At 37.1% G+C, this 118,717-nt stretch overlaps 8 protein-coding genes across 11 annotated transcripts in view; 3 read left to right on the forward strand and 5 right to left on the reverse strand.

Moving 5' to 3' along the window:
- Positions 1–2,003: 2,003 nt before the first annotated feature.
- On the reverse strand, positions 2,004–5,221 carry LOC137394879 (cytochrome c1-like). The gene is made up of 3 exons (XM_068081653.1): positions 4,987–5,221; positions 2,836–2,961; positions 2,004–2,517 (listed from the first exon to the last, which is right to left on the reverse strand). Exons 1-3 carry the CDS (start codon positions 5,081–5,083, stop codon positions 2,474–2,476), a joined length of 267 nt encoding a protein of 88 aa, XP_067937754.1. The 5' UTR covers positions 5,084–5,221; the 3' UTR covers positions 2,004–2,473.
- Positions 5,222–6,174: 953 nt separating this feature from the next.
- Positions 6,175–9,130, reverse strand: LOC137393832 (uncharacterized). The gene is made up of 4 exons (XM_068080541.1): positions 9,001–9,130; positions 7,767–8,198; positions 7,346–7,672; positions 6,175–7,175 (listed from the first exon to the last, which is right to left on the reverse strand). Exons 1-4 carry the CDS (start codon positions 9,128–9,130, stop codon positions 6,175–6,177), a joined length of 1,890 nt encoding a protein of 629 aa, XP_067936642.1.
- Positions 9,131–9,803: 673 nt separating this feature from the next.
- LOC137392907 (phosphatase and actin regulator 2-like) lies at positions 9,804–56,634 on the reverse strand. Of its 3 annotated transcripts, XM_068079269.1 has the most exons (14): positions 56,564–56,634; positions 53,307–53,479; positions 51,694–52,338; positions 49,808–49,924; positions 44,896–44,958; positions 36,175–36,216; positions 35,639–35,758; positions 34,292–34,562; positions 26,691–26,791; positions 24,755–24,967; positions 22,234–22,295; positions 22,003–22,140; positions 20,110–20,186; positions 9,804–10,529 (listed from the first exon to the last, which is right to left on the reverse strand). In XM_068079269.1, exons 2-14 carry the CDS (start codon positions 53,362–53,364, stop codon positions 10,514–10,516), a joined length of 1,923 nt encoding a protein of 640 aa, XP_067935370.1. In that variant the 5' UTR covers positions 53,365–53,479; positions 56,564–56,634; the 3' UTR covers positions 9,804–10,513. The 3 variants fall into 3 exon arrangements, with proteins under 3 accessions (XP_067935370.1, XP_067935371.1, XP_067935372.1); XM_068079270.1 differs by lacking the exon at positions 44,896–44,958; XM_068079271.1 differs by lacking the exons at positions 44,896–44,958; positions 49,808–49,924.
- A 204-nt stretch (positions 56,635–56,838) lies between these two features.
- LOC137392741 (syntenin-1-like) lies at positions 56,839–60,909 on the forward strand. The gene is made up of 6 exons (XM_068079064.1): positions 56,839–56,973; positions 57,256–57,546; positions 57,663–57,858; positions 58,127–58,265; positions 58,959–59,222; positions 60,534–60,909. The coding sequence occupies exons 2-6, from the start codon at positions 57,262–57,264 to the stop codon at positions 60,586–60,588; spliced, it is 939 nt and encodes a 312-aa protein (XP_067935165.1). The 5' UTR covers positions 56,839–56,973; positions 57,256–57,261; the 3' UTR covers positions 60,589–60,909.
- A 147-nt stretch (positions 60,910–61,056) lies between these two features.
- On the reverse strand, positions 61,057–82,565 carry LOC137392742 (ankyrin repeat domain-containing protein 29-like). The gene is made up of 10 exons (XM_068079065.1): positions 82,454–82,565; positions 78,524–78,632; positions 77,410–77,520; positions 75,086–75,184; positions 70,684–70,782; positions 69,338–69,535; positions 68,914–69,012; positions 68,292–68,387; positions 61,662–61,760; positions 61,057–61,272 (listed from the first exon to the last, which is right to left on the reverse strand). Exons 2-10 carry the CDS (start codon positions 78,536–78,538, stop codon positions 61,198–61,200), a joined length of 891 nt encoding a protein of 296 aa, XP_067935166.1. The 5' UTR covers positions 78,539–78,632; positions 82,454–82,565; the 3' UTR covers positions 61,057–61,197.
- Positions 82,566–82,626: 61 nt separating this feature from the next.
- Positions 82,627–95,037, forward strand: LOC137393666 (small ribosomal subunit protein eS21-like). Its single transcript, XM_068080306.1, has 5 exons — positions 82,627–82,717; positions 83,019–83,076; positions 87,843–87,978; positions 88,979–89,034; positions 94,915–95,037. Exons 2-5 carry the CDS (start codon positions 83,027–83,029, stop codon positions 94,922–94,924), a joined length of 252 nt encoding a protein of 83 aa, XP_067936407.1. The 5' UTR covers positions 82,627–82,717; positions 83,019–83,026; the 3' UTR covers positions 94,925–95,037.
- A 9,103-nt stretch (positions 95,038–104,140) lies between these two features.
- Positions 104,141–118,290, forward strand: LOC137395063 (E3 ubiquitin-protein ligase HECTD3-like). Its single transcript, XM_068081844.1, has 16 exons — positions 104,141–104,543; positions 104,715–104,893; positions 105,599–105,827; positions 105,934–106,019; positions 106,376–106,519; positions 106,632–106,723; positions 107,504–107,672; positions 108,096–108,254; positions 108,501–108,671; positions 112,747–112,915; positions 113,217–113,429; positions 115,323–115,526; positions 116,025–116,154; positions 116,310–116,463; positions 116,647–116,715; positions 118,007–118,290. Exons 1-16 carry the CDS (start codon positions 104,184–104,186, stop codon positions 118,089–118,091), a joined length of 2,613 nt encoding a protein of 870 aa, XP_067937945.1. The 5' UTR covers positions 104,141–104,183; the 3' UTR covers positions 118,092–118,290.
- A 38-nt stretch (positions 118,291–118,328) lies between these two features.
- Positions 118,329–118,717, reverse strand: part of LOC137395064 (nucleoside diphosphate kinase 6-like) — a 1,894-nt gene continuing 1,505 nt past the window's right edge. The window contains exon 6 of one of the 2 annotated variants that reach the window (XM_068081845.1): positions 118,329–118,455. In XM_068081845.1, coding sequence (XP_067937946.1) covers positions 118,365–118,455 — 91 coding nt within the window. In that variant the 3' untranslated portion in view covers positions 118,329–118,364. The remainder of the gene's footprint in view (positions 118,456–118,717) is intronic. The other variant, XM_068081846.1, reaches the window with a different exon arrangement.

Below are 118,717 nucleotides of genomic sequence, written 5' to 3' on the forward strand. Positions count from 1 at the left end.
AGAAACCGTCTTTACAATACCAGAATAAAAAAGTCAAGAATGTTCCAATTAGAGTTTAAATCTGCCACTTATCTGAATATCTTGTCATCTATAACCTTTTTATATTTGGTTGTAAAAATTCAACAAAAATTTTTTGTTCTTGACTGACTAATCGAGCTTTATTTTATTAACATGAAAGTTTTTCAGCTTTACCCTTTTTAATATCTTATTAATCAGTGACTATGTAATGGCCATTGCAGCATTTCTCTTTCTCCCTTTATCCCTTTCTCCCTTTTTCTTTCTCCTTTTCTCCCTTTCTCCCTTTCTCCCTTTTTCTTTCTCCTTTTCTCCTTTTCTCCCTTTCTCCCTTTTTCTTTCTCCTTTTTTCCCTTTCTCCCTTTCTCCCTTTCTCCCTTTATCCCTTTCTCTCTTTCTCCCTTTCTCCCTTTCTCCCTTTTTCCCTTTCTCTTTCTCCCTTTCTCCCTTTCTCCCTTTCTCCCTTTTTCTTTCTCCTTTTCTCCCTTTTCGCCCTTTTTCTCCCTTTTTTTCCCTTTTTTTCCCTTTTCTCCGCCTCCCTTTTCTCCGCCTCCCTCCCTCCATGCAAGATACAATAGTAATAAAAAAAGACATAGACTGAGAGAAGTAGCTGATAGGTGATGTACCTTCCTCTTTTGAGTTTGCCTGCAACCAAGTAGTATCATTTTTTCTTTTACTCTATTAATACCAGTTGGTATTCTGCTCTGTAGTAAATATAGCCCTTGCCTTCTGCTTATCCACCTCACTCTTCTTCCCCTTCATAACCCCTTCATTTAGATTTCTACACGTAAAAATCTATGTTTTTTCACCCAAAGTGACAAATTATAGGATGTAAAAAACACCAAAGAGTTTCAAAATGAGCAAATATTTTCATAGTTCAGACCTGTTTGTAGAAAAATAAGTTTTAGTTCTATGAGTAGTTATAGAGTATATCATATTGTTGCTGAATGTTCATCAGTGCAAATAATATGATCTTTGCATAGTAAGCACGAGGGAAATAAAAGACTTTTAATTTGCTCAGTGTAATTGCGACTGATCAAAGGTAGCTCTTTCCAGATTCTATTATCATTGCATGTGCATACCCGTCTCTCTAGCTCTCCGCGCCTCTCCCTATTGGAATCTCATCGATGTGCCAATATTTTTGGTAACCTAAAAGTTATTTCGCATTAAAAGATTCTGCAGCAGGCATAAAGGTGAGATGTATTAAGGCGTATTTCATCAAGCTGGAAAGATAGCTTTGGCAGCGCTAAGAATTGAAGACTGTGTTACTAGCAGAGCTTGCTTCACCTACTAACCAGTCGGTATTGATCTCACCTGCTTGCGTGTGCCATAGCTAGAGTCGAAGATGTTTACCAGAGTCATAGATTTTGACTCCGTTAAACATTCACATGCAAACACTGTATCCCCTTGAGACAAATGCAATCAAAAGAAGATGTCAGAAAAAAGATCTTTCTAAGCAATAGCAGATTGAAAACTTAATCAATTGAGTGGCACTTTTTTGGGAACTAAAATTTACATGATTGATAGCTGCAAAATACGCAAAGGTTAAATGAAGAAACAATGTTACTCATTATGAATGTAATGTATTACAGTATATCCTTTGCTTATAATCTGGGGTATAGTACACTATTGGTGTTCTGTATCAGTGTGTATCCTTCGTTTATTGTGGTATAGTACACTATTAGTGTCTTGTATCAGTGTGTATCCTTCATTTATTGTGGTATAGTACACTATTGGTGTTCTGTATCAGTGTGTAGCCTTCATTTATTGTGGTATAGTACACTATTGGTGTTCTGTATCAGTGTGTAGCTTTCATTTATTGTGGTATAGTACACTATTGGTGTTCTGTATCAGTGTATATCCTTCATTTCTTGTGGTATAGTACACTATTGGTGTGTTGTATCTAATGCATGTGATATTGGTGATGCAATGCGACTCCCACACTCAAAAATGCAATCCTTGCTATAGGTAGAGCTCTCAGACAAATAACTATATTTGGTTGAACAATATGATTGAATAGTTGTAATGATACGGGACCAATTGTATGTCTTCAAAAATGGAGACTCAAATTCAAATGATCCTTAAACCATTTTGGCATTTTGGGGAAGAACCGCGATGTTGGGGCTGCAATCTCTGCCTGAGAAACAAGAAAGCACAAAAAGTACTGTTCCTCTCGTACAAGAACCATACAGTCCACATTTTATACGTAAAAAATTTGACTGATAACCATATTATAAATGCAAACCGATAAACAGGAACAAATGTAATACAAAAGGTTGGTGAACCAACAGATATCATATTGAGCAGACCTGATGGAAGGACAGTCTTTGGTATAGAAGGCAAGGCAAGGCCCTACCTTGCACGATCACACAGTTAGTATATAGCATAATGTCTAATGCTTTTGCGCTGCGTGTAATACTGGTGCGATTATATCGGTACAAAATGAAGACTAAGAACCTTATTCTGGGCTGGTTGGTTGAGCTTCTGCATCTCCAGATTTTGCTACAAAGCAAAGATATTGACATATACTGAACGTGATTTTGTATTGCAGTTAAATTTGGTTTTGCGATGTCCAGCCATTTTGAATAAAATATTTTGTTTACCTGTCAGAGTTTTGTCTAAGTTTGAGGGGACAAACAGCCTCAAATAATTTTAAGTTGCTAAGCAACGCAGAAAGTTAAAACTCACTTCTACCCTTAACTGTTTATCACAATCAAACTTCGAAACAGCATTTGTTATGCACATCGGCTGACACATTGGGAAGTTAAAAGGCACACATGTTTGAGTGTGTCAGTTAATTAACTAAAGACCATTCATTACCTTCTGATCCAGTTTCCTCAGCTGGCTTGGCTTCTTCTGTTGCAGCTTTGTCAGCCTCTTCGGCAGCGGGCTTCTCAGTATCTGCATCAGCTTCAGCAGTCTTTTCTTGTGTTGTACATTCCTCAGCTGCATGATAAATACAGTTCTTGCAACTCACCTCCAACAAGTTTTACAATAATTATGAACAAGGATATTTTTTCATATTTATGTTAACCCTTTGCTGACATACACCTGTAATAGTAAAAGCTTACATGCCGAAAGAAGATGTGAGCCAACTGATATGCAAGATGTTTACACGGGACCACAACAAGGAGCAATCTGAATTCACAACAGTGGAAATAACAAATAGCCTCAGAGGAGCCATAACCATATGATTGAGGAATGAAAATCAACCAGGAATAACAGTGAGGATGTGACAGCTGCCAAGATTAGCAGGCCATCAGTTACAACATTAAGAAAGGACAATTCCCAAGTGATGATGTGATCAGCCAAAGTTAACAAGACGAACAGCACAACACCCAACATGGTCACTGTCTACCTCCTGCATCCGCCGAGCTTATGTTATCATGCTCGTTGTTAGTAGTCTCAACTGGAGGCATAGCCTCAGCTTCTAAATCTATGACATTGTTAGAAGTTGACTCCTGCATTTTAGCATCATCGGTTTGCAAACTCTTCTCCTCTTCAATTGTCTCAGGCATCACATTTTCATGCTGCCGTTCAGACTCCTCAGTTGGTTGGTGCTGCTTTGTTGATTCTGTTTCCCTTTCTGAACAGACATTGGTGGAATCTGCATTATTATTGGATATAATTTCGGTGGTATTCTCGTTATGCTCTTCCTCAGTTGCTCTGCAACTAACGAAGTCACTCGTGCTACCCATCCTACTAGCTTGGGGAGTCTGATCGACTACTGCTAGATTAGCCTTACTCGATCCTGCACTGCTCCTACGCTTTCCTACAGGTGAACAAACCAGACGCGTACTGCATTAAAATACAACATCCCTACTAACCTTTAGCTTGGCAGTCGAACCTTACAGTAGAAAAGTATGTCTTCATTAGCATTGAACAGCGAGTTGTTCGTGTCGACACGAGACTAGTTCAACAGATTAGATAAATCAGTCGAATCTTATTTTTATGACAACCAGAAAAAAAGTGTGAGAGGCGAAAAGCAGACTACTCAAAGCATGAATGAACAAGAAGTTCTAGAGAATTCACTCTAAGGTCTTTGCGACGAGTTATTCATTTGAGTGTTACAGTACAATACCCAAACCAAATATACGGATAAAACATACAATTAGATGAAATTATATGACACAAAATCAATAATTATGGACATTGTCTTCTCCTTAATTGATATTACAATGAATTCTACCTGCTTCCATATCAATATATGTGATATCAGGGGCCATCGATATTTCTGAAATAAATAAGCATTATAAGACTCAGCCGTGCTAACCTAGCACTCACTAGCTAGTCATTAGATTAGGTAAGGGAGATAATTCTATAATTTACTACAGCTTATAGGGTGTGTTGCTATCAGCTTCTGTTTCCGATGATGAAATAAATGCTCTTCACATCTGATTTGTCTAACCTAAGCTTCAACCAGTGCTAGCATTTTAACATTAATCTTCGATGAAAGTTTATAACATCTATTAGTTTGTATTTCAGACAGTCAACCAAGGCTGATACATCTATTAGTTTGTATTTCAGACAGTCAACCAAGGCTGATACATCTATTAGTTTGTATTTCAGACAGTCAACCAAGGCTGATACATCTATTAGTTTGTATTTCAGACAGTCAACCAAGGCTGATACATCTATTAGTTTGTATTTCAGACAGTCAACCAAGGCTGATATACCAAGGTAAACACGACCAGCTAACTGTATTATTTACTGCCTATTCACATGCTAATCGGTTGTTTGAACTTTTGATTTAATCCTGTTGCCGCTAGTGCTGCCACTAGTGCTGCCACTAATTACAAAATTAATCTTCATGACAAACTTTAGGTGTGATAATCCATAACGCAGTTTCGATAAAGCACTTATAAAATGTGTTGACCTTCAGCAATAATCTCGGCACTTTGCCAGTTAATGCAAATAGTGGCAGATAGAACAGGAAATGGCGACAGATAGAAGAGGAAATATAGAATAAACCTGGTTCAGATTGTCCCTGTTTCTCTTCTGGCTTTTGTGTTTCTTTCTGTTGACTCTGCCCACTTGTTTCAGTTGCCTTGCTATTTCCACAACCCATCCTTTTCAATTATAGCTTTAATTGAAGGTGCTGGTAAATTTGTATAGTCGAACAGCTGCTCGCTCGCTCCTCTGAGATATGATATCACTGAGATGTGTGAATGTCACTAGAGCTGTCGATAGAACGGTCTGTCGTGAACGAACCTTAGTAACAAGCAATGACATGTGGTGTCTGGCTAGGATAAGGTAATGATTCTACAATTGTTTATCGTAACCCATGACAACAGCGGGCAGCAATGGAGACGAATATAAATTAATAGGCGTGTGTAAGGAAGAAATAGGCTATTTAATTAGTGGCCGAGCTCTTTCCAATAGAGGTTCACAATGCCTTACTGATATAAGCAATGAGGCTGGAAGGCTTCATTCTTATTTGTCAATGGGCTGCAATGTTTACTTCCAACTATAATGGGTTTGCTGGTAAGAGGGTGCTAAAGGGGTCGCTCTGAGGAATTCTTTTGACGTCGTAGTCAAAGCCTACTCGAGGGAAAGACATGTTAGCCCAGTACCTTTTTGTATTTGTTAGCATAGTTGTCAATGGTGATGCTAATGCAAAGCAAATTACGTATATAAGTTCATAATGTAGAAGAAGGGTGAGTGCGGGGTTGAAAATGCGTTTGAAATCATAGAAGTGCATAAACAAAAGCCCTGTAACTATTTTGATGTCATGGGTGTAGTGATCACAATGTTAATGCATATTGGCAGCAATTCATTATATTCAGTGAATGTGCGCAGGCGTTATTAGCTAGTAAGTGTAACGGAGGTGAGCGAATTTATTGATACATGCAAAGAAAGAAGTTATTGTAGGAACATCATAGTAAGCCAAGTTAACAAAGTGTGATTACAACTTGGCCTACTATCATGTTCCTTTACCATTACCTACTATCATGTTCCTTTACCATTACCTACTATCATGTTCCTTTACCATTACCTACTATCATGTTTCTTTACCATTACCTACTATCATGTTCCTTTACCATTACCTACTATCATGTTCCTTTACCATTACCTACTATCATGTTCCTTTACCATGTTCCTAACTGATCGATGGAAAACGCAAAAGATGAAAGGTTTCTAAAGCTACTATAATAATCTTCATCCTTGATAAAAAAGGCATTTGAAATTACTGGTATTAACTGACAGCAACAAGTCATCGAGCCTTTTTACCACAGCATCCCTTACCACAGCATCCTTCACTACAGCATCCTTTACTACAGCGTCCTTTACTACAGCGTCCTTTACTACAGCATCCTTTACTACAGCGTCCTTTACTACAGCATCCTTCACTACAGCATCCTTTACTACAGCATCCTTCACTACGGCATCCTTTACCACAGCATCCTTCACTACAGCATCCTTTACTACAGCATCCTTTACTACAGCGTCCTTTACTACAGCATCCTTTACTACAGTGTCCTTTACTACAGCATCCTTCACTACAGCATCCTTCACTACGGCATCCTTTACTACAGCATCCTTTACTACAGCATCCTTTACTACAGCATCCTTCACTACAGCGTCCTTCACTACAGCGTCCTTTACTACAGCGTCCTTTACTACAGCGTCCTTTACTACAGCGTCCTTCACTACAGCGTCCTTCACTACAGCATCTTTTACTACAGCGTCCTTTACTACAGCATTTTTCACTACAGCGTCCTTCACTACAGCGTCCTTCACTACAGCATCTTTTACTACAGCGTCCTTTACTACAGCATTTTTCACTACAGCATCCTTCACTACAGCCTCCTTCACTACAGCGTCCTTTACTACAGCATTTTTCACTACAGCATCCTTCACTACAGCCTCCTTCACTACAGCATCCTTTACTACAGCATCCTTCACTACAGCATCCTTCACTACGGCATCCTTTACTACAGCATCCTTTACTACAGCATCCTTTACTACAGCATCCTTCACTACAGCGTCCTTCACTACAGCGTCCTTTACTACAGCGTCCTTTACTACAGCGTCCTTTACTACAGCGTCCTTCACTACAGCGTCCTTCACTACAGCATCTTTTACTACAGCGTCCTTTACTACAGCATTTTTCACTACAGCATCCTTCACTACAGCCTCCTTTACTACAGCATCCTTTACTACAGCATTCTTTTACTACAACATCCTTCACTACAGCGTCCTTTACTACAGCGTCCTTTACTACAGCGTCCTTTACTACAGCATTTTTCACTACAGCAACCTTCACTACAGCATCCTTTACTACAGCATCCTTTACTACAGCATCCTTTACTACAGCATCCTTTACTACAGCATTCTTTTACTACAACATCCTTCACTACAGCGTCCTTTACTACAGCGTCCTTTACTACAGCGTCCTTCACTACAGCGTCCTTTACTACAGCGTCCTTTACTACAGCGTCCTTTACTACAGCACCCTTTACTACAGCGTCCTTCACTACAGCGTCCTTCACTACAGCATCCTTCACTACAGCATCCTTTACTACAGCATCCTTTACTACAGCGTCCTTAACTACAGCGTCCTTAACTACAGCATCCTTTACTACAGCATCCTTCACTACAGCATCCTTCACTACAGCGTCCTTTACTACAGCGTCCTTTACTACAGCGTCCTTTACTACAGCATTTTTCACTACAGCAACCTTCACTACAGCATCCTTTACTACAGCATCCTTTACTACAGCATCCTTTACTACAGCATCTTTTACTACAGCATTCTTTTACTACAACATCCTTCACTACAGCGTCCTTTACTACAGCGTCCTTTACTACAGCGTCCTTCACTACAGCGTCCTTTACTACAGCGTCCTTTACTACAGCGTCCTTTACTACAGCGTCCTTTACTACAGCGTCCTTCACTACAGCGTCCTTCACTACAGCATCCTTCACTACAGCATCCTTTACTACAGCATCCTTTACTACAGCGTCCTTAACTACAGCGTCCTTTACTACAGCATCCTTTACTACAGCATCCTTCACTACAGCATCCTTCACTACAGCATCCTTCACTACAGCATCCTTTACTACAGCGTCTTTCACTACAGCGTCTTTCACTACAGCGTCCTTCACTACAGCGTCCTTCACTACAGCGTCCTTTACTACAGCATCCTTTACTACAGCGTCCTTTACTACAGCATCCTTTACTACAGCATTCTTTCACTACAGCGTCCTTCACTACAGCGTCCTTCACTACAGCATCCTTTACTACAGCATCCTTCACCACACAACTTCCATGAGATAAAATTATATTCTTTAAACAAACTCTTTGAATTTATCAAAACCGACTAGTTTAATTGTGTAACGCTACAAACTTATTCAAATAACATGAATATAAATATTTATCAAATTCTGCAAAAAATATTTCATTAACAAAAAGTTAGCCTTGTCAACAATTGGGCTATCACAGATATGATCTCATCGTTGAATTCGCCGCGGACTTGCCGACCAGTTAAATTCTGTCTACTATGTTTTTGGAGGATTCATCTATGATTTGATTATTATGTCTATAATAAATAATATAAAAGATAAACATGCAGCTAATCTCTGTCAGATTTGAGGGCAGTCATCTGGTTAGTCATGCGTTGCCAAAATAGGGCACTGACGGCGAGAAGAAGCCAATCATCCGTTGTTCTTTGATCTGGTAACAGGTAGAGTCATGTTTTTATTTACATATTATTCTTTCCTTTGTATCAATCACTTCAATAGAATTCAAATGAGTAGCCGTGAAAACTAGTAACTAAATACTACGAACAAATAACACCTTGGAATATGAACTTTAGTAAGAGGAAGCTTGCAAACATTCAATTGCTAGCTACATTCAAGGTAAAGACACATTGATATGTCCTTCAGATATCTTAGTTGACAGCTGTTTACTCCAAAGCGACTGCTACATAGCAGGTTCAACGATTACAACGAATACAATTGCAACGAATACCTAAACCAAACTTGTACTCAGCAGGTTGATGAGTTGAATGCAAGTAATCGTAGCCAGCTCTGGTGCACATTGACGCGCAAATGGCTTGGCCAGAGATTTGGGTACAAGCGCATGGAGACACAAATACACACAGCTGCCCATCCAGTATCATAGACATACTGGTGCTAACATAGACATACAAGTGGTAACACAGGTACTGACAAAGATGCTGCCACCCAATTCAAATCCATAAAATATCCTGACCAGACCATAAATAACACCCTAAGCTTCTTTTGGGAATGTGGATTGATCTTTTAATTTAAACCAAGTGTCAAATTTATTAACTGAGGTCTTCATTATCTTTAACACAAGCTATTCACATGTTATACACTTTTAATATTTAAAACAATATGTATTCACACAGCTAACACCAATCAGTTGGGGGCTGTACCAAGACGTCTCACAACAGAAAGGCACCATAAATATATGATAGGAATTAAGAATTTTAGCTATACAGACATCTATTTACAGAGATCCATAGCTCCAAGTATGTCTATTCAAAAATAGAAATGAATGGTTCTATCTATTTCCTTCCTCCTATGTTTTCAATTTGCATGAGAGAAGCTCTTTTACCTCAGCCACAGATGTGTTAGGATATACGCTGCTATGAAACAATTTGGAACGTTCTTAAATGACACAGACCATTCCCGACACAACTTATCACAAGGTTTCTCTTCCCTATCATCTGTATAACATCCGATATTAAGAGAAATATGAACAGTCAGGCAACACAAATAATTGGAAACATCTAAAACAGAGGCCATATTGAAATGCATTGCGAGTTCATATTATATTAAAGTGAGGGAGAGACGAGAGCTAGCTGATGACGTTGATAAGTTTACAGCACCATTCAACGTTTCATAGAGTTTAACATAGAAACGAGTAGAAAATCAATAGTAATACGCTAAGAAGCTTGCGCCCATCAAGGCCTCTCTGACTGCCAACTTAATGGCTCCTGCGAAAGTCAATATAATTATAGAAAATATAAACGTTAATGGAGGCAGCACTGGCTGCGGTGACATCGGTACGCGTACAGCCAATGTACACTAGGGTTAAAAAACTTAACACTGCCAAGGCTTGCAAGCTCAGATATGTGGCACTAACATTAAAATTAATTATTATTAAACATAAAAAAATACAATATACAGTATATGATATGTACAACCCTTTCTATCTCCGCCAGTCATCATTTCATCACAGATTCTAATATTATAAAAAGATAAAACTAGATTCATTTTTACAAAATGAGCTTTAAGAATAAAAAGCGTTGTTCTAATAAAGCCGTGAGACTATCCTGCGAGCAACAGGTGGAAAAACTATTTATCATGTGGCCATCAGCTCACACAAAGTGTTTCCTAGGCTATAGAAACTGGGTGCCGTATCCATGGAATTTATCTCCGATCTGTATCTACATCTCCAACCAGACAGAATGCTTCATTTAGACAAGATATTCGCATAGCAGTTTTGATGGAGGCTTGATCTTGCTCACGGTCGATGAAATCTGAAACAATATAATCCAAATCATAGTGTTTCTAAAAGAATAACAATAATGGAGATGGCGGCTGTGAGATATAATGCTTTGAGAACATACCGATAAATTACATTGACTACATTTCTCAGTTGAACAACTGTATGTGACACAAACTGACAATTCTGAGTCATTCCGAGTGAAATTAGTTGAGGATAAATCACAATATATTTTAAACATTCAATAGTTATGATAGTTAATTATATTCTAAATCGAACCAATTGTATTGATTGTAGATGAAATATTATGTGTATTGAAAAATTGTTCATGCACTCTAACCTTGGTTTTCGAACATCTCAGATCTTAAACAAGTACGTATTTGAATATCAAACCAACTATATTATGAACACTTCCGCTCCACTTCACATGGCTAGAAATACGATGTTATGTAATGCACTAGCTGTTACTGATATTTCCATGTTGTAAGTAAATATTGCCAGATATGATATTTGTATGTTAAAGTAAATATTACGTACATAATATTTGCATGTTATAATAAAATATTACGAACATAATATTTGCATATTGGATATAAGTAAATATTACCGACACTATGTTCAATTTTTTTTAAAATCATGCAACCGAAATCTTTCATTATTCAGCTCAAAGAAACCAAATTGAAGAGCATCTATATAGGTCAGACCTATTTATAAACTGCTGGTATCTACCTTTTAACATACATTATTAACAATCTATATAGGTCAGACTACTTCTTATACTGGTTGTCTTCCTTACAACAAACAGTATTAAAAGTCAAGTGATATCAGCGACGTACACACAGTGAAGTCCACACAGCTTGCGAATGTAATTATTGAAAAAACAACATGATTTTAATGGAGTAATTCTTCACCATGCTGGCCAATCAAAAACCAAATACTATGTATATGTAGTCATAATTATCTGTAGTTATGTGGCATTCCTACAGCCTTCTATTCTTTAATACGCGTTGCTAAGGAACGGCAGTCTCTTGTGTGCCAGTCAATGAATATTAGCAATATTATATTGCAATAGTTATCGCAATTTAAAGTTTAATATTATCTATACTTCTATATCATTTCAACTTTGCGCTATATATATTTGTAAGAAACATCGCGTAAGCACAGATGAAATGTGTAGACAGCAACATGTGTGGGCAGCAACATGTGTAGGCAGCGGTATCTAAATGTAAAATATAGTAAAGGATAGACCAAAGAAGGCATACCTAAAATTGGTTTTAATATAAATCAAATATGAAAATTTATTGCTGTATTAAGTTGGTGGAATTCTCATGTCACACCTCTTGTAATTAGAATTGTACTTTGATAAGTGTAATCTCAGTGTATCGTGTGTAACTCATGACAAAGGTCTGCCGTCAGTAGCTGACGGCAGATCTTTGTCATGTAAAACCATTAACTGTTGTTTTTATTATTTCCATGTCGGTTTGTCTCATTTTCCTTGCCCTCTCTTGAGAATTATAGCCTGCTAAAACTATGGATAACCATGCCGATTGTTTAAGCTAGACGATTTAGGGTGTGCGAACAAGTAACAGCATATTGTCCTCATAGTACTAGAACTATGGGCCGCCCAAGAGCTTTAACGCCTTCTAGAGACTATCAGTTTGTCTACAGCCGGAGGTTGGCTGGAGTAGAATCAGATATATGAGCGCTGGAGTAGAATAAGATATATGAGCGCTGGAGTAGAATAAGATATATGAGCTCACACTCATCTTGACTACACTAACCACCCCAAAACTATATTTGATGAGAATTTTAACAGGAGAACGGCTCATGGTAAATTATTAGACAACCTACTGGCAATTTTAAAAGGAAGGTTAACTCTAAGTTCACTCAATGTGAGTATATATTATCAATAATGAGGAGATTCTAATGGCTTTTGTATGAAGGACTGTTTCTATATTCACAGCTCCTAAGAGACGAGCAAATAGTAAAATCAGCAATCGTGACTAGTTGTTTGAGCACGTCGGACATCATGAGGCATGAGCGTTGCCATTGTTTTCAAAGCTTTCAAGAGCTTCAGCGTAAGCTGCCATTTGGTTTGAATGTCATCACTCTGAATACTTTATGGCTGTGCTCACTCACGAAAGCCTAGCAATTGCTGTTCTACCAGCCTTTGCAATCCGTAATCTTCAATATTAGACGGCCATAGCAAGTGAAGAAAGCTGAAGTGTCCTAGAGTTGACAACTAGTGACTGCAGGTGCTATAAAACCACCGATTTACATGTAAACTAATCTTACAGCATAAAACTCTAAATAGTGAGCTTTGCAATTGAAAACTAAACTTGCTAATCTTTATGCTGCCCACCGCAGATCAGACCTTTGGCTACATCGCTGCTAAAGTTTTGGTGATTATGGCCTAGTGAAACATTGTTTTTGCAATAAAATAGCAAAAAACACTGCTTCAAACTATATGAAAGAATGGCTTTAACATGGGAGAAATTCTTGCCTTTAATAACCATTCCAGAATGCATTTACAACCAACCATACACCATTCACAGCCAACCATCCACCATTTACAACCAATCATACACCATTCACAACCAATCATACACCATTCACAACCAATCATACACCATTCACAGCCAATCATACGCCATTCACAACCAATCATACACCATTCACAACCAATCATACACCATTCACAACCAATCATACACCATTCACAACCAATCATACACCATTCACAGCCAATCATACACCATTCGCAGCCAATCATACACCATTCACAGCCAATCATACACCATTCACAGCCAGCCATACACCATTCACAGCCAATCATATACCATTCACACCCAATCATACACCATACACAGCCAATCATACACCATTCACAGCCAATCATACACCATTCACAGCCAATCATACACCATTCACAACCAATCATACACCATTCACAACCAATCATACACCATTCACAGCCAATCATACAACATCATTTACATCCAATCATACACCATTCACATCCAATCATACACCATTCACAGCCAATCATACACCATTCTGAACCCACATTCAACCTTCTACTTATGATCCTCTTAATATAACAATTTTTCAATTCTAATGTAAAATATGAGCACATATTTAACATGTAAAAATTTGTTTTTTATACAGTGGACCCTTCTACACAATAAATAAGCTGTTCGGAGAACGTTTATGTTATAAATGTTTTATGTTATATGAATAATATACATGTACACGTAAATTGCCTAATTGGGTTCTAAGATGATCCCACACTCACTCCTTTGGCTCTTCAAATAGAAGACAATAAACTTAACATTTTAATTTAATGACTGTACAGTAACTTTTGTATTATTGGTTTGTATCGAAAGCTTTTCCATTATTTTTCTTATCATTCACACTTGATTTAGGGGGCCATGATTATGGTAATTTTACGCTAAGGGAAGTGCATACATTCAATGTCAATTTAAATTAATTTTGTTCCACAGCAAGGTCTATGTGGCATAGCTAAAATGAAAAAATATTGCATGTGTTTAAAAAAAATAGACACCCTTGTACATAATTTTGTTTTGCATGTAAGCTAAAAACTGATACTTTTAATGCTAACTAAAGGAATCATGTTATTCAAATCAAATTTGAGAACTGACAATGACTTGATGCTTTACATTATATGAAATTTATTACATAATAAAAACTTTGTATAAATTCTACACTTTCAGTGAAATTTACGTAAAAGGAGGTTTACGGTATAGGGGTTACGGTATAGGGGTATAAGGGTCTCTACTGTATGCTATATGATTTCTGAAGTTTCTCAAAACATTGTGAAAAAGAAGAAATGTACACAATACTCTTTCACATAGTTCTGTATAATTGGTGTTTGAATAATATTAAACAGTGCTTCATGTCTTCCTGTTACAGTTTTAAAATGATGGATCCTATGACTAGTGTGAGTTGTAATAGTGATAATAGTGATGGAAAAAGGAAATGATTTTCTTAGAATTAAAGCAAGTAATCACAGTAAACGCCGAGCAAACATCTTTGAATCATCTCTTTATAAACTTCATGAAGTCATTTTATGGCGAGGAGGAAATTGTAAGCGATGTGAATAACAAACCTGAACAAAGTAAAAGTGGAGAGGCTAAAAGGGATATTTAAAACTAAATGTAAAAGATTTCATGCATAAAAAATATTGCAAGTTATTTAAATTTGTAGTCAAAGTTAGACCAGCTGCATATCTTTATCTACACTTCGACCCACTCATTGCCATCTCCTGTACTGCAACGACTGCGCGACCCACTCATTGCCATCTCCTGTACTGCAACGACTGCGTGACCCACTCATTGCCATCTCCTGTACTGCAACGACTGCGTGACCCACTCATTGCCATGTCCTGTACTGCAACGACTGCGTGACCCACTCATTGCCATCTCCTGTACTGCAACGACTGCGCGACCCACTCATTGCCATCTCCTGTACTGCAACAACTGCGCGACCCACTCATTGCCATCTCCTGTACCGCAACGACTGCATGACCCACTCATTGCCATCTCCTGTACTGCAACGACTGCGTGACCCACTCATTGCCATCTCCTGTACTGCAACGACTGCGCGACCCACTCATTGCCATCTCCTGTACTGCAACGACTGCGTGACCCACTCATTGCCATCTCCTGTACTGCAACGACTGCGTGACCCACTCATTGCCATCTCCTGTACTGCAACAACTGTGCGACCCACTCATTGCCATCTCCTGTACTGCAACGACTGCGCGACCCACTCATTGCCATCTCCTGTACTGCAACACCTGCGCGACCCACTCATTGCCATCTCCTGTACTGCAACGACTGCATGACCCACTCATTGCCATCTCCTGTACTGCAACGACTGCGCGACCCACTCATTGCCATCTCCTGTACTGCAACGACTGCGCGACCCACTCATTGCCATCTCCTGTACTGCAACGACTGCGCGACCCACTCATTGCCATCTCCTGTACTGCAACGACTGCGCGACCCACTCATTGCCATCTCCTGTACTGCAACGACTGTACGACCCACTCATTGCCATCTCCTGTACTGCAATGACTGCGCGACCCACTCATTGCCCTCTCCTGTACTGCAACGACTGCACCTCCATTTGCCTCTCTTTTGCGTAAAGGTAAAGTGGGAATAAAAAGTTTTCTTTTTTATTAGTTACTGGATTAGTTTGACGTACTTCGTTTGATATTTAGTTTTTACAAAGTTTTAGATAATGGATTTGTTTTAATGCTTTATATAATTATTTTAAATATTTGTCATCAGGTTTTGAACTGTAAAACAAACTAAATACCCTACAGGATGAAATTATTCGCAGCGTTAAATTTCGCGAAAATTGTCTTTTCAAGCATATTCGCGGATGAACATATTCGTCAATAAATTAATCCGTGAAAGCAGCTAGCAATAGAGTAAAATCTTCACGTGAAATAACATGTGTTTAGGTTTCTGTTTAGCTAAGAATTTTATGTCGGTCATGCTAAGCTTTAAATTTTTGGCTTTATCCAGAGGTTTTCATGAATTTTCATCGATTTGGAGGCCTTTGGTGAACCAACAATTTGTGGTAAGTTATGGGTTTTTTCAACGTAAAGAACTGCAGGAGACTTTTTCGATGATGATGCCGTGTCGAATTCCAAATAACTTGTGACAACATTGAAAAATATTGTAAAGAAGTGTGATGCATTGGCAATATGTTTAACTCAAAGCCCCGGCGAAGATTTTAAAAGAGTTTGAAACTCGGCTATGTTTACTAACTCTGCCTAGCGACTAGTTTTTAATTTAAGGTATTAGTTATTCTCCCTTGTGTTAAACATAAAACTAATTATTCGCGGATTCAAATAATTCGCGGATTTAGATAATTCGCGGATTTTAATAATTCGCGGATTTGACTGTACGCGAACTTGCAAATTATTAAATCCATCGAATATTTTTATCCTGTAGGGTAAAATAATGTGTAGGCTATTCTTACAAGAAAACTTGTTCAAACGTGGGGCAGTTTTGAGATTAAAAGTCAATTTTGGTGAGGAATAACTTCTCATAGTGAGGTTAGGCTAAATTTGAACGCAGCTTCAAACCTTTGACCAAGCTTAACGTTCAGCAGAATGTAAACAGAATCCAGTAAATGTTGACCTAAGTAGCGCTGTTGGTGTCTCTAAGGCAGCATTGCTTATAGCTTTAATATGAATATATAGTGAGTCTAACTCATGAAAGAGTAGCACAATGGAGTCGTCTACCCGATTGATGGTGAAAATTGATTAAATGACCCTCAAAAATGATTACAGTGTACTACTTACAAACATTTGCTCAGGATGTATAAGGGCTGAGCTACACTGGAAAAATGTTGAGAATATTTGCTGGTAAATCCATGGTCATTGAGTTGATGGCTAATGCCGGCGTTGTGTTATAACAGCTTGACATTTGCACCCCCCCACTTTGACTAGCTGACTTGACACTGACTTTGACTAGCTGTCAGTGAATGTTTTACAATGAAATTTGACACATTTTACAAGAAAATAGTTCAACTTGGAAGAAAAAACAGGTTGATCTGAAATAATACATCGTAATGGCAAGTAAAAATGTTTTTTACAAATAAAATTATCAAAAATGAGTACTAAACGGGTACACGATGTGTATACAAGCAAAAATATATAAATTGATTTGTATAATGTCCAAGACACAAGACTACGCTTGTCTTTCCCGCCTTCAATCTGACATGTAGAGCATTCATTTCAAGGCCGGCGTCAGGACTAGCATTTTGCAATGCATATTATGTTTACTGTAGAGAGCTTTAGTGTGAACACTTCAAACACAGCAATTACTTATTATATATACGAGTATGATTTCAACTGATCCAGCAGATACACAGCAAACACAGAGTCAATGCATCACTGTAGCATGACACCAGATAGTTGACTGCATGATAAGCTCACAAGATACGTTAGGCTGCCAAATGACTTCAACACACTTGCAGTTAATGCTGGTTCATCGTTATGTGTATCACATACAATGTATACTGTGTGTATAACATATACTGTGTGTATAACATATACTGTGTGTATCACATATACTGTGTGTATAACATATACCGTGTGTATAACATATACCGTGTGTATAACATATACCGTGTGTATCACATATACTGTGTGTTTCACATATACTGTGTGTATCGCATATACTGTGTGTATAACATACTGTGTGTATCACATATACCGTGTGTATCACATATACCGTGTGTATCACATATACCGTGTGTATCACATATACCGTGTGTATCACATATACCGTGTGTATCATCACATATACCGTGTGTATCACATATACGTATCACATATATCGTGTGTATCACATATACCGTGTGTATCATCACATATACCGTGTGTATCACATATACCGTGTGTATCACATATACCGTGTGTATCGCATATACCGTGTGTATCGCATATACCGTGTGTATCACATATACCGTGTGTATCACATATACTGTGTGTATAACATACACCGTGTGTATAACATATACCGTGTGTGTCACATATATCGTGTGTATCACATATTTTCTTACAAATTAAAGACTTTTTAGCAACTACTTGATAAGTGAATAATACAGAACTTCAGCTTTTTAGCAACTACTTGATAAGTGAATAATACAGAACTTCAGAAACATGCAATTTAGGACTTGCTATTGTACTTCTTGTCTTCTCACTGTATCAACATTTTTACGATTGAATGTTCGCCTATTTCTACGATTGAATATTCTGATTGACACTCAATATTTTGCTTTCATTTACGATTGACACGGAGGCAGAGACATCTCCAGAGAATATGTTAACAATACAGAGCGCGAGTCAATAACTTGCCAGGCTGAGACAAGCTTGTACGCGCTGGATACGGAAACTAGCGCTTAGCAACACTGAGAACGGATATAATGTAACAAAGTTTGTGTACATAAAGTTGAGGGCATACTTATTGGCACTGGTGCCTAGGTAAACAGCGTTGCAGAGCACAGATCAACATCTATTTGCGGAGCGACAGCCGAACCCCTTGCGCAATCAATTACATTTAACTTAAAGTTAATGAGTTTATTTAGTTTATTTGTGAGAAGAGAAGAAGAGATGGCAATACCAGTGGCAGGACACATGGAGAGGTCTTATCACCCTCCAACAGTAAAGAGATAACAGTTAAACTCTGAGCCAGCTGATCGAGCGCGTTCTAGAGTTAGAGTTCTTTCCCGACAAATGAATCATTTAACTTTATTCAACTTTCTAGAATTCAATTCAAAGAAAAGATTTAGAATGTATGCGCCGAAAGCAGTTTTCAAGTTTTAATAAATGATAAAGTTATGATAAATGACTACATTTCTATAGCAAAAGATGCCATGTTAACCCTATACCAGCGCGTTAAATATGCCTGTTAACTCATTACAGCAACCAGAAGCCAATTATAATCAAATTAAACTAATGTGACAAATTATGATTAGAACAAGTGCATGTACGTTTAACTTATAGTAAACTTAATGAAGTTGTATAATAGAAATACAAAATAGTTTTTACAGCAAATCCAAGACATTTTATCACAATTGTAGTCTATTTGCAAATTATGACGAGGCACAGTAAGATCACGTACAACTAGGCTATTTCTGTAATATAATGACAACTGAACTATGTTTATTCATTCCAGTAAAAGGTAATGTGTGATATGTCTACTTCTGGCATTGAGACATAATTCATTATAAAACAACTGAAATAAAAACTGAATGACAGTTTTAAAGTTATTGTGTTATGGTGTTAAACTGTTATGGTGTTAAACTGTTATGGCGTTAAACTGTTAGAGTGTTAAACTGTTATGGTGTTAAACTGTTATGGTGTTAAACTGTTATGGCTCAGTTTAACACCATAACACTTCTTTTTAGCATAAATTATTGGTGAGCTAAAATAAATGAGAAAGGTGTAATTGTAAAAGATCAATTCATGACCTATCGGTAAAATGGCACACCTAGTTCATACGGATTCCTAGAGATTACCATAAGTGCAGTGAGTGTCTTGTTTACACGTATGACTATATTGGAATATCAGCGAGTACAAATGTGCTTTCACACAGTGTGCCCTGTTACTGCCTTAGGTTTCATCAAACTTACTCTAAAAAATTTATCAAATAACGCAAAGCTTTGCTATTTATGGACAAATAGCATACAACCTCTACCGATTATATCGAAAATATTATTATCAGCTTTTTTAACAACGCTCCACCTAATATCCATTCTCACAACAGAGAAACGTATTTTAAATGCTATATGTCAAACCATCTGTTTGATTGACTAATTATTGCCTTTTTATGATTCTTGTATGACAGAATTCAAAACACATATCTGTTGGAAGTGGTACATAGAGCAGCCAGAAAAAGCAGGCCAATCAAAGGCGCAGGTTGTGAATGTGCCAGCAGTTGTAAACAATGGTAGCCATTTGAGCTCAATGAACAATAAATTCAAAATGTTTTAGAAGTTTGAGACAGTCTACCAGTACCACTAGTGAGTCAGTCTACTAGTAGGTCTGTCTACCAGAGTACTTAACAAACCTGGTTAGATGTTTACTCTCATCATGAACTGGCATCTCTGATGACTTGAAATCATTTAGTTCTTTTCGAATGGCAGCCTAAAACCAAGCAAGTTGACTAATAAGAGAATCCAAATTGCTCAATTTAATGACAGAATCTCAGTTACTTGAGAAGTAGGATAACATATGTGAAGACAACTCCAATTTTTGTGCCGCTTTCACTTCAGAGCTGAATAATTAAAATTTAGGCGTGACATTAGGGGTGTTGGCTTGTTTGCCTTGAGAGAATTTAATGGCAACCATGCAAAAAGTCAAAGACATATGACAAATATCATTAACTAAAAAGATGGCGGAGTTAATTTTCAAGAGTCATGGAAACACTTGGGTAAAGAGTATATTCCATAGATATAGTAAACCCTAGATATGCGAATAATCAAAATAAGTAAGGCCTATAAATAGCATGACGCACCGTCATGGTGATGTGTAAAGTGAATCAGCTGATCTATGAATTCCTATTGACTTAACACTACAAACTACACAATTATTCCTTAATTTGTGCATCTGAGACTGCATATTTTATTGAGAATAAATAAAACTGACTTTGGATGAGCAAGGCAAGAATCTTACACGCATGGTAATGGATAATACCAATGATTTAGAAGCTTCTATATCGTTAATAATACAAAGAGTGACCAAATAGAAATTAAACTTTTAACAAACTAATGAATCAAATGAGATTTAGAAGCAGTTAAGCTGGACCACTGTATTAAACAGCCATTAGGCATGACTGAAAATAACAAGATGAGATAGTTTTTGTCTAAGGTAGGTTGAACTAGATTCCTGCTTTGAAGCGGCATAGTGTATTCTGATTTTGGCGATTTACTATAGTTTTGAGTAAATTGGTGGCATGCACTGTGCATGTGAAACATTGATTGAGGTTAAGTAATAAGACATATGTTATTGTCTGTGATGTTACAAGTTTAAAAACTCTCTGTGTGATACCATAGCTCTCCATGTGTGAACACAAGCCCTTTTTTGCAGCAATACATATTCGCCCTATCAATGGGGTCACCAATCCTCCTCTGTTTTTAATTTAGATTAGGGTTATGTCATCACTACTTCTGCTTCCCACTACTTCTACATCGGTAAAGAACTTGATACAGTCATCACATTTGAGTTAGAAACAATTCATCACCGAACTCCTCATCTTCACCTTGCTCAGCTTTTGTCTATACTTTCTTCTTTCTAGCCAAAGAATGTAGCAGGAGTTGGCCAGTTTTTTCAGCCCTGCTCACATCCAGATCAATACAGTTAGCATTGGGACTTGGTGTGATATCTGCTTTTATGAACAGTACTCGAAGTGCAGATCTAAAGCACTGCACATCCGGGTTATTGTTATAGCCACCGTAGATCGTATCTTGGAAAACAGAGTCTCAATGTGATCCTGGTTGATCTTAAAGGTTATGAAGTAGTTGATGTAATAGTTGCTGAAAAGATATTGAGCAATGCCATGTACAGATTTGGCTGCTGACTCAAAACTAATAATGAAGGTTTTCCTATTATTGTCCACTAGCAGCTTTCCGCTTGGTGTCTTTAACTGGCATAGATAGCTTACGATATTGTTGAGAACTTCTTGTTTTGAGTTGAAGTTCTGTCTTGTTATGAGTAATTCAGGATATACCTGGGGTGTTGTAGTCTACTCTGATGACATTTCACTAAGAATTTGGTCTTATTGTTAGGTTTATGACTTAAAAACTTTTGCTCCATCGTAATGATAGCTATTCACCAATCTATGATTTACTATATCTATGGTATATTCAACGCGTATAACTATTCTTTAAATCCTTTAAACTGTAAAGTCAGATAAAGCAAAAAGATCCTTATTTGAAGGTCAGTAAGGTTATCTTATTTATACCTTATCTTTAGGAGTGAGTCGGGTCCAGGGTTTGTCTGCTCTTCGGTCATAATCTTCAGCCTCAGTCACCTCTACATACTCACTAAACTGTAGGATGTTGCGTCTCTTTAGCTCCTCTATAGTCGGCCTGTAGCTGAGCTGCGAGAGAGTAAAAGGGGCAGTTGAAGCACAGAAAAGTGCCAGGAGCATATTTCATGCCACTAATAAACACCACACAAAATATGTATATACCTTTCTGTTCAGCTTCTTTTTTATATCTTCTATGTCAGCCTTCCTTTTTGTATCATCTTGATCTATAAACAAAGACGTTATCTGTACATGCCAAAGGAGGAGAGACAAGAATTTGAACCTTCTTTATAAAATTAACTTCTTACTATTTAGATTTACGTAAAAACCAATACTAGATTTGCCTTCTTTGGTCTGCCCATCATGTGATGTGCTATTTAAAGGCATTTTAATTGCTGTTTAAAAGCATTTTAGTTGCTGACCGTATAATACTTCATATATGAGTATATAGCAAATAATTAATCTATTTTTATATTTGCAGAGCAGCTAAAATGAGAACTTTTAAATGTACAGCTGAACCTTAACCTACAACAACCTTCACGCATGAACTTTTTGATATACAGAGTCAAATTTAAGGTAACATAACATTTATTTTGATATATAAATTTATTCCCTACATACGATGTCTGAAGTTGTTCAAAACAATTTAAATCAGAACAGACACAAATACGCGCAGTTCTCCTTCACATAGTTCGCTTTGACAGGGTTCTACTAATACTAAACAGCGTTACATATTACCTTTTGAGTTTCAAGGTCATACATCTCAAGAAGACTGGTTTGAATAATAGTAGCGGTAAGAGAATAAGAAGGCCTTTTTTAGACTTGAAGCAACAAATTATTAAAAACATGAGCAAGTAACTCCGAATTAAATGTTTAAAAATCTCCAAAACCACCTATTAGTTATCTCGACGAATTGAAAATGACTGAACTAGACATTACCGAGATTTTGTTAGAATCACAATACGAAATTACAGAAACAGCATGAGCAAACATCTTTGGATTGTTTTTTTAATCATCAAAGATATCGACTAGTTAATATGAAGAAAGTAAAAGGGATGCGAATAAAAGAAAGTCTGAAACGAACTGAAGTTAAAAGTTTTGTGATAATACTTAAGGTTTAGTCTGGATTAGCTCTGTGTCTCTGTCTCTCAATGACTCTATGGCCACCCCTTACCTACTCACACTAGAGAAGTCTTACTAATTCCTAAGGGGATTGAGAATACCTCATGTCATCCATCTTTAACATAGCCTGTCAACTAATTTCTTATGAATAATATAGCTTTTTACATAGTGTTATATTACGCATTTGTTTTAATGCTACGCGTAACTGCCTCAAGTAATTACCATTGAGGTATCCAGCAGTGGAACAAATGAAATGAAATACAATATATTCTCATGAGCAATTCTAATGTAGAGAGCCAACAGCAGAGTGCATTAACTTTGTTTGTCAAAGGTTGCAATATTTAAAGTTTGATAACAAAAACAAAGATTCAAACAGTTATAGTAAATGATATAATATTGCTTTTATTGATAGACAGCGGCATACAACAGAATTAAATTTCTAGCAATGTATCTCCAAAGAATTCTGTAAAAAAAATTAGGTATATATGTTTTAGCGATAGAACACCAGGCTGCTTTAATCAGTGTTTGTCAAAAGTGTTGGACAAGAGAAAATGACAGAGTAATAATATGTTGTTCAGAGCATGTCTTAGTTAGTCGAGTAGATAGCCATGCTACTATATCAACAAGACTGGGTTAGTCAGTGACCTGCCCTACTGCTTACGTACGAGTGTGCCAAATGAAGAGTTTCACAGAAAACTAGCCTTGATTAAGGTAAGGTTGGTGCCTAGTAACTACTCTCACTCAATGCGTAGAATTAGCAAGACTTGCTTTAATGAAGATCATGCACTATCGATCAACCACAGCCATATCACTAGTTGACTAGTACAATACTAAGGGAATTATTATAAATCTCTTGACCTTGCCATTGCTGTATTCTATTAATCTTTTGCTGGCTCTTATTATCACAAAAATTCTGTAAAAATGTGACATTAATTATAAACCTTGCACGGCTATCATAGTCAAGATTGATATGAAGTTAAATTCCTACTGTTCTGATCTTTGTTTCTGATACATAGATTAGGACAGATGTTCTTTACACGATATTGAATAACTTGTAGGTTGTCAAGGCACTATGAACTCATTAAAATTATGTCAACCCTCAGATCTCTGACAGCTGTCACAAGATGTAAGAGCTGCACTTTGTGACAGCTGTCACAGATCTCTGACAGTTGTCACAAGGTGTAAAAGCTGCACCTTCCAAATTTTAAGCTACAAGTTATTTCACCGTTTAACTTCGCGGCGTCAGTACTTCATACAGCAAAAAATATTCATTAAACATAAATAAAAATAAACAAAAAAGTTAAAATACACAAATCTCTCTCATATTCCGTCCCAGTGAGATGTCTTCACAAGCGTTATTGTGATAACAGTCGCATCTCGCGGTTTCCTGTTGTTTTGTGAAGTGTAAAATACATACGTCGGTATAGGGATGATACTACTTCACAGATTTTCACCCCGCCCTCTGAGTTCTGGTCCCCATTAATCATGATAAACCAGGGCACACAATAACGGTATAACTATTACCAGCACCAGGAATGAGTATGCTGATAGGGAGTTGTCTTACCATGATGCAAAATATTTCGATTTTCGAGCTCCTCGGCAGTCGGCCTCATACTCAGTTTCCTGCCCAGTTTGACTACATTCTCATGTCTATGGGAAATAATTGTGTCTTCCGGAGTAGCGTGAAGTATATTACGGTCTTCCAGCTCCCTTTGATCAGGCCTGTTTTCCAGAAACCGGGCTAAGCTATCTTTCCTCGCAACCTTCGATGCCAAGCCTGCAGATGAACACTTACTATCCATTACTCATATACGTGCTATTAAAACTTGCTCAATGCCAAATACCGTATATAACGCTTATAACTAAAGATCTATTTGTAAGGACTCAGTGAGATGTATTAAAATGCAATAACTTTATAAATATCACTAAAATAAGGATAAAGGTTAAATGATCAACAATGTATTTTTGGTTTTCTTGTTAACTCACTGCAAATATTTTATCGATAAATCAAGACATAATGATTATGAGAAAATTACTAATAGCAAGCTTAGAGATTTGTCCACCGAGGACACTGAATGTCAAGTGATTAGTGAATACACAAGACACTGTGCATACCAAGAGTCATTGTACTCAAGTATTAGGCGCTACATACAGTAGGTACAGCATGGTAGCTCAGTTTTCTTGATGATCAGCAATTTTAGTAATGGGCTCACGACTATGTATAATTGACCTATGATGTCATGTGTTCAATGATTTGTCAAGGATCCTATACTAGTTTTTTATCAATTGTGTAAAGAAATATTTAACTGGTAGGGTTGTTATTTTCAAAAAGAACAATGTGCACTGGTTGCTAATAGTTTCAGCCCATAAGAAGCAACAATGTGCACTAGTTGCTGCAGTATCAGCCAATAAGAAGCAACAATGTGCACTGGTCACTAACAGTATTGGCTAATAATAATATTATATAATACCAGTATTATATAATACTGGTATTATATAATACCAGTATTATATATATATATTGCTAGTATGTATATATTTATTGCTAGCAAATCCTTGCTAGCAATAAAACAAACATCTCAAAACTGGATGAAGATGACCGACTAGAGAGGAGTGGAGACACGACTAGAGAGGAGTGGAGACACGACTAGAGAGGAGTGGAGACACGACTAGAGAGGAGTGGAGACACGACTAGAGAGGAGTGGAGACACGACTAGAGAGGAGTGGAGACACGACTAGAGAGGAGTGGAGACACGACTAGAGAGGAGTGGAGACACGACTAGAGAGGAGTGGAGACACGACTAGAGAGGAGTGGAGACACGACTAGAGAGGAGTGGAGACACGACTAGAGAGGAGTGGAGACACGACTAGAGAGGAGTGGAGACACGACTAGAGAGGAGTGGAGACACGACTAGAGAGGAGTGGAGACACGACTAGAGAGGAGTGGAGACACGACTAGAGAGGAGTGGAGACACGACTAGAGAGGAGTGGAGACACGACTAGAGAGGAGTGGAGACACGACTAGAGAGGAGTGGAGACACGACTAGAGAGGAGTGGAGACACGACTAGAGAGGAGTGGAGACACGACTAGAGAGGAGTGGAGACACGACTAGAGAGGAGTGGAGACACGACTAGAGAGGAGTGGAGACACGACTAGAGAGGAGTGGAGACACGACTAGAGAGGAGTGGAGACACGACTAGAGAGGAGTGGAGACACGACTAGAGAGGAGTGGAGACACGACTAGAGAGGAGTGGAGACACGACTAGAGAGGAGTGGAGACACGACTAGAGAGGAGTGGAGACACGACTAGAGAGGAGTGGAGACACGACTAGAGAGGAGTGGAGACACGACTAGAGAGGAGTGGAGACACGACTAGAGAGGAGTGGAGACACGACTAGAGAGGAGTGGAGACACGACTAGAGAGGAGTGGAGACACGGGATATGAATTAGTAAATGTGGAGGTAGAGCCGAGGAATAGATAACCATGTGCTCTTCTTACCATCAGGACTCTCTCCTTCACTGTAATCATCCCTATAATTAATCTCTTCATCCGATGAATCTTCACTCGAGTGATAGCTGCCGGTTTCTCCGTCATTGCGGCTGCAAGAGAATAGAACAAACGCCTATATCATACTTTGCAGCATCTCTTGATAAATGGACAGCTGCTGCTAACACTACTACTGTAACAGTCATACCTCGACATAAGAGCTGCGTTCTATTTACTCGCATCTCACGACACCATTTCCTATATGAATTATCTAAGTGTAAATTAATCCGTTAGCATACTAAGTAATAGAAACATTGAATTTAACTTCAATGAATTTAGCTTAAGTTTAAGTTACGATAAGTTTTCATATTTCACGAAACTTACTTTAATTTTGTGGTCTTTTTTCTAGTATGTTTCCAGCTAGCCGTATTTTGCCTCGCGTTCACGATTACTTTTTAGCCAACCTTTTAAAAAACTTTCACCTGATTCCAAAAAGATCGAGCAATGCGGTTCTCGAAAGTGGCTTCTCGCATACTTGGCCATATAGTGGCCATTGATGACTGGCCCAACTGCTCGTATCTCAAAGATTACTCGTATCTCAAGAAAGAAACTTGCCCGAAAGTCAGCCCGTATCACGAGTTCCTCGCATGTTGGGATACTTGTATGTAGAGGTATGACTGTACTACTACTACTATGTGCAATAGCTATTGATGAGCAACAAATCCATAGTTTTCATTCAACCTAATTATACACTTTGTAGTTAATGCAATAATGACATACTTTGATTGAGATCTAATAAATGCGTATCCTAACAGCGTGGCTACTACAACTTGGTAGAGATGTTAAAAAGTCACCAACCAAGAGGGAACATAAAGACAGGGGGATTCCGTAATGGTAGAAACTAAATACCTTTTAATACAATTATTATTGCTTTTGACACTATTAATACAATTACTATTACTTGTGACACTATTAATATAATTTTACAAAAGGAAACTGAATACATTTTCTTAACTAAGTTACCAGTTTGAGTAGCATTGACAAACTGTATAATGCCATCCGTAGTATTATGATATCAATGGCCCAGCGGAGTGAACGGAAATACGAATGTTTGATTAACTAATAACCAGCGCAGACCAGCCTAGAAAGGAAGAGATCGTAATTAGAGGCAGTTGCACAGCCAAAGCACTCGAAAACTATTAAACTATTTTTAACTACACGCCTCAACACTATCCCTTGCTGATAGTTCTCTCACACCTGGTACTACACTTGAAACTGTGCTTTTATCAATCTTGCCCTACGGCGCTCTATCATAAAGTTATAACACGAACCGCACCCAGTAGTATGGTGGGACAACTCCTACGGCGCTCTATCATAAGGTTATAACACAAACCGCACCCAGTAGTATGGTGGGACAACTAATAAAAAAACTTTGGATAATAGAAAAAAGCTACCAACGAAAACGGATTGCCTTCCAGTCATATCCCAGGTAAAGGAAAAAAAGATCGATAGCATACTGAGACAGTTAAAAATAAGAGTGATCATAAACATGTGTGAGATGGCATGCACTGAATAACTAGAGTAACGCTGTGACCAGATTCACACCTGCAGTGAAATTGATAGTTGCAGGTTAGAACACTGAGGATTATGAGCTGAAACACAATGGAGCAATATTGTATAATCTGCTTTGTAGATCAGGCTTTAATGCTGCAGCATATGTGATGGCAAATTCATAAGTATTCAATAGAGCTATTCAATAGAGCTTGATATAGTCAAATAATTTAAAATTGATCCGTTTTGAATGTTGCAGTAAGCACTCTAATAATAAGCCCTGTTTTATTTTAACAAGTACGACAGGTGAGAAACTCCATAGTACATATTTAAACTAATAAAATATCGCATTAAAAATACATTGTAGAAAAACTAATTTAAAAACTCAATTACGTATATGTAAGAAATAAAGTAATAACCAGTAAAGATGTTTATATTGCTATACCTTATGTTTCTATTGCTATACCTTAGAGAAAGGTTTAAGAAAGCTGAGGTAAAGTGGTAGTCAGCAATACAAATACACGGTGTCTCTTACGTTAACTTACACAATATATATAGTTTAAATTAATTAGTATATATACATTTGTGTATAAATATATATATTTTAATAATATTAAATTTTGTTTTCAAGCTCTACCAATCTTTTTACTTTTGCTTACAAAATTGTAATATGTTCAGAAACTTCATATACCGATACAAAGATTCGCTCAACTTTAAACCGTATGTTGAAACATCTGGTAGTACACCATCTTATGGACCTTTATAGAGGTCTTATTGAACTGTGTTAATGTGAAATATCTTACACCGTGTTATGGACCTTTATAGAGGTCTTATTGAACCGTGTTAATGTGAAATATGTTACACCGTGTTATGGACCTTTATAGAGGTCTTATTGAACTATGTTAATGTGAAATATCTTACACCATCTTATGGACCTTTATAGAGGTCTTATTGAACCGTGTTAATGTGAAATATCTTACACCATCTTATGGATCTTTATAGAGGTCTTATTGAACCGTGTTAATGTGAAATATGTTACACCGTGTTATAGACCTTTATAGAGGTCTTATTGAACCGTGTTAATGTGAAATATGTTACACCGTGTTATGGACCTTTATAGAGGTCTTATTGAACCGTGTTAATGTGAAATATGTTACACCGTGTTATGGACCTTTATAGAGGTCTTATTGAACTATGTTAATGTGAAATATCTTACACCATCTTATGGACCTTTATAGAGGTCTTATTGAACCGTGTTAATGTGAAATATCTTACACCATCTTATGGACCTTTATAGAGGTCTTATTGAACCGTGTTAATGTGAAATATCTTACACCGTGTTATAGACCTTTATAGAGGTCTTATTGAACCGTGTTAATGTGAAATATGTTACACCGTGTTATGGACCTTTATAGAGGTCTTATTAAACTATGTTAATGTGAAATATGTTACACTGTGTTATGGACCTTTATAGAGGTCTTATTGAACCATGTTGATGTGAAATATGTTACACTATGTTATGGACCTTTATAGAGGTCTTATTGAACCATGTTGATGTGAAATATGTTACACTGTGTTATGGACCTTTATAGAGGTCTTATTGAACCATGTTGATGTGAAATATGTTACACTGTGTTATGGACCTTTATAGAGGTCTTATTGAACCATGTTGATGTGAAATATGTTACATCATGTTATGGACCTTTATAGAGGTCTTATTGAACCATGTTGATGTGAAATATGTTACACTGTGTTATAGATCTTTATAGAGGTCTTATTGAACCGTGTTAATGTGAAATATGTTACACCGTGTTATGGACCTTTATAGAGGTCTTATTGAACCGTGTTGATGTGAAATATGTTACACCGTGTTATGGACCTTTATAGAGGTCTTATTGAACCATGTTGATGTGAAATATGTTACACGGTGTTATGGACCTTTATAGAGGTCTTATTGAACCATGTTGATGTGAAATATGTTACACTGTGTTATGGACCTTTATAGAGGTCTTACTGAACCGTGTTGATGTGAAATATGTTACACCATGTTATGGACCTTTATAGAGGTCTTATTGAACCATGTTGATGTGAAATATGTTACACTGTGTAATGGACCTTTCTAGAGGTCTTATTGAACCGTGTTGATGTGAAATATGTTACACCGTGTTATGGACCTTTATAGAGGTCTTATTGAACCATGTTAATGTGAAATATGTTACACCGTGTTATGGACCTTGATAGAGGTCTTATTGAACCATGTTGATGTGAAATATGTTACACCGTGTTATAGACCTTTATAGAGGTCTTATTGAACCATGTTGATGTGAAATATGTTACACCATGTTATGGACCTTTATAGAGGTCTTATTGAACCGTGTTAATGTGAAATATGTTACACCGTGTTATGGATCTTTATAGAGGTCTTATTGAACCATGTTGATGTGAAATATGTTACACCGTGTTATGGACCTTTGTAGAGGTCTTATTGAACCGTGTTGATGTGAAATATGTTACACTGTGTTATGGACCTTTATAGAGGTCTTATTGAACCATGTTGATGTGAAATATGTTACACCGTGTTATAGACCTTTATAGAGGTCTTATTGAACCATGTTGATGTGAAATATGTTACACCGTGTTATGGACCTTCATAGAGGTCTAATTGAACCGTGTTGATTATTAGTCTTTGTATAACTTGATAAAGTGTGCTTATACGTTTTGACAACAACCTGGAAACATCTACAGTATCAATGAGCTAACTTTGAACATATATTAACCTTGCCATGCAATGTTAATGGCAACTGACTGATGAACTAGCACCATGCCAACCTTACACATAGAACAATTGCGTACAACTGATAGCTGAAGTTCTCAATTATACTGTACAAGCTAAATTATTTTAATAATTACATTTAATGAGCTCGTAGGCTTTTAAAAGGTATGACACACTTGCAATGTATGGGTCAAGGTTATCATTTTAAAAGGTATGACACACTTGCAATGTATGGGTCAAGGTTATCATTCAAGGATACATCTAGTATTTTGTAAACAGTAGGACGCCAGTAGACAAGGATCACAATCTAGTTTATTGAAATCATGGGTGTTTTTCATGTTGTCCCCAAACATTCACATATATTTTACCAAGTTCCAGGACTAACAATTCAAATGGTCTGTAGGTTGGTGATTATATATTTGACAGCTGTGCACGATGGTCTTAGCGGATTGCTTCACATAAACATGGTCCAATAACATCTTTGAGAGCGGTGTACTTGACTAATCTATCTATATATATAAATATACATATATATATAAATGTATATATATCTATATAAAATACCTCCGTGCTGGATTAGATATCACAAAATTGGCAACCGCAAATTTGTGAACACACACACCTATCTGCCAAGACTAAGCCATTCTTACCATTCCCATTGCTCTTACTATATGCTGTATACCCTTTTCGCAATTGCACTTGCTAAATTATGAATTGATACAGTGCGCCCTCGGGTCACGATGCTCCCGTGCGCCCTCGGGTCACGATGCTCCCGTGCGCCCTCGGGTCACGATGCTCTCGTATAAAATTTTTTTGCCTTACTATATTGAAACAATGTTTTTTTGTCCTCCCCACACAGAGACGCATCATTTTTCAACATTTTATCAACAAAAAATTCTCTCAAAATTAAAATTTGGCAGTCTGTGTACCGATTATGATGAAATAACAAAAATGCTGATATGCTATTCGCCGAAAGCCCTCCCACAACACCTAAAAGAGATATATATGATGCTCGCTATCTCAGTTCAGTGTTACTCATTATAAACTATAGTAAAAACAAATTCGAAAACAGATAACTGGTAAAATTGTAGCCTATGACAAAGTTGAAGCTTGGTAAAATACTAAAACTTAGCTTCAAGTATATGTTTAGTAAATTAAATTCATTTAAGTTATGTGAGGCAAAGTGCACCTCCTGGCTATGATGTCCCTGTTATACGATTTTTTTCACCATCACCGATGTTTTTTCATCCGCACCATACCACATTTTTTCCCATACGATATCAACAATAAATTCTCTAAAAATTCAAATTTGCTGGTCGGTGTGCTGAATACTTCAGAATAATGAAGATGCCGAGAAATCCCTCCCGCAAGGCCTGAAAGAGATACGATGCTCGCTCTCTCTTAGTTCAGCATTATTCGTTATAGGTTATAAAGTAAACAAAACCGGAAACAGGTGAAGAAATTTAAGATGATGACAAAGTTGACGTTTAGTTTAGTAAAATACTAAAATTTAGCTTCAAGTGTGTGTTTAGTAAACTAAATTCATTTAAGTTAAATTCAACATGTATGTTATACGTCTGTCATGAAGGTAAGAACTCCCTCCGGTACGTACTGCATGTAGTACATTGTAATGTTACATTTTATTACAGATCATAACCACTAAATATGCTAATTCTACTGTAGTCAACCATAGTGTTACTAGGGTTAAAATATTGTTTTGTTACTAATTTTTTATATGTACAGTACGTATATTAAACTTTGATAATTTTTACCAGAAAGTGTTTGCATTAGATAATCACTATACTATGGGTTTCTATACCACTCTATACGATATTTGCGCCCTACTATGCCAACATAGAGACGAATTAAAATCATATAATTGTATACCAACAATTTTTCATTGTAGTCGCAGCAAAACAGACTTTATTTAGCCATTACTCGCTAATTATTTCACATTTACATTTGAACACCTTCACAGCTGTTTTACAGTGATGGCCAAAATAGTTGGGACACCTGATTCCAAATTCTAATTTTGACTGAATGCCATATTTTCATTTTATAACATTAGTTTCGCATCCCAATGTAGTAAACTAATATATAAATGTTTTAAATAAATTAAAATAAATAAAAAATAATATTATAAATGACTAATCCCATTTGAAAAAAATTCACCTCAAACTAACCCCAATTTGAAAAACCCCAACAGCCCTTTTAAGGGCCACAAAATTATACAAAGAGTTGTTCAAAATTATTTTAATATGATATCTGGCAGACACTGTGTCGTAAATTGACCATAATCAAAATCTTGCTAGATATTGTAGTTGAAGATGTTGCCCAGTAAAAAAATTCATAATAAAAACCAGCTAACTATAATAATAATATAATTAGTTTCATCATACTCCTGACAGTGTGAGGAACTAGAAAATATATAGTTTTAGTCATCTAGCTGCTCTAACAGCCAGGTTATTTCAACATGAATTCCTAGTTATTTCCATTACTAGCTGCACTACCGGGCGTTGCCTGAGTATTAAAAATCAGCTTATAAACAATGAGAAGTAATGAGAGTTGCCTGCCACTCGCTATTAGCCTGACAGATTGCCAATGGAAAATTTTAGTAAGCAAACTAATGACAATCACTTGTGCAATCACCCTACATGGTATGCACAACCGTTGAGTATGTGCTTCCATATAGTGACTTAAATCGGCAAGCTATTAACCCATTATCTGTAGCCTATTGGGTAGGGCGTCGGACTGATAAATGGTAGGATCTGAGATCAAATCTTCGTCGGTACAGATTCTTTATTCCAAGATTTTAATATCTATAGCCGAAATGCATGCATGCATACCTTGAGAAATATATATAGGCGTCCCAATTATTTTGGGACGCGCATCATTGTATTTTTTCTCTAAATTTATTTCAACAAAACACCTTTTCATGATTTTAAATCTAAATGTTACAGTTGTTTGGAAGTTTGAAAACCTTTATAGTTGTTTGAAAGTTTGAAAACCTTTACAGTTGTTTTATTTTTTCTCTTAACAAGTATTTGAACAACACAAAACACTTTTTTCACGATATGAAGTTTGAAAGCTAGAATGTTAACTGTTGTTATATATTAAATAAAAATTAATTTTCTGTACAAAGACTTTTAATTACCTGGGCAACGCCGGGTATTCACCTAGTAACTTTATATATCAAGATTTTTTAATGCCAATTTTGGATTTGCCTCCCTTGGTCCATATAAATGACCAACGAGCGCAAATATACATATGATAATTGTAAAGACATTACCGAGACTTCTGGGGATTCCTAATGATGACAACAGGCCGGGTCTGGACAGGCTTCTTTAAAGCGCTTTTCTTTGGCACAGCGGTGAGGTCAGGCTCTCGAATCGGCACTTCCTTTACGAGAGGAATCGTACTCATGTCATGCTCCTCCTCATCACCAGTTGAAGAGTCATCATCTTCATCTTCGAAGTCTTCCGGAGGAGGAGGGGGAGCATACGGCGGTGGCTCGTTGTAGTCTGGAGGAGGAGGATACCCAGCATCCTCATCAGCTGACACTGAAGCCCAACATTTGTTTTAGAAAAGTATGTGAGGACAGCAGAGCGTCTGACATATAGCAAGCTGCCTAGCTACGATCAACACGCTTAGACATTAAAGGTTGACTTGCAACAAAATTCACATTACAGTTATTTGATATCAAGATTCACCATGTCTTACTCTGTTGTGTTGTATGTGCAAAATATGTGGAAATGTGATTACAAGCTCTTAAAAGCTAAAAAATGAACAGTTAATCGCAGCCACACGAGACCGCAGTAGTTTGGATTCTCTTTCCAAAACGGCTCAAATGTGACGTAGCTGTGAGAGATGGTTTCTGTTTACACTTTCATGCAATCTTATTCGTCGAAATATTTTCACAAATATACTTCACGCATTCAATAAAACCATGTCTATTGTTCTTACGCGTCTATTTTATCGTCATTGTAATGCTGTCACTTTTAGCAGTGATATCTTATAACTTACTGTAAAAATTTGCTTAATTTTTTTAACCCTACCTCGAAGGAGTACATATCATTGTCTGATAATCATGCCGAGCCTGTTGGTCACTTGTGATAATCGAAAGGTGCTGCAAAAATTATTTGCGAAGTATTGGGTCACATGATCAGATTACGACTTGCCGATTAGACCAAACCGAAACAAAACTGTAAAGTAGCAAACATCTATATTTGATACGGGGTCTTCGGTAAAACCCGAAGTGTTTGTCATAAACTAGTGTTACGATAAGTTTTATATTGAGCCTTTTATTGGCCTTTCAATTCCCGTGAGAACATCACGTGACAAAACAATAACCAAATTTCATGACTACGTCATCGAAATAAAGAGATTCCAATCTACGGCGGCTTTTCGTTTTTGAGCTTTTAAAAGCTTGTAATCACATTTCCACATATGTGGCACCTACAACACAACAGAGTAAGACATGGTGAATCTTTTGATACCAAATAACTGTAATGTGAATTTTGTTGCAAGTCAACCTTTAATAATGTCAATGGTGACAAATGCTGCAGGTGGTGGTATAACCAGACATCGCCATCTCACTTTACCAAAGTAAAAGAAAGTTATAAGAGATAATACATACTGGAACGGTTGGCTGTTGAAGGATCATGAGGCATAGTGGGAGATCGAGAAGGAATGACAATTCCTCCGTTTGCGGTGTCAGCGGAGAACGAGACTTGGCCAACGTGGTCACCTTCCCCACCTGTCAACGAGTAATTATATTTGTTGATGCGAACTGACAGCCAAGCTAAATGTTGCACGCATAGCTAGATGGCTAAAAATGTCATAAAGAAGTTGTCATCCCAATGCAGCGCCTCTGAAACGTGCGCCGGAGAATATGACTAGATGACATTAAGCAGGCTGTGTGGATTCAGTTGTCAGTTATTGAGCTCTCTAGCTATGATGTATGTAAAGCTGGGTAACTGTCACAGAGTTATTCCTTGCAAGGATCTATGATCAACCATTATGAGTGAGCAAACTTACATCATAGGACTAAAAGCATCTTACAGATAGCTAAGCACGATCTAGCAACGTATGAGTAATTTACAGCTAATATTCTTGACACCGACAGTGTGTAAATTCATTCTTATTAAGCAAAGAATAATCTACTTAACCTACCAGCTACACTGTTCGCTCCCGCATCTTCCATGCCATGATCAGCTATAGAATAAAGATAAGTGTTACCCATGCGATGGAGTATTGCGAGTTTAGGCTCTAGTAATGCGAGGCGCAGCAACCCCTTCACAACATTATGAACTCTGCTAAGCTAGAAAAGGTAGGAGAGTGATTAGCGTGGATTGTATGAAATATGGCTGCACAATGGCTCTTAGCATATAAACAGAGCATCACATAATGAGATGTTTTTTATCAGGCCTATCATCAACAAGAGGCTCATCTCAGACTACAATTACTAACTGAGCAGGCAAGGTAAGCGCAGCGAGAGAGTGAGCTGTCATGACAAATAGCTTATAAAGTCAGAAGCATACAGGAAGCATTTCTAGTATGATGGCAAACAACTGCCAGATGGTCTAGCATGCGGACACGCAAACACATGTGACAATATGTGAACAAAGCTAGATGACACTGAGGGAAGTAACTTCACAACGATAAGCCACTGTCCAAAACCAAATTTATTAAAGGTTAATCTCGATAAAAAGTCAAACCCTGTCATTTGTTGATTAGCTCATGATACTTTCTAAAATTGATTTCTATTATTCCATTCTTAGCATTGGTAAACATCAAAATAATAGCTGCAGGAGTTAAGCAGTGTGTCAAGGTCCCCAGAGGTCCCCAGAGGCTATGGACTACTCAGTCACGTGTGTCCCCAAATTTAAACATAATTTCAATGATATTTATTGCTTTGAGACATTGCAGCAACTTTGTGGCCCAATTGAGTCAATCTTCACTATTTGTCGACAATACTAATCGACAGTACTACTGTATTGATCTAATTGCGCCGATCTAGTTGTGCTGATCTAATTGCGCCGATCTAGTTGTGCTGATCTAATTGCGCCGATCTAATTGCGCCGATCTAACTGTATCGATCTAATTGCGCTGATCTATTTGTATCGATTTAATTGTGCTGATCTAATTGTGCCTATATAATTGTATCGATCTAATTGCGCCGATCTAATTGCACTGATCTATTTGTATCGATTTAATTGTGCCGCCATTAATCCTGTCAATCTTGCTTGCGTGATATTAGTCTTATGTCTATTCGTCTTTAAATGCATCAATCTTTTCTTTATCAAATTTGTGTCACAACCAGTGGCACAATATTATTAATTTCCTAACGGGCTTTGGCCACAAGCAAAGCTTTAACTGATCAAATTGGAACAGCAAATACAAGACCTTCACGACAGCTAACAGAAAATATGGGCAGCAACTAGTCAGTTGCCAGTCTGACTACGCAATCTGATACGTATGGTAGGTAAAATCTCAAGAAACCTGGGAGTTCTACATATGCCTTTTCTGATCAAGACAAAATTGAACAAAGTTTGCACAGCTGCGGAATTAAGCTTTAACGCTGGCCGCAATCAATCAGAATTTATGGCCTCAAGTCAGCCTAGCAGGGTCCCAGTTTGACTATTCTGTGTTCAAAAAGTGCCACGACAGAACACATTCTTGTAACAACAATCATAGAACATTCAATTTAGTGATATAGGAGCAAAAGCAACAGGAAAGGCGACAAAAAAGGCATAAAACATAAGGAATAACTTAACAGCAAGCCGATACACAATGAAGCCGTTAGTTTCACATGAGCAGCGCAACAAAACACTTTCATAAAGCTAAATTGAACAGAATTAGACAACAACCTGTTCATCGCTCTATAGACTAAGTCAAGCTGAAATGTGCCAAGGATGATGTCATCGCTAATCCGAGTGGTCACAGAAGCGCTGTGTAGCTACCAATATACTTGTACTTTTATTACTTTTTCTACTTGTATTTTTGATTCCAACAAAAAATTAATGAAATTAAATCGCTAAACGAGCTAGTAGCTGAGCTAGTAACCTGACAAGTATTGTTCATGAGGCAAACCACACATAAATAATCTTCTAAGTCGGAGCAACAACCAATATGAGAACTGCAGTAACTATCAGCTAGCTAAAGGGGCCTCGCTATAATAACTAATAGATGGTCTGACAATATTCCAATCACAGTTTCCATAAATGGATATTGGTTGATCTCTAGGCAAGGTTGATTTGTTTGCCACAATATTGAATTGAATGATATAATTGATATATAAATATTGAATGAGACTTCAACCATTAACACCCTAGGATAGAGTTATCTTCTCTTGCCGCATAGCGAATAATTTTTATAAATACAGTGAAACTCGGATAACTCAAACTTCAAGGGACCAAGCAAAAGTGTTCGAATTATCAGAGCACTGTCACAAGTCCATGTATTTACTTATTTATTAGTAGATACATGTACATATACAAACTATAATATAAATCAAAAGCACAAATGGCTTGTTTCAAATTAAATGCTTCTAATGTAAAGTTTAAAACGTTTTTATCAAAAAGTATAGAGATTTTTCTATCACTTGAGATTGGTTTGTTGTTTGAGGTGATGTTATTGCCAGGACGTTTTTTAGATTGACATTGGCAAAACTTGATCGTTGCTGAAATGCTCAAAAGAAAAGACATCTTTTTCTTTTGAGCGTTTTACCCACAATCAATTTTGCCGATTTTTCTTGAAGTTTATGCAAAGATTACCTTACTTTACCTGGGATTCGTTAAGAGCAACACTCCGAGGCAGTTCAATTAAAAGTTTTACGAGGTTTTACGGTACATTGTATATCACTCACGCTTTTTGAATGGATACTTATTGAATGTACACACGTATTCTGTGTTTAGGTCAAATGATAAATAGTTTTTTAGCTAAGACAACGTATACGTTTAATTACAACAATTTTTAAGACGTTTTAAACATTCAACATTCCGACGTTGATTCAACACGGAATCAACGTCGAAAAACTATTCATCACGGGCTAGCCGGGTCACGCACTCAAGGATTTTCGCCACGCAAATACAAAACAAAAACAACATGCTGTTTTTGTTTTCTATGTGCGTGGCGAAAATCCTTGCGCGCGTGACCCGGCTAGCCCGTGCTATTCATCGTATAGTAGTATAAATCAAATTTCACCAAACCTTTAGAAAAGTCGTTGACAAAAATATTTTGCCGATGGAGGTAATAACGACGCTGATGAATTACGAAAAGTTGAGGTTTACCTCTATGGCTTGGAATAAAGTGATTTTCTAAAGCGATAGCAACCGTTTCGGTAGCCGTTGGGCAAAAAACGGTTCGAATTAAGTGTTGAGTTCGAGTTATATAGAGCCATTTATCATTGCGTGGGAACGGACCAAGCAAATCCATTCGAGTTAACCATGTGTTCGCTATATCCGAGGGCGAGTTATCCATGTTTCACTGTACATGTAACATTATCTATGTTTTTTTGTCCTCAAATAGGTGATTACTTCAATTTTTGCCAATTTTTACACTCTTATACTTTTAATCAAATATAGCCTAAACTTAGATGCCGCCCTTTGCTACTGTAAACATCTGTCTTCATCCTCTCAAAACGTGATAACTCGTAATACTGATAAAAGTGACAACCCTGACAACTAATGTCACATTGCTTTGCTTTTTTCTCCGAGAAACACTTTTCCTTTGAATTATCAGAAAGATTCACTAAATTTTTGTTGATTCAAGACAATAATGACAGGTGTAAATGTAAAACTGCCAGAAATATTACTTTTTCATTTTACATTTCTACTGGATTTAATCATGCCGATTGTCATGAACTAATTGCAGATACACCTGATTAAGTTTGAACGGAGTTATTGCTCGGACTTAGCACAACAAACAGCAGACTATTCTTTCCCATTATTATAAACTGAGCTTCGGCATTGTCAGTCCAGACTCATCTATGGAAACCATGGTGTGCGCTGCTCAACACCATCTCTCTATGTATTCCTGCAGGTGATTACAGGTTTAACACCTGCACTAGTCTTCTATAGATTTTTTGCGGAACATTTTTTTAAGGTGCTTAGGTATCCGCAAAGCCATTTTGGATGATTGTAGGTTTGAGTCAAATGCTTCTAGGCAATCAAGCCCTCGCGTGTAACATAAATTAACATTTGTCTAACTTGGACAAACACTATTGCAAGAACCAGCCATGGTCACCTGCCGCAAGTGCCAGCCATAGTCACCTGCTGCAAGTGCCAACCATAGTCACCCGCTGCAAGAACCAGCCATAGTCACCTGCTGCAAGAACCAGCCATAGTCACCTGCCGCAAGAACCAACCATAGTCACCTGCTGCAAGTGCCAGCCATAGTCACCTGCCGCAAGAACCAACCATAGTCACCTGCTGCAAGTACCAGCCAGAGTCACCTGCTGCAAGTGCCAGCCATAGTCACCTGCTGCAAGAACCAGCCAGTCACCTGCTGCAAGAACCAGCCAGTCACCTGCTACAAGAACCAACCACAGTCACCTGCTGCAAGAACCAACCATGGTTACCTGCTGCAAGAACCAACCGTAGTCACCTGCTGCAAAAGCCAACCATAGTCACCTGCTGCAAGTACCAGCCATAGTTACCTGCTGCAAGAACCAGCCAGTCACCTGCTGCAGGAGCCAGCCATAATCACCTGCTGCAAGAGCCAGCCGTAGTCACCTGCTGCAAGAGCCAGCCATATATTAAGTTTCCATAGAGTGATAAAGTAGCGACAATCCCCAATAGGGCACTGCAATACCATCATGGAAACAGCCATGTTGCCATCATTCTGTCGTGATTCCGTGTTTCTATTTAAAAATACCCGTACGACGCGCCATGGAAAAGACCTCACAGACCAACGGCATCACACTTGTCGTACGCATAGATCATGCTTGACCTTGACATAAGGCGTCGCACAACCATTGCTCTATTATCGGCCCAGCATAGCGCTTGGCACTGGCACAACTAGGCGTCACAGCACTATAGCCATATAGTAACATAGTACAGTGGAACCTCGTCATATGGTTGTAACTCGTTCCAGTGTTAGCATCATAAGGTGAAAATGTGAGGGCTATAGAAACCCATAGTAAATATCTACTGCAAATACCCCTGGTAAGAAACATCAAAATTTTATATACGTATTGCACATGCTAAAATTAGTTACTAATTATTAGTAACAAAATAATATGTTAACCTTAGTAAATATAGTTACCTACAGTAATTTTAGCATATTTAGTGGTTATGATCTGCAATAAAATGTAACATTACAATGTACTATGCGCAGTACATACCGGAGGAGTTCTTACCTTCAAGACAGATGTATAACATACATGTTGAATTTAACTTAAATGAATTTAGTTTACTAAACACACACTTGAAGCTAAGTTTTAGTATTTTACTAAACTAAACGTCAACTTTGTCGTCTAAAATTTTATCCACTATCTGTTTCCAGATACGATGTCACTATAACTTACAGCGAATAATGAGTAGTGTTTATAATAACATAACAGTATACATGTAACAGTATACATGTATCAGTAACATGTATCAGTAACATGTATCAGTATACATGTATCAGTAACACAGTATAGAACAAATGTCATATGATGGAGACAAAAAACATTTTGTTCCACACCACAAAGCAAAAAACGTAGAACAGGGTAATCGTAACACAGGGGTGCACTGTAATAGTAACCCGCTGCAAAAGCCAGCTATAGACACCTTTGTGCATTGATAGCAGAAACTTGAAGAGGAAGCTAGCTTTGGCTAAATAGAAAGACGAGATGGGTCAGTGGACTATTGCAATGAAATGGATAAAACAACTACGCAGACTCCACAGCCTCAAGCAGTGAGCAGAATATTACAGCAAAACAAATAATTAAATATGCAGGTATGCAGAGATTCCCTATATGTAAGGATATGCCCATCGAGTTCAAGCTGCAGTCATATACGCTGACAATCTGTCGTTTTTTCGTGACATCATTCTATATTTGTCGGCCATCTTTATAGACAACTTTTATCGTTAAAAACACGAAGCTTTAGCAATGAATTTTTGAAATTAATACTTTTGTTTGTAATTTTTTATTATAGTATCAAAACAACACCAAAAATACTAAATAAAAGAATAATGATCGTTTTCTACAAATATGGTGGCTTTTTCGTGAACGAGCTCATGTGCAAACGGCTTGATGATGTCAGAAAAACGATGGATAGTAGAATCATTATGGTTTTTGTTGAGGTACACAATGGTGATAAGGTAACAGGACGAGTATGCCCATCGGCAGTTGGTCGGAATATGCCTGTCCATACAGCACTAAAAAGCATAGCCTGAAATATCTCTGGAAATAGCTTGTTTATAGGCGATGATAACTGCCTGCGGATGGTTCGATAAGTGCTAGACATGTTATTGCATCCCCAGATCATGAATAGGACAACAATAGTGTGCATATCTTTTTATGTCATCAACTGACTGTCGAAATCATAATTGTTTTTTCAACCATGGCCAAACATGGAATGCTTTACGTGCCAGTTACAAATAAACTGATGCTTCAAATGACCTGAAATTTGGTGATTCTACTTAAAAGACTCTGCTTAACATCATGGTGTTAACATATGGTTCATCAGAACATGTTAACAATATGGTGTTAACATATTGTTCATCAGAACATGTTAACAACATGGTGTTAACATATTGTTCATCGGAACATGTTAACATCATGGTGTTAACATATTGTTTCACCTAAACATGGCCCATAACAAGACTTTAACCATTTCGAGACGGACCCTGACAATATGAAGTTGTTTGTCCATGCTCTCTAAGCAAATCCCGCCAGTGTTGGGTTTTGAAAGACCTCTAAAATCGTTTTCAATAATTTTTAAATTTGTACTATAGCAACCAATTTTCAGCTTGGGTAAACACAGTAGTCTGTACTACCGCTATAGAGCTAATCTTTGTGCTTAGCATGCATATACAAGCAGTGCTCATTTATGAAAGATTGTTTTGCTTTCCCTAAAAACAATAAAAAAGCAAAAAAAATAAACTCAAAAATCTGTTAAAGAATTTGTTTTGGAGCTGATATCGACTGGTTTAGCAGAGAGTTTAAATTAGAAGACAGTGAAGATGAAATTGGAAGCCCAGAAGAAGGTGATGCGAGTGAAAGCCAAAGTTAGACTGAAACTGGTAGTGGCAGGACAGAAGCTGACCCTGCCAAATAAATTTATTCAAATGCTTTTATTTTGGCTTTTGCAATTATTTTAAACGTTGTTTGTGTTTCACTTACTTATCACTTGCTTTCGCATATTTATTTTTAAGATCTGATAGATTATCATTTATTTTATAAAGTTGGAGGTTTGTAGCACACCGTTTGATAACCCCGAGACCTTATCTAAACTGGGCTCACGATAAATAGCTATTGTAGTTCTATTGTACATGAAAAGTGAGTTTTTATTACAAGCTGCAGGAAACATGAATAAGAACCATGAACTTTTATGCAACTGCTAAATCTATTGTTCAAACATAAAACTGCATTCAAATTTAGCAAATTGAAAAGAATTGTTAATAGCTCCAACTAATTGCAACTCAGATGATAAGATCTTGAGAGATCTTAAGCTCGTAGAGAATTTTTTCAGCTTTACAATGCGTATTCATTTAGTGGTCTCCTGCAAATTAAAAGTAAGACATTTCGCAGCTTCTTGCAGCGATGTCAGTGATAGAAATGGTGCTGCTAAACCGTGTTACGTGCTCCAACATCAAAGGGTTAAATGATGCATTGACACAAATGCACTTATCCATGGCAACAGATCCTACCCGACTTCATTATCATACATCCTTGTATATCCAACCCAACAGGAAATACCATGATCTTTGTGAAATTGTGGGGAGTGCATGATTGAAATTGGGGTTGCATACTCCTACACATAAGGAATCTAGAAGTCCAAACAAAATGGCAGCAAAATGTATTGTCTGAGTCAAGCAACTTTAATATCGCTTGTGTGACACATCATTTATCGACTGTTTCATTTATCGACTGTTTCATTTATCGACTGTTTCATTTATCGACTGTTTCATTTATCAACTGTTTCATTTTTTCAATGAGTCACTTAAATTTCTTGTTTTTTCCTACAAATTACTTTTATCAAAATAGACGCAATTGAAGTTTATGTACTGTCTCCCAACAATTCCTAGAGTTTACAACTTACTTCGGATGCCATCACCGTTGGTTTGTCAGTTTTAGCACAGCTAGAAAAATGAACACAAATTAAAAGATAGATGCTTCAGCTTCTTGTTTGTTTTTAATAGTTTCAATTTAATTCAACTTGAGGGTGGGAACTAGAATAGGTTTCAATCATTTTTCCCCAATGCATGAATGAAATTATGAAAGCCTGTCAAGAACAGTGACTAGTTGATGACAAGTGAATAGCTTCTACCAACTTCTACTGGGATAAGCTAGCAAGATGACAATAGCTCAAACTCTGCAAAGCCTGCAGCCAACCAGGAAGGAAATCAGTTAGCACGAAATACCGGGAGATCTAACAAGGTGTTTAATAACAAACTATTAGCAGTGATTCAACTAGCTAGTCGCATTGACTAGCTCATTTGGTTCATGACCAGGCAGTCACATAAGCTCTAGTTCGACTCACTACCAGCACCAGTTCATCTACCAACCATTGTAGGTGATCTATGCGACTAGCTACTGATAATGACTCACTCTATTATTAGTAGTTGGTTACTCATGCAACTAACAGCGAAATCACTAGCAGTGACTCACTACGCTAGCTACAGCAAAGACTAACTCATCTAACTAACAGCGGTTATGAAGGGGAACAAGCACTCTCTTACATTCATGGCTAGCATCTACAGCCGCTTCCTCTGGAAAGTTTACAGAATCTGTGATATCCGTACCTGTAACCGCGTAGCAAGACAACATATACACAGTCTAAATAGAGATGTTCCTACTATCATACCATATTCATTTTTGCAAGTTTGGTCTCTTTTATAGATATAAGTAGATAGGATAACACGTAACTTCTAAAAGCAAAGCCATTCCTTTTACTAGAGAACACAACTCCAAATTAAAATGCTACCAGCAGATGCGCACACCAACACAACACATTCTTTCATATGCACATCATCAGACCTCCGCTAGGGGCAACCGCATGCGGCGAAAAAACTAGGATACATCCTAAACTTAATCTCACATATGGATACAAACACCTCGTCATAAGCTTTACAAATGTTTATGAAAGATTGACAGACCTACATGAATAAGTGAATGAGAGAAGCGACAAGACTAGCTTTGTCATAAGAGCCACCAGGTACTGTCAGGTACGTTCAGGCATTGATAGTTATCTACACATGTATCAAATGCAAATACTTCTGCTCAAGTATAACAAGATGACTGCCCTAAATTGGAGAAATCTTTCGGCGGTTTGCACCTTATTTTATAAAATAATCCTCGTGATTCGTGAAAACTCCACCTTGGTTGGCAAGTGCCAACCAAGGTGGAGTTGTATATTACTCCGTAGTGCTACTGAGTAATATACCGAAGGCATGATTATCACTGTTACTACTTCGGGAGCTCAGTGAGGGGTAGCAGATTTAGTTGAGAAACATCATAGATGGTACGGTACAACTACTCTTGAATTTCAGTACGAATTTAACCTGAACCTTGCAGCAGAGAATCACATGAACTGCACAGAGCTATTCTCGCTGTAAACGCTGAGCATCGTGAGTTGATACGCCCTCACTTCACGCTTTGTTATCTATTATGTTTACCATTTCTTCTGGTGACACAAAAACCCATTCTTTCAATCATCATTATGGATTTAAAATGACATATGGGTGTCAACAAAACTGCGTTATGACGTACAGAGCAAAGATGGACCACTTTATCACACGAAGCAAGTACTATTGATTCGCCATTCTAGACACGCCAACTCTGATAGTCGTGTTACTTTGCAACGGCTCTATCTGAAGATTGGTTCGCAACACCACTCGACCAAACCAAAGCTACAATACTTCTCAGTACAGCCAGATACGTCTGCATTTACTGTCTAGCTATAGGACCATAGTTTCGGCATCTCAAAACTTTTTGTTTGGCACACAAAACTCAAAGCGTTTTGTGTGCTTGGACACAGCAGGGCTATCAGAGATTGAGGCTGCCTTTGAAGTTTGTATAAACGCACCCTAGAGCGCAACAAAGTATAAAAACAAGATCTATCGTGAAAGGGGATGCAACAAGTATTCATTTAGTCCAACACATATTAATAAATTTGGAGTTATCTCAGCAATATGTGAATGACGCTGCAATCACATCATCCACAAAAGATTCCAATAAAACATTGTTAGCCTACACTAAAATGTTTTTTTATAAGGCAAGTGTTTGGTTATTGTGATGAGTACGCAAGTCCAACGCCTCTTGTGTACCTAAACGCGTGCTTCCTGCACAAGGGGAATCCGAAATCGCCCTTATATGCATGATCAACCTACCGATCTAAGAGAAAACAACCACAAAGCATGCATATACCGCACCATATTATAGATTACGCATTAATCAGCACCTATGGAGGACAGTGTCTTGAATGTTTTTAACATTTAGCTTGTACAAGCATGCCTTTTGTTCATAGAAATAGCGCACCAGTAGTAGGATCAATTTTAACATTGCCCTCACGCATGGACTGTGCAAATGAAGCATAGGCCTATCAGTTATCAACAACAATAAAGGGTGCAGCTCATTATGGTTTAGGTCTCTGGTTATTCTCGGCAGTTACTGAGCAAGCATTGCTTTGTCCTAAATAACTTTGAGCAGGTCATGCATATAAATATCGATAATCAGAATAAGGGATGTTTGTCTGTAGAGTTGAAGAGAAAAGCTTTTAGATGCGTAAGTTCACATCTCCCTATATCCAAGACATGGACACAGGTCATGTAACATATGCAGTTACTAATAGTATATTATCAACAGAGTCAGTGACTATACCTTCAGTTACTAATAGTATATTATCAACAGAGTCAGTGACTATACCTTCAGTTACTAATAGTATATTATCAACAAAGTCAGTGACTATACCTTCAGTTACTAATAGTATATTATCAACAAAGTCAGTGACTATACCTTCAGTTACTAATAGTATACTATTAGTAACTGAAAGTATACCATACTATTAACCATTGTATGCTAGCTACCGTGTGGTAGCTACCATACAATGGCACATCTAACACACAAAAGCACAGTTACCACACAATGGTACAGCTACCATATAATGGTACCAGACAATGGTATTGGTACCACAGAATGACACATCTACCGCACCATGATACAACCACCATATGATGGTACATTGGCCATGAAACAGTGCAGATATCAGGGTATGATATACATATCTACTACGCAATAGCACAGTTACCACACAATGGCACATCTAATGCACAAAGGCACAGTTACCACACAATGGTACAGCTACCATATAATGGTATAATGGTACCATATAATGGTATCAGATAATGGTATTGATACCACGCAATGGCACATCTACCACCCAAAAGCACAGCTGCCAGACAATCACACTGCTACCCAACTACAAGCTGCGAAATATAAGCAGGTAATCAATGTAGGCTACAATGTCAAATATCAAAGCTAGTCTAATAACAGCTTATGGTAGCTTATGGTTAAATGACCGTGCCTGTGTGTAGGTCTGTGCCCTATTTGGCTGGGTGCTATGTGGGCAGGTCTGTGCCCTTTTTGGCTGGGTGTTATGTGGGCAGGTCTGTGCCCTTTTTGGCTGGGTGCAATGTGGGCAGGTCTGTGCCCTATTTGGCTGGGTGCTATGTGGGCAGGTCTGTGCCCTTTTTGGCTGGGTGCTATGTGGGCAGGTCTGTGCCTTATATGACCATACTATGTGGGCAGGTCTGTGCCCTATATGTCCATACTATGTGTATAGGTTGTGCCCGCGAGTGCCAGAGCTTAGGTCACAAAATTAATATGTCATGTGTGGACTTATGCGAGTGAACCATATTTATATATTACTGCTGCCATGCTTTCTTCTACAGAGTTATTTCACGGTAAATTTAATATCAATTATATGGAACAGTTAATATCATACAAGTAAATCTGGTCAGCAAGCAACGTCAGACAAATACCAGCTACGAATACACGCTACTCGTTAGAGAACGGTCACTAAATAGAATCCCCATGTTCCGATGCTAACCAGCACTCTCTCTAACTTTCGCATAAATATACAATATTTCTGTTCATAACAGTAATATTGACCAGTGATCTTAACACTGCACAGTGGTTAGTTGAGACTAGACAAATCCTCAATAGTGCAGACTATTCAGCCTACTTACCCTATGTACGTACTTAGAACATATATGTAAGTTATTGCTATATTGAGATAAAAAAGCATTTCCATCTTAATGTAATGAGTTAATTGCGGCTGCCTCTGAAAGATGTAATGACCTGATCTAGATATGACTGGTTTTGCTTCGATATTCGTCTATAACAGAGCCGATTCAGTCTAACGTATTTCAAATAACGGAATTGTGAATTGTCTTTTAATAATAGACAGTTGCTCAAGTTCCTCGTGCTTACTGCACAAAAACTCAATTCGAAAAAGATTTGTAAGTCTACAGTTTTACCGTTTGTTGAAAAATTAAAATTTTTAAAAGGCTTCTTTAAACTAAGAATGAAAATGGAAATTCAAATCAATTATTCCATAAGTTCAAATGCTGAGGATTGTGAATTTGCAATAAAAACTGCCAACTAGAAAGGACCTCATTTACTCTTTGATGCGGCCGTGTTCAGACGGCCTGTTTTTGCTCGAGGACAACTACGTAACGCTACGCGTCATACGTAAAACCGGACAGTAAATAGCTCTCATGATACCTATGACGGAGTACAATGAACATTCTTGTAGCATTCGGCTCTAGTCAAATACTGGCACTCCGCGTCTACTACACAATCACACAGCCACTTACAACACCTCAAGTGTTACGAGTCTTAGGACTATCAATGTATCAATCCATAAATGATGCATATTCGTTATAGCTCAATTTGTGCAGCCACTGAATGAAGGTATAGTTAGGACTACCTCTATGGCACATCAACATGAAGATACCAAATACAATGAATTTAACCTCAGATCAAGTTTTTAAGCTTAAACACAACTAAACCCGACAGATGAATTTGTGGCGGCTATGGAGTGACGGCGATAGATACATGTTGCTATTAGTCTGTTATTGTAACCGAGTTGAGTTGTACTAGAAAGCATTGCTAAGATATGATACAGCCTAATCCTTGTCAGGAAAGATTGAACAAACAAGACTGGTAAAATATCTAGCATATTGCTGAGCATATCACTCGCCACACCCATAGATTATGAACAGCAGCATTCAAACTCGTTAGTTACACTAATAATATTCGGTAGCCCCTGTATACAACTCCTGCTGTTGAAAGAGCAAGCATATATGAGAGACAATTGACTAAGAAGACGTCTGCATGCTCTAGCGAGCCCACCAAAGTACTAGTGTTCAAACTAATGCTAGTATATTAATACAACCCGGAGCGGAGGAGCAATAGCGACAGGTTATAGAGATGCCAGCTAATGGGCAAAAGTGAGACTCTAAGAGTTGTTCACAGAGCAAAGATGAAGGTGGGCAGAATGTGACAACACGCAAGGAAAGAGTGTGATGGCAAAAAGCGAAGTGTGAAGCTAGAAAGAAGCGGTGATAAGCGTAGATGAGAGGCGCCTACCTGCTTCTGTATGAGAGAGAGGGTGCACTGGTTCTGTAGTCTCCGGGGACTCTTTCAGTAGCCCTCTCTTAATCAACTCTTCACGAGACTTTCTAACAGATAAGCGCCGTTCTAGTTCTAATTCATACAAGGATCAGAATTAGTACAGTCTGTGTTAACCGAGCGATCTAAATGGGTACAACCTGCGCTAGCCCAAGGAAGGGATGTTACATCGCCTATCAACTGTCCAGCGTAGAACTAGAATATTCAACTGGTAACAGCAAACATCGGCGAAGGAAGCTACAGGGTTCATTGAACGCTACAAGTTTGAAATTTCTCAATCCTGAAGCGCTGTGACAGCGTTTATAATATGAGGTGTCGGAGGGAAGTTAAACCTACATGAGATAACTCCTTCTATTGATAAACTAGCCTTCCAGTTTAAACATTGATAATTACTATAGTAGTCTTTGATAACAGGTATCAGTGAAATGAGCTCATGATAACTAGCGTGATCACGGACTCGCTTTTATCAAAGCCACACATTTGTATATCGCAAAAACTTTTATATAACGTTTCAGTGAAGTTCGAGGAATAAAACTTATTTTTCCCAAGACTCAATGAATATGTCAATCAGGTTACAATCGATCAAATATCTGATTGGTTCGCAAGACCAAACTCATACTAGTTCATTGAGAAAGGCAAGTTTTGGAGACTCCTGACTCATATGTTTCTGTTTCGGTACGGAGCTTTCTTCTCAAACACGAGCAAATTTTTAAGCATTAAGTTCATGTATTACTGGTAGCCAGTCCAACTGTTAGTAAATATCGACCTTTAGTCACTACTATAGTGACACATGGCTGGATATTGGCACTTTCTATGTGATCTTGGGACAGCCTCTTTCGAATGAACCCATATCAAAGCACTGCTAGTCATTCCTTGTTCCCATTTTGCGCAATTAAAATGGCTCATCAAGCATTTGACTTCATTCTACCCCTAGCAACTAGTTGTAGAGCAACAAAAACCAACACCACACTGACAGTGTTACCCTAACAACTGCACACTCCTGTAACTACTTCATAGTCAAAGCAGGATGAAGTCGTCTATAGGTTGTCAACAAAACAATGTTTGTAAGTGGTAGGAGGAAGAACAAGCCGTCAGGTAGGCTGGGAATCTGGTATCCAAATAACACAATAATAATTAGTAACAGAAAGTCAGCAAGCACACGGTACAAGATATACACGAACACAACATCAACATTGTGTTTCCATGTTTTCAATACATCCTTCATAGTTGTTATTTCTTTGAAGAAATAATAACAGTAGGGCTTCCATGAAGCCCAAAAGGATTGTACATAATCATATTTCATGGTCAGGTCAAAATCAAAGTAGGCTCATGACCTAATGACCTCCCTTGAACATTTTACACAGTTATTATCCTACTCTGGTTGGTCACTGATATAGGTTTACAATGTTAATAACTGTTATTTAAGCTTAATTGTAATTTAAAGTTTCTTAGCGATCAGCTTGTAAATTTATAATTACATTAAATACATTTTCTATTATTGTAAGTTGATATGAATTGGCCACAATAGGAATTCTAATACAAGTAATTGTCTTAAACCCAACAGATCTTGCTCACAGCATTTGTTATCTCACATGTAGATTATATTTCATTCGTCGAATGACCCTTCGTATGATCCATTCCTAAGTATTGTAGGAAAAGCATCTTCGTAGTTTTGCGATATTTTAGTGATCAAAGAAACTATGAATAAGCGATATATATTCAAAGCATGGAAACACAGTGATGGTAATGAAAATGGGGGAGGGGGCAGGAAATTGTCAAAGACACACAATAGCTGAGCTAACACACTGAGCCATGAATGACCTTTTTTCATGGTTAACACATACCGACGGCCTTCGTCTCCAGTTTCTTACTCCTCTTTCGCCGTTTCCATTTCCATGGTTTAAATATTACTGAGAATTTAGCCCAAAATCCCTTCTTTTTCGTTGGCGACTTTGGTGACGTCGTTGTGGACACACTAGCAGGTTCAGTGTTACAGTCACTACTAACAAGAGAGCTACAATCTATATGAAGTGGCCGATCCGAGCTCTCATCTGTGGAAACTGAAGAGACTTGCCCATTTTCTTCTGACGAGTTGATAGAATCTATTTGGTCACTAGAGGAGTCACTTATCACAGTTTCGTGTGGGAATGTGGTACTGTCTTGGGAATCAGGAGTCGCACCGGAATCATTCCCGATGAACTCAGCCTGAGGCGGCGGGGACTCAGGTACACCAGTGATCTCTATTTTTACTGAACTAGCTGGTTCCATGGAGTGGGGAGTAGACTTCACCTCTCTGTCCATCTTATCGCTGTTGCCATTCAGTAAGACCTCTTGTGACAGAGTTCCATCTCCTGTCGAGGTGGTGGGTTGGGCAAATGATCGCTCATTTTGTTCTGGGTTGGTTTCAGAGGCTGTGATTAGTTGATGGGATGTATTTCCATTCATTTGAATGCTCTTAGTAGCATTCACTTGTGACTTTAATACACCATCTGAAATGATGGTAGAGTTGAGTTACATATTTGAGGCTAACATTCTGAGAAACATTAAGTAGTAGTTGCCACACAGAGTAGGCTGCCCCCTTTCTAACTCATTGTTATGTATTTACAATTCAATGTAAACAATTTTATTTGTCTGTCCTATTATTGAACCTTTCTGCGCTACAGGTTATTTCTATTTCACAAGCACACATCTTGTTTGCCGCTACTTCACATCTTTTATTCATCATAATTGTCTCGACAGAAATACATTCAAGTGATGACAGCCAGTGACTACCACAAAAACAAAGGCTATGACTGGGTACAGCTGATTCGTCAAGTGAATTGTTTATTGTCTACCATATCATTTTTGTGAGAGACCTGCTCACTGCAATATGTATACTGAAGAATGGAGGGGGGGGGGGGGGGTGGGTGTTTTAAACTAAATTATAGAACCTTGATTAATTCAGAGTGAACCCTGGCATAGCAAAAATTCAGTGTGGATGTGGTTGAATAATTTAGAGAGTATGTTCAGCAATGACCTCTAATCAAAAATGGTAAGTCAATAAATACAAATATAACAGCAATAAGAGTTGACTAGATTGTTATGGACTCTGCGTTTGCACTTTGAGCTTCACAGTAAAAATAGCTGTATAGGCTTTCTGACATATTCAGCTCATTCTCTTTGGCAGCTCAAAACATCCTTTAACAGCTGGAAATTTGCGAACAGTTGATTCAACACATTCTAGAAAGTCTTTTGATGTTGGACTTGTACTAAAATTATCTTAAACTGAAGGAGCAATCTGAAGGTAAACTAGTACTTTCATATTTAGCAGAAGTCACTCTATCATGAATACAAGTAGGGCATTTTTTATACCCAATTGGCAACATTTAACAGTAATTAGTCACAGCATATGTATCCCAACAATCCCGGCTTCTTAAAAACATCTGCAAAGTCCATACTAAAGGGTGTAACTACTTACCATGGATTGTGGGATATGAAGTGTCATCAACGGTTATGGACACGACTGGGTCAGACATTGCACTTATTGCAAGAGTGTGTACCAATACTCCCACCTCTACCCAAACATTTTTCTGTTTTAGGTCTTGTTAGCTTGACTGATGCCAATAAAGAATGGTTGTCACTTAAAACCGTCTAAAAACATCAGTAAAACATTAGTAACACACAACTCTGAGCAAAAGTTGTTACTCAAGAGTGTGACTAAATTGTCTGCATTCTGAGTCAACTTTTAGTGCAATAAGAAAGGTTACTCATGTCTCAAAGTCCAAGTTATTTCATTTTTTGTTTCAATGACCCATACATACACATTACTGCTGGTAAAAGAATATGTTATACTAATATACTAAAATATTTATATACAGTGAGTAAACGATACATAATTAATTATACAATAAAAATATGCCTGTACTCCTGTTTACTGACATCGCACCAGATGCTCGATGCCGCCTTCTTAAACTGCTGCAATCGAATAATTAAACTAAAACAAAATAACACTCCCATAATAAATACTCACATAAACTCACATAATAAATATATCCACAAATCCACTCGAGATGAGGTAAACAACTTCATCCAATGAGACACTAACTATTCCGTGTGTTGAAAAATGTACAGATTTGCTGTAGGATACACTAAGCGACTGGATTAACGATTTACCGAGAATAATGAAGTACAAAACTCGTGTGTTTCAGTCTAGCACCACAATATTTTATGTATTTATGCACAATTTACATATCGTACATAATATAAATACTAAAGAACCTTTGCAAAATGAAAGCTGGTTTAAAAAGGTTATAAAAGACTCTTAGTTCAAGGAATAATAGCGTTAAATGTCATAGCATTGATTGTGGATTGCAGGGTGTGCAAAGCCTTGCCCTAAAGGGACTGAGAGGCGAGAGCCTCACTGCCACTCACGGGACTCTGCCACTCACGTACAGTATTTTAGCAGATAAATGTGAAAAACAGTAATTCATGCTAGACAGCTGGAAGGAACAATACGGCTAAGCAACAAGAAGCAGACTACAGCATAATATAAACAATCATATTAGTATGGTTTACTTGAACTATGAAATTCTGTCAAGGAAACATAAATTTTTGCATCTTTGTCATATTTTCTGATTTTGCTAGAGCCATATTCAATTTGCCTTCTTCTCTGCCCATGTCAAGTTGCAACAAAATTCTACTTACTATACCGCTGTAAATATGATAGTTTGTACGAGCCTGTACATACAGGGAAGAACTGAAAACTCAGATTGCTTTAGTATATCTAGATCAGCTAAACATAAGAAACTGTACATTCGTCTGGGCATAATATTTGCGACGATTGCCACAAAACATAATAAGCCTCCATTATCTAGTCATAAGGAATTAAAAATATTTAGCTTGCTGAGGAAGCTCCCACACTTTGATCAGTACTAGCATATCACATTACATCATTTAGCAACTGTACGTAAAGTTGAAACGTATCAAATAAGAAGGAAGGGCAGGATGCGTAGAGCGTAGAACTCACTAATAAAAAGGCATTCTGAGAGTACATTACTCTGAAGAAAATCACAATATCTGCCCAGTAAATGATTTTTACAAACGAGTAAATTTGGCCATTGTCACACATTAAAAATGCATATCCAATTTAATGAAATGTAATAATTCTGAAGTCTACATGTCAGCAGTATCAATATTGAAAAAGCTTGCAACAATATTATAGACTGGTGGTGTTGAGCTTGATTTAGCTCAGACGCTGATAAATTCTTACAGAAATTGTAATCTTTTTAGACTTTTAGGAGTGCTGGTAGCCTATGCAGTTTTCTTTTACTACCAAGGCTGATTTTGTGAGGTAAGTCTGTGACATTCACATTAGGGCAGTTGCTAGCAGATTATATAGTAACCCACATACAAAAAGTTAGCTTTAAATACTGATACTGACAAATAATGAACATGTTGTGAGAAAACCCAAACTACTGACTAGTTTTACTTTTGGTAAACAATCAGATTTAGGAGTTGATATTATTTTTCAATAACTATAAGTAAACTACAGACAGAATTGAGGTGGTTACACTCTATCATGTGATGTTAGTTACCACAAACAACCAGCATTTGATTGTGGTAGCTATGATCTTGTGTTGAGGGTATGCAACAAAAAGGAACTTTATGAAACCATATCAAAGAAAGCGTGAGTACAAGCAAAGTCATGATAAAACCGTTATCATGGCTTAACACACCAAAAATAACATTAATAAAATGCAGTGCTATTTAAAAAAAATTGGACAGCTATGATGTAACATTATGAAATCTGGTAAAATGCAAAAACTTTTAGACTTTTGTTAACTTCCTCTTCGTGCTTTCTTTACTAGCTGTTCTTACTATAGCATGACAAATTTTATACATTGGTGTAAACAGGATTGCAAATTTCATTAATTCCATGATGAGTGGTACATTGATCAGATCTTTTGGAACAAGCCAATCAAACATTGTAGCATGCACAAACAAGTCGATAGAAAAAAGTTGATAAGATTGATTTTATCGACACACAAAGTAACAAATACCAGAAATGAATGATATAGCTAGAAACACATAGTATACACAAGTATACTTATATAGCTAATATATATATTAAGTACAGTTAATATGTCTATGTAGAAATAAGACACTAAAACCAGTTGCCATATTAGAACAGTGAACTGCTAAGATGGACCAGCCCCCGAGCAGCCAAAGATGCGTGCCAGAACGTTGTGCAATGAGTGCCTACATTATTGATATATCAGATGTATAAGTTGAATGTCGTCAATCCTAAATATAATCTGTGATATAATGGTTGTTGTGCATATAGTATCCCCTTGTCAAACAAAAATATCTTGAGCCAGTCTACGTGTAATAGGTAATGAAGACCATAAAAAGTTGGTCACCACCCATTCTCGCTGGTTTTACTTGATAGACAGCTGTTGCTTTCTTGACGCGGAGTTCTTGCCCAAAGTGTATAAACACTTTATTTTTGAAACTTTAAAATATTTATGGTATTAAAAGCCAACGGTATCTTCTAACCTAATAAACAACATTGTCTGTACAAATTAATAAGCAAAATTCACCTAATTCTTAGAATAAAAATGAGCGTAAGTTTCAAAGACTACAACTATGACCAGCCCTAAAACAACAAATTTAAAAATACAATCAAAGCAATTTGTTCGTATTCATAAAGTCTCAGTCAATAATATTCAGACTAACCTAAGCGTATTGATAAAATCGGTGTCGATGATTGTTACTGTGGAGTTCCGCCATATCTGACCTAAAATTTAGATTTCCGATGGCGATCCTACTAATTCGCAGTTTCGATTTTGCAAAATGAAACTCAATTTGCGTCACTCCGATCTAACTTTAAAAAAGAGTTGGCTCCTCGATCTTTTCAACAACCAACAGTCGTCCGAGGGAACAACTACGAATGATATGCTATTGGGAGACCCTAAATAAACTAGAATGACGTTATCTACTCATGTGACCATACGTCATGCCTATGACTCAGGACGCAACCGCCAGTTAGTATAAAGTTTTGAGATTATTGTCTCGTGACAGTACTTACTACTGAAGCGACTCGCAGCGCTCGTCTTGTTCTTTAACACTACATTTACTTTTAATTTGTAAGTATACACCTTATTAGGAAGTGATTAGTATCAGTTGTTTTGTGTTGAATAGTTTTTGATGTTTGCGAGTTGCTCCAGGTTGACCGTCCCTTACTTGTAAGGCGCAGATAATACGGTGTTAATAATACTGTGTTGCGGTTTTCAGGTTTTCATTTTGTTTTATTCTTTGTTCTACCAGTGTGCACTTACGGTGGACAAATAGGACTGTCGTGTTTTACCATTTCATACGCTTGTTCGTTGGTTTTGATACTAAACAAAATGTGCTTTATAAATTTGTAGGACACGATGTCCAGTTTATACCCATCACTTGAGGATATGAAGGTGGATCAGATGCAGAAGGCACAAAATGCTGTCGCTCAACATATGGCCGCGCCTTCTCAGCCACAGATACAATATCCTATGCCCAGCCAGCCTGGTGCGCCTCCTTCATATGCTTCCGGACAAGCTCATGCTAACCCTGCATATGGGGCAGTTACTTCTTCTGTTTCCAGCTTATATCCTTCGTTGGATGATTACATGGGTTTGGACCTTGCCCTTGTCAGGCAAACCACACCTCAAAACCAGATGCAGGTGAGAAATTAATATCGTATGTATATTTAGTACATATCACATTTTTAACTTATTAACTTATTATAGCTGTTCTAAAACTGTATTGCTTGCTTCATATCATACAGCATGGGTTTTAGGTTGTTCCACGTGCCGGTCAGAGTCAAATGATGGTTGCTCCAGTGAGTGGGAATGATGTTGGCATTCAGAGGGCAGAAATTAAAAACGGCATTAGGGAGATCATCTGTTGTAAAGATGGTGATGGAAAAATTGGTTTGAGAGTGCGAGCCGTGAACAAAGGCGTGTTCGTGGCATTTGTCCACAAAAATTCTCCAGGTAATTTAAACTACATTCTATCAAAAGCATTTTATCAATGCTTTTGTTTTATGTTTAGCCAGGCAAGTCAGTTTTGGCTTTCTGCTATGTACAGGTTTTGGTGTTTGTGGCCAGTAGACTGGCTAACTTTGTTCAAGCATATTGACTCTATTTGTTTCGGCAAGTTTTGGCCATTTTAGCTGATATTGCAGTGTTTTACAGAAATATGTAACATACATGTATAGAATAAAGCAGCCAATCAAAATTCATGTTCCTGGTAAATTTTCAGCATCGATGGCTGGGCTCAGGTTTGGTGATCAGATCTTACAAATAGATGGACAAACAGTGGCTGGCTGGGACACAGATAGAACAATGGATGTCCTGAAGAAAACAAGCCCAGAAAGGATTAGTTTTGCTGTGCGTGACAGGTGAGCATTGGCCACACTCTCAAGCATTGTAAGGCTTAGAGGTAGAATGAATATTCTTTTTCCTGTTCGATGAATGTTGAAAAACCACCGAAGCTCCTAAAAATGTTCATGAATTGTGTTGCAACATTGTTGATAGCCTAATGTAGTTCCTTATCAGGAATGACGTAGCTCTGTCATAACGGGGTGTGTTCATCATCACGCGCTCATCAGCCATTAATGAATATTCTCTTCCATTAATCATGTGTATGTGTTTGAATTCACGCTTATGTATTGGTAGTAAATAGTGATACTAGCCTCATTTTATACTGCTAATGACAATTAGGTTGTAAATACTGGAGCTTGCATAAATTTATCCAATCAACAAGCTGGTCTGGGTGCTCGCAGAGCTAGAGCAAACTGCTAAATGCATTGATGTTGTGTTCACCATGTGCAAGATTAGTCATGTTATGCCTAGACCATGCATAAAGCAAGTTAGTATTATTATATATTTATATTGTGTTAGAAGAGCAACTATTTGCTTAGGATGAATCTAGTTGTTGGTTCACTCGACCAAATACACCACATCAATAAGACAATATTGGTTGTCGAGGAACCGACATTACTTTCTTTTGCTACCCTTGACCATTCATTGACTTCTCATAAAATCATTGCTCATCGTAACCTGAGTAAAACAATCATTCATTCATTTGGCAGGCCATTTGAAAGGACAATTACTATGCAAAAGGACAGCATGGGCCATATTGGATTCATGTTCAAGAGTGGAAAGATCACCACACTCGTAAAAGATTCATCGGCGGCTCGTAACGGAGTTTTAACAGAGCATCAGCTAATTGAAGTGAATGGACAGAATGTGGTTGGGCTGAAGGACAAGGAAATAGGAGATATTGTATCGGAAGCACCTACCACTGTTACTATTACCATCATGCCAACAGTGCTTTATGAGCACATTGTCAAATGGTGAGTTATCCTGCAAATAACAAAACGAATCATAGTTTCTATTATAAATCCAGTTTGTTAATATTTTCATCACTTTTAGATCAGGTGATATAATGCCGTTAGGGTCAGTGTTATTGATTAGGGTCAGTGTTATTGGTTAGAGTCAGTGTTATTGGTTAGAGTCAGTGTTATTGGTTAGAGTCAGTGTTATTGGTTAGGGTCAGTGTTATTGGTTAGGGTCAGTGTTATTGGTTAGGGTCAGTGTTATTGGTTAGGGTCAGTGTTATTGGTTAGGGCCAGTGTTATTGGTTAGGGTCAGCGTTATTGGTTAGGGTCAGCGTTATTGGTTAGGGTCAGCGTTATTGGTTAGGGTCAGCGTTATTGGTTAGGGTCAGCGTTATTGGTTAGGGTCAGCGTTATTGGTTAGGGTCAGCGTTATTGGTTAGGGTCAGCGTTATTGGTTAGGGTCAGCGTTATTGGTTAGGGTCAGCGTTATTGGTTAGGGTCAGCGTTATTGGTTAGGGTCAGCGTTATTGGTTAGGGTCAGCGTTATTGGTTAGGGTCAGCGTTATTGGTTAGGGTCAGCGTTATTGGTTAGGGTCAGCGTTATTGGTTAGGGTCAGCGTTATTGGTTAGGGTCAGCGTTATTGGTTAGGGTCAGCGTTATTGGTTAGGGTCAGCGTTATTGGTTAGGGTCAGCGTTATTGGTTAGGGTCAGCGTTATTGGTTAGGGTCAGCGTTATTGGCTAGGGTCAGCGTTATTGGCTAGGGTCAGCGTTATTGGTTAGGGTCAGCGTTATTGGTTAGGGTCAGCGTTATTGGTTAGGGTCAGCGTTATTGGTTAGGGTCAGCGTTATTGGTTAGGGTCAGCGTTATTGGTTAGGGTCAGCGTTATTGGTTAGGGTCAGCGTTATTGTGTTCATTTGAGGGTTTTATTTGTCATTCATACTATATTATACATCAGCTCCAGTCCAGCAGCCTATTTCATTAAATTACCATGCGTTGTGGTGGAAATATCACAGAACTACTGGTGTGCTACCTACACGTTGACTGGTATAGAAGCAATACAAATAGGTAGTCGAATGCTTAGATGGTATAACCTGTGTTATTATTCCCGCATATGGCCCTTTTATGGCTCATCAATATAATTTGCGATCATGTTTGTTTATCTATATACGTATATACCTTTTTCTTTATCCATGGAACAGTTGCTCATTTTTACCTTTCTGCCATGCAGTTCTCTGTAGTCTGTATACAGTAACCACAAATCATTGAAATCTATACAAAATAATTTTAGCATTGTGTAAGTATTATTCGTTCGCTTCATTGTAGCATGGGATCCAGCTTATTGAAGAAGCTTATGGACCACTCTATTCCTGACTTTTAAACAACCGGATATTACCAAAGCAGACATCTAGCTTTAAAAGCTGTCTCGATTTTTAATTGTGCTCAGGTAACACTGCAGGAGGACCCCAGGGGAAGTGTTCGAAGTGTGCAAGGAGAAATCTAATTTATATTTGTTACATGTATTTTTTATATCTGTATATATTCTTTATGAGTTGCTGTTTACACTCTGATTGTTGTATTAATATTATGAGACTCAAAAGATTTATTCATATTATGTTTAACTCATTGTTTGCCACATTTATTTACTTGTCGTATACAAAAGAATTTTGGACTGTCAAATAACAACACTAAGAGTTATGCAGGTTTTGTAGCTAAAGTATGCTGTTACACTCAGCTAAGTATACTACATATCTCAAAGGAATTGAAGAGTCAGAAGTTTGCAATAGTGATAAAGCCAATAATCAATATAACTAGAGGCCTGTTAAATTCAGAGTTAATCCGTTGAGATGCCCAAGGTACAAAAATCAATAACTCGGACTTGATCATCTGCAGCCATACCGCTGTAGGTCTCAGACAAAGAATGTAAATGAGTAACAACTAACAACACGTGTAAGCTAGATGACACCTCAACAATATACTTGTACATGTATCACAAACTGTTCAACATCTCTTGAATGACCTTGGATTTGTTTTCCTCCGCTATATCTTGGCACGTTTTTCCTTCCTACAAATATACATATTGTTGTGTACAACGCCAGCAGAGCATATTACACCATGAATCGCAACCATCACATAATGGTGGTGATGAGGTCAATACATGAACATTTATTTAGAAGTCTTTTTTCTCATTAGCTAACGAATTGAGGCCCTTTTTGCTAACGTACACTAGTTCACTATTGTATGTATATATGTGAGTGTAATATAAGTTTATTATGTTGTACATTAACGCTCCCGCCAAGTAAAATAGTCATAAAAGTTGGCAAGCTCAATTAGTCGTCGTGCTATTTTGTAAAAAAAGACAGACCCATTTACGAACCATAGCACTGTTGCAATAGTTTCATCGCTTGCTTACTCCACGTTATTCTGAAAGAACAGATCTAGCTAGACACTCACAGAGTTCTTGATGTTTCGATTGGCTCCATGGTCTAACAAAAGCTTGACTATGCTGCTGTGATTGAACATGCATGCCGCATGCATTGCAGTTTCACCATTCTGACAAAGACATAATACAGCTATTCAAAGTCTGTGAAGATGAAATAACATCATCATAGTAGAAAGTAATTCATAAGAAGCCTTACAGTTGAAAGGAACTTATCAGTACGCTCAAAGACCAGCTTTGATTAGATAATACAATTGCACAGCTAAAATGAGAATAGCAACTACAGAAATAGGTAGAAGTACTAGCCACTGCGATTAACATAATCAACACCTGCGAGTTGTAATCCGAGCAGCTACACAATTTCACCACAAACCGATGCGCATACTGAAAAGTTAGAAGAAACAGCACGGCATGTGAAAGTTTACAGACCCAGATAAATGCAGAGAATTGGTCAATGAAATCAGTAACAACGTAGGTTCAAATTTAATTTTTGAACTAACCTCTAGTTACTAACAAGTAAGATGTAAATCAAATAGTATGCTATGGAGAGTCCTGTTCAGACTGAGCAGTCAGAGAAGACGCGCAGGATGAGGTGAGTCAAGAAGGGTATGACAAGTGATTATTAAAAAACACATTTCTAAAAATAAAGAAATGATTCATTCTGTTTCATACCAAGTTCTCTTTTAATAGTTAGTTTGCCTCTGAAGCCGGCGTCATATGATGGTTTACTGCACTATTGTCAGCATTGTAAGACAAGGGGGGCATTGTCGGCATTGTAAGACAAGGGGGCATTGTCAGCATTGTAAGACAAGGGGGCATTGTCGGCATTGTAAGACAAGGGGCATTGTCAGCATTGTAAGACAAGGGGGCATTGTCAGCATTGTAAGACAAGGGGGCATTGTCAGCATTGTAAGACAAGGGGGCATTGTCAGCATTGTAAGACAAGGGGGCATTGTCAGCATTGTAAGACAAGGGGGCATTGTCGGCATTGTAAGACAAGGGGCATTGTCAGCATTGTAAGACAAGGGGGCATTGTCAGCATTGTAAGACAAGGGGGCATTGTTAGCATTGTAAGACAAGAGGGCATTGTCAGCATTGAAAGACAAGGGGGCATTGTCAGCATTGTAAGACAAGGGGGCATTGTTAGCATTGTAAGACAAGGGGCATTGTCGGCATTGTAAGACAAGGGGCATTGTCAGCATTGTAAGACAAGGGGGCATTGTTAGCATTGTAAGACAAGGGGGCATTGTTAGCATTGAAAGACAAGGGGGCATTGTTAGCATTGTAAGACAAGGGGGCATTGTCAGCATTGTAAGACAAGGGGGCATTGTTAGCATTGTAAGACAAGGGGGCATTGTTAGCATTGTAAGACAAGGGGGCATTGTTAGCATTGTAAGACAAGGGGGCATTGTTAGCATTGTAAGACAAGGGGGCATTGTCGGCATTGTAAGACAAGGGGGCATTGTGAGCATTGTAAGACAAGGGGGCATTGTTAGCATTGTAAGACAAGGGGGCATTGTCAGCATTGTAAGACAAGGGGGCATTGTCGGCATTGTAAGACAAGGGGCATTGTCAGCATTGTAAGACAAGGGGGCATTGTCAGCATTGTAAGACAAGGGGGCATTGTTAGCATTGTAAGACAAGAGGGCATTGTCAGCATTGAAAGACAAGGGGGCATTGTCAGCATTGTAAGACAAGGGGGCATTGTTAGCATTGTAAGACAAGGGGCATTGTCGGCATTGTAAGACAAGGGGCATTGTCAGCATTGTAAGACAAGGGGGCATTGTTAGCATTGTAAGACAAGGGGGCATTGTTAGCATTGAAAGACAAGGGGGCATTGTTAGCATTGTAAGACAAGGGGGCATTGTCAGCATTGTAAGACAAGGGGGCATTGTTAGCATTGTAAGACAAGGGGGCATTGTTAGCATTGTAAGACAAGGGGGCATTGTTAGCATTGTAAGACAAGGGGGCATTGTTAGCATTGTAAGACAAGGGGGCATTGTCGGCATTGTAAGACAAGGGGGCATTGTCAGCATTGAAAGACAAGGGGGCATTGTGAGCATTGTAAGACAAGGGGGCATTGTTAGCATTGTAAGACAAGGGGGCATTGTTAGCATTGTAAGACAAGGGGGCATTGTTAGCATTGTAAGACAAGGGGGCATTGTTAGCATTGTAAGACAAGGGGCATTGTCAGCATTGTAAGACAAGGGGGCATTGTTAGCATTGTAAGACAAGGGGGCATTGTTAGCATTGTAAGACAAGGGGGCATTGTCAGCATTGTAAGACAAGGGGGCATTGTTAGCATTGTAAGACAAGGGGGCATTGTCAGCATTGTAAGACAAGGGGGCATTGTTAGCATTGTAAGACAAGGGGGCATTGTCAGCATTGTAAGACAAGGGGGCATTGTCGGCATTGTAAGACAAGGGGCATTGTCAGCATTGTAAGACAAGGGGGCATTGTCAGCATTGTAAGACAAGGGGGCATTGTTAGCATTGTAAGACAAGGGGGCATTGTTAGCATTGTAAGACAAGGGGGCATTGTTAGCATTGTAAGACAAGGGGGCATTGTTAGCATTGTAAGACAAGGGGGCATTGTCAGCATTGTAAGACAAAGGGGCATTGTTAGCATTGTAAGACAAGGGGGCATTGTCGGCATTGTAAGACAAGGGGGCATTGTCGGCATTGTAAGACAAGGGGGCATTGTCAGCATTGTAAGACAAGGGGGCATTGTCAGCATTGTAAGACAAGGGGGCATTGTCAGCATTGTAAGACAAGGGGGCATTGTCAGCATTGTAAGACAAGGGGGCATTGTTAGCATTGTAAGACAAGGGGGCATTGTCAGCATTGTAAGACAAGGGGCATGTGGTTAATATCTTTCTTCACTATTATAACATCTTATTCTTGTAGATAATAAATACAGCTAATGTTTGATTTTATGTCAGCATGTATAACCTTCACAATAATCGATATTGTATAAATCAGGAAACACATTCTTATTCATGGTAATTTTACATATAGGCATAAAAACCGCGCGAGTAGGACTATAGTCTATATGAGATATATAAAATGAACTAAACCGAAATTATTTGAGTATAAGCAATGTTGACTTTGGCTAGCATAACCTTATCCCAAATAATAAATAGAAGCTGCTGCTGAATCATTGCATGTTCGCTGCCTCAATCTAGTGCTGTAGTACGATGGGTATCAACTCAACACTGCAGTCTAATATCCAAGACATGTATAACCTTTAAAATGCTATATCGAAAGCGTGTTTAACACTACACGAATTTTGTTTGCAGTACAACACGCGCTCTAAAATAAGAACAACCTTTGCGCATTTGTTTAGACTCAGTGCTAGGATCAGGATTACATTGTAATTGAGGACTGATGATGGATTGCTATGGTAGTTCTTTCCTACAGCAATTAAACTACATGTATGAGCAATACAGAAGACGAAGTCAAGGGCAAAGTTACATTATGCAAATGCAGTACTAAAATGCCATGAAACCCTGTTAGATTATGTTATTCGTGCAAGTCTACAAACTAAGTACATGTAATGAGATTATTCCAGTAGCTTTAAAGGGGAACTCCCCTGAGAACTTGTAGAATCGAGTAGTACTAGTGCCAGTATATCGGTAGCATAATTAGCAACTTCATAGGGTAGCAGATAAATAGTGAGAGCAGGTTTTGTAATGTAAATATCATCACAAATGTTCTAGAGATAGGAAAAGCAGACTTAAGACTTAGTGTTCTACTTCAAAATTCAGTGCAGCGCCTCTGAAATTTATTCAATACTTCAGTAGGTCTATGGAAAGTGGAGAGATTGCTTTATCAAGTGCACAAGTTGTTAGATGGTTCGAAGCTAGTCTGACGACGGGACTTCGTAGAAGATGAACTCTGTAAGGAATGATGAAAATGTTGAGTGGATCAGAGACCTTGTTTGATACGACTGTTGTTGAACTACCAGATTGTTTGTGGAAGACTTACAAAGCTTAACTAAAGACTTAGAAATGAAGGAATTTTCAGTGAAGTTTGTGTAAAGGAACTTCACTTTTGAACAGAAAAAGGACTGAAGAGCCATCCGCATGATGCCTGATAACGACCCAGATTTCCTTTTCAATGTGGTTTGTGGTGATAAAACACGGATTTTTGAGAATGCTCCTAAAACAAAATGCCCAAGTCGAGAATTGCACCTGCAAAGTTTCTTCAACCCAGAATGCCAAGAATGAGCAAATCAGGAGGCACAATAATGCTGACGTTCCTTTGGTATAAAGGAAAGATTGTCAATGCAGAATCTGCAGGTTCTTAGAAACTTACAGAAATGAATTCATCATTCAGGGGCCACCATCAAGGACAAATTGATGTTACATCATGACAACGCGCCTCCTCACACTGCGCTATCCATTAGAGAATATATAACATGAAAAGCATAATGCTTGTACTATAGCCTCCACAATTTTTAGAGTTACGCCCAAAAGCCTTCTTTCTATTCCCAAGAGTTAAGAATCATCTCACAGGACCATCCATTGAAAATTCGTGACATCAAAATGGTCATGATGAAACAATTTGAAGGTAATAACAGCTCTAAGTTCTAGCAATGCCATGAGGCTTGGAAACTATCTTGAAGATAAAGTTGATTAGTAATTTTGTCAACCAACAACCTAGTAGAGAGTCTCATTACTTAGTTTGCATACCTCGAATGTCACACCTGGTGATTCATGACAAAGCGAGAGGATTTGTTAATAATAATTTACTAATCGTTTGGGATCATCTTTATAGTTATAAGCTTTTCTCTCTAGTTAAAAATAAGGTTTATATGTGCTGTTTTACAGTATATACTCTTATTTTACATAGAACATAGCGGTATATCGACTATTATTTTCTACCATAGTTACTAAATGCTTCATGAGTTGTTGCAGTGATTGCTAAAACAGGATTAATCTAGACTGAAAGGCTGTCTCAAGACCCTGTCTGCCTTTACTAGTAGAATTGCTGCCTCCTACTTAAAATGTCGTCTTTATAAATTAAATGTTTTGATGGAAGTAATCCATGCAAAAACATATCAATAAATTGTTCCCTTTACTGGCCGACATATCCCTAAATCTTGTGAAATCGTATTTCCACAAACGTTAGTCATGATGCAAAGACTCCTAGACCGCCACAACCAACTTCATAGATGAGGTAACATTTCCGTATTACGCACATGGCAGATCGCCCAAGGCACACTCGTATTGCTCAATACTCACTAAAGCCTGGTTCAATACTCGTTAACATGTTTGTACTACGAGCATGACAAATGTGGAGAACTAAAAGACTATAAATAACTTCTGTAGAATTGGCGGGCACCATTTGAGGAAACCAATTGAGTGTATGATAACATTGATTCCCAGAACAATGACACATTGTTAGATTATTAGATGGATACTAAGATCGTTTGATCCTAATATAAAATGAAGAGCTCACCTAATGTAGATCATAAGGTACAATCTACTGTAGTCCTTTACTATGTCCAATGATTTTATTTCCTAGAATGATCATGGTAATGATATCTACATCGAGGCTATTGAATTGACCTCGAAAATTGGGTAGCAACGCATTGGAGCCACTGCTAACTCTAAGGCTATTTTATCAAGAACTAAAGAATCTATAACTAACCCTCGACTGGTCTGATCACGTATCACAAGACGTGATGTCAGTCAAGTTTATCTACGCTGTGAGTGAAGTAAAGAGCAGCAGTCTAACGTGTCTAAGGCCTGCTTCACACTGAATGCCATTCCAATGATGTACCGATGGGAAAACTAGAGTAACTTTACTCTGAATATTTATGCAAGATGTGTGTTCATTGCACTACGTAAATGGGGTTGTAAGGCTGAGTCCAACTTTCCTGTACCTCACAGCTAATGTAAACGTTGATGACGTCAATAAATGTCTCAGTAGATGGATGTATTTTGTATTTATTAATTTAAAATGAACTCTAAAACAATCTCAACATTTTACAATTTTGACAATATTCATGTAGATGTCACAAATATATTTGAGCAAATCAGATATATTTGTGACATCTGATATATATCAGCTGTTGTCAAATTTTTACAGCTGGTTGTATTTAATTCTACTTTCCATTCACGTGCCCATGTTGCCATAACGGTCAGATCGACCAGCTATGAAATGTAAGTGTAATTTTTAGTTATGAAAAAATGTTAATTTCAAAAAATAAACCATTGTGATGACTTTCACAAGTGTGGACTTTGCTCTGAGCCTGTTATGAATGGAGACTGACAAAGCAGTTGGAGAAAAAACACTGCATGGTTATATGGGAACATAACTTGAAAAAGGCATAGAACGGGTACAAACGACATCCATTGTAAACCAGAGTTTACACCCACTGATTCTGCAGAGGCTAAAGACCACTGGCAATGGAAATCATTGTTTGTTTTCAGACAAGAAATTGTGGACAACGCGGTGAACAGAATTGGGATATTACTATTTCATTTTTACTTGGTCTGAAGTGGCACAAAATTTAGGTCGTTTAACACCATTAATTTCTGCGGAGAGTTATATGCTCCTGGGCTTGCCATGTAGGTTCTAATGTGAGGTCTGATTTGCTATATTCAAAGAATAAAAACCAAACCAGAAGATACTTACGGGTAGAAGTCCAAGGTTAGCATTGTTTTTGACAAGGATCTCTGCAACTCTGTAGTGACCCTTGTGACAAGCCTTAAATAGTGGAGTAGCTCCATCCTGTACAACACCAACAATACATCTTCAAATGGATGACATCATCATGCATGCTTATGATGGTCTGTCGACCTCCCAGCCTAGTCCTTCAATCTTGGCAGCAGTGAGACTACTGTCGAAGGTCAAGTTGATACAAAAACTTAACATGTTTTACCCTCAGCACATCAAACTACTGATGACAACCAGCAAGTTTAGAGCTAGTTCGGCTTCTAGAAAGCCTCTACTATGTGACAGCTAGAGTGAGGGGGAAGGGCACTAATCGTAAGAGCGTATGAAAGCATCCAGAAGAAGTACAAAGAAGTTATGAGTTGAAAAGCTTGAAGTGTACAACCCTTCACATATTTAGGAGGATTTACAATGGAGCAAAAATCAAGTGAATTCATACTTTGTTAAAATTCTAGTATAATATATTGTAAGCAGTGTGAGAATATAAATATATAGGAAGATACACCAACACCTCATCTTATCACACCCCCAGCAGCTGAGGGTGTGATAAGACTTTATATTGGAAATGGTACACGATATTCACCTCTCTGACAGTGTCCAGCTTTACGCCATGATCCACGAGCAGGGTGACACAGTCTGCATGGCCGAACTGAGCCGATATCCACAATGGAGTGGCATTGTCCTGGTAAAGCAAAATCCTAGAATAGTCCACTATCAAAATGGTTGTCATACTAGTACTTTAAAATGTGGCTGCCACTACCTAAATCATTGGCGGCTGTCTACACAAATATCTTGCTGCTGTCTACCAAATATCAGGTTGCTGTCTATCAAATATCTGGCTGCCATCTAGGCAAATATCAAGCAACACAATCTACATGTAAATGCTGCCATCTCAAACAGCTGAGTGTTGTTTACTAAATTTAGGAAAGAATGATTTCCTTTTAGAGGTAAAAGAGAATGCATAAAAAGACAAACCAAAACACTACTTGCTGCACTTGCTCCCTTACCATGCGTGGAGCATGAGCGTTGGCTCCACACTCAAAAAGGAATGATATAACATCGGCATGACCGTGTTGAGCAGAGAGAAAGACTGCGGTAGCTCCATCAATCATGCGTGCATTCACATCAGCCCCCTGACCCAATAAATATCTGGCTACATCTATATGCTTGCACTGACAGGCTACCAGAAACGGGGTACCACCATCCTGAAAGGACAGAAACACTTGACAGACAGAGCCAACAGGTTGAAAATGTGGCTGCTGCACAATAGTGCAGTAGGCACGCTAGCCAAGAAAACAAGTTTCATAGACATGCATTATGTGAGGCTTGCAACAATAAAATTAAACAATCCATGTCTAAGGAAATGAAGCATAGAGCAAGTGAGTTGAGTAGAAAATGCATGCATATTTGTTAGAGAGTAACTACTGAGGCGGTATACTGTATAAAAAGGTTGCCATGATGAATTTTTGAAAACAACTGGTTTACTTTCTTCAGTCTTTAGGGTTGTCCTCTCACAAAACACTTATGCTTCAATAATGAGTGAAAGTTACAGACTCACTGCATATTTTTTGATTTGGAAAAGTCAATTCAACTAATGAGGGCAGTTCAATTCAACTCTAACAGCAACAAAGAACAGAATAAAATTATTGTTTTTCTCCAATAAATAAAGGTGATGCAGGAGATGCAACAGATAAGCAAGTCATGCTGTTAAACTAACAGACAAAGCGTAGCAAATAGCGACTACCTGTCAATGTGTGGGTGATATCTGAAAATAAAGGTTTCCAAGAAATTGCAGAGATGCTTTGCAAAATAATAGTCAACGTGCAATAAAGAGGGCAGCCAAGCAGCTGGTCTGTAGACAAAATGTAGGTGACATCACATGTGCTAAGTTCACTCGATTTTCAGAGCTGTAGTCACACAACAAACGCACAACACGTAGGCAGCATCATACCAAGCAAGCTCCACAATACTAATCTGATGATATCAGGGCATACAGCTGTTGCAGCGTGTTAAAAGAACACTCTGGGCCTATACTTGTGAGATAGAGAAAAAGAGGAGATAATTTCCCAATGTAACCTTAGGTGTAAATCATCAAAATCAGCTATTTACAGGGAAGTGTTGTGCGCATAGATAACTGAAGGATAGAGTGGTCAATTAACTTATAAAAACAACCTCTTTATTATACATTACAATATCTGCAAACAGTCAGGTTTGAAGCAGAGCAAATAGCTGCCCGATTTGAGAAACCTTAAGAGAGGCTGCAAGTGTGCAGATGTTTTCATATTGTGAAATTGGTTGTAAATGCTAGTAACAATCCTGTTAACAGAAATATTCAACAACATCTATGACTCACAAAGCATGCCAAATCGACCTCGGCTCCTGCCTCAACTAGTGCCTTGGAGATCTCGAGGGAGCCATTTTGGGCAGCAAAGAAGAGTGCTGTTGCGCCGGTCTGTATAAGAAATACAAGCAATGCTATCAACTGCAGCTTACAACCATTACGCATACAGAAATACCACTTCATCAATCTAACGACTGAATGAATGCCTTGCTGGGGGCGTTGACAAAATGAGTGAAACAGTGTTTGTTTCCTGTCAATAATACAGGAATATAAAATAAAATAAATAAAATAATATAAAATAATACATTATTTTATACAGACTTGAGCAATCATGTTAACTAACAAATTGAATCAGTAGTCCTACATGTACACTAGAGTTGACCTATAGTTGACCTATAGTTGACCTATAGCTGACCTATAATAGCTGAGTATGATATGAACATGCCTCAGAAGTTGCCTCTACCCTTATGATTGCTGACAATGGGTGACCATGCTGTTTATGATTGTATTGTGTTTGTAGATATCCTATCCCGGTGTACAGTAAAGACTAATCATCTTATTAACATCTAATTGGTTTACAATCATGAACAATCCCATACTATGCTCTGATTGGTCTAAAATCTAGCTGCGTCATACCGCTTTCTGATTAGCCTGTAACCTTTAACCCTACATCCTAGTCTCTCCAGCATAGGAGCGACTAGAGAATTCCAAATAAACTATGTTGTTTTAGATCAGATGACGTCTTGTGGTGTTGTTTCTAACACTTAGTTCTCCAAACTAGAATGCACCAAACATAACTTTATGCTGAGAAGTATTGAAATACAGTCATATCTGTATGTGCAAAATTACTTCAATGCAAATTCTTCCTTGTATATTAAAAGAGTCATATATGAAATCAAATATTCTTGTAAGGATACAATTTAATTCGTTTTACAACCCCAAACCAGGAGTAACACAACTCCTTGATAACTACTTCAAGTAATTACACACAACATTGAAACAAACACATCATATGAAGCTGCATAAAAACTAAATGTACAAAACTAAATTACCGTATGTGTAAAAACAAAGGGAATAAATAATAATAAACATAAAGGATTAATTGTTACTGTACCTTGGAGACACGCAAACTGGAGCCACGCAAACTGGAGACACGCAAACTGGAGACACGCAAACTGGAGACACGCAAACTGGAGACACGCAAACTGGAGACACGCAAACTGGAGACACGCAAACTGGAGACAATGTACCAAAGAGTAGGTGATAGACACGCTACGTACCGGTATGTAACTTACTAACTTGGATGAGGTATTGTTAAAGTTAACATTGCTTATATACAGTCAAACATGGATAACTCGAACTTCACGGGACCGAGCGTAAATGTTCGAATTATCAGAGCGTTCAAGTTATCAGAGCACTGTCACAAGTCCATGTATTTACTCATTTATTAGTAGATACATGTACATATACAAACTATAATATAAATCAAAAGCATAAATGGCTTGTTTCAAATTAAATGCTTCTAATGTAAAGTTTAAAACGTTTTTATCAAAAAGTATAGAGATTTTTATATCACTTGAGATTGGTTTGTTGTTTGAGGTGATGTTATTGCCAGGACGTTTTTTAGATTGACATTGGCAAAACTTGATCGTTGTTGAAATGCTCAAAAGAAAAGACATCTTTTTCTTTTGAGCGTTTTACCCACGATCAATTTTGCCGATTTTTCTTGAAGTTTATGCAAAGATTACCTCACTTTACCTTGCTTTCGAAGGGCGATCGCTAAGCGGATGTTTGGTATAAATCAAATTTCACCAAACCTTTAGAAAAGTCATTGACAAAAATATTTTGCCGATGGTGGTAATAACGACGCTTATGAATTCCGAAAAGTTGAGGTTTACCTCTATGGCTTGGAATAAAGTGATTTTCTAAAGCGATAACAACCGTTTCGGTAGCCGTTGGGCAAAAAACAGTTCGAGTTAACAGTGTTGAGTTCGAGTTATTTATAGCAATTTATCACTACGTGGGAACGGACCAAAAAACCGTTCGAGTTAACCATGTGTTCGAGCTATCCGTGGGCGAGTTATCCATGTTTGACTGTATTTTGATCATTTCTCATGCTTTTTGATGTTTTCGTTTTAATTTTCATCAGCTGCTTCACGTTCATATACGAAACTGTAATGCTTTTAGAGACATCCATTCCCCACTGTAGGTTAGAAGTTATTTCAGGCGAAGAGTCAAATATTTCCTAGATTTCTAGGCTGTATGTTAGAAAATTGTTATGTCAAGGAATTGTAAATAAAGATTTGACTATACATACAACACTGTCATATCGTTAGTGCCCAAGAGATTTTCAAAAGGCAGATTTTCATGGCTTGAAAATCGTATAATCTTTTGAATTGATTAGCCTCTATGTTTCTGGAATATTCCTGCTGCGTTCTGGTCAACTATTTTCTGACCATCTATGTTTCTGTCCAAAATGAGCATACCACGTGAGATAAGAGATGCAGTGCACAAATACTAGGAGTAGAAATTTTACTAGAAATTCTACTAAATTGATAACAATTAACTTTGCAAAATAAATAATTATGCAGTTATTACGATGTCATAATTAACGATTAACAGCTGATAATTAATGATTGACAGCCGCTACATTGAGACTAGGTCACTAGGCTTCTACAGTATTATACATGGGCGATGTTAGTAACTAAAATGAAACTGGAGGAAAAGAGAGCTATGTTTTATGTTTTAGCTGCAATACCTAATCTATTAATGTATGCGCGTGTGAAACAACTGTCCCCCTGCTAGAATGTATCACTTTTATCCAAGTCGTTTGGTTTCCATGATGCTACATAAACTAGTAAATCTAGAGACACGAATACCTATAACTTGCTCTAATATTTGTTTTGTATGTCGAAACCATTACACTCTCGTTGTAGTAGTCATATGTTGGAGTAGTCAAACCTTGGAGTAGTCATACGTAGGAGTAGTCACACGTTGGAGTAGCCATACGTTAAAGTAGTCATACATAGGAATAGCCATACGCTGGAGTAGTCATACGCTGGAGTAGTCATACGCTGGAGTAGTCATACGTTGGAGTAGTCATACGTTGGAGTAGTCATATGTTATAGTAGTCATACGTTATAGTAGTCATATGTTATAGTAGTCATACGCAGGAGTAGTCATACGTTGGAGTAGTCATACATTGGAGTAGTCATACGTTGTAGTAGCCATACGTTGGAGTAGTCATACGTTGGAGTAGTCATACGTTGGAGTAGTCATACGTTGTAGTAGTCATACGTTGGAGTAGTCATACGTTGGAGTAGTCATACGTTGGAGTAGTCATACGTTGGAGTAGTCATACGTTGGAGTAGTCATACGTTGGAGTAGTCATACGTTGGAGTAGTCATACGTTGGAGTAGTCATGTGTTGGAGTAGTCATATGTTATAGTAGTCATACGTTGGAGTAGTCATACGCTGGAGTAGTCATACGTTGGAGTAGTTATACTCTGGAACAGTCATGCGTTGTATACGTAGGAGCAGATATTCTTATAATAAATTGTGTTTCGGTGACTTCATTTCACAGTTATAAACTTTTAAAAATATATAATTATATATAGCATTAAAACAAATGCATTATATAAAACTATACACAATATAAATTACGTAAAAGAACTAAATTAATAAAGTAATACTAAATGACATTTTTATTGTCACCTCAATTTTGAACTAAAAACAGGCAAAGGGAGGTGCAGCCTTGGCGATAAATGAAACGGACGGTGTGTAGCTAGAGCTGGTAATAGAGATACAAAACTAGTCTAACTTACACTACATAATTGTTAAATCCCTAAATAACTAAATAACATAACTTATTTATGTATATTTTGTTTAATAGTTGATCTTTTTTAAACTTTATCTTCAATTATCATATTTGCCTTCCCCACTTTCTCTCATCTAAAGTTTCTATTCTCCACATGACCTTTTTCGCATAATAACTAACCAACCATCAGATGGCTTTGGACACTTTTTAATTTTATTATTTATCGTTGCAACGCTAAAAAACATTGCTTCTTTCCTCTTTCACCTCAATCACTTCTGGCTCCAATCTGACTGAAATTCACAAGTTTAAAACTAGAAAGGTATAGCGCACTGGTTAACATTATTCAGGCACCTCAGAATCAATCTCCGTAAATGTGAACTGTCTACATAATTATGTACTGATTTACCATACTGCAATGTTTTGAGAAACTTTATGTGCTGAAAATAACTTCCTATGTCAAAACAATTATTTGCTCAAATTTCAAGTCGTATGTCGAAATGTTTTGTAAAATATTTTCTGCTTGGTTTGTCTTTGGTATGTATCCCCCTACCTATGAATGAACTATGTTCCTTACATAGTTCATTATAAGGAACTCACCATACGCCGGATGTTGGGGTCTGCACCTTGGCTGAGCAGCTCCTTCACACACTCGCATTGATTGGCTGCAACAGCTAGCAGTAGTGGAGTCGTGCCTTCCTGCAGAGCAGGAATATTGCATAAAGGTTATGGATTAATGAACTGCATTAGAAAAAGCAAGCGTGCACTCTCTCTCTCTTTATGGTCTGAGACAGCTTTTGGTGTAGAGGATGCTGTATGAGAGGTTAAGCAAGCAAAAAGACATTTTAACAACAAGAATTGCATCACCTCACCAAATGACATCAACACTGCACCATACAACTTGACAAAAGCATTGCTTGAAAGGCTTGAACCAACTTGTTTAGACAGACTATGTTAATTGTAATTAAATTTTTGAAGTTCAGCTAATACAATGATTTGTGGAACCCAGAACCCAGTCAAGATAATATTACTTTGCAATATTTGTAAGTTAAAAATCAGAGGTTTTGCAGATGGCCATAGCCCAGATTGTTAAACACACATGTAAAAATCACAGGCTAATTTAGACACTCTCTCACTACACATAACTGACATATTCCCACGACCAAACGAGCGAAGCGATTGTTTGGTAGATTTATGATAAATGCATATGTGCACACAACTCACAAAAACTATTCATGAACGGCCATCCCAAATTCTTGTGCCCAAATCTCATCAACAAATTTAACCATTGTTCTATGGAGTCATTTAAGTATAATAACGATACAAAACACATATAAACCTATTTAAATATGTTACCAAGTCTTTATCATTTGTAGACAATATCCTAAAACTAACTCATCTGATCGGATTATACATAAATAGACAGATTAATTTGGCCTAAAAACTTGACAAGCCTTTTTTAATCAAAATTAAGACCGGCCAACGAAACGTCGATAAGGCTGTGCGACAGAGAGTAGAACCATTAAGTCGTGCGCATTTCAAGAGAAAAACGTGCATATTTCACCAGTCTATGGCATTGTCCAATGGCCGAAGGTTTCTGTAATTAACGTAGAAGTACTGAAAAGTAATTGTTTTTTCATTGCCGATTTTAAAGTAGGTAACTGACATTTTGGACACTCATGAGTACTTTGGTATTCCAACTGATGTTCAAAGCAGTGAAAGTAAAGAAAATGACGATGATATTTTTCCGACGATTTTTATAAGATTATTACAATATTTAATTATAAGAATAATTATTCTATTTTATAAGATTATTATAAGATTTAGTTATAAGAATAATCATTCGAATTTACAAGATCGAAGTATATAGTGACTGATGTTGGGCAATATGTTACTGTTATTATTTTTCTAAATATTTTGTTGGTGATACTACGGCTATGCCCAATATTGCGGTACTGCCAAGCCGTTTTTAATAACTGCAAAATTAAGTTATAGGCCTACAATTTCTTACAGATATACAGCTATTTTTATGACAACCAACTAAAATCTGTTTAGCTTTTTAAATTCAGCATAATTTTTTGCATATAAATACAAAAAATCTAGATAAATATCACAACTTCTTGATATTGGTTGCTATGACATTTTGAAATGTAAACAAAATTGTGCATCGGTTTTTGTTTCTCAGACTTAAACACCAGTTTTCTCGGAACTATGTTTTCGCACACTAGTAAACATGCATTCAGTTTATTCTTTATTGACCATAAAATCTGCTGTAATTAAGCTGGAATCAAATTTTCTTTTACAAAACAACTGAGAATTTTCTCCTTCTGCTAGTGTAGATAACTCTGAATCTCACACATCCGACTTAACCATGGTTTCTGTGATCACGACCAATTTCTTCACTTTGGTTACAGATCGCTGGTCACTTTGGACCAGCGATCTGTAACTTTGGTTACAGATCGCTGTCAAAACCATTCTGCATTCAACACAACCAACTTTCAAACTGTGTATATTACACAGCAGCTTGCCATTTTGCTTCTAATATTGCATTTCTCCTATTGCAGGGGAGAGATATAAACATACACTGTAATCTTTTCCTTTCATTATTGCTGCTGTTGTACATAATAACATCCAGTACATTACAGCTACCATTGCAGCTACCATTGCAGTTATCCTATTGCACTGCAGTGCCATTTGACTGCTAATATTGCAATTCTCAACCAGCAGTACCCTTTCTTTTTTCCAATATTCCTTTGGTCGTGGGCTGTATGAGAGGAGAATTGATAGTTTAAAAATATTTGCTTTCAACTGGAAATAACAGACATTATAAAATATTTTTAATTTTTAGCCATGGATGCTCATGGTAGATTTAAAATGCTGCTCGTGCTTGGCAGAACCATAATGATGAAAGCAACATAACTAACCTTGTCAATGCAGTCAACATGCACCCTGCCCGAATCTAGTACAGATCTCAGCTCATCCAAATCGCCTTCATAAGCTGCTGTGTGAAATAGTTGATCATGACGTGTTTCCTTCTGCCAAGCATAGGTAAAAAGCTACAGGCACATGTTACCATCAATTTGCAGAAATAGCAGACTGCTGAAGGGTAGAGAGAACTCCCTGACTAGTTCTAACCAATTCTCACAAGTCTATTAATAGGAAGAATATTCAAACAAGAGATTTTCAACACTGAGCAGTAAAAGTATGAGATGTATCGTCACTTTATGCTTGCAACACGCTCAGTGCAAAACTAGCTTTCTTTCAATGTCAGGCATTCACAATCCAAACAAGATTCACAAATATTCTGCTCTACTCCAAACTAGCATGACTCGCTACTAAAACCATTCTCACCCAAACGAACTTCAAGTGCATCAATTGATTAGAGTTCCAAGTCATGTTGTCAAATACTTTGATTTCTGCAATGAACACCTACAGCTAAACATAAGTTAGTAATCTTCTATCACCTCAGCTTGGTCAGTGTTTTTTAACCAAGTAACAAGTGCTCTTGTATCAAAGGAATTATGTTAGCATTTATGACAAGCATAGGAAAACTTTTAAAACACAGATTAGCATGCTCAATTGTTTTAGCGTGTCTTCCAAAATAACCTTATGCATATGTGTTTTTGGCCTTAAAATTTCTAACTTAGAAAGCGCATTTAGCTCGAAATCCATATTAATCCCACCTTGTCATCGTGTGTGTCCGTATGTCCACATTTTCAAGTTTTTTGGCCGATTTTGTCCTTCACATCCTAACTAAATGATATCAAACCAACGTGCTGGTTGTGAAAACTGCGTGTTAGTTGTTAGGAGCTAATAAACGGCATTTGTCCTCTATCAATCACCTTGATCAACTAGCATCAATGAAACTAGATCGTCACCGCCATAGCTGAACACATTCAAACATACTTCAACTACCAACTATAAAACTTTGCCTGTGCTGATGAAAAGCCATATAAATTCCTCTTGCATGAATTTATGTAGAATTCATGCAGGAGGACCTAGTAAAATATCCACAACATTACTAAAAGAAATACCAACCTTATGAGAGGGCATTTTTCATTGGCGAGCTAATGCTTGCTGTCACCTGCCGTAGTTGCCAGGTCAACCTTAACTCCCAGAATGCCACTCGCAGTCAGCTCCTTGTACACTAAGAGGATAACAAACAGCAGTCATCAATGAGTGTGATTAGTTGAACACAAAACATTCTAGGAGCTAGCTTCATTGAGAGCGAACAAGCCCTCGAGAGCAAATTATAAGAGATTAGGTTATAGTAGCCATCCTGGTATTGATAGCGCCTGTATACAGTTATTGAACTCAGACAATCAATCAATGCACGATTGTGGTGGTCAATACCGTTCACTATGCTTATCGAAATTTCATATATTGTGCACTTAGTTAACTGCAGGCTGTATAAGGGTTGACGGTGTAAAATCGCTAGGATATGGCAGCAATTTGAATTTGTTGGAAATTGATAACAATTCTTATGACTATGATGAGTACTCAAAGAGGAACTTAATACAAATCTTTGTAGATTTCATCAGAAACTATCGGTATTTTTCTATCATTTGCGATTGTTTTAGATGTTTGAGCTGATCCGATTGCTATGATGTTTGAGCTGATCCGATTGCTATGATGTTTGAGCTGATCCGATTGCTATGATGTTTGAGCTGATCCGATTGCTATGATGTTTGAGCTGATCCGATTGCTATGATGTTTGAGCTGATCCGATCGCTATGATGTTTGAGCTGATCCGATTGCTATGATGTTTGAGCTGATCCGATTGCTATGATGTTTCTAGCTTAAAATTGATAAAACTTGACCGCAATTAAAATACAAGCGAAATGATTGTCACCAGTTGTTATCATTGCCACAGTTGATGCCAGCTATTGAGTTCAAATTGAAGCATTCGGGTCCGTATTCTGTCGGTCTCTTTGCAACTATAGACGTCATAATCACGATTTCGATTGATCATGCAGATGCAGAGACACTGAAAAGAAGCGCATAGGTGTCTGTTGAACTTGAGCGATGTTAGCAATTGTAAGCAGATTGATAACAAAACTGATTGATAAATATAGTTAACTACCAAGTTAGCAATGAATTTGAGTTTGCTTGGTTGGACTAAGCAAATGAGTTAACAATGTAATTAACAATAGAGTTAACAATGTAATTAACAATAGAGTTAACAATAAAGTTAACAATAGAGTTAATAATAAAGTTAGCAATAGAGCTAATAATAAAGTTAGCAATAGAGTTAACAATAAAGTTAGCAATAGAGCTAACAATAAAGTTAACAATAGAGCTAACAATAAAGTTAACAATAGAGTTAACAATAAAGTTAGCAATAGAGCTAACAATAAAGTTAACAATAGAGCTAACAATAAAACCCTCCCAATATCTCCTGTAAAAAGCACATTATGATGCTTAACAAGAACATGTTAAAGCATCTAAGCACTGCTAATTCAAAATTATTTTATTGATAACAAGTGATTTGTTAATGACTATTTACAGCGATGTCTAAAAACAAACAAGCGATGTGGCTAAACAACACATGTTTCTTCTCAATATGATATAGTGTGGACAGGCTCTGTAATGCTCAAGCTGATTAACTTTCCAAGTATAGGGAATAAAGTGAACGAAAACACACCTGCTTGCTAATAATAGCCAAAAGTATTTAACAGCAAGCTATAATTATGGCTACATATTTCAGCAACTAAACTTTGGACAGCTTTGCGACAGTTTATGGTGTCAGCTTTATAAATCATCAAGAAACCTTTCACCAAAAGGTACCTATTAAAAGCCAATGGTGGGAAATAAAAATTTAAAAACACGGGTGGGTATGTTAATGTTGAAGTCTGAGCAACAACAATTACGACAGCAAAAATGGTAGCGAGATTAATAATGCAATTACGAGTAGGCATTCATCAGCATTAAACCATTAGTAAGAGCTCGAGTAAGCTATAAAATGGTTGCGCAATAAACAGATCATGTTTCTTGAGGATACTGTTAGTGGCAGACAGAGTGTCTTCAAAACTTCCTTCTCAAATATGTGCATTATGTACAGTCTAAAATAATAAAGAAATGAGTTTATGTCATAAATGACAAGAATCCTAAAAAATGCTAGGTAACCCCATAATTATGGTCACTATAACTGTACCTTGCTATTTATATTTAAATTTCTGTTAACTGTGAAAAATACAATCAAGCAAACTTAGATACCTTTTGACAGTCCCCAGCAAAATTAATAAAGCAATATACATGCTAGTTCCCGCTAACGCGTATATCACTTATTCTGAAAAGTTTTGCTACATTTGGGCAATTTTTAGCAAAAAACAAAAGCACACAACTGTTTCTGTATCTTAATCTGATATTGTAGTAGACCTCCAACACACATGCTATTGCTTTAGCTCTTAGAACTGAGGTTGCACCAATTGAAATTTTGATATAAGGATTGTTCTTTCCATTAGTCTAATGCGGTGCAAAAATTTGAAAAACTTCACAAAATGGGAGACATTGTATTTTAAGTGAGCGGTGTGAATGTTACGCAATGCAAGTCAACGCACTATAGCTTATTATCCACGCAATAATGAAAAGTAACTATTTTACAATTTCTTTCAGCTATTGGAATCTGGTCACAGTTAAAAGTGAAATCTGGTGGCAGTTGTTAAGAAAACGGACCTTAAAAAGATATTAGTGTGTACCGCCTCTCTTATTTCACAGAGTACATCCGTTCTGTACAAAAGCATACATGGCAAAAATGCTGCAGGAATGTTCCAGAAACAATGGTTTGAATGACCTTCACAGCAATTTTTTGTTGTATCTGCTCAAGCATCATGTCATCTTGTGAATATTTGTTTGTTGGAAGTTTAATGAATTCAAAATGATTGAATGATCTTTAAACCCATGAAAGCCTGCTATTTATATTGACTGACCTATTTGGCTCTAAAAATATTGCAAAGTTAGGCATAATCAAGCCTGTCTTGTCAAACTAGTTTTGACTTACTATATGCTCAAGTCAATTGTAAATCCCAATTTCATAATTATACTGCAGAGCAGAGAATAGTTGATAGACAACTGTGGTTATGACAAAGACAAACATGTGCTGTTACAGAAACAAATTTAATTGGAAAAACCAATTGACAAACGAAACACATAGGCCTATAGATGTATTATAAAATTTTTTCAAAAGTGCAGATGCACAAAGTTTGTTGCTTTGAAAGCTTTAGAATTTCGCACTAACCAAATCTCACAAGGAGTATTGAGTTATGACTCAAAAACCTGAGCCAATAGTAAAACAAGCTCAAGATGATATGTTCAAGCTAGGGAAAAAATATTACCACAAGCCAATATTACTACAAATATTACTATTCAATCTGTTCAATATTACTACAAGCCAATTGCAAAAATCTTGCTACAGGCATTCCAACAAGCAGACAGGCTAAATATAACAACAGAAAAAGAAAATGTTTACAAATGCATTAAAACTACCTTTATTTTGAAGCAATAACACCATACCCTAACTAAACACAGTGTAGTAAAGACTGCACACTCACTTGAAACCCTTACACATCATTTACCTAAAAAACTTTTTATCCCACCCAATTTTTAATAGCATAATTATTAACTTAATTGTAATAGCTGGTCGCTAATTTAACTGTATATATGAGTCCATAATAGAAGTCTTGCGCGATAGTATAAAGATTTAAACACAGTCGCCAACACACGATTTAGGGTTTAGTGTCACGTAAATCAAAACTCTCCATAAAGAACCACACAAGAGTTGGACACTTTAGCAATAACCACACCTGCTGGTACTTGTATTCAACTGGGAGTTTCGATACCTTAGAAACACAAAAACCTATGTTGTCAGATTCTATCAGGAGTCTGTATATAGTACCTAAAACGGTACCTAGTAAATATTTGTACACAATAATGAACACAAACTGTAACTTATTTAAGTAAAATGCTCACATGCGTCATTTCGAACATATCTATTGTGGGTTGTGTAAATGTGCGAAAACTTCAAGTTACTGTACAAATTTAGCAAATGCCCGAAACGCGTAAAATTGGGTTCACGCTAACCTCACCCGCAAACGTACAACGAGCTAGAGTTAATTGAGATAGAATTCGCCCAATAACATTTGCGAGCACTTTGGCGAAATTAGGCGTACCGTACATGGACATCCCGCGTGCGTTCTTTTTGGGAGCCATCTTTTGACCAGCGTGAACGTACAGGTTTGCTTGTAGCTTACATTATCTTAAACATGGGTTGTTTTACCAAAACAGCTTTTTATGCGTTGCTCTGTGTTATCCTAAAGCAATTCAATATAACTTTCATGTACCATGTCATCAATTCAATAACGGTTAGGCCTTTCAAATTACGTTTTTACCGATTCCAAAATGAGTCATACTAGTGGTGATGATTTGATATATAGTTATTGCACACCCGTGGACAGGCTTTAACTGAATATGCTCCATTTTAGTTGCGATACGATTTTGCTAGATTTACTGTCTGTTACTTGTGTTTTCATTACAGATATCATTATGCAGAACGAAGCTGGAGAGAATGTGGATATGTATATTCCTCGCAAGTGGTAAGTTAATATTAGTGTTTTGATCTTATCACGTAGCATCAATATTTTGTGTTGTCAGTGATTACGTGTGAAAAAGACTAAACATGACAACCAAACTATTTTTCTACACAGTTGAAGTTACCTTGCAAAACTTGTAAAACGCTCCGATATTTAAATGGTCTTGAAAATCGGCAGTTGACAAATTGCATCAAACGTAAATATGTCGTGTGCCTAATTTTTGGCTTATACGTCATGTTCGGTAAGTGTAACAGCTAGCCATTTAGCCATTTTATTGGTTCAATGTCATACTTAGACCAAAACTTTTTTATTACTTTGGCGCAACATTTTTGGGTATGATCTATGTGTTGGAAGAAATACTTGTTTCATATGAACTAACTCAAATTTTTTTCATTTCCAGATAGTTTAAGCCACATAGTTAAATGCCAAAACGTATTTCTCAAATTCATCTCAGAACATTTTAGTGGTCGCGCAGATGTTAGGTTTCTTCTGTACATCAGGTGGATAAAAATTAGTTTAGGGCCCATCAAACTAGTTATATATTGAACAAATATTTATTTTCTACATATATATATTTCAAATAGTCAAGCGAGTTATATGTGGCGGAAGTTGTCTTTTCATTCATTTTCGCGGGCTATTTAACTTGTGGAGGTACACATGCAAATAGGTTAATTCGTGAATCCGGTTAGCAATAGAGTGCAAAACTTTCATATGGCTATAGCGCTTGTTTAACTTAATGTATGACTTTTAATTCTATATGTAATCGTATCTGCAAATCATATACATCCATGTCTAAATCCAAATCATCATCGTCAATTTCATCAACTATAGTATTAGAAGTTGTTAGAGATGGTGTCACAGTGAAAAACTGCATCAACTACTACTGATGATGACATGCTGAATGCCAAAGAAATTGTAACAACCTTTAAAGGTTGACTTGCAACAAAATTCGCATTACAGTTGATATCAAAAGATTCACCATGTCTTACTCTGTTGCGTTGTAGGTGCAAAATATGTGGAAAGGTGATTACAAGCTCTTAAAAGCTAAAAAACGAACAGTTAATCGCAGTCACACTAGACCGCCATAGTTTGGATTCTCTTTCCAAAGCGGCTCAAATGTGATGTAGTTGTGGTAGATGGTTTCTGTTTACACTTTCATGCAACCTTATTCGTCGAAATATTTTCACAAATTTACTTCACGTATTCAATAAAACCATGTCTATTGTTCTTACGTGTCTGTTTTATTGTCATTGAATGCTGTCACTTTTAGCAGCGATATCTTTTAACTTACCGTAAAAATTTGTTTAATTTTTTAACCTTACCTCGAAGGAGTACATATCATTGTCTGATAATCATGACGAGCCTGTTGGTCACCTGTGATAATCGAAAAGTGCTGCAAAAATTATTTGTGAAGTATTGGGTCACATGATCAGATTACGACTTGCCGATTAGACCAAGCCGAAACAAAATTGTAAAGTAGCGAGCATCTATATTTGATGCAGGGTCTTCGGTAAAACCCGAAGTGTTTGTCATAAACTAGTGCTACGATAGGTTTTATATTGAGCTTTTTATTGGCCTTTCAATTCACGTGAGAACATCATGTGACAAGACAACCAAACTGTGATGACAACGTCAGAGAAATGAAGAGATTCGTTTTTGAGCTTCTAAGAGCTTGTAATCACATTTCCACATATTTGGCACCTACAACACAACTGAGTAAAGGTCCGGCCACACGTAACGAATTATTCGTTCAATCTGACCGAATCCACGAATTTCACAGAATTCACAGATCTATTCTGCTGAATATCATAGATTCGTCTGAGCTGTGCATGCACACCGAATTCGTTACCGAAACGCGTTTAATTGGCTAACCAATTTTTTTAGCGAGCACGATTCTATTAGCTTTGACAAGTGATATAGTCCAAGACACGTACGACGACCCACAATAAAAGTTTCACCGCGATATGACTTGATACGTACGATGCAACTGCCTATATGCGCTATTGTTGGTTCTCTCTCGTTGGTTCACCATGACAGGAACTTCTCATCGTGTATTCAGAATTTTTTTTTAGATATTTTAAAAGTTATGAATTATTTCTTTTTCAATAATAATAATTTCTTTTTATGCAGCAAAAGCTCCGTCGCAAAAACAGTCGCTATCTCTAGCGCATATAGGCAGTTGCATCGTATGTATCAAGTCATATCGCGGTGATACTTTTATTGTGTGTCGTCGTACGTGTCTTGGATTATATCACTTGTCAAAGCTAATAGAATCGTGCTCGCTAAAAAAATTGGTTAGCCAATTAAACGTGTTTCGGTAACGAATTCGGTGTGCATGCACAGCTCAGACGAATCTATGATATTCGGCAGAATAGATCTGTGAATTCTGTGAAATTCGTGGATTCGGTCAGATTGAACGAATAATTCGTTACGTGTGGCCGGACCTTAAGACATGATGAATCTTTTGATACCAAATAACTGTAATGTGAATTTTGTTGCAAGTCAACCTTTAATAATTTTGTAAAGAATTGCGATGCATTGGCAATAGGCCCAGTTCTAACGATACGGTTACAAAAAAATTGAATTTTGATATGTTTACTGACTACACCTGGCGACTAGTTTTCAATTTTATGTAGTAGTTACTCTTCCCTTTTCCTTTAAACTAAACGAAAAGCGCCAACAACTTGAATTGTTCCCTGATTTTAACTTCGTGGAATTGTCTGCCCGCCAATCCACGAGTTTTTGAATACATCGAACGGTATCATCCTGTAGGGTAGTTAGTTGTTTTTCAGTTGTCTGTGAAGCCATAGATTTTAAAGAAAACAGCAAGTCGTTTAAAGTAACATTTTGATATGGTATGATTCCACTCTCAACTGCATTGATAGGCACACAAGTTGACCTAAAGTTTGTACATATCAAGAAAAGTTATTTTCAGCTGGGACGGAGGATTGGACTGTCCCAACCATTTTTTCCTGCCTATCTAGCTAATCCTTTCACGACTGAGCGCACATAACAAAGACTAAATAATAACTAATAATAAAGACTACTCTGTTGAGCAGCGCAATGTGCACCCTAGACATGGAATGAATGTGCATTGAGAGACTGAAACATTTATCAACCGCCTAATATATTTTGCTAGCAGTTAACATAATGCAGATCTAATAATCTGATTTGTAACTACAGTCAAACTTGGATAGCTCGAACTCTAACAGATTTGTTTGGTCCGTTCCCACGCAATGATAAATTGCTATAGATAACATCATTAACTCAACAGTTTTTTGCCCAACGACTACCGAGGCAGTCGTTATCGCTTTAGAATATCACTTTATTCCAAGCCATAGAGATAAACATCAGCTTTTGGTAGTTCTTAGGCATCGTTATTACCATCATCGGCAAAATATTTTCATTAACGATTTTTTTAAAGGTTTGTAAAACATCAAATTTTATCAAACATCTGCTTTGCGATGGCCCTTCGAAAGCAATAAAAAACGAGGTAACCTTCGGATAAATTTAAAGTAAACTCGCCAAAGTTTATTTTAGTTAAACCGTTCAGGAGAAACAGGTGTATTTTTCTGGTCCCGTGAAGTTTGAGTTATTCAAGTTTCACTGTATTTGTAGCTATGAAAAATTCTTTTGAATTTGCTAACTTTATTCGTTTTTGGGTTTTATAAGTATATATTTGACAAGGTTGTGTAAAAGTCCATTGCACTGATTCATGTTTGCTAGTTTTCAGCAAAAACTGCCAAAAAATGTGCTATAGAATTTGAGTTTTGGGCCTCTTTTCAGTACAAACCCAGTTTAGATAATGGTATTGAGGTTTTCAAACAGGGTTATAAATCTCAAAATTTATCAAATAAATAATAATATATCAAATGGTAAAAAAATTTACAGCAGCTAGTTATACGTACATTCAATATTACTGATAATTGCAGGAACTAAAATAAAAATATTTGTATTAATTTAGCATTGCTAGCTTCTATGATGTCTCTAAAAGTTTCGGTCAATAATTTTTCCAAAATCTTTAGAGTTAACATTCATGAATGGTTTTAGACACGACATTTTTAAATACTGAAGGAGATTGATTGTTAGTTGATTCTTTTATTTTTGCTCAATCTATACATATATTTCTTAATCTATACATATATTTCTCAATCTATACATATATTTCTCAATCTATACATATATTTCTCAATCTATACATATATTTCTCAATCTATACATATATTTCTCAATCTATACATATATTTCTCAATCTATACATATATTTCTCAATCTATACATATATTTCTCAATCTATACATATATTTCTCAATCTATACATATATTTCTCAATCTATACATTTATTTCTCAATCTATACATATATTTCTCAATCTATACATATATTTCTCAATCTATACATATATTTCTCAATCTATACATATATTTCTCAATCTATACATATATTTCTCAATCTATACATATATTTCTCAATCTATACATATATTTCTCAATCTATACATATATTTCTCAATCTATACATATATTTCTCAATCTATACATATATTTCTCAATCTATACATATATTTCTCAATCTATACATATATTTCTCAATCTATACATATATTTCTCAAAGTTTGTCTGATTTCGGTATGTTCAGCTATTAATAGCAGTTAAACTTCCACATTATGTTGGACTTGAACTCACGTTTACAATAAAATTTGCATCAGAGTAGGTTATCATAATCCACTCAATTCTTTCTTTCCACTATACTTTTTGCTGCTCTTTCAGTTCAGCAAGCAACAGAATAATTGCAGCAAAAGACCATGCTTCAGCACAGATTAACATAGCTGTAGTTGATGAGAAGAATGGACGAATGACTGGTGCTTATAAGACCTATGCCCTTTGTGGCCAGATCCGCAATATGGTGGGTTGTAAACTGAGTTGGCTGTTATCCTTATCGTTACATTTATTATTTTATGTCTTAGTTCTGATTAGGTGCACAAAGATTACCACACTTCAATTCTATCTTCGTCCTCTAAATTAGTATTGACTAGTATGAATGATTGCAGTCGGGATGTTTTGCTGTGAATTATTAGATTATGTGTTGCTGCGCACACAGATTTCTGGTCACGTCTTTCCTTCATTCGCAGTAGTAATCTAAAAATATTTAAATGATAGCAACTTGGGAGCCAATTTGAAACAGGGAAGTTTCCGTTAATCTGTTGGCACGATTGCAGCTGTTATCGATTACTTCGCTGAGTCGAAGAGCAGAAGGTCATGGTATGAGATCGTCTGTGAATGTGTTTAAAAATTAGTAATAGTTAACTTATTTGTGCAAAGTTCATTAAATTCTGGCATAGGTCCGTCTTCTCATTGACAACAAAAAGGTTAGTGTTAAATTTTTGTGGCATATTGATGGACTGAATTAACATTACTTCATTCTAGAATCTGTATAGGTGGTACAAAATTTATTTAATCTATTTGCTTGCTCTACATCATAGATTCATGTATGCAGAAAATTCTTCGTTAAACAAAATAAACCCATTGAATCTGTCGTGTATGTGTGTGGCTCTGCATGAATAATGATTTTAACAGGCGGTTGTTAGATCTTTGAAATGACAAACTGGTGCTTTTAATGTTATAATTGGGGTTTTTGTATTTATTTCAGGAGTTTTCTTCTAGCCATTTGGTGCCAATTGAGAAAGCTTTTAGAAGTGTTAACAAAACATTTGTGAGTTTAAATGAAATGTAGTTTCCTATTAAAATTTAAAAGGATGAGGTGTGTTAGCCAGCTATGTTTTAAAAGCATAAAAAATATCAAGTACTCTGAAAGTTACTGGTTGATTTTGTTAAGGCTAGTTTTTGACTGACTGGCTACTGCTGCTTATAGTCCATGCGCTTATTCTAAGTACCATGGTTTTTAGGGAGAAGCTGACGACTGTCTCAATAGATTGGCTAAGAAGGATGGCATTTTAGCTAGGTAAGTCTGGTGATATATTTAATTTATAATACTTTTAGTTCTCTTCTATTTATGTATTAATCTCTTCAATTTGGTGGTGGATTAAGTTCAAACTTTTTACACTCTGAACATGGCTCTTGCAAACTTTAGTTTGCCTCTTATTAATTCAGCTCAATTCGGTGAGGAAGCTATTATATAGAATTAAAACCTAGTTCACACTAATCATCGTATGAGTCCTTTTCTATGTCATCCCAAAGTATGATCGCATATATGCTTACGAGATACTTTTACGACACCCTAGTATGCACATTATTCCAGTGTAAATCTTAAATGATTTTTTTTCAGGGTCAATTTTTGTTCGCAACAATGACTTGTATTTACATTACATAGCTGTTGCGTGCGTCGTAAAATCTTTGGTGAATTGGTCAAATCCTGGTTTTATCAACATTTCTAGATCTTGAGAATGGGCAAAACGATTTGCAATCTTTGCAAAATATTGACCAAAAACCGCTGTGACACTATATAATTGTATTAAAATCGTTCATTTTTTCAACTAAATTATCTAAAAATTGTTTATTCAAAATCCTTAATTCATGAAAGTAGAGCATATGTTGATAGGATATAAGTAGATGACTTCAGAGAAAACTTATTTTTTAAATTTTCGATTCGTGAAAGAAGAGTTTGTTATTGCATTCCACAAGAAGTATACACAGGACCGATCTTGTAATTGTAGTAATTGTATAGCTACCACTTAAAAGTTAGTCAGAGACATACAAATACCGTGTAGACTTTTTCGATATTTGTAAAATCTGCTTCCACCTTACATTACAATTATCTTCTATGTTTGTTAACCATAACAATGTAGTGTGGAGACTCACTGGGGAAATGTTTAAGAATGACGACTAACAGAAGTGCTTCTATCTCGCATTCACGCATTGGCTAATCTTTTACATTTAGATTCAAATACGACATCAAATTCAAATACTTCAAATGAACAAGTGACATAACAAACCATATTTATAATACATGCAGAATCAAAATTAACGTTTCTGAAACAAGATTATTTGCATGGTTTGCTCGGTCAGCTGCTTTCTGATCGTTGCTTTCGATGAAACAAACGTCTATTGGTTGTTCAATACCTTCCACGATGTCTTCTGAACTCAACTCTTCTTCCGCATTGCTGAACTAGTCAATATTAGCATTGAAACAATTTTTTGGCAGAACAAAACTATTATTGGTTCGTAAAGATCAAAGAATGTCAAAGTGGCGTTCAATTAGAGGTGTTACGATATATTACAGTTCAGAGCTTGCATCGTTGGTGTTTTTGTCTCGAAAACTTATTTTTTCTAACATTACAGTCATTGCTAAAAAATAAAATCTGATTATATTGGTGTATATAGGTGCAATTTTTAAAAGGCTGTCTGTTAACCAAGCAAAACAAACTATGAGACTCATCATCTGTGACTATGACAAGTATATTTGTGGAATCTGGCTAAATATGAAATTATCAAATACAGTGAAACATGGATAACTCGCCCTCGGATATAGCGAACACATGGTTAACTCGAATGGATTTGCTTGGTCCGTTCCCACGCAATGATAAATGGCTCTATATAACTCGAACTCAACACTGTTAATTCGAACTGGTTTTTGCCCAACGGCTACCGAAACGGTTGCTATCGCTTTAGAAAATCACTTTATTCCAAGCCATAGAGGTAAACCTCAACTTTTCGTAATTCATAAGCGTCGTTATTACCTCCATCGGCAAAATATTTTTGTCAACGACTTTTCTAAAGGTTTGGAGAAATTTGATTTATACTGCTATACGGTGAATAGCACGGGCTAGCCGGGTCCCGCGCGCAAGGATTTCGCCACGCACATACAAAACAAAAACAGCATGTTGTTTTTGTTTTGTATTTGCGTGGCGAAAATCCTTGAGTGAGTGACCCGGCTAGCCCATGATGAATATAGTTTTCCGACGTTGATTCCGTGTGGAATCAACGTCGGAATTTTGAATGTTTAAAACGTCTTAGAAATTGTTGTAATTAAACGTATACGTTGTCTTAGCTAAAAAAAAACTATTCATCGTTTGACCTAAATACAGAATACGTGTGTACATTCAATAAGTATCCATTCAAAAAGCATGAGTGATATACAATGTACCGTAAAACTTCGTAAAACTTATAATTGAACTGCTTCGGAGTGTTGCTCTTAACGAATCCCAGGTAAAGTAAGTTAATCTTTGCATAAACTTCAAGAAAAATCGGCAAAATTGATCGTGGGTAAAACGCTCAAAAGAAAAAGATGTCTTTTCTTTTGAGCATTTCAGCAACGATCAAGTTTTGCCAATGTCAATCTAAAAAAACGTCCTGGCAATAACATCACCTCAAACAACAAACCAATCTCAAGTGATAGAAAAATCTCTATACTTTTTGATAAAAACGTTTTAAACTTTACATTAGAAGCATTTAATTTGAAACAAGCCATTTGTGCTTTTGATTTATATTATAGTTTGTATATGTTCATGTATCTACTAATAAATAAGTAAATACATGGACTTGTGACAGTGCTCTGATAACTTGAGCGCTCTGATAATTCGAACACTTTTGCTCGGTCCCTTGAAGTTTGAGTTATCCGAGTTTCACTGTACATTGTGTTTTCATTGTTACTTTGCCTTGGAGATACAGTCAAACATGGATAACTCGTCCACGGATAGCTCGAACACATGGTTAATTCGAACATTTCCTTTGGTCCGTTCCCACGTAATGATAAATTGCTATAGATAACTCGAACTCAACACTGTTAATTCGAACTGTTTTTTTGCCCAACGGCTACCGAAACGGTTGTTTTCGCTTTAGAAAATCACTTTATTCAAAGCCATAGAGGTAAACTTCATCTTTTTGTAATTCATAAGCGTCGTTATTACCACCATCGGCAAAATATTTTTGTCAACGACTTTTCTAAAAGTTTGGTGAAATTTGATTTATACTACGATACGATGAATAGCACGGGCTAGCCGGGTCACGCGCGCAAGAATTTTCGCCACGCACATACAAAACAAAAATCGCATGTTGTTTTGTATGTGCGTGGCGAAAATCCTTGCGTGCGTGACTCGGCTAACCCGTGATGAATAGTTTTCCGACGTTGATTCCGTGTTGAATCAACGTCGGAATGTTGAATGTTTAAAACGTCTTAAAAAATTTTGTAATTAAACGTATACGTTGTCTGAGCTACAAAAAACTATTCATCGTTTGACCTATACACAGAATACGTGTGTACATTCAATAAGTATCTATTAAAAAAGCGTGAGTGATATAGAATGTACCGTAAAACCTCGTAAAACTTCTAATTGAACTGCCTCGGAGTGTTGCTCTTAACGAATCCCAGGTAAAGTAAGGTAATCTGCATAAACTTCAAGAAAAAACTGCAAAATTGATCGTGGGTAAAACCCCAAAAGAAAAAAATGTCTTTTCTTTTGAGCATTTTAACAACGATCAAGTTTTGCCAATGTCAATCTGAAAAACGTCCTGGCAATAACATCACCTCAAACAACAAACCAATCTCAAGTGATAGAAAAATCTCTATACTTTTTGATGAAAACGTTTTAAACTTTACATTAGAAGCATTTAATTTGAAACAAGCCATTTGTGCTTTTGATTTATATTATAGTTTGTATATGTACATGTATCTACTAATAAATAAGTAAATATATGGACTTGTGACAGTGCTCTGATAACTTGAATGCTCTGATAATTCGAACACTTTTGCTCGGTCCCTTGAAGTTCGAGTTATCCATGTTTGACTGTATATACAAACAGAATGTTAGCTTGATGATATGTATTTTTGGAAAAAAGTTGGTGTGTCAAACTTAGTTTATATATATTTGGACATTCTTACATTTTCTTTGAATTTTTACCAGTCTTTTTATCTTCACTTGCAAAATGACATTGTTTCGAGCGGCTTTAAACATTGTATGTTGGCAATTACTTTTTTACTTTTACTTAGTCAGCTGCTCGGTTGATCGTAAATTAGAGTTTTGACAGCACAATATAACAACACCCACAAAGGTATCGTGAAGGTTTTTACCCAACAAACCAGATGAAAAAGTTGGACCAAGCCAAAAATTTATACAGTGAAACTCGGATAACTCAAACTTCAAGGGACCGAGCAAAAGTGTTCGAATTATCAGTGTGTTCAAGTTATCAGAGCACTGTCACAAGTCCATGTATTTACTTATTTATTAGTAGATACATGAACATATACAAACTATAATATAAATCAAAAGCACAAATGGCTTGTTTCAAATTAAATGCTTCTAATGTAAAGTTTAAAACGTTTTTATCAAAAAGTATAGAGATTTTTCTATCACTTGAGATTGGTTTGTTGTTTGAGGTGATGTTATTGCCAGGACGTTTTTTAGATTGACATTGGCAAAACTTGATCGTTGCTGAAATGCTCAAAAGAAAAGACATCTTTTTCTTTTGAGCGTTTTACCCACGATCAATTTTGCCGATTTTTCTTGAAGTTTATGCAAAGATTAACTTACTTTACCTGGCATTCGTTAAGAGCAACACTCCGAGGCAGTTCAATTAAAGGTTTTACGGTACATTGTATATCACTAACGTTTTTTGAATGGATACTTATTGAATGTACACACGTATTCTGTGTTTAGGTCAAACGATGAATAGTTTTTTTTAGCTAAGACAACGTATACGTTTAATTACCACAATTTTTAAAACGTTTTAAACATTCAACATTCCGACGTTGATTCAACACGGAATCCACGTCGGAAAACTATTCATCACGGGCTAGCCGGGTCACGCACTCAAGGATTTTCGCCACGCAAATACAAAACAAAAACAACATGCTGTTTTTGTTTTGTATGTGCGTGGCGAAAATCCTTGCGCCCGTGACCCGGCTAGCCCGTGCTATTCATCGTATAACAGTATAAATCAAATTTCACCAAACCTTTAGAACAGTCGTTGACAAAAATATTTTGCCGATGGAGGTAGTGACGACACTTATGAATTACGAAAAGTTGAGGTTTACCTCTATGGCTTGGAATAAAGTGATTTTCTAAAGCGATAGCAACCGTTTCGGTAGCCGTTGGGCAAAAAACAGTTCGAATTAACAGTGTTGAGTTCGAGTTATATAGAGCCATTTATCATTGCGTGGGAACGGACCAAGCAAATCCATTCGAGTTAACCATGTGTTCGCTATATCCGAGGGCGAGTTATCCATGTTTCACTGTATTTGCGTTGTACAACTTTAAGTCTATGTTCATATTAAAATCTTGTGTTTGATTGGAGTGAGTTTGTGTGAGCCAGGCTTCATTAAGAGAGAAACACACATTTATTACGTTGACAATCTCTATCATGTTTGATGGAGTGACAGACGGTGTAGGTGTGCCTCAATAAACGTGAAGAAAATTTTAAGCGTGTATGTTGCTCCAGAGGTTTTTGCAAGACAAATGAAATGGTGTCACACCTTTACTATGTCCTTTTTGAAATTGCTTCTCTTTATAAAACTATGAAAAAATTTAATAATCTATTTTGCATAATTACATATCCAAACAACAATAACCATATATATTATTATGCTGTGTGTGACAGAAATTACAAATCGCTATCCCATACAAATTATTCATTAACTGCAAGTGTTAGATCTTTAATAAACGATTAAAAATGTTTGGTTACCGAAGTCGTTTAAACTACTTTGACAAAACTTGCCAAACCTGTGTAGAACCAGATGTGTTGCATAGAAATGTAGATATTTATAGTTTCATTAGTGTTTGGTTATCGCTGTTTTTATCGTTCATCATGTTTTATTGTGGCTGTATATTGTTACCAGAATCGTATAGTAGATGGTCATTCAGCTTATGACGGTTTCTTCTTTTTCTAGGAACTTTTAACAAGCGATAGCCAGGAGATTGGACACACAGAAGTTGCTGCGTACCTATGCTACTTCTTACTGTTACAATATATAAACATCTTTATTGTGATTAATAAAGCTATTGATTGTTAACTCCAACATTTTCTTTGCTGCTTTCCTAGGCCGATGTTGCTTAGCAAGCATGATGAACTTCCCTCTGCTGGTTAATACAGTTGTTGAATTGTAGAACCCTTTACATAAATGGCAATACACTCCTTCAGTACTAATCTTATGGATTTGGTGTGATTGCAATGATTTGAGTTGTTCGTTGTTTCATTGATTTAAAACGTTTCTTGGATTCCCAATACATGATTAACTATTATAGATTAGCATATCATTCGCTAAAGTAATTTGGTAGCTCTGTCTAATAGTTGAAAAATGCTCAAGCTAATTGTATGTCAAATATGGTTTGCAGCTTGAAATACGATCATATGTAGCAGTTTCACCGACCAAAAAACCAAGAGGTTATAGTGCTCGGATGCAATTATTCTAATGAAAATTGCATGTTCTTAATATTAATGTAGATATCCTTAGAACCTCTGCCATATGCGGCTTTTCTCGTAATCCTCATTCTGAAATTATTCGTGTGTAATTGGGTATCGCCCTTATCCTGTACGTGTAGCGTACAGGAGAGTTATGCCACTAACGGAGCCTATAAAGACGCATCGAATGTTCTAAACAAGCATTGGCCGCGCCTACTTGTATATAGAACTAGCTGTGATACCCGGTATTGCCAAGTATTAAAATTCAGCTTATAAACAATAAGTTGCTTGCTATTAGCCTGGTGTAATACCAATGGAAAATTTGAGTAAGCTTACTATTAAGAGCTGCCACTTCTCATGACGTTACGCCATCACTTTGCTTGTCATCAAAAGTAGTAGCCTATCTGCTCCCATATAGTGACATATACGGTAGGTATTGCCTAGTGAATCCCATCAAGCTCATGTGGCTTAGTAAGGTGTCAGACTGGCAAATGGGAAGTTCCGAGATCAAATCTGCTTTACGAATTGTTTATTCTAAGATTTTAATAGCTAAGATGGACATATACAACGGCAGACAACCAACATTGAGAAATACATATGTAAATAACAACGAACCATTCTTACCTGTCTTAGTTTATCAGCCAATAAAATTACTTTGGGTAGCCTTAAAGCACTATCAAGTACACCACAATAAAGCTCAGGTTTTGTTCTAATTCACACTGCAGTTGCAAAGGTAACAACATGTGTTCTGCTACTTCATGATAAATAACTACTCTTATTATATGTGTTAGAATGTCTTAGTTAAATTGTGTTTACTTGCAATTTCACAACTTTAGGCCTCCAAACAAACGATTTAAGGTATTCACAATGGTAATTATATGTATAATACCATCAATTGCCAATTCTTTTTTCTTAGTAGTTATAAAAATTATAAATAGACTTGTTTTATACAAATTAATAGACAACCGCAAATTTTTTACGGACAATGATTGTAACTGAAAGTGCAAAAAGTATGGAGCTTTACGTGTAACAGTGCCCCGGGTTTGCAACCCAAATTGATAAAAAGAGTTATATTTACAAACTGGAGTTTTTAAATATAACTCGGGTTGAAAACCTGGGACACTCTAATCCGCCATAAGTTCTAATTTTACAGTACATACATACATAGTTTAATTTCTATTAGCTAACGGGTGCCTGTCGGTGTACCATTGTTGATATAGCCAGATCTACAGTTATTCTACCGTAATACCAGTATAGTACACTCTATTTTTACCAACTCGAGTTTGTAAATACAACTTGGTTTATGCAAACCCGGGGCACTATAATAAAGTATGTAGTACAACATAAAAATTGAACAATTTTCCATAATAAAGACTGAATACTAAAAGAGCATTTTATAGGGCCTACTACATAGAAAATCCTTCATAGTAATCTTTCATTAAAAGTTATTAATTTCGAATAAACAAGTCAAAGAAGGTAAGTTGTAGTAATACTATAGCAAGCTACGCCAGAGTGGTATTTTGTGCGCAATGGCTGACCTATACATGTTTTTAACATATATACAAATAATACTAGCCAACAAGCGTGAATGCAATAAGAATACAGAAAGTATCGAATTTCAACAACACTTAATGAATATTCTTAGATAGTGTTCACATGGCTATGCTTTGCTACTTCGCGGCACTGAGTGTGAAGTGGAGGTATGTTTTTTAAATAAAATATGAAGTCTAACATTCACCAACTTTCTCACTAGTTTCTGTAATATACATGTAGGATGACAAGTGACCAGTTCAAATGGCATATTAATATCCTCCATGCATTTAGAAGCTATCAAAATACACATATGGTTATTCTTAAGATGAGGTTCAAAGCTTCTCATGACTGACTCCCACTTTTTGAACAGAGCAAATGTGTCACCAAAAACTTCACACAAAGCACCCTCTTTAAAGTTGTTTAATTGCAGAAAACCTGACCTACAATGTGGAATACCAGATGTGTTAGATAGGCTGGTGCAACAACCTTCACATATTTGCTCCAACTTTAGCAAACTCTGTCGACAATAGCCAGCTAGGTGATATAGTGACTTTTATGGCGCCTTACAGTGCCTCGCGTTGTGCGTTCACAACTCGAGTTGTACAACTCGAGTGGCACAACTCGAGTTGTGAACACGCAACGCGACTTTTCAAAAGTAAGTTGCAATATATTGGTATTACGGTAGGATAACCGTAGATCTGGTTATATTAACAATGGTATATCAATAGGCACCCGTTAGCTAATAGAAATTAAATTATGTATGTACTGTAAAACTAAAATGAAATGGTGAATTATAGTGTGCCGAGTTTGCAACTCGAGTTGTACAACTCGAGTTACACAACTTGAGTTGCAAACTCGAGTTGTGTAAATATAACTAGAGTTGTACAACTCGAGTTTACCAAAACCCAAGCCGAGTTCGTTCAACAACAACTCGAGTTCAACAACTTGGCTTGAGAACATCTCATCATTTCATTTTCTCTAGCTATATGGATTATTTTTGTGCATCATTAAACGCTGTTGAAATAATTTCTATGTTCATTTTCGGTGTTCATTCAGTTTCTTGTCAGATTCTAGAGAGATGACTCTTTTTTCATTTGAAAAAGAAGTGGCCCAGCTCACACATAGATTGTTTTTTAGTTTGCTATTTACAATCTACAATGGTTTTTGTCTCGCTATATCTATAGAAACAAATGTACGCAAATATCGCCAATATATATAATTTAAATGTGTATACATATTTAAATTATTAGTGTTAAATTTATGTAAATGTTCTGTAAATGAGACACCCCAATTACTCACTTTGCTTTCTTTACGAACCCGTGTTAGTTTTGCGTAACACAACTCGAGTTCATCAAAAACCCAGGCCGAGTTATACAACACGGCAACTCGAGTTGCGAACACGCAACGCGAGGCCCTGTAAGGCGCCATAGACTTTTCTTCAGCTGCGCTGGCTGATTTCCTCACGTGAAGCCAGTGTTGTATAAATCAATGTACTCACATTTACTGATGTGAAGATGAAGAAGAGCCTCTGTCTTTCGTTACACTTCCTTATATCCTCCCCCATACTGCCTTACACTAGCTAATCTACTAGCTTTACCCACTAGCTTTATCCAGCTTTATGCACTCACCGTAATTACCAAGACCACCTGTACTGCCTCGAGCTCAGACACCAATATAGCCTGAGTCTAACAAATCCCATAATACAACATGCCCTTTCTTTTTTTCTTTTTGTTTTGGGCCACTCCATCACTACCAACAAGCAGATGTAGTAACTTACCTTACTTGTGTTGCTCGTTACCTGACTCCGTTAGGGCAGTCTCCATAGGCTATGCCTCTGGCTTGTCTGACCCTGTGCTACCGTCTAAAGTACTCTTCTCGCTACTGCCAGCTCCATTCCCAGTCTGCACTGGCTTTTCCATCACCCTGACCTCCGCCACTACCAATACTTTTACCGTGACCACTGTCACTACCAACACCACTTCCACCAACATCTCCAACACTACTTCCACCAACCCTGACTAGCCCGGAGTCTTTTGGTTGGATCAGTAATGACTCCTCAACCTCATCTCCGTCTCTTCCGTCTTTACCTCGCTCTCCCCAGTAAAATGCAGGCTCGACAGGCTTCCTGTAGGAGGTCTCCACCTGGGCCGTAACCGGCTGCACAGGGGATGGCACCACAGAGCTGGGAGTTGGCATAGGCCCAGACCTATCTAGCTCGACCTCACCTGCAACCAGTGCAGGTCTGCTACCAGCAATTTTCCTCTGAACCTCGGCTAACTCCTGCACCACTACCCTGAATGCCTTTTCCAACTCCATGACTGCTGTCTCCCGTTTGACTTTCAGCTTAGCCAATTTCTCCTTCGACTTCCTCCGCACCTCCCTTTCCTCTCTTTCAATCTCTGCTACCTTTTTCTCATGACCTTCTCTGCCTAACATTCCATTGCTGGATACCTTGGCTAAAAAAGAGCAAACCTTTTCCATTACAGACACAGGTTCAGCTACTTTCTCAGCACCTTCCCTTACCTCATCGTGACTCTGTTTTCTATCACACCCCATAGACACTTGCACATCTCTGGTGCCTTGGGCTGTCCCCCGTTGACTACCAATTTCCACGTATTCGCTACTCTTCACCGCCTTGGTTTTACAAGTCCACCAATCTTGACCTGTGTGACCTTTCTTAACTTTGCTCTCTCTGTCAGACTTATTTGTCAGGTTTTGCAACTCAACATCATCTGAAACATAACTTGACCCAGCAATAATGGTTCTCGACGAAAACGGCTTAACTGGCTTAATACTTCTACACTCCTTAACAGGCTCAAACTTACTTTTGCATAACGCGTTTACAACAGCAAATAATTTAAGCTGCTTCAACTCGGTTATGCCCAAGAAGTTCGTTCTCAATCCTTTTACCACATGAACTTCAGCATTCATATGCCTGTCTTTACTTTCCAAATGAACTATTACACTTACAACCACTTTTAACTCACTACCATCAGCAGTTTCTAAAACAGTCGACGGTTTCTTTAACCGTAGGTTCAACTTATTGGCTGTTGCCTCGGTTAATATTGACACCTCAGCCCCAGTATCAAACGTAAACTCTACATTTACTCCATTAACTTCTAAATACTTTAGAATTCTCTGGCCTAGTCAACTGTCATCATCATATTTATCCCTCAAACCAGAGAATCTAACACTTCTGCCCTTGCTATTATCCCAGTACCTTTCATCATACTGACTCGTCTCGTGCCTCTCCTTATACCGGTCCCCCTTAAGCCTATCTATACTATTGTCCCTGTATCTACTCAACTTGTCTCTTGTCTCGCGGAGGCTTTCTCGGCCCCTGTACCTCTCCCTACTAATATCCCTGCTGCCATATCGCCCATAGCTACTATCACGGCTACCTCCTGACCTGCTGCTACCTCGTCTATCGTAACCTACATCTCCTCCCTTATCCCTACAATAACGGGATACATGTCCTCGCCGTCCACAAGAAAAACATTTAATGTGGGGACAACTCCGCATCTCATGGCCACTACCTCTGCAATTATAGCAAACTCTATCTCTACTTTCTCTACTGTTTTCTCCATGTCTAGAGACATACCTTTCCCTGCTATTGTCTCTATACTTCCTACTGCCACTGTCCTTGTTATCCTCCCGGCCTCTTGTCCCATATCTACTAGTATCATGCTCCTCACTACCATATTACTCTCTACTACTCCTAGGGCTACCTCTAGGGGAAGATCTACCCGCTGAATCATAGCTTCTATCTCTATCATTACTCCTGTACTGCGCTCGGCTATCAAACTCTGATACCTTTGCTACTTCTCTCTTAACCTCACTTTTTAAATTGGTACTTCTACCCTCAGTTCTCAAAAATCTATTCGAGTTGTTGGCCATTTTATGAGCCCTCAATGCCTCATGCAATAACGCCCAAGTAAGATTGGCATTCTTCATTAAATCTCTGCTTACTTCTCTATCTCTCAACCCGTTAACCGCCACAATAAGGGCAAACCTTACCCTATCATTATTGTTAGTCACTTCTGCATATCTGCTCAAACTCTCTACCCGTTGTAAATATTCTCTATCACTTTCTCCAAGTGCCTACCTAGCCGTAAGAAACTTATGCCCCTTTACGAACATACTCTCTTGTCTACCATAATAATCCTGCAAAACCTCCACTGCCTCTTCATAAGTAGAATTTACACCATCTACGTTAAACCCTGCACCCCTCAATACTTCTCTACCACTGTGCCCAATAGCTCTCAATAGTGGCACTAATCTAGCTCTACCTCTCATAATATGTACTCTATTGCCATTTTCATCATTTACATAACCTCTCCTCTCGACAGCACTCTCAATACACAAATTCATCTCCTCTATAAATCTCTCCCACGACCCATCACGGTGCTCACCGAACACCAGCTTCGGAAAACCACTATCCATCCCTACACAACACAATACGTTATATTTCTTGCCACAATTTTACTCTACTCGTATAAATTTAATGTATTTGTCACCTCCGAACACTTAATAAATATCTATACCTCTCCAACACCGATGCTTCACCGCTACAACACCTCACCTCACCACCCTACCGCACCTGCACGCCCGTGAAAGGGTCTAATCAACCGTTCAACTTGACCCCGTAACCAGAAAAATTACCGCTAATGATAACGCACAAGAAAAAAAATCAGAGCTCCGTCAACTGCGCCATGTTGTATAAATCAATGTACTCACATGTACTGATGTGAAGATGAAGAAGAGCCTCTGTCTTACGTTACACTTCCTTATATCCTCCCCCATACTGCCTTACACTAGCTAATCTACTAGCTTTACCCACTAGCTTAATCCAGCTTTATGCACTCACTGTAATTACCAAGACTACCTGTGTAATAAAAAAAGTGGATGATAAGTACGACACTGAGTTTTCGCCATTGTTGACGCAGAATAAAACCCTTAAAATGGAAATGGTGGCCCTGAGAAGGGCCGAGGTAGTTGGTGGAACTACTGGCACTTAGAAGTCGATTTTGACTGGTGAGTCCAGTAGCCCGAGAGGGTCACTATCATCCCTGATAGAGTCTACCGATGGGCGAACGATCTTGGACTCCACTTCATGCCGTGGAGTAGGGCAAGCATCACGGGATGGCCTCCAGTACGGCCGTCGGTCCTACCGTGGCCTTTGGTTGCATCGCTCTCGGTGATGGTGTTGGCGACGGGGTGAACACGCCCTCGGTCTCTGAGGTTCAGTCTGGGTAGACTGTGTTCTCCGGTGCTCAGCAGAGACGTGTGCATGCAGGAGAGGCTGAGTGGTGAACCCCTCATCACAGGAGGAGCAGCGGTGTCTGTGTACACGAGCGTGCCTCTGTAGGTCACGCTCCTTGTTGCAAGAAAAATCGCAAAAAGTACACGAGTGCTTCATGCTTGTAAAAGCGAATGAACTGTAAATCAGTGTGTACCCGTATTTATAGACAGTCAGCATGCGTAAGAGAGTTGATGACGTCTTTTCTAAGCCTATAATCCGGCAGCTTCAAATTGCTGACTCAATGGATCTATATTACGTTCGTCGCAATTCAGACAAATTTGAATAGTCATTTTATAAGGCGCACGCTTAACACTTGTCCAATGTAGTGTATATGTATGGGTTATACTAGCAATTTTTTTACGTTAACCATTTATTACCATATTGTTCTAAGATTTGTATGTTACTATACAAACAATAAAAATTATTAATACTCGTATTGCGTGATTAGTTAGTGACAAATGTTATCGTTTTTGTATTCGAAATATGTTATTGTGGAATTGGTTGACCTAATTACTGTGCAGCCAATCAATTGTAGATTTTCCCTGGGATTGCTATGTAACCTGTCAGTTTTATCATTGCTGGTGTGTTACTGCTTGGTACTGAGAGATATAACACCAATAAAGATACTGCGTTCTTTACAATAAGCTCTGCTTGATTTTCAAAAGCAAATAGGGTATAAAATTCTTGTCACTGTTTCTGACTTTAGCATTGTGATATTAGCCAGCGTATCATAGCTGCTTTCACTATAAGTGCTATTGACCGAACATCAAGAATTATTGCGCTTGGCTTGCTAGGGTGTAACAGTTGAGAAAAGACACCATCGAGTCTGTTTATCGGCTCACCATCGAGTCTGTTTATCGGCTCACTTCCGAGTCTGTTTATCGGCCCACCCACGAGTCTGTTTATTGGCTCGCCATCAAGTCTGTTTATCGGCTCACCATCGAGTCTGTTTATCGGCTCACTATCGAGTCTGTTTATCGGCTCACCCATGAGTCTGTTTATCGGCTCACCCACGAGTCTGTTTATCGGCTCACCATCGAGTCTGTTTATCGGCTCACTCCCGAGTCTGTTTATCGGCTCACTCTCGGAGTCTGTTTATCGCCTCCCCATTGAGTCTGTTTATCGGCTCACCATCAAGTCTGTTTATCGGCTCACCCACTAATCTGTTTATCGGCTCGCCCCTGAGTCGGTTTATCAGCTCGCCCACAAGTCTGTTTATCAACTCATCGAGTTTGCGTGAACTCGCTCTTGAGTTGGGAGTTGTCTATCCTCGTCGAGCAGAATTTACTTCACCTGTACTGCCTCGAGCTCAGACACCAATATAGCCTGAGCCTAACAAATCCCATAATACAACAGCCAAAGGTATATTTATGAGCTGAGGCTCCGCAGTTGGTACTTTTATGGTAAATGGTAATAAATCTTTGAAGTACTTCATTCATATTCTACATAGTTAAAACTTTGATAGGTTTGAGATACTGTGCCACAGTGAACTGTTTTAGAGCATATTTAAATTCCCCAGCTATTGGCGCAGGACTTTTAGCCTGGTGCAAACCTAACCAACCATAGATAAGATGCTCGCCCTATACACGAAACAAATTAGGAAATTCTGAAAATTTTTGTGATATTTAAAAAAGCTAAAAAAATAATAATTTTTTTAGTGTAGAAGTCGTATTTCTAATTCAATACCTCAATTTACAACAGAACTTTATAAGGTCACATGAGTTTGGTTGGAACTTCTGAAAATGTGTAAACATCCGGTGGCGTAACCTTCCTTGAACGACGCTGTGTACATGTCCGTATAGTTTATCGACTTTTGATTCGCGCTTATGATTAGGTCATAGCCGATCCATTTCCGCGTTTTGTTGCCAATTCAGTTTCTCGAAAGATTTACTCGAATTAATTCTTATTACCACTTCATTACAATGAGGGCGCAATATGATTCATGCCGAACTAGACTGGGACGGATACGGTGTCTAAACAAATGTTTGGTAGCGTTTTCGCAACAAAAACCTTTTCCTGAAGCACTTTGTTATACATGTAAAAATGTCGAGTTTTATTGCTCGTCAAGTTATCTAGCTACTCACACTGATATTACAACGCATTCCAATCCTTTTTCATTGCCGAATCGCGGTGATTCAGAATCGCTGCCTGATTTAGTACTAAGTCAGTCACTCAAAGATGTTTTGCCCGTTGGGACAATTCCTTGTGACTGCAACACCCGATTTTATTGCAGCAGTGAGCCGATGGTTACATGCTTTGGCGTTTGGCTCAAAGTCTTTGTGGTACGTTTGATTATTTAGACGTGCAAGCATATTTTTATTAGTGTGGTTACAAAAAACCAATTTGTATGCACCAACAGGTGATTTGCAAACACTCACACAGCAGGGGTAACGGGTATATTATCAGTTTCTGAGTGATAGTTATGTTGATGTAAAAGAACGTGTTATATCTAGGTGAAACAAGGTTCAGGTGCATCTGCTGTTAGTCAAAAAATCTCTCCTCCGACATGGATCCTAATGCATGGCATAGCCAATGATGAGTCTCCATACTTGGAGCCTAATGACAAATCGCATGAGATCTCATCACCACTTGCTGAAGCTTGGAAAAAGGATGAAAATATGAATATTAACAAGTGAGTTTTTTATGTTGTTAGAAATCTCAGTCAAGCTCCGACTCCATAGTTTTGCTTGGTTATTTTTGTTGACATTTGCTCTTTGCTTTTCCTCCTGTATAATAAAACTGAGCAGTCAGTTGTGTCTATTTCTTAAATGATAAAACAGAACAAGCATGAAATGTCACAAAGTGAACAAGAATGTTGACTATTCTCTAAAAATTCTGAGTTGTCTAGCATTGAAAAGATGCAAAGATGTGTAGCCCTACCAGTATTATTCAGCCAGTCACACCACAACATATGCAAAAGTAGCAATGCTCACGTTTATTTCAAGCCATGAAGTGGGGATTAGCGTGAAATTTATTAAGCTGAATAGTGGGCAAGAGGCATAAGGAGGACGTCTGAGGAAAAAGTGCAGTGTCATCAAATTGTAGCAAATCTCATTTTGAGACATATAGTTGGGATGATCGTCTATATTGCTTCACCTTGCTCTATCAATAACGTTTTCTATGCACAAACACAGATGCTAATTCATACTAAATGCTGAGTACATTTATGGACAATATTTTCTTAGGGTCTCATGAAATTTGACTAAGCTATCTAATTTATTTCAAGATTTTATTTTCTGAGTAGAAAAAAGGAATACAAGACAACAAAAAGCGCACTTTTTTAAATTAATAAAACTATGGCTCAAACAGTCCCATCTTACTTGTTCAACTTCTACAGTTGGTTGGCCTATGTGGAGTCTCAGTACTCTATGAGCATCTCTAGCAAGCCTATTCCTGCTCCAATGGACCTCGAGACAATGGCAGAGCTTCAACGAATTCCTGAAAACTGGACTGCCGAGTGTGACGAACAACTTATTCGGTTTCTCTCAGATGCCATCGAGATAAACTCTCTCAATCTTGGCACGATTAAGAACTTTGTAGATCAAGTGACTGCCAGCACGTCGTGCGTGAGTTGTATTCTTTCTTATTGCGAGTGTTCATGTCTACGGTTAATCTATATCTGCTAGCTTCTGCATCATCAAATCAGTTCAATATTATGATTCTTTTTAACAGGACCATGATTTTGAGGAGAAACTGACTGATGGAAACAATGAGACCTTCTGGGAGAGTGATGGTAATCATGGCCAACACTGGATTAGGTCTCTCCTCTATCCTCTATATCATCCTTGACACTTGTTTTTTATGAGTTTTCAACAATGTATTATTACGCTGAAACCATTAAAAATGTTGTACTTTTCGGGTGTTTGTTTTGAAATAGTTTCTATATATATTTAATGTATAAGTGCTGATGTGTATTTAGCACTGTATGGCAAGTTATCAGTAACATATAAATGTAGTTAAAGAAGTAAATGCTTAGTAATTGCATCTAGTACGAGAGTTAGTTTCAGCTTGCTTTACAAATATTATAGTGAATTTACTAACAGTCTTTGGTAACTCAATTTCTGTCCAGTTCAATTCCGGCCGTTCAATAATTCTTTTGATCACTTTAAAACAGGCTGAAAATGAAGAGCGGAACAGTGATATCACGTCTATATATAACTATAGCGATGGATGACGAGAACTACCTGCCTGAGCATGTCGTGGTGGCTGGAGGAGAGTTGGATGATATGGCCATCCTTGAGGACACCCACATAGATGTGTGAGTCATTTGCTTTCTTTTATTAACCTAAAATGACTGTTTACTTTCAGATATGCTATCAGTGTACTCGTTTGTTATTGTTTATTAATCAACACGTATATTTACTGACTAGAACGGACAGCGCGGGGGTCAAGGATGAATGCGTGCTACAGGACTGCAGAAAGCACTACCCTTATATTGAGATCAGAATTAAAAGTTGTAAAGGTGTGTTTTCTCTTATTACTCACAGTTGTTGATATGCCATGTGCGCACCCGTAGGTCTTGAATGCTAGCTTAAATATGTATCATTTATTAATTTTATGATTTGTGATCAGCTGAATACTTAGAGCGAACATTTAGTAATTGCCATTTGTGTGCTTTGTTCTGTGATAACTTTTGTTTGTTGTCCTAGCATTATTCACTGCTTATCTGCATAGATAAGATTATAAATACAGTAAACGGTTTTACAACGTAAATAACCCATTCTGAGAACATTCACGTTAAAGGGATTTTACGTTATACAACTATAAAATACATGTAAATTGCCTAATCTATTCCAAGATCGTCTCAAACTCCCTTCTTTGAACCTTCATAACGGATAAAAGTGAAGTTAACTTTTAATTTTAATGACTGTACAGTAACTGTAGTATTATTGTACATAATACTTTTTTCTAGATAACAAGGTCTGTGCTGCAAAGAAAAAGTTAATAATGAAGCGTATGTCTAAAATACAGCGAAACAAAAGTATATGCTTACTATGGTAAAAGCGGTGTCTGTCCGTTTGTCCAATTTTTATGTAATACGAGACGAAAACTACACTAATTCTTTAGAAAATTGAATCTACACCAAAGAAGCTTTTTATTATACATGTAGGAGCGTCTACTGTAATATTGTGACAAGGAGATGTTCCATATAGTTCTAAAATATTTCCTTAAAGCCAGAATTCGTTATTGCTGTTGTTATTATTATTATTGCTGTGCTGCTTGATCTCTCTTACTCGTGTAGATGAGGGTATTGACACCCGTATTCATGGCCTCAAGATATCATCGACCCGAGAGGTAGAAGTTGGGCTGAGTGTGGATGCTTTCGCTCAAAGAGACAAGCTTTGTCGTTACCCTGTTTTGGAGGCGTATAACAAGGAAATATTGTACAGAAGAGCCCAATCACTGCAAAGGTCTGTGTTGCTCAGTAAAGGCATGGCTGGTTAGTGCAATGGTTTCCATATAGAACTGTATTTAACAGTCACAGTCAATTGTCTGGCAAACAGTTCAACAGTTTCAGGCAGTAGATCATGATTTGTATGGCTGTTTAATTATGTCCAACATTTCACAACATTCATTTATTTTATGTATTTTATATGCAATTTCATGTATTTTATGCGAATAATTATGTAATTAAATGTACAGCATTTATTTATTTCATGCTCAAAAGTTCGATAGTTTTAGATTCCTCAGTTTTTTATGTTAATATTTCCATTGAATTTTTAGTTCTTCGGACTGACTGCCAGCTAGATCTGTTATATATACATAATCTTGTATTATTATGGTACCTGATATCTCACTATTAAGTTGTTTCTACTTGTGTTCCTACATTGCAGATTAGTTGCTCTCATGGACACTGTGTTGAACTTCTTGGTTCCTTCGTGGAAAGAAAGTGTTGGAGCGCTAGACTTGATACAGGATGTCAAATACCTACTTCCCTTGTCAACCAAGCGGCTTACACTTCTTGACACATTTATTAAACAAAGTGAAAACAAGTGAGTCTCTTTGCACTTTTGTGAGTCTATTTGTCTCTTTTTACTCATTTAGTTAAATGGCAGTAATTAGGTCATCAGCCATCATTGGGTCTGCTAATTGTCGCCTTCACAAAACCATCACCTTGTACACATCGTTTCAAAGATACGCTTTCATTTATGTTACTTTCTCTCAGTTGCGCCCACCCGCTATTTGTCTGCCATGATCATATGTCATTAACTGCTTGCTAACTGCAACGACCTTTGCAGGGACAACAGACTCAACAGCAACAATTTTCCAAAAGTTATCATCAATCGCCGAGCAGCTGCTGAGCATCGGTCTGACCCCAGCCTTGACCCTGCTGCCGCGAACTCTGTTTTTGTACAAATTTATGAGGGCCTGAAGCCGAGGAATCCAGAAGATAAGGGTCTGGATTACAGGTGATAACTTACCTTCTCAGCACTGGTTTGGGTGATAGGTTTGACGATGATTGGTCTACTGGTGCGATTGTTCTAAATAACTATTGCCATTTTTATTGTCAAGTCAAAACGGACAATAATGATAATTTAGAGTTTTGATGAGGGCCGGTGCATAATCTGTAAAAGTTGAGCTGGCAGTGTATAATATTGCTTATCATGTTATGTTGTATGCTGTGTGTATTTGTATTAAATAAAAGTATGTTTTAAGTTTTCGTATTTTTATACTTGTCTTTAAAAATTAATTTTAAACTAATAATCATTGGACCAAATAGTATAGTATATTAATAGTACAGTTTATTAATTGTACAGTATATTAATAGTACTGTATATTAATAGTACAGTATATTAACGGTACAGTTTATTAATAGAACAGTATATTAATAGTACAGTATATTAATAGTACAGTATATTAATAGTACAGTATATTAATAGTACAGTATATTAATAGTTCAGTATACTAATGGTACAGTATATTAATAGTACAGTATATTAATAGTACAGTATATTAATAGTACAGTATATTAATAGTACAGTATATTAATAGTTCAGTATACTAATGGTACAGTATATTAATAGTACAGTATATTAATAGTACAGTATATTAATAGTACAGTATATTAATAGTACAGTATATTAATAGTACAGTATATTAATAGTACAGTATATTAATAGTACAGTATACTAATGGTACAGTATATTAATAGTACAGTATATTAATAGTACAGTATATTAATAGTACAGTATATTAATAGTACAGTATATTAATAGTACAGTATATTAATAGTACAGTATATTAATAGTACAGTATATTAATAGTTCAGTATACTAATGGTACAGTATATTAATAGTACAGTATATTAATAGTACAGTATATTAATAGTACAGTATATTAATAGTACAGTATATTAATAGTACAGTATATTAATAGTACAGTATATTAATAGTACAGTATATTAATAGTACAGTATATTAATAGTTCAGTATACTAATGGTACAGTATATTAATAGTACAGTATATTAATAGTACAGTATATTAATAGTACAGTATATTAATAGTACAGTATATTAATAGCACAGTATATTAATAGTACAGTATATTAATAGTACAGTATACTAATGGTACAGTATATTAATAGTACAGTATATTAATAGTACAGTATATTAATAGTACAGTATATTAATAGTACAGTATATTAATAGTACAGTATATTAATAGTACAGTATATTAATAGTACAGTATATTAATAGTACAGTATATTAATAGTACAGTATATTAATAGTACAGTATACTAATGGTACAGTATATTAATAGTACAGTATATTAATAGTACTGTATATTAATAGTACAGTATATTAACGGCACAGTTTATTAATAGAACAGTATATTAATAGTACAGTATATTAATAGTACAGTATATTAATAGTACAGTATATTAATAGTACAGTATATTAATAGTTCAGTATACTAATGGTACAGTATATTAATAGTACAGTATATTAATAGTACAGTATATTAATAGTACAGTATATTAATAGTTCAGTATACTAATGGTACAGTATATTAATAGTACAGTATATTAATAGTACAGTATATTAATAGTACAGTATATTAATAGTACAGTATATTAATAGTACAGTATATTAATAGTACAGTATACTAATGGTACAGTATATTAATAGTACAGTATATTAATAGTACAGTATATTAATAGTACAGTATATTAATAGTACAGTATATTAATAGTACAGTATATTAATAGTACAGTATATTAATAGTACAGTATATTAATAGTACAGTATATTAATAGTTCAGTATACTAATGGTACAGTATATTAATAGTACAGTATATTAATAGTACAGTATATTAATAGTACAGTATATTAATAGTACAGTATATTAATAGCACAGTATATTAATAGTACAGTATATTAATAGTACAGTATACTAATGGTACAGTATATTAATAGTACAGTATATTAATAGTACAGTATATTAATAGTACAGTATATTAATAGTACAGTATATTAATAGTACAGTATATTAATAGTACAGTATATTAATAGTACAGTATATTAATAGTACAGTATATTAATAGTACAGTATATTAATAGTACAGTATACTAATGGTACAGTATATTAATAGTACAGTATATTAATAGTACAGTATATTAATAGTACTGTATATTAATAGTACAGTATATTAACGGCACAGTTTATTAATAGAACAGTATATTAATAGTACAGTATATTAATAGTACAGTATATTAATAGTACAGTATATTAATAGTACAGTATATTAATAGTTCAGTATACTAATGGTACAGTATATTAATAGTACAGTATATTAATAGTACAGTATATTAATAGTACAGTATATTAATAGTTCAGTATACTAATGGTACAGTATATTAATAGTACAGTATATTAATAGTACAGTATATTAATAGTACAGTATATTAATAGTACAGTATATTAATAGTACAGTATATTAATAGTACAGTATACTAATGGTACAGTATATTAATAGTACAGTATATTAATAGTACAGTATATTAATAGTACAGTATATTAATAGTACAGTATATTAATAGTACAGTATATTAATAGTACAGTATATTAATGGTACAGTATACTAATGGTACAGTATATTAATAGTACAGTATATTAATAGTACAGTATATTAATAGTACAGTATATTAATAGTACAGTATATTAATAGTACAGTATATTAATAGTACAGTATATTAATAGTACAGTATATTAATAGTACAGTATACTAATGGTACAGTATATTAATAGTACAGTATACTAATGGTACAGTATATTAATAGTACAGTATATTAATAGTACAGTATATTAATAGTACAGTATATTAATAGTACAGTATATTAATAGTACAGTATGTTAAACCAATCAGTTTTAGACTAAATAGTAATTGTCTTTGGACCAATCGACATTTCACTAATCGTACTGAACACCTCAGCACATACTACTTATTCACATTTCATGTATAATTTGTATGTCTAATGGTAATGTGACTTGTTGTTACTTCAAACCTAGCCTTAAATTCATTTTGTGGTGGGGATGGTCTCATATATGAGCATATTAAAAACATTAGGTTGCAGCTCTTTGAACCGGGCCATTGTGTTTGGGTGATGCCATAGTATGCCTGGTATCCTAAATGAATAGTTTAATATATGGAAAGGAACTTGTTGACAATTTATAGCCATTTACAGTGTTCTGTACTAATTCGTGTGAGACTTCTGGGTTCATTCATTTAGCGTGTTCTTCTGCGCCTTGAATTTGAAAGTGTTATATTCTTACCTAAGCAAATGTTAGCTTCGCATAGTGTGTTTAAAATCACAAGAATGTTATGGAGTTGCTTCCACACAGTCATCCGCCGACAAGACCACACTAGTTATTAATTATGCAAGTAATTTGAGCTAATTTGAGATTTTTGGATTTTAAATTTTGATAATTTGCAATACACAGTCTATTGTAGAACACAGTCTATTGTAGAACACAGTCTATTGTGAAACACAGTCTATTGTGAAACACAGTCTATTGTGAAACACAGTCTCTTGTGAAACACAGTCTATTGTGAAACACAATCTATTGTGAAACACAGTCTATTGTGAAACACAGTCTATTGTGAAACACAGTCTATTGTGAAACACAGTCTCTTGTGAAACACAGTCTCTTGTGAAACACAGTCTATTGTGAAACACAGTCTATTGTGAAACACAGTCTATTGTGAAACACAGTCTCTTGTAGAACACAGTCTATTGTGAAACACAGTCTATTGTGAAACACAGTCTATTGTGAAACACAGTCTATTGTGAAACACAGTCTCTTGTGAAACACAGTCTATTGTGAAACACAGTGTATTGTGAAACACAGTCTATTGTGAAACACAGTCTATTGTGAAACACAGTCTATTGTGAAACACAGTCTATTGTGAAACACAGTCTATTGTGAAACACAGTCTATTGTGAAACACAGTCTATTGTGAAAACTTGATTGTTGTTTTGGCAGGTGGCCTGGTCACTCAACGCAGTGGTGGGAGTGCAAACTTGTCGGAGAGGGTATAATCGACCAGGGTGGTGGCTTCAGAGACAGTCTGTGCGACATAGCTGAGGAACTTTGTCCCACCAATACATATGGCCAATTACCTCTCCCTCTATTTGTTAGAGCTCCAAATCAGGTTGGCTTATGTAGACACACACACACATACGCACGCACATACGCACGCGCACACAAACACACCCAGAGTAGCTTTGTATTGTACACATTGTTGGATATGTCTTCTGTAAGAGTTATTCATTAATTGTTAGAATTTTTTATATATTTAGGTTACCCTGAAGAGTGTATTCACGCAGCTAGTTACAGATATGTGAGTTGATGGAATACGCATGTACATTGTACATGTATATTAATATCTGCGTTGACTGACATGTCAGTGAGATGTCACACTTGCACCAGCTTCATACAAATATATCTACCAGGTGAATGCTGACAGCAACATGCACCGAGATGTCTTCGTACCCAACCCAGCCTGCACTAAGTACTCGCAGTATCAATGGATAGGCAAGCTGATGGGTGCCTGTTTCCGTGGACGAGAGAGTCTTGTACTATCGCTGCCGGGCTACATTTGGAAGAGAATCAGCAATGAGAAGGTGAAGTGGGCATTGGATTACACGTCAGTGGATGCTGCTGAGGTGAGATTAGCAGTCAAACCTTGACTTACAATCACCTTAATGTATGGATTTTACAGTATACAACAGTTCTAGGAATAGCATGGAGTTGTGTAAACTTGCATACTTATACGATGAGAAATGCCATTGCAGTGATCGTCGGCAAACACCTTGTGAGTATTGTGACAAAATTTCAGATTGCGAAGACAATGGGTTCTCGCGTGAGCTAAAGTTATGTCAAGGCCAGTCAATCGCCTCCAGCTATGCTTTAGTAAATTTACCAAAATGTCTAATTTATCGCAACAGCTTATTTGCATTGAACTTTGTGTGAAATTAGGTACTCAGACACTCGCTATGTTAAACACTGCCTTTTGGAGATACTCTAAAGAAAATAGAAGTTCTTGACTGGCACAAGTGTTTTGGGGATGACAGAGACAGCACTGAAAATGACGCGAGGTCCGGCAGACCAGCCTCGGCAAGAACTTGCTCATCAATTGACAGTGTGAGGTCACTAGTCATTGCAGATCATTGTGTAACTATTACAGAGATATCTGGAGAGACTCGACTTGGTTTTAGAGCTGTTGAAAGGGTTTTTACTGTCGATTTGAACATGAGAAGAGTCTTAGCAAAGTTTAGGCCACGCCCACTTTCACACTCGTCTACGCTGTGTTGTCTGTGAAGATATTGCACTAAAAACAACATGGCTGTGCCATCTCATCCATTCCTACCAAATTTGGCTCCCTGTGACTTCTGGCTATTTCCTAAGTTTAAACTTACCGTGAAAGGAACAAAATTTGACAGTGTAGAACCGATTCAACATGCTACAACAAGAGAGCTAAACAGCGTCGACGCCAACGGCTTTCAACATTGCATGACATCACAACAGAAGAGCTGTTACAAGTGTATCGATATCTGAAGGGAGTACTTTTAAGAAGTCTAACTAGATGAGTAAATTGAAGCAATGCATTTTAAAGTACAAATGTACATATAGCTCCATTCCTAGAATTTTCGGATTAGACCTTGTATAACATATATATAAGTACGTTACTAGCTGTGCTACCCAGCGTTGCCGGGTATTAAAAATCAGCTTATAAACAATGAGAGATAATGAGAGTTGCCTGCCACTTGCTATTAGCCTGGCACATTGCCAATGGATAATTTGAGTAAGCTTACTAATAAAAGCCACCCCGTGACGTTATGCCATTGCTTTGCGTCGTGACCGGTAGCGGATTTGCTCCCATATATCACCTAGCGAATCTATCAAGCTCGTCTGGCTGAATTGGTAGTGTCGAACGGGCGAACGGGAGGGTCCGAAATCAAATCTTTTGCGGTATGGATTCTTTATTGCTAGATTTTAATAGCTATAGCTGAACATATACAGCAACGACAAACTTTGAAAAATATATATATAGATATATATATACGTGTATATATAACATCAGTACAACATATGGTTTGAGAAAATCTTCAACTCGACATATGAAGTACTTTCTAACATGAGACTTCTCAATGTCTTAAAAATTAACAGTTTTGTAAATCAATACACATGTAAGCAGTTCTCCTTGACATAGTCAGGTTTTATAGTGTTTAAATAATTTTAAATAACTAATTTTGTATATCGAGGTAAGATTTTTATTTGGTTTGTAAGAATGTTGCGAGGTGTGGGATTTCTTCTGTCATCGACTGGCCAGGAGTCGAGTCAATAATACTAGGACTCACCTAAGATTATTGTTACGGATGATATTGTGTTTATGTGGGAATTATAGTGTACATTTGATTTAGTTTGATACAGACATAAACAGAATGATAAAAGCTGGCATCTACCAAGGCTTCCGAAGGTCATGTACAACTACTCTCATCGCATTATATAAGTGCACTTTTTTGTCATTGTTTACATTCTGCTGGGCTAAATTTTAGGTAAAATTGTTGGACACCCTCGAAAACATGGATGAGGAGAGTTTTGCTGTGCACTTCAGTGAGAGAATGTGGGCTGTTACACTAAGCGATGGGTCACTCTCTGAACTTGTTCCTGATGGGGCCAACAAGCCTCTCCTGTTTGCGGACAGGCTGGAGTATGGAAGACTTGCCAGGGAACGACGGATGATGGAGAGCGATAAACAGGTTGGTGGCTGTTGTGTTTCCTATTAACTCCTCTAAGTGATCGGCGCAAGTGCTGCTTTTAGATAATTCTCATTAGAATCAGGAACATCGATTGCTTTCTGTAGCAAAGCTTTTAATGGCGCTTTCCTTGTTTGTATTTAATCCATAGTTAATCCTCAGTTAGGAGTCATAAATCATCCTGGTTAGGTTATTGAAATAGATTATTGAAATCAAGTAGTGTCTACAAAGGTATTTTTATCAATGTTATATTTTACTGTCACGGTAACATCATACGTTAGTCTAAGAAGTTTTTAATCCTAGCTGAAACTTAGCCATCTTATAACACCAGTTTGTTTCTGCATTTCCCCAATCTCGATATAAGCAATGCCCGCAGTTCATCACTCTATTCTACTCAATCTATTCAATCAGGTATTTGAATGTATTGAGTTTATTACATTGATTCAAACAGCACCCCTAATTCATGGCACCAACACAGTTAACTATTAGCCGCTTCACTAGGTGAATGCTATAAAGGAGGGATTCCTCTCTGTCATTCCTGAGGCGGTGCTCAACCTTATGACCTGGCAAGAGATTGAGATCAGAATTTGTGGCAATCCTGAAATATCTATAGATGGTCTCAGAAAGTCTGGTAATAATGTTATTGTTGCCAACATGGTATTGCATGCCAAATGCTACATCTATGGTCAAGTGATATAATACCTCTATGATTTTATCAGTTTGAGCATATGGTAAGGGCTGTATTCGTTAGAGACGATGTTTTTTCATGCGGGTCTGTCTTCACAGTGCACCTCGATGAACTCGATGCCGCAGATGACAGAGTGAAGGTCTTCTGGGAGGTGATGAAAAATTTTTCTAACGAAGACAGAAGTCGATTTTTAAGATTTGTGACAGGAAGGAAAAGGCTACCGTGTCCAGTATACATCAGTCCCAACAAGTCGTAAGCTTGTTCTAACTTGTTCAGTACACATCAGACAGCTTTTATTGTGCTCCACATCCAATTTTCAAATGCTAGTTGTAGAGCATGCAACCAGCCAACTCTCCGTCTATTATTGTCCTGAAACAGCAAAATTCTTTGATTAAACTTTTGGTAACAAATTAGATACATCCCTGGTGTTTTTAGGACTGCGGTAGACTGTCTTCCGGAATCTTCCACCTGCTCCAACACTCTCTATCTACCCACATATAGCAAGTAAGTTCTCAACTACATATAGGATTGCACAAGCCTTTTACTAACTGTATAACCATCTGATTCACCATAACAACTTCCGAGTGTGTTTCTTTCACATTTTTTATCAGACCTTTTTCTACATCTATTAAACGATCTCATTAAAGGTATGTTAAAAGCGATTGCTGCTGCATTCATGCATATGCAGTCATGAATGATATGAATGTACTTGTAGTCTATACTTGTACTATCAGAAAGTTTGATTATACGTCTTGAGAGTTTGAGATACAATGTTGCATGAGTAACACTAGGTTTAGTGTAAATGCAGATCGCAGCCGTTCTGCATAATACCAATATATAGCCAGTCATGTTATGCAACATGTGTAACAAATGTTCCTTTTTTGCTTCTTCCTGCGTTGTAGAGTTTGTAACCAAGATCAGTGTCAAAAGTCATTGCCAAGAAAGCTAAAGTAAAAAGAATATTATTTTGTTAACATGCCTCCTATATCATAAATTCGATTGGCTTGTGCGCTTAGGTCAACTCAATTTTCTATTAACTTTTTTCCCCTCAAACCGTTGACTAAGCTTATATATTCAATTCTGCATGTTTAGGAAATTATAGCTATCAATTTTCATAATACCCTAAATGAATAATGAGTAAAATGCCTCGAATGAGTAAAATACAGTAGCTATTTCTGTTGCGCTTTGACTTACCTATGCATTCTAAATCTAGCTTATATGCTACAAATAGGCTGTCGTATCTACGATATACCCAAGGACTTGAGTTTTTTAGCTAGTATAAAGATTCTTTGTGTCGCTTTGAATGATTAGCATTACCACCAAATAGAGAGGTTACAAGGGTCATGGAAGCTGAGGGTTATAACCGTAATTATTTTACCATAATTGAAGAAACGTTTTCAAAAAGTTATGTCAGCAGCGGATTCGAGCAGGCGCATGTGCCGTTCCTGCAAGCTGTTAAAAGATCATTGTATAGAGAGCGCAATGCTGTCAAAAGAGCATAAATAGACTCAATACGGTGCCCTTATACTTCCTGTGACCTTAATCTCTCTGTAATTTGCTTGACATAAACTGTGTGTACGCACGAAACATGCTGTTACTTCTGCTGCTCAAAATAGAGCTGCCTGTGATTAGCGAAAGGACTAGTTTTCAAAACATTTGTTTCAGTTTGATAAAAGATCTATTTCCTTTTTGCCACATATTTCTCTGGTCATGAGTGGTCAGTAAGCTAGAGCTTTCCGTGTTCGTTAAATGGTTGGTCCGTTTGACTGTAATGGTGTCTTTCCATACTTTTTAGCGTAAAAATAGCTGAAGAGAAGATTCGATATGCTTCTTACAACTGTGTTGCCATAGATACTGACCTCAATCCATGGGAAGAATGAAGGAATTGTTTGCCTAGAGCCCTAAATGTTACACTCTCAGATTGTCATAGATTTGATCATCATCGTAAGCGGATCTCTAAGCTGCTCCCTCGTGTGACGAGCCTTAGCAAGCTTTTTATTTGTTAGTTAATTTATATGGCTCTATTATATATTTATGTAAAATTTGTTACATGCACAGGTACATGTTCGATACAGTCTGTCTATATTGTCTTTGGTGAGATTGCCCTTGCAAGAGAACCGTGGAACATTTCCATATTTAATTGCACGCTTTGACTATGCAGCTTCCGAACAGCTATGAATACCTTTGCTCTCATCAAAGTGCACATTTGTCCCCATCCTGAAACAACCTGCGTGGTCTTTGAACCTACAAAATAGAAATATCTGAAAACATGTGTCCAGAAAGTTTTAAATCTGGAAGGGATTATTTGTATTCATCAAAAATATTACAAACAGTAACAATGAAGCGCATCCTAGTGGTACCCTCATTAAAGACAAAACTGTTTTATTTCACCCAACATGACATTAAAAGATAATTGAGCACCTTGTTATTACATGCCCACATCAACAGCGCTCCACATCAACAGCGCTCCACATCAACAGCGCTCCACATCAACAGCGCTCCACAT

The sequence above is a fragment of the Watersipora subatra genome, chromosome 4 (genome assembly GCF_963576615.1).
Source record: "Watersipora subatra chromosome 4, tzWatSuba1.1, whole genome shotgun sequence".
Taxonomy (NCBI): Eukaryota; Metazoa; Bryozoa; class Gymnolaemata; order Cheilostomatida; family Watersiporidae; genus Watersipora; species Watersipora subatra.

Excerpts from the sequence above, each read along its gene's own strand:
- LOC137394879 (XM_068081653.1), bottom strand. The coding sequence starts at position 5,083 with ATGGGTTGTGGAAATAGCAAGGCAACTGAAACAAGTGGGCAGAGTCAA. Across the intron at positions 2,962-4,986 it reads ACAGGGACAATCTGAACCAG|CTGAGGAATGTACAACACAA; the intron begins GTTTATTCTATA and ends TTTATCATGCAG. Across the intron at positions 2,518-2,835 it reads TGAGGAAACTGGATCAGAAG|CAAAATCTGGAGATGCAGAA; the intron begins GTAATGAATGGT and ends TTTGCTTTGTAG.
- LOC137393832 (XM_068080541.1), bottom strand. The coding sequence starts at position 9,130 with ATGGGCAGCTGTGTGTATTTGTGTCTCCATGCGCTTGTACCCAAATCT. Across the intron at positions 8,199-9,000 it reads CATCAACCTGCTGAGTACAA|TAAAGGATGCTGTAGTAAAG; the intron begins GTTTGGTTTAGG and ends AGAATGCTGTAG. Across the intron at positions 7,673-7,766 it reads TGTTGTAGTAAAAGAATGCT|TAAAGGACGCTGTAGTAAAG; the intron begins GTAGTAAAAGAT and ends AAAATGCTGTAG.
- LOC137392907 (XM_068079269.1), bottom strand. The coding sequence starts at position 53,364 with ATGTCTGACCCAGTCGTGTCCATAACCGTTGATGACACTTCATATCCC. Across the intron at positions 52,339-53,306 it reads TTCATATCCCACAATCCATG|ATGGTGTATTAAAGTCACAA; the intron begins GTAAGTAGTTAC and ends CCATCATTTCAG. Across the intron at positions 22,296-24,754 it reads TCGAAATATTTTGCATCATG|ATCAAGATGATACAAAAAGG; the intron begins GTAAGACAACTC and ends CTTTGTTTATAG.
- LOC137392741 (XM_068079064.1), top strand. The coding sequence starts at position 57,262 with ATGTCCAGTTTATACCCATCACTTGAGGATATGAAGGTGGATCAGATG. Across the intron at positions 57,859-58,126 it reads TGTCCACAAAAATTCTCCAG|CATCGATGGCTGGGCTCAGG; the intron begins GTAATTTAAACT and ends GTAAATTTTCAG. Across the intron at positions 58,266-58,958 it reads AGTTTTGCTGTGCGTGACAG|GCCATTTGAAAGGACAATTA; the intron begins GTGAGCATTGGC and ends TTCATTTGGCAG.
- LOC137392742 (XM_068079065.1), bottom strand. Across the intron at positions 75,185-77,409 it reads ATGTTGACTGCATTGACAAG|GAAGGCACGACTCCACTACT; the intron begins GTTAGTTATGTT and ends CCTGCTCTGCAG. Across the intron at positions 68,388-68,913 it reads AGCTGGACACTGTCAGAGAG|GATGGAGCTACTCCACTATT; the intron begins GTGAATATCGTG and ends GGTGTTGTACAG.
- LOC137393666 (XM_068080306.1), top strand. The coding sequence starts at position 83,027 with ATGCAGAACGAAGCTGGAGAGAATGTGGATATGTATATTCCTCGCAAG. Across the intron at positions 83,077-87,842 it reads ATGTATATTCCTCGCAAGTG|TTCAGCAAGCAACAGAATAA; the intron begins GTAAGTTAATAT and ends CTGCTCTTTCAG. Across the intron at positions 87,979-88,978 it reads GTGGCCAGATCCGCAATATG|GGAGAAGCTGACGACTGTCT; the intron begins GTGGGTTGTAAA and ends CATGGTTTTTAG.
- LOC137395063 (XM_068081844.1), top strand. The coding sequence starts at position 104,184 with ATGAGGGCGCAATATGATTCATGCCGAACTAGACTGGGACGGATACGG. Across the intron at positions 104,544-104,714 it reads TTTGGCTCAAAGTCTTTGTG|GTGAAACAAGGTTCAGGTGC; the intron begins GTACGTTTGATT and ends TGTTATATCTAG. Across the intron at positions 112,916-113,216 it reads TTGTTAGAGCTCCAAATCAG|GTGAATGCTGACAGCAACAT; the intron begins GTTGGCTTATGT and ends TATATCTACCAG.